The 144,179-nt window shown below is 37.7% G+C and overlaps 8 protein-coding genes and 2 long non-coding RNA genes across 16 annotated transcripts in view; 7 read left to right on the top strand and 3 right to left on the bottom strand.

Annotated features, from left to right (window-relative positions):
* Positions 1 to 36,256: 36,256 nt before the first annotated feature.
* LOC100889898 (CAP-Gly domain-containing linker protein 2) lies at positions 36,257 to 53,376 on the top strand. 3 transcript variants are annotated; one of them, XM_030975191.1, is made up of 7 exons: positions 36,257 to 36,455; positions 38,064 to 38,313; positions 47,514 to 47,778; positions 48,436 to 48,553; positions 49,257 to 49,301; positions 51,343 to 51,581; positions 51,910 to 53,376. In XM_030975191.1, exons 1-7 carry the CDS (start codon positions 36,402 to 36,404, stop codon positions 51,953 to 51,955), a joined length of 1,017 nt encoding a protein of 338 aa, XP_030831051.1. In that variant the 5' UTR covers positions 36,257 to 36,401; the 3' UTR covers positions 51,956 to 53,376. The 3 variants fall into 3 exon arrangements, with proteins under 3 accessions (XP_030831051.1, XP_030831053.1, XP_030831052.1); XM_030975193.1 differs by lacking the exon at positions 49,257 to 49,301; XM_030975192.1 differs by lacking the exon at positions 51,910 to 53,376 and having other exon boundaries at positions 36,258 to 36,455; positions 51,343 to 51,802.
* LOC115920170 lies at positions 38,763 to 39,430 on the top strand. Its single transcript, XR_004062220.1, has 2 exons — positions 38,763 to 38,966; positions 39,350 to 39,430. It is a non-coding gene; the product is annotated as an uncharacterized LOC115920170 (long non-coding RNA).
* LOC115920169 lies at positions 45,441 to 46,910 on the top strand. The gene is made up of 2 exons (XR_004062219.1): positions 45,441 to 46,354; positions 46,757 to 46,910. It is a non-coding gene; the product is annotated as an uncharacterized LOC115920169 (long non-coding RNA).
* A 2,308-nt stretch (positions 53,377 to 55,684) lies between the features above and the next one.
* Positions 55,685 to 67,594, bottom strand: LOC581164 (F-box only protein 31). Of its 2 annotated transcripts, none has more exons than XM_030975884.1 (9): positions 67,524 to 67,594; positions 63,948 to 64,163; positions 62,820 to 62,885; positions 62,108 to 62,184; positions 61,286 to 61,459; positions 60,499 to 60,665; positions 57,535 to 57,688; positions 57,128 to 57,372; positions 55,685 to 56,259 (listed from the first exon to the last, which is right to left on the bottom strand). In XM_030975884.1, exons 2-9 carry the CDS (start codon positions 64,093 to 64,095, stop codon positions 56,100 to 56,102), a joined length of 1,191 nt encoding a protein of 396 aa, XP_030831744.1. In that variant the 5' UTR covers positions 64,096 to 64,163; positions 67,524 to 67,594; the 3' UTR covers positions 55,685 to 56,099. The 2 variants fall into 2 exon arrangements, with proteins under 2 accessions (XP_030831744.1, XP_030831745.1); XM_030975885.1 differs by having other exon boundaries at positions 63,948 to 64,150; positions 67,524 to 67,589.
* Positions 67,595 to 72,958: 5,364 nt separating this feature from the next.
* LOC581097 lies at positions 72,959 to 91,304 on the top strand. The gene is made up of 4 exons (XM_781116.4): positions 72,959 to 73,035; positions 79,599 to 86,930; positions 87,419 to 87,555; positions 87,916 to 91,304. The coding sequence occupies exons 2-4, from the start codon at positions 79,711 to 79,713 to the stop codon at positions 89,115 to 89,117; spliced, it is 8,559 nt and encodes a 2,852-aa protein (XP_786209.3). The 5' UTR covers positions 72,959 to 73,035; positions 79,599 to 79,710; the 3' UTR covers positions 89,118 to 91,304.
* A 3,955-nt stretch (positions 91,305 to 95,259) lies between these two features.
* Positions 95,260 to 98,418, bottom strand: LOC581038 (uncharacterized protein C5orf49 homolog). The gene is made up of 3 exons (XM_781062.5): positions 98,148 to 98,418; positions 96,622 to 96,738; positions 95,260 to 95,986 (listed from the first exon to the last, which is right to left on the bottom strand). Exons 1-3 carry the CDS (start codon positions 98,298 to 98,300, stop codon positions 95,828 to 95,830), a joined length of 429 nt encoding a protein of 142 aa, XP_786155.1. The 5' UTR covers positions 98,301 to 98,418; the 3' UTR covers positions 95,260 to 95,827.
* Positions 98,419 to 100,193: 1,775 nt separating this feature from the next.
* Positions 100,194 to 111,328, top strand: LOC763787. Of its 2 annotated transcripts, XM_001199878.4 has the most exons (9): positions 100,194 to 100,369; positions 102,459 to 102,665; positions 103,674 to 103,816; positions 104,199 to 104,468; positions 105,364 to 106,023; positions 106,252 to 106,564; positions 107,293 to 107,500; positions 109,471 to 109,659; positions 110,355 to 111,328. In XM_001199878.4, exons 1-9 carry the CDS (start codon positions 100,307 to 100,309, stop codon positions 110,693 to 110,695), a joined length of 2,394 nt encoding a protein of 797 aa, XP_001199878.3. In that variant the 5' UTR covers positions 100,194 to 100,306; the 3' UTR covers positions 110,696 to 111,328. The 2 variants fall into 2 exon arrangements, with proteins under 2 accessions (XP_001199878.3, XP_030831677.1); XM_030975817.1 differs by lacking the exons at positions 100,194 to 100,369; positions 103,674 to 103,816 and having other exon boundaries at positions 102,546 to 102,665.
* A 1,489-nt stretch (positions 111,329 to 112,817) lies between these two features.
* LOC593722 (engulfment and cell motility protein 1) lies at positions 112,818 to 132,097 on the top strand. Its single transcript, XM_030975716.1, has 20 exons — positions 112,818 to 112,936; positions 114,795 to 114,955; positions 116,026 to 116,193; positions 117,516 to 117,685; positions 118,504 to 118,603; positions 119,522 to 119,610; positions 120,504 to 120,572; positions 121,426 to 121,504; positions 122,044 to 122,094; positions 122,504 to 122,623; positions 123,327 to 123,428; positions 124,050 to 124,154; positions 125,258 to 125,366; positions 126,178 to 126,314; positions 126,965 to 127,146; positions 128,390 to 128,505; positions 129,142 to 129,246; positions 130,242 to 130,306; positions 130,731 to 130,808; positions 131,790 to 132,097. Exons 2-20 carry the CDS (start codon positions 114,827 to 114,829, stop codon positions 131,988 to 131,990), a joined length of 2,175 nt encoding a protein of 724 aa, XP_030831576.1. The 5' UTR covers positions 112,818 to 112,936; positions 114,795 to 114,826; the 3' UTR covers positions 131,991 to 132,097.
* Positions 132,098 to 138,294: 6,197 nt separating this feature from the next.
* On the bottom strand, positions 138,295 to 142,602 carry LOC105442498 (protein asteroid homolog 1-like). 2 transcript variants are annotated; one of them, XM_030975717.1, is made up of 2 exons: positions 142,425 to 142,602; positions 138,295 to 141,252 (listed from the first exon to the last, which is right to left on the bottom strand). In XM_030975717.1, exon 2 carries the CDS (start codon positions 141,196 to 141,198, stop codon positions 139,036 to 139,038), a length of 2,163 nt encoding a protein of 720 aa, XP_030831577.1. In that variant the 5' UTR covers positions 141,199 to 141,252; positions 142,425 to 142,602; the 3' UTR covers positions 138,295 to 139,035. The 2 variants fall into 2 exon arrangements, with proteins under 2 accessions (XP_030831577.1, XP_030831578.1); XM_030975718.1 differs by lacking the exon at positions 142,425 to 142,602 and adding an exon at positions 142,301 to 142,310.
* Positions 142,603 to 142,697: 95 nt separating this feature from the next.
* Positions 142,698 to 144,179, top strand: part of LOC115920276 (serine/threonine-protein kinase Nek11-like) — a 4,631-nt gene continuing 3,149 nt past the window's right edge. For both annotated transcript variants that reach the window (XM_030975720.1, XM_030975719.1), the window contains exon 1: positions 142,698 to 142,861. The gene's annotated coding sequence lies outside the window, so the exon portion shown is untranslated. The remainder of the gene's footprint in view (positions 142,862 to 144,179) is intronic.

Here is a 144,179-nt window from a genome sequence, read left to right as displayed (position 1 = left end):
TTGGTTGCTAAAAATTGCTTTGTCTTGAGTGATCACTATAATTTTAATATCATTAAGTACAAATAGTAGCATATTGCAATACAAAAAAACAGGGATAACCCCAACAGGATTGGACCATATTAATGAGAGGGCAGACAGGAAGATAAAACGAGGACGAAGCATTTCTCAAGTTGTATGAAACGAATTTGAGAAGACGTGGAGCTATTATCTTTCCATTGAGTGGCACAACATCATGCACTCCAATCAGTGTGTAAAGACTACACATGAGGGATAGATTGCTAGAGCAATTTAATCCCCGAGGTCTGTAATACGATACAGGTGAAAGTGTGAAAGCAAGCTGTCGTATGCTGGTTCCCGTTAAACATGCGGGCCGGCTCTTTTTACAAGCCGGGGAAGGAAGGGTTGAATGGTAGGTAAGATGGCGCATACACCGCGCTCTCTCGCACGTTAGACCGGTTCAGTGTGGAAGACAAGGCTGGCGTCCCATTAGGCACGGCACCACAAAATAATTACTTGGCCACATGTGGTGAGGCTGTGGGCTTTCATGACTAATGAGCGCTCAGCGAAAATATCACATTGTACATAGAGATAGATAGGCCTGCATGCATGTTTGTTCACCTTTAATACAAGGCAAAGCAGATAGCTCGCCCTACATTTCACGACATGCATTAGGATGTGAATTCGTACTGCGCAGGCCATGCATGAAAATTGAAGAGAAGTTTAATTGCAATACCTGCCGCATCCCGTAGAGCCGGTTTACCCTTGAGAGGACTGCGTTTATCCCGAGAGCGAACGCCCCTCCAATGGGGAACCTCTCTGTATAGGCGCTGCTTAGCCATTCCAGCCAACTCGGCACAACATGATATAAAGACTTATCCTCCTCACTAAGATAAATTTCACTCACTACAGCATCCCGGGCTAGGGATGATTTGTTTACAGGAAATCGATAACCATTGAAAGAGATTAAAGAAAACAGTGATAAATAGCACTGGGGTGCAGAGATATATTTGAGTGATATGGGGGGCGTGCTAGGGTGAAGGAGGGAAGAACAAACACACAGACATGCACATGGCCAGTCTGTCTCTCAGTCTCGGCCTGGGTTTTATTAATATCTCAAGTGCATTGGCATTCCTCAACTGCCATAAATCTGGTAGGAATTTTCCCTGACTGAGCAAAAGCCCCTGGGCTGCAACAAAGACAGGGAAAAGGAGGTTCTGCGCAGGCAGGCAGGCAGGCAGGCAGGACCGGTCGTCGATCGGGAAGACAAGAGAAAACAGGCCTCACAAGGGTGCCCTGAGTTAACACCACATTAAACCCCAGCTGATAGATGCGGTTGCTTGTTAGAGGGGTGCCAAAAGTTGTTTGTTAGGTACCGGAAGTTTGGGCAAAAGATACCTACCGATACAAACGCGGGCCATGACCATGACTTTCTGGTTGTTTACCTTCATGAATTCCATATTTCCTGCTTAGCCCATCCACACACACACAAGATGTAATTGTCACACTACGCTCTGCTCGACTCTTTTACGAGCACAAATGTACTTGTCAAACATCAGTGACTTAAATACAGCAAGTTCATGATGGCAAATGAACCGATGCAAATCAAGCGTCTGTTACTTCGTCAATGATCATCATCCACGCAGGATTATTTAGAGCTATTACGATTAGCAAAGTTAGCAGCTCACAAGTGTTGGAATACGATGCCAAGAAGAGGAGGCCTGGCAGGGGCTGGGTAACTGGCTGGGGATGCATGTAGCCAGCTAGCTAGCTAGCTAGGCCAGGCCAGCAGTCCCTCCCGCAGGCTACATAAAACGGCATTGGCCAGCGACCCACCATGTTCAATTGCATCCCTGGTATGCCGGGATGTTGGTCTAGTAGGTCATTCGAAGGGGTAGCTATTTGCCAGTCAGTTACCCCTGATGAGATAGCTGGAACAGCCGCAGTCGGTTGTGCCAAAAAGCCCAGGGAGACACGTGCCCTTCATCCCATCCTCCCTCCCTCCCGATAGTACACCACATTGGGGGAGGGGTGCCAAGCCAAGATAATTTATTGACAGATGCATTCATCATTAGTCACTGCTCTATCTGTTTCATTTCATCTGATAGAGTGTGTACTTTTCACAACACCCAAAACATTTACGTTAAGCCCTTGCCCACCCACCAACTGCACAAACCTATCTCATCCGCATCCCAAACTGTGTACGGAGGAAGGTGCATGCACTTGATGCCATCCCCCGGCTGAAATCTTTTCAATCAGCTTGTATAATTGCCATTCAAATTCAAAAGGTCATGTTGAAAGATGTTTAAAGGCGAAGTACACCCTGGTGTCAATGTCAAGTTGGTTTTAATAGAAGCAGAAAATGAGAGAAACAGGTCAGTGAAAGTTTGAGCAAAAACGGAATAAAAATAAGAAAATTACAAGTTTTTGAAGATGCCATCCATCAAATACAAATTGATAATTCTGCAACATATCTTGTGAGATACCTCCCATTTGCCCTCTACTAAAAACCGTTAATTTTGTTAATATTTTCCCTTGAAATTTTTCAATCATACATTCACCCTAAATATTGCAAATATGTTTTTTATACAACCCCTGTATGAAACAAATCTATTCCTTCATCAACAACTACGAAAATGAAATTTTATGACATTTTCTGTACAGAGCAAATTGGAGAAGAGCTCACAAGATAAGTCAGTGTTGCCAATTTGTGTTTTACTGACTTTTCTATTTCTAATTTGATATTGCTCCAAAATTTCCCTCATTTTTCTGCTCCTATTAAAACCAACTTAATATTAGGGTGGACTTCCCCTTTAAATTGGAATGTACATGCATGTATTCCATGCTACTCCTTGTTCAGAGTTCTCTCTCATCATTGATAGCCATTTGTACAAAGATAGAGGTCTACACTTCAGCCCAGTGTGGCAAAGATAGAGTACAATCATTTAGAAAGATCACTAACTATAAGTAGATGTACAATCCCTTGAAATTGTTATGTAAGACTAAAACGCAGTATTTGCATTTATCACCTAAAAACGAATCTACATTCGAACAATGAATATGCCAACGTATGAAAACATGACAAACTTGTAAAAAAGGATACTCTTTAAAATACACAAAATCCAAACCTCTCATTTTCATCAGACTGATCACTAGTTGGCAATAATACTTTGCTAATATTCTTTTCTTCTAGAGAACAGTGCAATTTTAAACACTCCCTAAATGAAGATAAAAGCAACTTAGAATAAGATTAATTGACGCATCTATGTGCTTGGATTTTATACACCGTATGTTGACGTCTATATTTAAACACATGTACCCCTTAGGCATTCACTAGCAGAATATTCTTTGAAAATTTGGGGTTTGATTTTATAGGCATAAATATACCGCTAGCTGTACAATTTATAAGTAGCAATACATTTGTAGCTCCCCTTTAACTTTAATCACATATTTCTGGATGTCAAAATACTTTTTTTATCAAACTGAAATATGTAGGACTTCAACTACGTGCAACTTTTTTGCAATAGCAAGATAAAGCAGGAATTCATGACCATGGAGAGTTCCAATTATTGCCTGCTTTCGAGCAGTAGGAGATGGATTTGAAACAGCTCTGGGTTATTCTCACTGGTAACTTTGTACCAAAAACAGGATATTCCGGCACATCGAAGAGGTCCTTTTTTTTAAAGGGGGCATGTTTTTATGTTTTAATCATTTTCAACAAATTCTACTAAAAATATAGAACGTAATGTCTATGTATTTCACAAGTAGATAGATCTACAAGCTTTGGGTTATTCTACATGTATTTTCATTGCCCATTTTGAGATATTGGAGCTCTAGAAGGCCTTCTCTGACAGTAAAACTAGAAACCTAAACTAATTATATATAATAGGTAACAATAATGGAAAGCCGTTAGCATCTATGAAACTATTTTGTAAACGTTATTTTAAAAGGCAAGAAATGTTGATTCAAATCATTCATAATTTCTGTTATCAAGGAGATTTCATGTTCTTGATATGGAACTTATGAAAATTATAAAATACTTGAATTTTTGCTTTTGAATATATTTCATTCTAAGGCAACAAATGGCTCTCCATAATGTTAAAGTCCAACTTAAAGTTTAAGTTTGAGTTAGGATCTTTGTGAAACACCCCCCAGCATGTGTAAATTTCCGTGTTTTTTTACAGAGCACTTATGAGGTGCAATCGGTGCATGAAGAAGGTTCCTTGTACCTCCACGGTACAGTGTTATGCCAGGCATTCGCTAGGATTAGGTCCTGTAATTGAATTGAAGAGGGGGGCTCTAGCATATAAACTGGTGCCTGTGATAAACACAAGGCAACAATTGTCGTGACAGGACAGACAAATAGATAATCCAAATCACTTACCGGCCACAAGTCTCAAACTCAAGTTAGCCCCATGATGGGGGCGATGCATAGAATGAAGATCAACTCCTGTGGAATTTCCATTTGCTAAAGAGAGTTCAGATGTCAACTTGGATTTAAATTACTGAAATATCAAACAATAACACAAGTTTTCTAACAACATAATTGATTATAAACTGTAGCTTATGAATATAAATGTTAATAAATCCTACCGGCTACAGGAACTTGTAGTCTAGGCCCATTTTGTCAAACATATTTGTTTTTAATAGTAAATCATTGTATTTACCCTTTTTCATCAAGATACTTTCTAATGACATTTCTATTATTTGTATTTCAAATAGACAAAGAGACTGACATCAAACAAAACAAAAAATCAAATTCAACAAAACAAACTTGTCTAACAAAAACTACTTATACTGACCACCCCTCCTATAAAAATGAACCAGTGATGTTGCCATGTCTCATATTTAATGTCTACATAATCTATACACTAGTAGGATACTATGATTGGTATTTAATGCGCAAACATGGCACTATATTAGTAGGTTCACATGAGTCTTTAAACTTTAAGCTTGGGTCATGGTTTTAAACTTAGAGGTTATCTTGTAGTTACGGACCATGCGGATGCTTAAATGTGGTTAAAAACTGAAAGATTACTTGTCATAAACCATGGGCTATCATATGGTTCCCGCAATAACTACAAGCAGCGGAGGATCTTCTGCAAAGTTATGTGCCGCGTGCACACAATTAACTTTCAATATTCACCAGGGTAATTTAGCCTATAGTTTTAATAATCGCTTGCCCAGTATTTTCTTTAAAACTCTGAAAACTCATTGTTTCAGTCATGCGCAAACCCTTGTCGTTGATAGTGGATCTTTGTTTAAATCTTCGAGGTTTTTCGCACTAAACTAAAAGTTAAAAACTACAACAGTACCAAGTGAACCCAGCCGCTATATAACATTTCATGTGAACCCAGCCGCTATATAACATCTCATATGAACCCAGCCGCTATATAATGTCCTATACTGTTTTCACACTGGCAAAATTTTGCTTAACCCCGTACTATAGGTGGGGTTAAAGGGGGGGTTTTAGCCCTACCTATAGTCCGGGGTTAAGCTTATTCCACTTCCTTTTCACACTGGCAAAAATTTGCTTAACCCCGTACTATAGGTGGGGTTAAAGGGGGGGTCTTAGCCCTACCTATAGTACGGGGTTAAGCCTATTCCACTTTCTGTTCAGACTCGTTTTTACCAAAGTGGGCTAACCCCACCTATAGTACGGGGTTAACTAACCCTGCAAAATAGCAGGGCTAACCTCGCAATTGTGGTGCTAACTCCTGCTAACTCCGCAATTGCGGTGCCAAGCAAATGAATGAGAACAGAAACGAAAAATAGTCCGGGACTACGCAGTGAAGCGAATTAATGAATTCCATGGCCATGGCTAGTACGGGGCTAAGGAATTGCAGTGAGAAAAGCCAAAAAAAATAGTCCGGGGTTAAGGATAGTACGGGGCTAAGCAAAGTACGGGGTTAAGCAAAACCAGTGTGAAAAGAGTACTAGTGTACCTCAGGAGTGTGTTTGTGGAGAGATCTTTGTGGCCTCGCTGTTCCTGGTACCCTGTAGAGACTGGGCCCAGCATCTGATTAACAACAGCCATGCAAGTTCATCAAAATGATTAGGGTGGGGGTAATTCAAATGTGGGCCTGTTACTAGAGAGTTAGTCTGTAACTGAACACTTTTTAAATTAATTTAAAAAAAAAAAAAAAATTCATAAAAGCCGACTACCATATTTGCCCGATGTGCAGCATGCTTCAAGACTACGCTGCACCCACTCAATATGTACTAAGTTTGTATTTTTGCGTCTAGACCAGACCGAGGATCCAAGCTATTTAAATTTATCAGCCTGAAGTGTTCAAGAAGGTTAGATGGCCAGGGTGGGGAATTAATTGAGACTGACGGGGAACCAGGGGATGTAGGTCACATGGTTATTAGGGAGGGCCAATGAAGGGGCGATAATTAGAGCATCAAATTATGGTACAAATTATCTAATAAATATTCTAACAGACATCAGTGACCTAACGATTACTTAACAGCATCCATCTTGTATGCCTCCACAAGGCCATTTGACCTTTTTTTAAAGTTCCCTATTTTCATTTTCTCAGTTATTGCAAATGCTTATTATTGTATATATCTTTGTATGGTTTTTATTGAAAATGGAAATGAATAAAACGAATTGAATTGAATATTCATGTTTGAGCTGTATACTAGTATCTTAATGCTATTGTAAAAACATCCAGATTCAAAACAATTGATTCCTTTTTATGAAATTCTCAAAGAGTAGTCAGGGCTTGTATTTATTTAATTGCAAGTACATTATATTTTTTTTAAATCACTTTGGCATGATAAACTCGACACAGGCCTTCATGAATGTTTGTTAAAATGGTTGCGATGGCACAGTGGACATAAGGATTGGTTAAGAACAAATATTCAGTGTGTTGATGGAAGGAAGGGGTCACACAGATGTACATATGTAAAGGGCATTGACAATTCAATGTCTTTCCCATACTTAATAGTCTGTATGAACAGCCTCATTGAAACAGAGAACATACAGCATTAAACCATTATAAACACTAAAATTGAAATATCCTGAAGAAATTTGTTATCCTCCTTTATCAAATCCTTCATGTATCTGTTAACAAATATTTGAAAAATTAAGAAACTACCGGAGGACCAGTACATAAAAAGAATAAAAGTCACACAAAACAAAAGTGATGAGGCATTAAGAATGGGCTAAGGATGCAAATGGATTTTAAATGTAGGACTGTCCCTCCCTTACAAGTTGACGGCATTTCCATGGCAACGCGATACTAATTTCTTTTTCTTTCCATTTGTTTTCCTTCTACACTAAAAATATGTGGGTATCTCGGAAGGCTACGGGGGCTACATTTATTTCAATTTCAAAAGCATTATCTTGAGGTATGTTTGCCAACAGTCATGCCTCTCGAGGGCTCTGCCACTATAAAATGTAACATACTAAACAGACAAGCTAACATTAACCCTTAATCATCAGCAATCAGGCTGGTTGATTAGACTAAGATGAATCATGAAACCCTGGATGGCCGGGTTAGGTCTGTTCTGCTGGACTCTTCCTACCCCATCATGAAACTAACTCTACATCTTATCTTGATATACTGAACGATTGATGGTATGCTAACTCACCGACTACACAGGAGCTGCATGTGACTCAGAGAAAGAGAGACAGAGAGAGGGGGTAGGATGAGTTAACAGACAAGTTGTCTGAGCTAAAGCCAGGCAGGACGAGGCAGGGCATAATTTGCAATCATGAAGTGGCCGCCGAGAAGTTCTTGAGAGCGTGGTAAGTGCTTCAAAAGATTTGTTTTAGAATCATTAACACTGATTTGCACAGAGTGAGAGTAAAAGCATGACAGGTCTAACAATGAACAGAAGTTCTCATTATGAGAGAGGGCTGGTTTCCCTTGATGCATAATTTAGGAAATCAATAATCCAAAATTAAAGCAATAGTTTGACCCTTATAATTTATCATCAAATTGAATGGATGGTTTTGAAGATCCGTGCTGCCAGGTGCATGCAATTGTATGTGCACATGAATTTTAAATTTAAGTTATTTGTTGTTCATGTGAAGTTTATATCATCACCTACATTTCAATGTTTTCAATCGGTACTAGTCATGGAAATGTGTTTTTTTTTTTTCTCCTCTGCCAGTTTGAATCTTTAAGTATTTACTAATGAACAATAAAGCACGCTCCCACCTACTGTAAATAATGTACGTGAAGCTGGGCATGATTTGCCAGGGACACGACACAAGAAAGTGTACCAGCACATATCATTTCACAAAAAGCATGCAAGATAAACTGCTTGATAAAAAAAAATGCTAGGTATAAATATAGCAACACCACATTTATACAAATACAAATAGTCTTATAAAAAGAATCTATCAAGGAATACCACAAGACTATCATCTCTCCTTTTCAATCTTTTTCTGGTGAGCTAACGCAGACATCATGCTTATGATAATTATGAAAATCTGGACAATATGCCCACATTTTCTTGGCATAATGACATTAGTTCTGCATGAGAAGCAATATCTGCAAATTGGCATTGGGTAGCCTCAGTTACCACTGGTAATTTTCTGACATATGGGCGAGCGGTATCGGTAAAGCCTGGATTCTTTTGTAATGTGCGATTGACCTTTCTAAGGAAATAATTTAGTCTACATCAACAGACATGACTAAATGTACCCTCCTTTCAAAATTTCACAACCATTCGTAATCTCTGCACATTATATTTTCAAATGGATTCAGCATTTACCTAACACTGTACAAAAAAAAGCTGGGAGAACCGTGGGAATCTTGCAAATCACATGACTTCCTGACTGATCAATGATGTAGCATTTGAACGATTCCAGTGATAAAAATTGAAGTTTAGATTTACAACTACATTCTCAGCCATGGTTCATTTGTAGGTTACCCACTTCAGAAGCAACGGAACAGACATTCATATATCGAGGATTACAGGATAGTATTTCTACATTTGCAAAAAATAGCTGAGCTGCGTTATCGGTAACAAATAGATCATATCGAGTTATATTTTCACAACTGCAGTGGTGGATGGTGGAGTGCAAGCTCAAATCTGTGAGGAATCAATCAAAATGTAAATAACAGAATGGGTAGACAAAATAAAGAGACAAGGAGAATGACAAAGACTGAAAGGGGACAAAGAGAAAGGGAGTAGGGAAAATAGAGAGAGGGCAAGAGAGAGAGAGAGAGAGAGAGAGAGAGAAAGAGCGAGGGCAAAATATAAAATAATGAAGATTCTTGACTTGAGCAGTTTTCTAAACCCCAGACATCATGCTGAGCTGCATCTGTTTAATATGCAAGCAGCAGAGGCAAATTGGCAAGCAAGGCTTGTCAGCCTTTGATCCCGGCCATTATTTTTCAGATAACTGAAATATGGTTTCTTTTTTATCCTTCCATTGTACAGCTTCCATTGAAAACCTACAAAACAGACGAGACAGACTTGCTCTTTGTTGGTTTCTTGACTCATTTTCAACCTAGTAACAAATAATCTTTCTAGACAAACATTTCAAAGTCTTTACTAGCCACATATTTCTCAGAATTATTGAAAAGCTTATTGTTTCATGAATGGCCTGACTCATGTCATGGATAACTAGAAAACTAAATGGTATATTTCTGATATTCTGAATGATAAAGAAATCTTTCACACTAAAGATAAACACAGTTTCAAGGAAATAAATACTTAATTTGCAATAAATTTAAATTTCAGCCAACTTCCTACATGAACAATGATAATTTCTTAGGATAGACATTTCATTTTTTTTTTATTTTTTTATCTTTCGGTCTATAGACAGCATATTCTGGATTGTATTTATGTATTGTCATTCAAATAATGATAAAATTTAGGAATAAATAGTGCTCAAAACTAAAGTTTATGAGCTACCCCAGATTTAGCCAAGATACAATGTACCATGATACGCTCTGTAAATTCCCCCAACTGGTTTCTCATTTACAACACATGGGTGGAGAGTGGCAAATTGCCTTAAAATGTTCTACAACAGGCCTTTTATATTTTCTAAGACGAAAGAGTCAAACCATGTACTTGTACACTACAATCACAGTGCCCCCATTTGAATTTCAACAATTTCAGAAAAATGCTTCACTGATTGCATTTACATACCCACAAATCATTCTCATTAGCTGTACTAATTACCCCATTACAGGAAAGGCAACCCCAAGGGAGGGTGGGCTTTATACAAAAGTCAGCTTTGTTATGTTCATTAGAACGAACAGACCACTATGAACAAAGGAATCCGGCAAATTGTCCGCTCTAATGTGTCGCAATTACCACAGAAGAGCGGGGAAAGGTTGTTAACTTTCAATACAAAGGTTGATAAAGCCCAGTTCTGTGTTTCTTGTATTCTTAATCTATAGAGAGGCTTGGCATGAATGCTAGAAGAGCCATAGTTGGCCACTTATGCAACGTAGAAATGGTAATTCTCAAAACATCATTCACAATTCCCATTTTGCCTTTCAATATATTCTTTTTTTCAATGGGAAGCACTCAGAAAACACAAACACTCTCATCTACCTGTTTTTTCTCCATCACACTTTTGTGATTTTTTTTAAAAGCAAACAACAATTTGGTTTCACTTATTGCTTTGATTGTCATATCTCCTCTCTTCATAACAGAAATCTAAGCAGAACATAAACTATCAGATTTATTTACAATTTTCTCCATTTTCCATATCTTTGTTTTCTGCTTTCATTGATTTTTTTTTTTGCGGAGGTAGGATTGCCCTTTAAAAGGTAGCCTATCCAGTTGATGCATATAGGCATGTATCCACCATATGTATATTCTTGCAGAGTTTGTCCTAATTGGATTCCCCTGTATTTCTAACGAACAAGCAAATACATGTACTTAATCCTGTAGAGTCTGTGCGTGAAAAACCTAGGGTTGAAATTCAGTCACGAGATGGGGGAGGCTGAAGCCTCTTATTGAACATGAATCAAACCAAGGCACCCAGGTGAAACTAATATTTATGCAGCGAAGTGCGACTAATCACCAAGGAAAACAGCTCGAGATGAAAGCTTGCAGAGAATGGCAGCCAGGTAATGGCTTTGTACAAAATATGTCCACTATAGATCAAAGATATTCATCTTTGAAAATGTGCCTTGCACAGGAGTAGTAACACAGGAAATATTGACCCTTCCCCCCCCTTTTTTTTTGGGGGGGGGGGGGCAGGCATTGATTGTATATGATAATAATACATCAGATTTGTATGGCACCAAATCCACTTGACAATCAAATGCTCAAGGCACAGCTTGTGCAAAATATGAAATACATGATAAGTATATACAATGTGCAATAGGAAAGGTACAGACATGAAAAGTAATGGTAATCCATTATAAGCTAAATTAAACAGATATGCACAGTGAAGCAATGTTGTTATTTTTGCCTTGAAGAAATTTCATTCAGTGAGTACTTTCTTTGAACAAGGCCCATTTTCACAGCCCAAACTCCATTTTGAAAAATCATTAATTTTTGGGACTGTCATTTTACTGGGAAAACCCATTAAAACCTATCGGTATTTGCTCCTTCCGATATTTTAGTGAGTAGTGCGCATGCTTGACTTGTCGCTGCTCTGCCTGCCATCGCACGGAAGTGAGAAGAGTTATACATAGCCAAAACCCTGAATTGTATACTGATTAGTTTTTAGAGCGGGCATTTACACTGCAAAATGCAGTGAAATTTCTGCCAGCGTTTCAAAAATCCACTTTGTTGAAACACCTTAGTTCTGGTAATGCGAATGCATTGTGAAAGAAAAGGTGTGGAATGGATCAGAAACAGTTGATCATGTAGCGTGGAAGTATTGGTGTGCACTGCAAGGTTCTTGAGTCATCAAAATCATAATAAATTTGGCCGAGTCTTGGTAAAGTAACAAGCACTGTACACAGAAAGCTATATATGGGACAACACACATGGTGTCAGGGCTAATACTATCTTGATTTCCTTGTCTATCTTTGCTCATTATTCAGCCAGTATACATTTTCTTCCAAAATTGTTTGGCACATGTCATTTATTTGTAATCTTGAACATTCTGTGTAAGTTTCGTTTGATTCTGTGAGAATTTTTTTTTTTTTTTTTTTTTTTTTTTTTTTTTTTTTTTTTTTTTTTACCAGAACTGGAGATTATCTTTAAAGTGAGAAAAATTGATGATTTTTACTTACAGCGTAACTGCAGCTGATCTTTCATTCAGTGTGCATTTTATAGATCTATACAAAACATATGAAAGCTGTAATCTTTAAACGGAAATTAATCTCTACAGCCTTAAGATTTTAGCTGATATGGTTGGACTCAATTCCAGCCTGGGATAAGCTTTTTTAAAAGCTCTTTTTTTCCTTGTGAAAATAACTCCAAGAAGCAAGATCTCAACTACTATAAGTAAAATAATATGTAGTGTTGTTCTACGTGCCTTGAAACAAAGCAGAGTTGTTACTTCACTTTAGGCATACTTCATACTTCACTGTGGTTTTATGACAATTCTTATGCTTGGTGTATTTCTTCAATACCTTAAATAGCATCTTGAGGATACTTTCAAAGTAAAGAACAAGCTGTGGTTAATTCCTAGCTGCTTTAATAACCATCTTCACCATTACGCTTCAGGAATTTAAAACAAAGTTTTTTCAGAAGATACTGAAGAAGCAATTATCTAGCAACGTTCATCAGTTGTTTCTTTATCTTGCACATGAATGAACACTGCATAATCCCTAATGACAAGGCTTGAATCATGCACAGGTGAGTCAGTGGTAGGTAGGCTCCCCGCATGCACACATGGAAGTGGTAAAAATCAATTTCAACTCATGTTATATGCATGGATGGGTCCCCAAACTAATAAACCTATCTTGTCATCTCAGTTTGAGTCTCGATTCCTCTTCACTTCACTAAATTTCAGCCCCTTCTGCATCGCTGCTGCTGCACATGCAAAAGGGATTTGTATCAAGCTAGTCTAATCTCCAGGCAAAATTATTAAAATAAAGTAAAACTGTGTCAATCACAGATTTCTCTAAACAACATGCTCACAAAAAAAAATGATATTTTGGCTGTGAAGGTAGATATCATATGTAGGTTCCAATGATCATTGTAGAACCGTCGCTATTTTCAAGGCGCCTCATTGTAAAATAATCGTATTCAAGGAAATTTCGAGAAAAGAGATGTATCAGTCTGAGAACAAGGCTTTGAAAGAGATTTAGGAGGACCTGCTCCATGCAAGTTTGTCTACCAGTCGAATCTCATTTCCATACAGAATCCAGTGAAGTGTTCTGCTCATTAATGCTGCATGACTTGCCCCTCTGTCAGCTAAGGGGAAAAAGGGGGGGGAGAATAGGGGCGCTTGTCCTTCGGGTACCCAACCAGCCTCTAATCCAATCATTACAAGTATGAGTAATAAAAATTCAGTTTGCATCGCAACAGAATAGGGTATGTGCAATGACTTTCTTGGTTGAAGATGATGTCTTCATGAGATAGAACTCCCAGCAGCACCCCCCCCCCCCCTCCACATCCCCATCTTTTCTTTCTGTATTCAGAAGACTGCCTCTGCAGCACACAGCCTTGAACTTCACATCTGCAATGGAGGTTCTAAATCTTAGAGGTACTTACTATTCCATCACCAGCTCTTTTCAGATTGACTGTACGATGTCGCATAAAAGACTTTTCATTTCCCTTCCCACCTAAAAATAAAAAATCTACTAAGATAAACCTTGCTCAAGTCTCTCCATCTCGTTTCTTTCAAATTAGTCATAAGTGTATGTAAAATGTTGAAATGCTTATGGTCGAAATGAGGACCATTTTCATCAGCTCGAGTTTGCAAAATGACCCACTATTTTAACTACATGTATCCCGATCCCAAAATAACAAGTTAATTTGCGTCTTCATCAGCCTGAAGTTGCAATTAGCAGGATATTTGGCCGAGAAAATATTCAGAGAAATGTTGGTCTTGTTTCCAAAATATCCCACTATTTAGGAAATAGCAGGCTAATTTGCGCCCGTCCAAGCTAGTTTGTGATGAGCGTATTGGTCTGGTGAAGACGCAATTTCAAGCTTCGGGATAATATCTCGAGTCTGAAAATAGCGGGTTATTTGGTGTAAACTCGAGCTGATGATAACAAGCCTATGGAGACCTTCCTTGCCTTTCATCTAAAAACATTCTAAGGAAGTGATAAAAAACATTCTCTTATTAAACCTCATGGGGTCTGCTTCAAATATATCTGTTTGTGTCATGATGAGCTGCTGTATTACCAATGACACAGATTCTTCTTTTTTTTCTCTCTCTAAATCAACGTGCACATTCCACCTGTAAGCTCCAATCATAAACTTAATGGCTCATATTCTTTACAAGATGCATTCCAGCTGCATAAAATTCATTTAATTTTTAGTGATCATAACAACTCTACATTCCCTTTTTCATTGGCATGTGGAAAGTAACATGCACAACATCATACTATTCTAACAAAAGTAACTACTAACAAGACCTTCTTTTTTTTTAGCAGGAAAAAAAAAAATTCTATTCCCTTTTAAACTTGATACTAATTTTAGGTACTGGAATCACATTTTGAGAGAAAGTGACTTTCAGTCATAGTGAATTTACATACTTGGCTTGTTTGGATCAAGGAGTTATCATATCTGTTTGGACCAGCAAAGTACAAACAAAACGATTAAAATTAATTATAACACCGGTTATTATCTGTTATATTCTGTTAGAATGTAGTCTGGACTAAGAGGAAGATTTCATTATCCTTATTAGCTCATTCATCAGATATATTAGGCCTACAATACATCATCAATGAAAGCTTGTTGATTAATTTGATGAGAACAATATCATCCATCATTAACAAAACTCAAGATGGTCCCAGGTACTGGTACAATGTAAGTATCTCCTGACCTAGAAAATTGATTTCTTACAGTCATGATAAAGGTCATATTAGCTCTGTATTTCATGAAAAACCCCAACAATAGTTCGAGTTAAATCTCATCAAATTTTGTTTTCATCTCCTGTGTTTGTAATAGACCTAAATTGTTTTGGGATCAGAGTTGGGATAGGAATCTAAAGTGGCAAGCGTAATAAGGATAGGTCATTTTTTTCTGTGCCAATCAGTTCAAATTATGGGAGAGAAACTGCGGGTATTTTTATCGAAGATTTTGTATTTTCTTCTCTGCTCCCTCCCTCACAGTAGGGTACGCAAAGGCGAGTTTAGGGGGGTGTTTCACAAAGATCCTAAGTCAAACTTAACTCGTAAGTTGGACTTAAAAATTATGGACAGCCATTGGAGTCTTAAAATGAAATATATTCAAAAGCAGAAATTCAGGTATTTTAGACTTTTTATAAATTCCACATCAAGAACATGAAATCTCCCATGACAATAGAAAATATATGATTTGAATCAACATTTTATGCCTTTTAAAATAACTTTTACATAATATTTTCAAGGATGCTAATGGCTTTCCATAATTGTTAAGTCCAACTAAGAGATAAGTTCAACTTAGGATCTTTGTGAAACACCCCCCAGGATTGGTATGGCAGCCAGGCCAGGCAGGGTGGCAGGGAGGAGAGGAGGTACGATCCGACCTCTAGGTGCTGTGCCGACCGGTCCCACGACTGTCAGATCAGTTTATTTTGAGAACTGGAAACTGATGGATCATGATGTGTGACCCAGTGAGATGCAATCCATGTCAGACACCACAGTCAGGGTCAAAGTGGAAAAGATGATGGAGCTAAAAATAAGGGAGGCAACGACGAGATAGTACGCACAAACAATCCTTATTCAGTTGCTAAGCATAGGGTCTGAACTTACTGTGTTCTGGACTTACCAAGGGCCAAGACCGTGGACTCTTCAAACTAGGCTAGACTCAAGTTGCTAAGGAGTTTTCTCATATTTTGTTAGAACCTTATAACCCCACAGTACTAGATTACTATTAAATTGTGGAGTGTAGTGGTGGCTATTTTACCTGACTGCTAAGAAAGCATAAATGCTTGTTAGTAAGCAACCAGAGGACCGACGGCTTTAGGTCCTCTCCGAGAGACCTGGTAGTGAGGACTAATACCTTACCAAAGGGCGCTAGCGCATCGCCTTGGTTTTGAACCCGGTTCGCCGGATTACGAGACCACTGCTCTACCAACTGAGCTATCGCGCCTCCTCCAAATTAGATAAAAGGAAAAGCAAAAATAGGTCAAATTATTTTAATTCCATAACAAAATCATATTCTACTAGTTCCAATGGAAACGTCTAAACACAGGTACACCATATAAACCATATGAAGCTCTCTTTCACACATGTACATTAGGCTATCTACAGGCTGCCAGTAGTTAACAATTAGGAATGTAAATTTTCTTTAAAAGGAAATATTTGAACAAGCTTGAAATTAGCTCTGCCCCTAACTGAAATGTGTTTTGTATAAACTCCAAAACAAACTCATTGCAATAATTATGGTCTACTCCTCAATCCTGCAATAAACAATGGTTTTATGTTCATACAGTATGTTTTCAATGCTTGACAACCCAATATTCCTCCATCTATATAAACCATCAAAGCATCATCTTACACTTCAATAGACAAACGATGTCTTTTACGAAATTGAAAAGCACAAGTCAACTTTCGATTGCTTTCTATCTCGCTCGCACACTGTGTTGGCTATTGTGTAAGCCGTGCAATTGAGTGAGGACAGCCTATCACAATCAGAAGGAGCCAATATAAATCAAATTAGGCTTTCATTGTCCTTGGTGAGGACATGTACAATTGAAAAGGGCATGTTCAACTGCAAACGAAGATACATTTGATTCTCTCTTTTTTCTTCTTTTTTCCCGGAGAAGGGAAGATATTATCAAGGTACGTGTGCGATGGAGCAAACATGCGGAAGGCTGGAATAGATGGGACTGACAGTTGAAGAAAGGTTGCGGTAGGCATGAGATGATGAAGGATGAATGATGAATTCAAAGAGGAAGAGGGAGTGTGAAGTAAACGCATGTAGATGATACATGATGGACTTAAGTATATAGCAATTTATTTATCTTCCACCAATTGCACATTCGCTCGAATAATTCAGGGCTATAATGGAAATCTAGCTGACTTAGGTCTACCGTACATTGTGTGAATACTTTCTACACAAGACATACATAAACTACAGTACATGGTACACATTCATGCAGGAGGCATAATTTCTTGTTACATAAAGCAGACTTTTAAGCATTTCAGTGATCCGAACTGGAGAGTACCTTTAATTTTAAAGATGCCACACCCCCTCCCCCTCCATCCTAATATCTACAATGTATGAAGAATGTTTGTGAAAATGAGGAAGAACTTCAGCCTTTTCACACACAGCTAAAATTCATCGTTTCTAGAGATGATTAGTATAAACGTGTTTAACTCAACAGTTTTAAACATGTTTATAGAAAATTTTCCCTGTGTGAACATCGTTTATACGATGTTGGGATAGATACGAAGTCGCGATTCATACGCCCCAACAAGCAAGCTGCAGATACGAAGTTCGTATCTAGAGAGCTTGACATTTTGTGTGTGAAAGGTTATTCGTGTTTAAACGGGTTTCAGACGTGTTTAAACTGGATGGAGCGTGCGCTTTGATTGATATGACATGACCTTCAATGCGCAATGACACTACTGCGCATTTTACGAGCGGCAGTTAATCACGAAACGATTAACGATCGCACCAAAATTTCTGTGTGTGAATGATGTCGTATGTTCAGGTGATTATTTTAAACACGTTTATACTAATCATGTTTATAGAATTTTAGCTGTGTGTGAAAAGGCTGCTTGAAGATTTTATTATCAACATATCTTAGCTTGATGACATGACCTTTGAATGTTGGTGGAGTATACACCCTCCTGTTACACCTGCCTGTGTCACTCCACCACCATCTTGCTCCAAATATGCTTCCAATCAGTCTAACTCCTAGACCCTGTTCCAACTATTTCAATAGCCTCACTTCCTGACAAAACAAGTGTATTAATAGCAAATCTGCATCGAATTCGATTTTGATTGATTTAAGTTTGGTTCTGATGTAGAAACTTACTCATATTGTAAAAGAATGAAATAGAGATCTCTTTTCCTCTGCTATTCAATTTTTTTTTTATTTTTTTTTAAATCTGAAGAAAAAGTGCATCAATTCATAAAGTGTTGAAATGTATAAATAGGGGGGGGGGCAGGGCACATTTTTCCTTGAAAGTTGTAACTATATTCCTCCTACAATCGTTAGCACTATGCAAATATACCATGTGACACTTTGCCACATTGAATGTGTTGAGAAACGACATAACTCAATGCAATGTACAGTAGGAGATGAAAGGCTAAATTGCTATCTCATGAGTCCTGACAAGCATGTCAAAGACTCCTATCTCTGTATTTCGTTGCATTTAGATGTAAGAGAACCGTTTCAAAATTTTCTGACTGGAAATTTGGAGTAGAATGACAGACTGAACTACAATTTAGGGCTTTGAAAACAGCCTATCCCTCATCTATATTCCACATTGCACTACACTACCGGTACCAGTATGTGGGTACAGTATGTGGAGAAAAGGTATGTAGGCCACATCACAAATGGAAAACCCATCCCATTGCAGCTCAGGAGGGTGCCGGAAAAAGGGCGGGAGCGCTGGCTGTGCTAAAAAAGAGCACATGGCCTCGCCAAGCCAAGCCAAGCCAAGCCAAGCCAGCCATCGCCATAAATAAAGCACTTTGCCAGCTAGGGGGATCAGCTGTAATGGCGATGATAAGAGAAGGCTTGAGAAAGCACTCCATGGAGGGGGACAGTCTTCATACATGTACAGTACATGTAGCTCCATAATGAACACCAGAAAACCATACGCATTTGAAGAGTAATGGGACTACATGGTGGTCCAGGGTCTTATGTATTTGGGGGATCATCATGGTACGCTTCAAAAGCTCTTCAAAAGTTTAACAGATAACTGGTATCAGTAAAATATAGGGGCAGTGCTGATTGGCATCATATCTTTAAAATATGTCTACTGATGGTATCTAGGTATCAACAATTTTGTATACAAAAACCCATACCAATGATACCCTAATCTTTTGTAGAACTGCCATAGGCCTATTCTGTGACAGTGATGGTGGTGGGTTTGTTCAGAGACAAAGGCATAGTTCAATTACCTTTGCTCATATAGACTATGACACTCGTGACTATTCTAACATCTACTTTATTATGATTTCATGAGCTGTTCCACACCTCTATTCTAATCACTGCATTGACAATGTTTACCCCAGTCTTGACCCCTTCCTTTATGTAAATCCTCGCTTCCTTTCTTCAGCCAAAAGAGGGCTCTTTAAATAAATTTTCTCACACTGAAACAGAATTCCCAAGTGGCAGGCAGGAGCATATTATTTTTAGCTGAAGGGCTTATAAATAAGAGAGTAGCCCGTCATTCAATATCACCTTTGCTTTGAAAAACCCAAGAACTAAAGCCTTACAACGGAAATTTATTCCCTGCAAAGAAAATAGAACGAGAAAAGGTGACTAAATACTCCAAACCAGAGGCAGAAGTCTCCCATACCAGACACATAGTGCAATGTCACCATCTCCAGAAAAGTTGGTCTTCACAGGACTCCCGGAGTAGGTTTTGATAAGAGTCTGCAAAAAGAAATAATCTTGGTTTTGATTGGAAAGTGTATTTCAATGAAGGTACCTCAGGAAATTGCACAACTGTATAAAACATCAGTATGTATAGTAGACAAGCAAGATATTTTAGTTGTCTTTACAACATTATCATAAACTTTGGTCTGAAAAGGATGTAGGTCTTGGCCTGGACCTGGACCAAAAACAGAGAGCATATAGGTGTCTTCGAGTTTATTCTTTTCCCAAGTGACAATCATAGAGCTCATTTGAATGTTACACTCTAGATAATCAATTCAAGCTTTCACTGAACATCCACTTTTCAAAGAGGAAATGATTTACATTAACATATCCCATTACAAACTGACAAATCAGCCAATTGATACTTGCTGGTTGGTAGGTGGTATAATTTACACTCTTCATATGAAGGTAAGGGGGCCTGTAGCAACCAGACTAAAGGGAAAGAATAGTACTTTATATCAGCGTCTTTCTTGAAAAGAAAAGAGGGTCCGGGGTCCATTCAGGAAAGGGCTTGTAACAGTATCTATCTACCTTGACATAGAGTTACCTTTGCTTTCAAAACCACCTCCCAAAATGAAGACTGTAAGGGGATTAGGTCCTGCCCTCTGGAATATTTTCAGAGGTCAGCCGGGGTCACGTTCTAAATGCAAATCGATGAAAAGAGCTCAAAATCTTAGGAGAAAGGAATGAGAATTTTGTGCCTTGAAGGTCCTGTGACTACTGCAGCTATTTTTGTACAGCGCATGCATTATATTTTTACACTAGGAAATAATACAAAGAACTGTAAATTGTGGTTAAAACTCCTACTTTCAAGAAGGAAATTTTAATTCTAGTCTTGTAATGTAAAGGTACTTGAATCGAAATGCAACAAAAACAAATTGACTGCAACATACTGTACTTTACAGTAACATTTCTTTTGGTTTCTCATTTCATGCTAATTAATTCAAATGAAAACAGTATTTGCATCCTGCTATTTGTTTCATTCTGTGGTGTAACATATCTAACCAATCCAGGAAATATAATAGAAAAATTAGAGGGAAAAAAGAAAAGAATTCTAACCACTTTCCATCTTTCTCTTCAGACATTAAACAGTTTACCCTGGAATGGTCGAAAACCACAAGGTACATCTCGTGAAAAGACTACAAATTTTGTTGGACTTTCTCAGTATGAAATGGAGCACAAATACATTTGAAATATTCTGGTTTGCTCTCAATAGCCAAGTCATTGAATTTAAATGAATTTTCTTCGCTAATATGAAGAGCTGTAGCACACAGTGGGGAATTATATCACTTTAAAAAAAAAAAATACTCCTGTGTGTACATACATGTAAGATAGTCCTACTGATGTATTGTCTCTTATAATTATTATTGTCTCTTATTATTATTATTATTATTATTAAATCAAGTCAATATGTGAATGTTTCTCTAAACAAGAAAAAGTGAAATGCTAAATTTTAATTTGTAAATTATGAGCATACTATTACAATTCAAGATTACTCATGTATTTGTTCAACACTGCATTGAGGTCTTTCAAGCATGGTCTAATCAAAATGGCCACCTTAAAGCTGTAGGTTAAGCCAGGAATGCCAAATATTATGTTCCAAGGAGTGTAATTTGACTTTCTTCCTCCCTCCCTACCACATGCCAACCGTTATCAGAATCACAGCACCTGATCTTTGAACCCTGTCGGGTCAGGTTCAAATATCTTAACATATGAGCTTCCTTTCTGCTGAGCTATGCTTAGCTATGCAAACCACCACACCCATTCTCCATCAACCCCGAAAAAAAAAGAGAGAGAAGATATATGAATATGCAAAGTAGGTGGAGGTAACCCAGTGATCCCACTTTCTCTCTTTCAACAACAGATGGCTCACTGCACTTTAGCTTGTCTTCTGGCTTCCCACGGTGTATCAAATATATGGGGCTGAACATGGAGGGAGCATGCCTTATGTTTGAAGGTGCTCTTCTGGCCAGATGTGAACAACAGAGGGGGTACTTTCTCAATAGCAATCAGCTGTGAAAAAGACACCAGTACACCACTGGTTGGTTATACTAGCAAAAAGCAATTAGTGGTCAATACAAAAAATTCCTTCAAGAGGCAAAATTGAGAACCTAGGAACTGGAGGAGTAAACCCAAAGCCATAATCAAGTATACATATTCTACAAAGTACTCCCTAATTTTGGGGGGAGAAAGGGAAGATAAAATGTGCTACATACCCATATTTTATTATGGGGATTATGGATAACTATCAACATTTTAACTGTAGACCAATCACAGCTGCGACAATATCAGTAATTCAGCAATAATTTCAAGCAGATATGGTGGATTTTTTTTTTTTAACACTCTGTTTGTTTACCTGACAATATTTGACCAAGACACTTTACTCTAATGGAGTCAGAGTTGCACTAAAACTGAAATAAACACTTGGCAATCTAACAGATTGCAGAACTCTTTATATATTATGCTAGCTTATTTGTAATGAATATTTGAAACAAATTGCAAGTTAAAAATGAAACATTTATCATAAAGCTGTTCAATATCCATGGTCATTGAAAGCAAAATGCAAGTAGTGCACAGATTGAATATATGCTAACAAATTACTGCAGAATGCACATGCACCATTTCATGAACAGGTTTCTGAAGAAAAAAAATCTTACATCTACTATTCAATTTTTGCTACAATCCTAACAATTAATGATTAAGAAATTAAAGGCTTGAAATACATACCATAATCCAGTCCTGTAAGACATTGCTCAACATATTACAAACCCAAAGCATGGTTAACCCGATGGGAGGTGTGACGATCCCAGGCAAAATGTCCAATACTGAAGGGTCGTTCATAAAGATAGACTAAAGGTCTGGAAGTTGCCTCGCGTGGCAAATTACCATGTGAAACGATACGGCCTGGTTGCCCTCTGTGCTTATTCTTATCAGTACACCCAACTTGATTAAACAATGGACGAGTTAAGTTTTAATGATAGATAAAAAGGACTGTACCAAATTAGACTTTGATTCGGATGATAAAAGTCAGAGTTTGGCTGGATTATATCGCATGTAGGTGATTGCTTATGTTCAGTACGGAAAACAGGCACACTGCACACTAGTAAAATACCTAGGTTTGTGACATGCAAGACTAGGCACTGCCCATTTTCTTGGCTAACAAAGTAAAGAGGAAGAAATTAATCAAAAGAAGAAGAAACAAATAATAATATGGGGAATGGGTAGTTAGGATCATAAATAAACTATCAATGACAAGGCCGACTTCCTATATCGGATCAACCTATATGATCATGTAGGCGTAGATTATGGCTTAGTTTTATCAGGATGTTGTAATACAGGTTTGAAAGTCCTTATATATCACATCCCAAAACACAAATTGCCTGTACGTACATATAAGAATATAAATTCCCTGTAAGTAACAGGCAATTTGTACTTGTGGATGTGATATAAAAACTTTCAATCCATACAGGTGTACATGACTGCATCAAAGCAGGCAGAAGATAGATTTCAAATGAAAGTCATTTGAGTATTAAAAAGGAAGGAAGGACATTTATTAATAATGAAATAGAATTAAAAGTGCCGAATTTAACTGCAGTGTGTCTACTGAGGGATATGATTTAATCAACATATTACTGTGCATGATACATTACATGTAGGTTCATGTACACTGCACAGTCATAGACATAGCCAACCACTGCACAGTAACCTGCAATAGGCAACCAATAGATAACCAAAGGTAAAAGGTTGGTTTGCATAATATTTATCATTCATAGTTTGCCCCTTCTGGTCCACACTGCATTGTGTAGGATCACATGCATGATAACCAATAGTCTAAGCAAGGTTATATACTGGCAGACAATCTGGGTTGTATTAAAAACAACACAATGTCGATTCTCTAAACATATGCCTAATGCCTACATGTATTAACGACAGCACCAGCATTTCCATACAGTTTCCTTGATACACATGTAGGCCTAAATTATAGTGGTGACCACAACAATATGGTTCTTGTAATATCTTATGTCCAACATTTTTAATACAAGTCCTATTAAAACTAGCAAATTTTGCAAAATTTTCATGAGTGGTCCGGATTTGTGAAAATTTAAAGCAGCATAATAATAGAATTACATTCAATCATCATATAGTTTTTTGCAATTTGCGTATTTTTCTTCTATTTTTCTTCCTTTTTTCCTCTTCACATTTTTCTCTTCCATTTTCGGTTTAACTTAATAAAATTTGGAGTGGACTTTAAACGATTATTACTGTTGGGTTTTCCACAGATTCACACAAATTAAAATAATCAGACAACAGGATTAGAGGTACAGGTGCATACCTGCTCGAAATTTTGAAAAAACAGAATATTCCGGATTTTGGGGTCCTAAAAATCCAGAAAAACAGAATATTCCGGATTATTCGGAAGGGTTGGCAGGTATGCAGGTGTACACTATATTTTAGTATGTTTGGAACCAGAAGGGAGTTGACTCACTTTACACATACAGTATTTAACGCCCTTCTGTCTCCAAAGAAAAAGAAGATTTGTATTCCCTTGACCACCGATTATTGAGTAACCTTGATAGAATCAATCCTTCTAAATTACCAATGTACACCAAATGTAGACTAAATTTAGATGTGGGATTTCTTTGCATACAGATATTCATGCAACTCAAGAACAAATCACGCACACTTAATATTGGGCTGATCATCATCCCCAATACATGTACATCTATAGGCCTACAAATGACAAAACAAATGCCCCCTTCACAGACAGATACATGCATTTTTTTGTTTCTCATCTTGTCTATTATTTCCACAAATTGAAAGTTTGAAACATATCTAAAAATTCATGAAAGTGTAAAAACATAACATACATATACATGTACATGCACATAGTCTCCTGTAACTAAAGAACACACAACCAGGAATACTATACTGAGCTGATGCACATGAAACCAAAATGACATGATCAATGTCAATACTAAAGTAGAGATATAATAGCACGCAACAACTCAATTAAGGCTGTCACTAGCTGCCCCCCCCCCCACCAACATCACATGAATGAAACTTAATCAATCAAAGTGTTTTAATTGCGATGGCTGCATGCATAATTGCAGTACAATTGGTTGAAGTTAGTTGGCTGATACCAGCTCTATCTAGGCTATGGGTGGCTGATCATGTAATCAAATATACAGTTCTAGAAATACCGGCTGGTTTCACTTGAAATTGAAGGGGAAAAAATATAATCCCCATTTTCACTGCAATAATTGAATGCATAATTTGTTTATCCAGGGCTGGATATAAATGAAAGTATATGCCCACCAACAGATCTCCCACATCACATAGACATGGCCCGATGCACTTGGACCCTCCATATTTCTCCTCCAGACACCCCCCCCCCCCCCCTAAAAAAAAAAGGGAAGAAAAAGGCTTTCATTCACAGAGGTTAAGGTGAGATTTCGTAGAGAAAAAGGGAGAGATTTCCCTTCAGGCAGGCGTTTTACAGTGGTATTCATCTCTTTGGATGTATAGCAGAGCCAACCCATTTCCCACTCCTAAAGCGTATTTCTTACCCCTGCCCTTCAAGCAACATGTGTGATGGTGAGGGAATAGAAATGTAATAAAATGCACTTTCAGCCTGTGTTTTTTCAAGATACAAGACTAGCAGATAGAATACAAACACGTACAACTAAAGCGCATAGAGAAAAATTGTGATATGCGCTATAAGTACGGTATATTATTATTATTATTAACTACAATCAGGGAATTCCAATTCCCCGAACCTATGAAACATTTCAGCACTCAAAATGTCTCTTGCTTTTACCTGTCACGGTACACTCCACTTGAAACCTGACCTTCTTCATGAATGGTTCCTAAGCTGTCGCAACTCGATGCATTCATGAGCAAATGAGATGCCCGTAAGGATCAAACTAATGTCTCGCGCTGCTGCTACGGTGACGGTAAAGCATCTCAATTCTAGGGATGTGCATTTGATTATGGCATTGATTATTCATGTTGCACACATCCTCCGCCAGGATAATGTCTCTTCAGCCAGCGTAGGCCCTCTCAGGGGGCCCACGCTCTTAGACTATAAAGCTAATGTTCTGTTGTTGAAAGGTCAAATAGGGATCAACAGACAAGGTTACGATAAACACTCCTGCAATGCCAGAAGGGCATTCCTGACACATGGGTCCTTCTGGTTGTAAAACGTCACTGCTACAAAATTTAAGCATCTCCTCATTTTCTTTCAGCAATCTCCAAACGTGGAGTGGTCTCGATCAGAAAATTACAATATCATCTAACAGATGACTCAGAGTTACAGGAATAATTATTTCTTGAATATCGATACTAGTATCTTATCAGGAATTTTCAGATTCAATGGTGGATATGCTCCTCTACATAGACAAAGAATGCTATTTATATTGTGTAGCATCCAACTTCAACATTTACGCCTGAAATAATACAATAACCCTGGAAATCTATTTACATCACCCACTGTATACAGGAATGCATCATTCTTCAGCTCGGCGCCATCACGTATAGTCAGGGATCATAGTATAGATTTCCTTTAATTACCACACACCCATGATATATTTACATCTATCTATACCATGACTCTACCATTCATCATCGTCTACCAGTGAAAGTCAAGATGGATGTGGGTGATGAGGATGACGCACACGAGTCATCTCTCTCCTCTCTCTCTCTCTCTCTCTCTCTCTCTCTTTCCCTATATCTCTACCTCTCTCTTTCCCTATCTCTCTCTCTCTTTCCCTATCTCTCTCTCTCTCCCTCTCTCTCTCTTTCTCTCTCTCTCTCTGCCGCAGACTCACTGAGCGGAGACCAATATCTATTTTTTTTCTCCCTGGATTCATTTGATCCGCTGGATGCGATTTTGAATCGTATGGATGGATGGTGATATGGGGGTTAGGATAGATGACTGTGCACTTGGCTAAGATGATATGTACACTGCATCTCCCATCAGGCGTGCAGACGAAGGGGATCGGCTTGCGTCTTCTCGAGATTAAAGCTAGCATATTTCTTGGGGATTTTTCTTCTTCATGGATTCTATAAAGAACCTGGTAAAACCTTCAAGACGATGAAAAGCGGTCCAGAATAAGCACCCAGAAACATTTCAAGAAAGAGATAATCTTCATAGGCAAAATTCCAACATGGTATCCTATATGGATCTTTAAAAACAATGAATTTATGAGCTGCATTGCATACAAAATATGAATAAATTGCTAAATTTGATCATTTACAAACAATAAAATAACCATATTAAACTTTTTCATTGCTGCTTAATAGTACACAAAAATGTGGTCAAATTGGTAAGCCTGAATGATTTTAGAGAATAAAATGAAATTCCACTGGTGAATAGAACAATAGATACTGTGGTTGGAAACTAGCTCAGAAGGATAATGAAGCATCTAGCGTTGAACCAAATACCAATACAATATTATATTTGTGTTAAATCCATCCTAAACAAGAACTGTCCAACTCATAGGCATTTAATTGAGACGTACACGCATGATGACACTTTGATTTCAACATTTCAAAGTCCTTAATTGTCTTGGGGCATATGAACGCTCCCACGGAGGAGAGGGGAGGATCCATCAGCTGATCGTAGAGGAAGATCTCATTTCCATGTGCTAAGTGCTAGTGACAGATTAAATAAACTAACAGCTTTACATATCAACCCAATTAAGAAGACATGCTTGAGTTTTCAATGACTTCTCTTTGTGCAGGTTGGAAGATTTCAGATCAGGCTAAGGTACACATGAAGGTCATCACGTTCTAATTACAAAATTAATACTACACTGTACATCAACAACAAGTTATTAACATGAATTAAAAGTTTCCTTTCATATACTATACTCTCTAAGGCTGCGACGGGTAGTCGAATGCTCGAGTACCCGCACGGTTGACAACTACTCGGGTACGATTTCTCGTACCCGAATATTCAGCCGCAAAATTTTTTTTTTTTTTAATTTTAAAAAAATGTCCAGGTCCACGCTTACCCGTGCCAGGGAGAGCGGCCGCTGCTGGCATGGTACCGTCGGTAAAAATGTTTCCCAACTCAAGCACTGTCAAACTCACCTTTCAGAAACTGGGACCAAATGTCCAGATTTCTGTTTGGACTTGGAGGAAAATGGATTATTCTGCCATCTTTGGTTTTTAAAACAGCATTGTTTACTGTTATTATTCTTATTAAATCGGCGCTTTCAACTGCAACTCAAAGTAAAATTGAATGCGTTTTTGGCGAGGGACCTGGGAAACTGCCGAGTGGTATGGTAGTAGCAAAACAAAAAACAAAAACAAAAAAAATCAAAAAATCAAAAAATTCAAAAAAAATTCAAAAAAATTATTAAAAAACATGGCTTCCGAGTATTCGCTTGTGAGCCTGGGAGTGTACTCGGGTACCTCATTACACTGTTGTGCACAGCCCTAATAATACTCTCTAATTGTGTAAATTTCATTGCCCTTTGCCACTCTATACAAATGTCTATTACAGGATTATATCTGCTTGAGCAAATTACATTCATAAAATGATGTATTGTAGACATAAAACTTAACCATGACTGCCGCTCTCTGTCAAAAAAAGCGTTGAGTAAAATTAAATATCAATTAATCACAAAATGCATATAATGTCTGTACCAGATAGCCTGAATATTTTACAATTTCATCCTATCACACAAATGATGGTTTTTACTAATTGGCTTTGAAAAATCACCCAAGTTGTAGTTTTCATGACTAAGGGGTTGCACATACAATGTAGTAATTCTCGGCCAGCAAAAGCATGGTTCCTCTCAAATGCAGGCAATCTAGAACGTATTGTAATTAGTTAATTATCATTGTGTACAAATAATGGCTTAGTGCCCTGTTGAGAATATGCATAGGGGAAAATAAAGCTTGAAGTACAGCAACTGCATATCATGCAAGCAATTGATCTGGCATGTGTGTCACCATTATTGCACTAACACAAGTCAACCTTGGAGTAAATTATTAAAAATCAACTGCTTTCATTTATCTTTTTTTGTTTATACCTGTACCACTAATATCACAAACTACCTACAGACAGGGTTGGCATATTTCACGTTTCGGAGGTTTATTTCCCTGACGCCGGGAAATAAGCAGTATTTACCATTATTTACCGCTTTTTTACCCGTATTTACCACTTTTTACCGGGAAATTCCGGGAAATATATTTTTCCACTCAATTGTTCATAGGGATTGTCCCATTTTGAACATAATAACAATGGTGGTGAGTATGGTTGCTCTTGTGTGTACTATTTATGTGTGTGTGTGTGTTTGTTTGTGTGTTTGTCTATGTCTGTAATTATGTAATGCTGGAAAAAATACAGGAAAAAGATACCAAATATACACCTAATCTAGATATGATGTTCTTCATTAAAGGGAACCAAAACCTTCATACTAAGTTACTTTTATTGTAAAGTTTAAGATATTTGAATAAAATCAGTGAAAAATTGAACAAATTCTTTCGTTTTTTTTCCTATTTATTTGTGTTCTTGATCAGATTTCATAACATGTGAAGTAGAATATCATTTTGCATTCTATATCTCAATCACAAGAAAGAAGGAAAACCATGAAATTTGATGTACAAAAGGCATGGAGAGTTGTCCACAAATGATGTCATCAAATTGAATATCGCCCTCTAGTGACTACCGTATTTGCCGGCGTAAAGGCCGCACCCCCGCATAGGCCGCACCCCCGATTTTGACATTTAAAAAAAAAAAAAAAAAAAAAAAAAAAAAAAAAAAAAAAAAAAAAAAAAAAAAAAATCGTTTTTTGTTGTTGTTTTGTTGTTGTTTTGCTGCCGAAAACCCACGCGTGGAAGGACCTTCATTTAACATCGAGGTGCAGTTAAAGGCGCTGATTTGTGCTTGTAAACTAAACTAATAGTAACAATGTCGTTTTTAGAAGAATGTGTAAGATCATTAATGTGAATTAAAAACAATAAAGTACCTATGGTACCAGTGGTGTACCTTGTGGTACACCATTTGTTATAGAAAAAAATTTGAGGAACTATTATTATAAACTACATATTAAGATCTATTAGAAAGATTACTTTCAAACCAAGATGACAGTAAAATTTTAGTGTTGTTGTAGTTTCCGAGTGGTGAGTCAACACACTGATTACTGAGCTGGGAGACATTGCCAGGCATAGCGCCATAAATCGAAAATTAAAAAAAAAATTAAAAAAAAAAAAAAAAAAAAAAAAAAAAAACTTTTTTTGCTCTTTCGCCGCATAGGCCGCACCCCGACTTTTTGATATTTTCTCTTCCAAAAATACTGCGGCCTATACGCCGGCAAATACGGTAGTCATTTAAAAAAGCTTTAACTTCCTTATTCCTTGCTTGATTTTGTTCAAATTTTCACTGATTTTATTCAAATATCTTAAACTTTACAATAAAATTAACTTGTATGAAGGTTTTGGTTCCCAGTTGCTAATTACCATATTCATGAATACCTATTAATTAGCATATGAACAAAATGCCATTTGTTTGGGTGTGTATATGTATGCATTGAGGATTTTATAAATCTGTTTGTGTGTTCCTATTATGGGTATTGTGCTGCTAATTATTTCAGAACAATATTTTTAGTTATGAGGCTAAAAACAAGTAAAATTATTAATAAATAGAGAATTAAAATCATATTTCCTGTTTTTTACATATTTACCGGACGCGCATCGTATTTACCGGACGGTATTTACCGGTATTTACCACCGGTAATTACCGCAACCGGTATTTACCGCCCAACCCTGCCTACAGATGCATGAGATGGTAGTTTGAAATGTGATGTGCCTCTATACAAGACCAGTCAATCATGGAAAAATAAACTTATTCTAGTGGCATCATCATCATCAGATTACAGAGATGTACCGGTAGAAGAAAGTTTCTAGAAACCTGTTGACATCCTGGTATGCATTCTATATTATGTTGCTCCATAGTCAATAGCTGCATTTGCAGTGTAAGCAAAAAATTGTCAAGTTTTCTCCCATTCCAGTTGCTAAGCGACTAACAGCAAACAGGACGATAAACCAAATTTTTCAAAATTCACCCCTGGAGTGTTATTTTAAACGCTGAAAGAAATATTTTACTGATTTTGGCAGTGTAGATGCCCGCTATCAAAACATCGGTGAATGATTCTGGTTGTTGGTCATGTGACTCTCCTTGCCTCCGTTTCAAAATGGTGTTCGGACTGTGTAGACTGGCCTAATATTATGAAAGCACATGCACTGTTAAACCTCAGGTTCTCACAAATTTATATACCATATTTGCTGGCGATAAGGCCGCAGCGCCGTATAGGCCGCACCCCCGATTTTGAAAAAAAATCTTTTGCCAAGTCGGGATTCAATCTCTTGCGTACAAATGTTGATGTGACTAAAATCACCGCCTTAAACCGCGCGGCCATCCTGCGCTGATACCATACACTGCTGTTTTCTGTGATGTAGTCATTGAAATGGATTGAAAATGACGACTTCACATGCTGGATGCTTTGCGGCGGCTCCGTTAAACGGGCCCTTCTTTTACTTTTGCAATGCATTGGCACGAACTTAGATCAAAATCTATCGGCAGATGTTGTTTTTGGAAGTTTATTTTCGTCTTCATGTCAACAATGCAAGATAAAATTGTCGGTAAGATGTGTGGAAATGTATAGATATTGTACTGTTCGTAGATCTAGTCCCATATGTACAAATTCGTGCTGGTTTTGACTTTTTTTTTTTTTTTTTTTCTGTTTCGCCGTAAAGGCCGCACCCCGACTTTTTGATATTTTCTCTTCCAAAAAAACTGTGGCCTTTACGCCAGCAAATACGGTAAACAAGGAATTTGCACTTCCTTTTCTATTCTTGACTGTTAATACATTTTTCTATCTATTTTTGCTAAATGTTTATCTTTAGTGACAATTTATGACACCGAAATAGCAGCAAAATACAATCAATTCTCGATATCGCCAATATATCAACAAATACCTGTATGTTATGTTCAGGCCCGATTTCAAATGCTTATTGCACTCTGGGAAAGTTTGGTGACGAAGTCGCTTCTGGTCTCTTTTGCGTGGCAAACATAAAAACCTGTAAATTTTTGCGGGTCACAAGACTGAACTGGGGACCAAGTTTTTGTCGTTTGATTTTATTTGGTCGAGTTGATTAGCGAAACAGGGTGAACGCCAGTTTTTTTTAAATGATTTTAAATGATTTTCAAGCTTGTTATCAACTGGAAATTACAGAATTGATTTATTACAATCATTTACAGTAAAGTAAGATTTTAGAAATTAGAGCATCATACTTGAAATTAATTGTTTCAACAGCAGTAGGGGCGCTGGTCCGAGAATAAGGATCGTCTCTGTAAACGTGGACAGACGCGTCCTGAAAATAAGAATAGTCGGCATCTTCGCAGATGATTCTTATTTCCGATCCGCGTGTTGGCGATGCAAAAAACGAATTCCGCGATGATGGTGCTTGATGCATTTCACATTCACTTTGTACAGAGACTTTCATGTTATGAACGATAAATCCTCGGGAAGATGGACAATCCATAAAAGTAGAAGAACTGGGGACATTTTTTACTACATGGAATCATTTTTCGCTTAGCCAGCGTGAGGATTGGGAACCCTATAACCAGAGTGCCAAAGAAAAAAAACATCCATGAAAACGCACACGTTCCTTTTTTTTTTTTAAGGACGCAATTTGTTCGAGTTTACAAGGATATCCTCATTCTCAGACCAGCGCCCCTACTGTTGACTTCACTCTTTAGCGCAATTGCGGTGAAGTCATAATGCCCATTTTGTGACTGTTAGGCTTCAACAAAAAGATTTTTGTTTCTGATCCACGCGTTGGCGATGCGAAAAACAGATTTCACGATGATGCTGCTTGATGCATTTAACATTCACTTTGTACAGAGACTTTCACGTTATGAACGATAAATCCTTGGGAAGACGGACAACTCATAACAGTTGACAGTGAACTAGGGTTATTTTCTCACACAGAATCTGTTTTTCGCATTGCCAGGGGGCTGTCCGGGAAGCCGAAACCTGCAGAGCACCGATGAAAAAAAACGTTCGCGCAAATGCAAATGCAAACGATCCCTATTTTTGAGGACGCATTTCGTCTGCGTTTACAAATACAAGAACGATCCCCACTCTCGGACCAGCGCTCCTACTGTTGAATGTTGACTTTACTCTTTACCGCAATTGCGGTGAAGTCATATCAGTTTGGGAAATGTATGATTTCTTCAACGTTGCAGAAATCGTACATTTCCCGAACTGATATCGCCCATTTTGTGGCTTTTCGGCTTTAACAACAAATTAGAATGCCAAAATATTGCTTAACTTCTAGAACTTAGATTTAGAAGACACATTCATGAACTAATGACAAACATGTAATGTAATATCTACATCATGATTTTCATATCATCCCTTACTCATTCTCATGTCAGTCAACAAACTAACCGTCCACAAACTCACACAGCTCAGTCACAGAGCAAATGCATTCATTCAACACACACGCGAATGGAGCAGACAATCACAAATTTGCGTTGTCACACACACGCCAAATACATTGCACCGGTTCTGCCATAGGAATAACACACAAGAAACAGTCCATTCAAACTGTCTGCCTCAGGTGGCCGTAATAATTAATCCAACTCATAAACGGCCGAATGTGGCATTCAAATCAGTCAAAAATAAGTGAAATATAACTTACGGTCTAGGGGATCTCCGTCAAAAGTTCCAGCAAGAAGGCTGAGATCTGAAATAACAGAAAATTTGAAATTAGTTTGATTTCGAGATACACCTTTTACACGGAAGAAGGGTCATCGTTCGTAAATACTCACCCGCCATGATGAATAAAGCACGAGGTTATATTTGATTGGTTGAAAGCTGCTAGTCTCTGATAAAGTACCAATAAAATGTCTAATATCGCAACTTTCGATTTCGATGATTTTAGAAGAAAAAAATATGGTTGAGGAAAGTAGCCAAAATAAATGAATTTTAAAAAGAACAGTATCAAAAACATTATTCATTACTTTTACACTTTTAGATATATTATCTTGTGAATCATCATCATCGATTGTTCTTCCATTTTCAAAATTCACGTTATTCCCAATAACATTCTTTTCTCCACCCTTTTCCCTTTTTGTACCCCTGTGGGCCCTTTGTGGTCTTGTGGATATATCTGTCTCCAAATTACACATGCTCATCATCACTAAGTATTTATTGGAGGGGATCAGGAGCATCTTCTTTTTTGTTATATTCTAAGACAAAATAAGGTTTCAGTTCATTCCCAACTTGAGATCGAGAAACCAAAAGTCCAAATGTGACCCCGTCCCCTCCCCATTTTTTTTGCATGCTTTTTAGAACATTTGAAGAAGAAGACAATATACTGTAGTTCCACTCACTACACGTTTTACCAAAAGAAAACTTTTGGGCTTGAAATCTGAGACGTTCTGCTCTTTCAAAAAATATTCCCCTTTTTTCAATTAAAAACCAAGAAATGAGATCATGCAGTGGCTCCGTAAAATATCCCCCAAACCCCATTTTGTTTAACACAAATTTAGAACTATCATCATCATGCATACACAAAGTGAAGTATGATAAAGGCCAGACAATTATGGTTCCTCAGAAAGTTTGATGAGGGCACAGGGTATCATATACATGTAGTATGTCAAAGTCAAAAAAACTTATTTCATGGTTCATCCGAAAGGCTGTTTCATATGGTATTTATCATGTTTTTTATTATCATTATCATGATTTTTTTATTATCATTATTGATATTTTTATTATCATTATGATAAGTATTATCGTCATCATTAATCAACCGATCGATTAATTAATTTAATCAATTAATTATTTTTTTAAATCACCATTCACATATTCATTTATATATTTATTTATTCATTTATTGACTTATTTGTTTACTTTCTTCGTTTATTACTATTCATCTATTCCTTTATTTATTTATTCAACTGTTCATTTATTATTTCATTTTTTCATCTATTTGGCACTTTCAGTACATGACAAAATATGATTATGAGTTCCCACGAAAAAGATGCACCTTATATTAGTTAGTGTATACAGACCGAGGTGATAAATATGGTATATGTCTATGCAATTCAATGCTCCTATCTTATCTATAGATACATTTTCTGTAAGTAAATATTTTATGAATGAAATATGTTTTTTTTTTTTTTTTTTTACTAATATGATAGATGACGCTCATGGCCACTGGCGTATTAATGGGGGCAGTTTTCCCCCACATAAAATTCAAATATGTTTTATTTCTAAAATTCTAATTCGATACCACTAACCAGTGATTTACAAATATAATGTTATGATAAACAAATTTTCCTCTTTTGTCCATTATGCCAGAGGCAGAACTCCCATGCAGTAGAGGGAGGGGCATTGTGCAGTGGCGGATTTGGGAGGGGGCTCAGGGGGCCCGGCCCCCTCCCTTGGCCAAAAAACAGTTAACCTAGTATTAAATTTTAAAAAAATAAGACGGACCCCCTCCCCTGGCGCAAGAGGGGTGGGGGTGGTGTGTGTTGATTTTTAAAAATAGTGCTCACTACCCCCCCCCCTCCCGTTGAGCAAAAAAAAAAAAATTAAATTAGTGCTCCTTCACCCCCCCCCCCCCCCCCCCCCTCCCCCGCTTATTCGTGGGCTGGCTGATTCGGCGTTAAATATTTACTCACGAATTTGAAAGAAGAAATACAAATTAGTCCTCCTCATCTCTGTTGAGTGTCCCTTTTTAGGTTCAAGAAGTGCCATTTTCACCTCTGATAATTGCCCGGCTTTTACTTTGACACGAGCGCCTTTTCTTTTCTAATACTTCCTTTTCCCTTTTGATAAGTGTCTACTTTTCTTTTCTGCATAACATGCACCCCTAATTCAAGGCGACTTAGAGCCCATTTTCTTTAATTTTAGGCTCGCATAATGTTACTTATAACAGAACTTTTCAGTCTTTCTTCATTCGATTGTGATTAATACTCAGGCAGGTTTTTTTTTGTGTGTGTGTCTTCTTTTTAAAATGTAATTTTTCGCACTGGCACCTCAAAAATCTTAATATCTTTACACGCTCGCTTCGCTCGCTCAAAAATTAATATACAGACCATCACTGAACTGCAAAGTATGTTGCTTTATTAGATAGTAATATATTGTACCACGTAAAGAAAAAACACATATATTTATGTCATCCCTGGTAGTGTAATTACAGTGATGTAGGGGTATATACCAGTATCTAAAAATGGTGTATGTTTTTTTTATGATTCCCTTTGTAGGTGCTCCTTTTTTATGGTGCCCACCTCCTATTTTGGAAGACGCTCCACCGCCCCTTCATTATGCTACTTGGTGGTGATGCGGATTTTGTTAATTCTGACCCACGCCCCCCCCCCCCCCCAAGTCTTTTGCTTATTACGCCACTGCTCATGGCATTTCTAAAGTAGAAGAAGTAATTCCAACCCCCTTTTTTATTCAATTTATTTTTCGCTTATCGGTGACGTGTTGTTGTTGTTGTTGTTGTTGGGTTTATTGGCGCTATATCCATGAATTCCCCTCCTCACGGCCCCTCCCACCCCTTCCCCGCCTGCTAGGCCTTGATCAAAGACTACGCATGAAATGGCTTCAAATCGATCAGCTGTACAGTCGACCATAGCAACATTATGCGAACGCGCTGTCGTCTGGATCTGGATCGCAGACAGATCAAAACTTTGGAGCGAAGATTAAATACTTTGAAAGACGAGATGTTTTCTTAAATTTGCAATTAGAATCCGGCTGAGGAGAGGAAGTCATAGAAAATGAATAGCGCTTCTTCTAGATCTAAAGTGAAGAAGCCGTGCAGAAATAAGAAGGTTAGATTTGAAGAGTATGATTTGAAAGTTTACCGATAGGCCGATCGACTATTAATATACTCCTGCTAATATTTACTGAGTTGACTTTTTTTGATGAGTTGAGAGTGAGATACAGTATTACTATTAGTGGTTTAGGAATTTTAGCTCACATACGGTAGCATTGAAAAGGGGACATTATATATGCTGGTCCAAACATTATTGACAATAATATTGATTTACCATCTACGATTCTCTGACTGAATTGACGATGTGCATATAGGGTTATAATATAACTTATATCTGTGTCTGTCTGTTATTATATTTATATTCATATTGAGTCCTTGTTTTCATTTGAAAGTTTGAAAGTGAATGAATGCATGTAGCCTTGTATATGATTATATAGTTATAATTTTAATTTGGCTACCGTACATTATTTGTACTTAATTTCCATATTTTGCTGAGCATTAATTTATTCTGTAAATGAGATGATATTTACCTTGATTTACCTTGATGTTGGGCTTCAAGTATAATTACTTATATGCCCCTCTGCAGCAAGATTAATGTCTGTATGTACTGGGGATCAGGCGCGTATGCGGGGTTGTGTATGATTTTTTGGAAACCCCCCCCCCCCCCTTTTGAGTTTTTTTTTTTTTTTTTTAATTAAAAAATTATGCCAATGGCTGACTTAAAAAAGGTGACCTTATCCCCCCCCCCCCCCCATGGACCAAAATTTCAAAATTTCAAATTTCGAGACAAAAAAAAATTGTCCTCTTGCCCCCCCCCCCCCCCCCCCCCCCCTGCATGCTTATTCAGCGACTGGCTAAGTCGTTGCGATTTTTTTTGGACTACGAAAAAAAAAAAAAAAGTGTACTTACCCCCCCCCCCCCCCCCCCCCCCCTCTCCCCGCTGGCTGAGTCGTTATGAAATTTTGGGCCCGATTTGAAAACCCCCCCTTTAAAAAAATCCTGGGTACGCCACTGCTGGGGATTGTGTGATGATGATTATAATAATGATAAACACTGCAGCGATAGTATAATACTAATCATCATCAATAATATCGATAATAGTAATACTACTACTACTACTACTATACTTCTATAATACTACTTCTAATAATAATATTAATAATCATCATCATCATGAATTATGATGATGATGATAATGGTGATAATTATATTACTATTATACTACTAATAAACTGATAATGTTGCCTTGGAATGCTCAATTTGGGTTCCAAACATGGGTTTATGCCAAAGAAGAATCTGACACCTACAATGGGACAAATTTGTTCTGCAATTTCCCAGTCTTGATTCTTTTATGAAACACCATTTATTAAAGTGGTTGATTAATGGTCATGCTTGTGTTACATCTCAGTAATTTCATACCTAAGTATAATGTTGTAGATACACCAAAAAATGTTATTCAGGGATAGTCTGCTCAGGACATGCATGTCGGGCTTCACAGAATCCCTTTGAGGAGAGCCTCAACAGTTAAAAGATGTTAAAAACTCCTCCAACCAGACATAATCATCTGTTTATGTTTTAAGGTGCTCTTACCACAATCATCTAACAAAATCTTGATTTCAAACTCAATTCTTTTTTTTATTGTATGTCATGTTGTCGAATCCAGCCCAGTCACAATGCCAACCCCTCCTATCACAGCGGCTTCTTCTGTCACTGCTCCTCCTGCCGATCCTTTCATCGTCTCTTCGTGAAGGACATCGATGTGGTGAGTAAAGTCTGTGCCACCGCCAGGAATAAATCGAGCTTGCAGCTGAGCAACGAAGCCTTCTTGGACAGGTTCAAGGAGACGCAGCTCAATGCCAAACCAAAGTGGATCAAACTGGGTGATCGTGTGACAGCTAGAGGCACACATACAGGTGGGTGCAGGCATTTCCTTAGGACAATTAATATAATAATAATAATGTAATATTTAGCTTTTATATAGCGCTTAATACAAATATCTCTAAGCGCTTTACAAATATACTATTACCCCCGGTCATTGGATTCAGTGCTTGTGTGAGATGGTGATTTGCTCAACACCCTACTTGCCAGCCCCGCCCCCCCCCCCCCCCCCATATCTAGATATAACTCTGTACAACCAACTAAACCTGGATAACACTGATTTATGTGTCTTGAGTTATATTATTTATGTACCATTATATGCATTTATTTCAGGTATATAATTTCTTATGATATATGTAACATTATTGCCTTGATTCCTGGCATTCTATATACAGAGCAGTGAGGAGAGAGTTTCCAGATAAGTTGATAATTCTCCTTATCAGCTTGTGTTTACGCCCGGGTCAGCAACTTCATAATTCCCCAAACAGTAGGCCCTATGTCCTTGTGCAGCTGTAACATAAACAGTGACCGTGTGGTTTCCCCCATTCACCCCTCTGTTAGGAAAAAGGGTAAAAACAAGCATCTGTACTGTAAGATACTCATTAGATTAAACTCAGAACACTGTCCCTAAACGGTTGATATAGAGAGCTGCTTTAGCTGAATGTAACAAGGAATTGCTGGAATCAAAGTAGGTACTTTTAATCACTTTGTTGAATTGTAATCATGTATTTTATGTGTGTTTGGTGACATATATGTTGGATGCCGCTATACAGTTATGTGATGTTAGTGAAGATTTGATGTACTGAGCTAATGGTGGTAAAGTTGACTGTTATATTGGGATGAATCACTTTCGAAGTATAGTTGTATAGGTTTATGTCATTGGGTTATATATCATGAGGCTGCATGAGGCGATATTGATAAAGGTTGAGCGTCTCTCATGAATATGTATTGTAGAAGTCATTTGAGTTTATTGATATATCTTGTGTATTTTTATTTTGTATTCTTGTATGATTTGTCAATCCATCCGAATCATTATGATGGTACATGCTCTTGTTTGGGTTATGTTCATAGGTGATGAATCTACTAGTTTAACGCCTACTTTGTAAGCTTCGAAAACAGGACCCTGACTGTTGCAGTTCCATATTCAAGGTGATTAGTCATTTTTCTTTGGTTGTATGTAGAATTTGGTTACATATCACACATTTTTGTTTGACTCTCTCCATAAGATATTTGTTATATATTATGTTGGCGGTAGCGGTGGTATCTTAAATGTAAGAAATGTATCGTACAGGTCACATTTATTCTCATATCAAGATGACCAGTAATAGTATACATTTGTATTCTTATCCAGTTTGTTGTTTGTGTAAATAAATAGGCATGCATTGCTGGTACTTTGACTTGTATAAAACCCCCTCATAGTTTGATTGCGAATACAAATAGCATGATAGTCGATACCTGTAGGATATACTGTATGTTAACGATTGCTAGAGTCTGCTTTGTTTATGACTGTTGTTTCTTTTATGCTCATGACTTTGTTTTATTTTTGTTTAGGACCATACAGATGCAGAGTAGGCTACCTCAATGCTGTGTTGGTTTTCTTTGATCGTACTATATTTATCATTGTTTTGTACTCATATACTTTTGAGTCTTGTGCTAGTTTCGGAATAGTTAATAAAAGAACTTTTTGTTCAGTTGAACGGTAAAAGCAAAAGATTCCAGACTCTCCCTTTATTACCGCCTTCTCGTAGAACCTTGTAATCAATTAGTTAATTTCAGTCGTTATAATTATATTTCAAACACGTCCTGTACACAAATAGGAGGTCACATAATTTTGGTGCCGAAACCCGGGAAGGCTTAAGTACAAGGAGAACTTGGATCCTAGCTTACCTTAACATATTAAGCGAAAATAGTAGAAAACAATAGCAACTAATACTGACATTAGTATTTCAACAAATCAAAGAAAACCAACACAGCATCATCGAGGTGTGCAGCGTGAGATGGAGACCCCTGTACCCGGTGACGTCAAGACTCCGGTCAGCGGGCAACATCGCCCTGCTGGAGCAGATGGAGCGACCCCCCTTGGAACGCCCCCACCATGGAGCCTCGGTAGGCCTATGGCGACACCCCTTCAAATCGCTGGTATGGACCCGATGCCTGAACATACTCAGCAACCCTGGAACTATAATCCGAGATGCGTAACATCGCATCAAATAAAGACTGTTGGGACCTTTTCAGGTAGAGGGGGTGTAAAGGTGGAGGATTGGGTACGGGATATGAGATATGTGATAGATTCTAAGGGACCAATGCCACTTCGTGCTGAGTTTAATGAGATTGTTAGGCACACTGGAGGCAGGGCACGAGATCTGTTATTAAATCTAGAGTTAGGGGAACCATCCAGCTGCACCCCAGAGGCCGCGTTCGGCGAGCTACTCGAAGAGTATGGGGAGAGAGAGTGGACAGCATCTCCAATGGCGGCATTCTACGCTAGGATGCAACATCCCAACGAGTCACCATCGGATTATGCCATCGCCCTGGAGGCCAAACTTAGAATGGCCAAGGAGAAGGGTGCTGGTTCAGCAAAAGTGGAGGCTAAAGCTAGAGATGAAATGCTGACTATCCAATTTATGTATGGGCTCCGCGACCAAGACGTGAAAAGTCGTCTGGCCCCGATGAGGCCCAGAGATATGTCTTTTCGAGAACTCAGGCGGGAACTGAAGGTTATAGATGAGGAACAGAAGCAGCGGAAAGGGGCCAACTCCTACAGAATGGACGTGAGGCCTACTCCTGTCACTCATAATAATCAGTTGGACGAAATAACCAAAACTCTGAAGGAAATGCATGCATTTCAAGAACAAACATCTAGTCTTCTACACCAAGTCCTCGATGATCAACAACGGTCAAGAGCAAGATTAGACAGACTTGAGAGCCTAGTCATGGGGCCACCTCCTCCAATAGGTAATGATGTCTGCTACACATGCCACCAACCAGGACATTTTTCCCGTGCGTGTCCACAACGTCAACCAAGAAGGCGCCAACAGGGCCCCCAGCCAGGCCTCCAACAAGACCCAACACCTCAGCGACCCACACCACAACAACAAGGATCGCAAGAGTCATCAACCCGTCCTTTAAACGCCTAAAACCTACAGACAGTGGGCAGTCTGTGGGTATGGCAAACATTCAAAGCCCAGAGAGCCATATCAATTACCCAAAGAGACATGAGACAGTGAAGCGACCAACATATGGTGAGCTTATTGGACCAGTGACAAGCACAACTGTAGTGGTAAGCAAACAACCCTGTATCGCCATCTTAGATACAGGTTCACAGGTTACTACCATCAGTTCTGACTATGTTAAGCGACACCCAACACTTCGTTATCAGGAGTTGCTACCGTGTGATGTCAGAATTGAAGGTGCTGGTGGTCATATTGTACCGCATGTGGGGGTGATCCTACTCGACGTCGAAGCTCAAGGACTGTCTGTAAGCTCCATTCCAGCTCTGGTGGTCCCCAAGATCCAGAAAGATGGAGAGGTCGCCTGCTTGATTGGAACCAATGTGATTCGACCCTTTCGGGATAAAGCTCATAGCCAGCATGGAAGGCAGTTCATGGCGAAGGTGAAGTCACAATCTATGCCGTGGTTTCTTGCCTATCAGGCAATGAATTATGATGGTCTTGACCTAGCAGATGAAGTTGGAAGCATTGGTATTGTCCGGTACGATGGAAAGAAGCCACAGGTAATTCACCCAGGGCAGTACACGGATGTCCAAGCAAAGGCACCAAGGTCGACCCATAACCGCGTAATCTCTGCAATAGTCTGTAAACATTTCCCCGGGAATTCCTTACAAGTAGACTCCGCCCTGAGTGAGGTTCGCAATGGTTGTTTAACTGTAAGAGTCACCAACGTAGGTGGTGTGGACATGTGCCTACGAAGAAACGATGCTGTGGCCATGCTCGAGGTGGCAACGTTGATAGCAGAATGTGGCCCTCCCGAGGAAAAGACGTCGCATAGTGATGGTAGTAGAATGGTGGTAGATCACCTCCAAGACGTCAAAGTACCAACTGGCCAATTATCACAAGCGGATGAGGAGGCTCTGGTCGATCTGCTGAAAGACAATGCAGATGTGTTCTCGTCTGGACCAGACGATTTTGGTCACACAGATGCATTAGTACACGAGATACCCCTCGTCGACAGTACCCCATTCCGGATGCCTTACCGGCGGATTCCACCTGGCGATTTTAAGGAGGTGAAAGATCACATCAAAGATCTGGAATCTGCCGGTATCATAACTCCAAGCAAGTCCCCATTTGCGTCGCCGATAGTAGTCGTCCGCAAGAAGGATAAGAGTATCAGAATGTGTGTAGATTTTCGGAAGTTAAACTCAAGGACAGTTCGGGATGCATATCCTATCCCAAGAATTGACGAGTCATTAGATGCACTTGGGAAAGCCAGGTACTTCTCAAGCTTGGATCTCATGTCAGGTTACCTACAAGTAGGAATGGCCCAGCATGACCGTCAAAAGACAGCATTTACAACCCCCATGGGTCTGTATGAGTACACCCGGATGCCATTCGGACTCATGAATGCTCCCGCGACGTTCCAGAGGCTAATGAACACCATCCTAGGCGATTTGAACCTCACTGAACTCCTAATATATCTAGACGACATCATTGTTTTCAGTTCCACAATAGAACAACATCTCACCAGACTAGAACGAGTCTTTACAAGACTTAGACATTACGGACTAAAACTCAAACCTAGCAAATGCCATCTACTTCAACAGCAGGTCCAATATCTGGGACATGTAGTTTCCAAGGATGGCGTTGCAACTGACCCGGAGAAGGTGGAAGCTGTTAAGGCCTGGCCCGTACCAAAGTCAAGACGAGATGTGCGTAGCTTCCTTGGCTTCACTGGCTACTACAGACGTTTCATTGAGAAGTATGCATCGATTGCCCGACCCTTGTTCCACCTGATTGGAGGTAGTAAGCAGAAGTCCAAGAAAAGAAAGCCCCCTGAACCTTTCTTGTGGACTACAGAGTGCCAACAAGCCTTGGAATGCTTGAAAGGGAAACTCACCTCTTCCCCAATCCTGCGCTTTCCAGACTTCAACAAGGGTTTCATCTTGCAGACAGATGCCTCTTTAGATGGATTGGGGGCTGTGTTGGCTCAGGAACAGGATGGTAAAGAGCATGTGATTGCATATGCCAGTCGAAGCCTCCGTCCAGGAGAGAGGCGGTACCCAGCACACAAGCTAGAGTTTAAGGCATTGCATTGGGCAGCTACGCAGAAGTTCAAGGATTACGTATATGGCCAGAAGGTTACTGCCGTCACCGACAGCAACCCTCTCACGTATGTTTTGCGATCAGCAAAACTGGATGCCCATGGGCAACGATGGGTTAATGACCTGGCACAGTGTGAACTGGAGATAGTATACCGCCCAGGGAAGGCCAATGACAATGCTGATGGTTTGTCTCGCATAACTCGGGAGAATGTCAGACAGATCTTGGACAAAACATCTTCAACACAACCTCATGTCAGTGCAGATGAGCACTCTTCGTACGTTGTGCGAGTGGAGGCCATGCGGCCCATGGTAGACTCCACCAACAGAAGCAGCCGAGACTCGACGCACATCCCTAATGATCCTGCAATTTCCCTGCCATCTGAAATTTCTCTCAAGGACATACACGAAGCTCAACAGAAGGAGGAGGTAATCTGCAAGGTTCAGCAATGGATACTGAAAGGGCATAAACCGACCCGTCGTCAGTGTGACATGCAGCCCAAGCAAGTTAGAAAGCTCCTAAGGAAGTGGGGCCAGCTGACAATAGTCCGAGATGTTGTCATGTTTCAGCCTGCAGAGAGTGGTGTTCCCCTAGTACCTGTCCTTCCTCGCTGCTATAGGAGAAGAGTACTTCAAGGTGTTCACGATGAAATGGGTCACTTTGGGTATGAAAGAACATTGGACCTAGCAAGGAGCCGTTTCTACTGGTCTGGAATGCCTTTGGACATCAAACGTCACATACATCGCTGCAAGCGCTGTACGTTGAGGAAGACAGCAGAACCTAAGGCGCGAGCACCTCTTGTCAGTATTCGTACATCTCGTCCTCTTGAGCTGGTATGCTTAGATTTCCTGAGTCTTGAGACATCCATGGGGGGCATTGAGAACATCTTGGTGATTACAGATCACTTTACTCGACATGCCCAGGCCTTCCCGACCCGTGACCAAACAGCATCCACAGTGGCCCAGACGCTTTGGAAGCGCTACATCGTCCACTATGGAATCCCCGAGCGTATCCATAGTGATCAGGGGAAATGCTTTGAATCTGCAGTCATTCAAGAGTTGTGCAAGCTCCTTGGAATGGCCAAGAGTAGGACTTCACCCTATCATCCACAAGGGAACGGCATGACTGAGCGATTTAACAGTACCCTTCTCAACATGCTAGGTACTCTCCAACCATCACTTAAGGGTAACTGGAAGGACCATGTTGAGACTCTCACTCATGCCTATAACTGTACCAAACACTCATCCACAGGATTCTCTCCGTTTTATTTGATGTTTGTGAGAGCGCCTCGTATCCCAGCAGATCTCATCTTAGGCAGAGATGGTCCCACTGATGACAATGTTGAAGAGGTGGAGTATGTGGCCAGGCTTCGTGTTGCTCTACAGGAAGCATATCAACGGGCCAATCACAATGCAGAAGAGGCTAGAAGGAAACAGAAGGGCAAGCATGACAAACGGGCAAGAGAGGTTCTCTTTTCAAAGGGAGACATGGTTCTGGTAGCCAACAAATCATTGCGTGGTCGCCGTAAGATCGCTGACAAATGGGAAGAATCTCCTTACACAGTAGTTAGCAAGCTCCATGGGTCTCCTGTCTATGTAGTGAAACACAACAAAACTGGCCGAGAACGAACCCTCCATCAAGATTTACTTACGCCATGTACCTTCCCAACTTCAGAGTCGGATGGACCTGTCTCAAATGAAGATAACGGCGGGGAAGCAGATGATGACTCTACCTCCATCTCTAGCGATGAATCGCTAATATCTTTGTAGTTGTCTCAGATATATTCCATTGTTGAGGACAACAAATATCTTTAGCCGGTGGCGAGTGTGAGATGGTGATTTGCTCAACACCCTACTTGCCAGCCCCGCCCCCCCCCCCCCCCCATATCTAGATATAACTCTGTACAACCAACTAAACCTGGATAACACTGATTTATGTGTCTTGAGTTATATTATTTATGTACCATTATATGCATTTATTTCAGGTATATAATTTCTTATGATATATGTAACATTATTGCCTTGATTCCTGGCATTCTATATACAGAGCAGTGAGGAGAGAGTTTCCAGATAAGTTGATAATTCTCCTTATCAGCTTGTGTTTACGCCCGGGTCAGCAACTTCATAATCCCCCAAACAGTAGGCCCTATGTCCTTGTGCAGCTGTAACATAAACAGTGACCGTGTGGTTTCCCCCATTCACCCCTCTGTTAGGAAAAAGGGTAAAAACAAGCATCTGTACTGTAAGATACTCATTAGATTAAACTCAGAACACTGTCCCTAAACGGTTGATATAGAGAGCTGCTTTAGCTGAATGTAACAAGGAATTGCTGGAATCAAAGTAGGTACTTTTAATCACTTTGTTGAATTGTAATCATGTATTTTATGTGTGTTTGGTGACATATATGTTGGATGCCGCTATACAGTTATGTGATGTTAGTGAAGATTTGATGTACTGAGCTAATGGTGGTAAAGTTGACTGTTATATTGGGATGAATCACTTTCGAAGTATAGTTGTATAGGTTTATGTCATTGGGTTATATATCATGAGGCTGCATGAGGCGATATTGATAAAGGTTGAGCGTCTCTCATGAATATGTATTGTAGAAGTCATTTGAGTTTATTGATATATCTTGTGTATTTTTATTTTGTATTCTTGTATGATTTGTCAATCCATCCGAATCATTATGATGGTACATGCTCTTGTTTGGGTTATGTTCATAGGTGATGAATCTACTAGTTTAACGCCTACTTTGTAAGCTTCGAAAACAGGACCCTGACTGTTGCAGTTCCATATTCAAGGTGATTAGTCATTTTTCTTTGGTTGTATGTAGAATTTGGTTACATATCACACATTTTTGTTTGACTCTCTCCATAAGATATTTGTTATATATTATGTTGGCGGTAGCGGTGGTATCTTAAATGTAAGAAATGTATCGTACAGGTCACATTTATTCTCATATCAAGATGACCAGTAATAGTATACATTTGTATTCTTATCCAGTTTGTTGTTTGTGTAAATAAATAGGCATGCATTGCTGGTACTTTGACTTGTATAAAACCCCCTCATAGTTTGATTGCGAATACAAATAGCATGATAGTCGATACCTGTAGGATATACTGTATGTTAACGATTGCTAGAGTCTGCTTTGTTTATGACTGTTGTTTCTTTTATGCTCATGACTTTGTTTTATTTTTGTTTAGGACCATACAGATGCAGAGTAGGCTACCTCAATGCTGTGTTGGTTTTCTTTGATCGTACTATATTTATCATTGTTTTGTACTCATATACTTTTGAGTCTTGTGCTAGTTTCGGAATAGTTAATAAAAGAACTTTTTGTTCAGTTGAACGGTAAAAGCAAAAGATTCCAGACTCTCCCTTTATTACCGCCTTCTCGTAGAACCTTGTAATCAATTAGTTAATTTCAGTCGTTATAATTATATTTCAAACACGTCCTGTACACAAATAGGAGGTCACACTTGCCCGCACACACAATTCATTAATTAAAAAATTCAAAAATGTAGACGTAATATATTTTCTCCACCAACCTGTGAACCAACATCTTTTCAAAAGTTCTGTTTATCATTCAACATTTTAGAATAATCCCCAATATTTGTTTCATATGTATATTTCCAATCAATAAGTATTCACATTATTATGATGTACAATATTATGACAATAACATTTTGTAACAGTTTTATTATCATAGTAATACAAAATTTATATTTTCAAATCATAAAATATGAAATATTGAAGTTCATCCTGTCCGGAGTGAAATACTGTATTGTATTGTAAGATTTGAAGTTTTGCAGTAACTTATAAGGATATTTCTACATAGAGTATCATCTAATCATTACAAAAGTTGAAAAAAGATGTTGAATATCTTTTTTTTTTATAGAAAAAAGATTACAAATGCAATTTCAAATGTTCTTTTTGTCCTACTAATATTCTTATTCTTAGGTATCGTCAAGTACATTGGTCCTCTCGAGGATAAGGTTATATCGCCCCCTACCTACGTAGGCATTCAGCTCGATGAGCCTGTGGGCTTGCATTGCGGCATCGTCAATGGCAAGCGCTACTTCGAGACGCCCAAGGGGCGGGGCCTGATGGTGAAGTACGAAGAGGTTTCTAAGAGGAAACCGGCAGAAAAGTGTCCACCCATACAGGGGAATCCCATGTTTCCCAGCTATGAACCAGGCAAATACACACGCCTCTGGGCAGATAGGTGAGATATATAAACTAACAGTTTTTTTGCACAGTGGGAAACTTTGTTTAAAGCCCCACTGTCCTACTTGTAGCTACTTGCTCCCTCTATATAGAAAACTTCCCCAATCGGTGCCTGTTGGTCCCCCATGATCCTCTATTTCTTATGTTATTTGAGAGCTGAGTTGATGAGATAGCCACCTGTCAGTGACCTCGCTGTGTGGTCTAATCCTTCCTAGCCACACTAGTGTTGATAAGCTTTAAGGAAAACTCATATGATTCTATATCATGTTCTTATGTGAAGTGATGCCCTAGTATTTTGTTTTTCAGTGTATTACATTTCATTTTACGATATAAATACAAGGAGAAAACTTGGAAAGCTATTATCATGCAAATGTTTTATAGCGTACCAAGTCTGAATAAAGGTCTATTGCCCCTCATATTGTCTGTTTGGAGTCAGAATGGCATTAACTCATATACTTTAACATGTAGTTAATACCCTTCTGGCAATCATTTGCACTTGTTTGTAAGAAGTGAGTTACAAAACGCCTTTTAACCCCTTTTTATAGGGGTATGTTTCATAATAGACTAGAGGAAGTTATGTTTGAAGGTACTTGTGGTTATTTATCCTTTTGATTTTTTTGAAGAAATGTGTTGTTTTCTTTTTTATTCTTTGCAGCGATGTTGGGTCACCGGTTAATCAGACGGAACAGTGGAAAGAACGAGGAAGGGCTAAATCTGCACCACCACCTGAACAAACTGCATCAGAAGAACAAGCTTCTGCAAAAGCTCAACAGGTGAGTGTCTGTATCTGTGAATATGGAGAGAGAGAAAGGTTGGGGAGGTGAGAAAGAGATAGAGAGAGCTTGAAGTGAGAGAGAGAGAGGGGTGAGAGAGAGCTTAAAATGAGGGAGAGGGGAGGGGAGGAGGAGTGAACTTGAACTAGAGGATGAGAGAGCGTTAAGGGGGAGAGAGAGAGAGGGAAAGAGAAAGATGGATAAGATTGGAAGAGATATAAAGAGTGAGTGACACAGAAAACAAATAAAAAAGAGAGAAAATCGATTGGATTGAAGGAGGCAGACGATGAAGGAAAGGGGGGAAAATGAGGAAAAAGAAAAAAAGAAAAGGGGTATATCGAGGAGGTGGTAAAGTAGGAACGATACGAACTTTAAATAACTGTCTCTTTCTGTATCATAGTTTGCATAGTATAGAGCATAATCAGATACCTAGAGTAGAGTATAAAGCCTATTATAATTATCATTTAGTTCATGTTGTTGGTTTGGAGTCTCAAATGTTTTAACTCATATCATTTTATATGTTTGAGTTTGCACTTATTTGACTCTTAGCGGATAATGATAGTAAATAGTATAGCAAGTTGTATACATGTATGTTATAGTATAGTCTGGATATATAGTAAATGTAGTATACTTTGAATATATAGTATAGTATATAGCTTTGTCTTTGACCTATCTTTCCCTATGCCGTCATTCCATGATGTAGTCATGGTCTAGAGCCAAATGGAGAATTAGCTTGATGTTCAAATTGGTAAGCTTAGATTCTACTAACCATAATATTTCACTTTTTTTACCAGGTGTAAAAATGCAAGTGTTTTCAATAACTAATATTTACACCCCACTGACAAGCAAATTAATGGTTTGAATCTAATGATCAGATTAAAAATGTTCACACCCTTCCTTTCCAAATTGTTCCCATTCCATGTTTGATGAACAGTCCGTAAAATTGAAACAATGGTGTAACTATCTACTTAAGGGGGGAAGTCCACCTTGATAATTAACTGGTATTAATAAAAGCAGAAAAACAATAGAAACAAATTAGTGAAAGTTTTAATAATATCTGACGAAAAATAAGGTGGTTCTTATTTTTTGAAGTTGTCATCTGTGAAACACAAGGGCAACCATGTGACATATCTTGTGATGTCATCTCCAATTTGCTCTGTACAGAAAATGTCTTAACTTTCATTTTCTTAGTTATTGATGACGGAAATGATTTGCTTTGTACTGGGGTTGTATAAAGACATATTTGCAACAATTATTATTATATGTATAATTTAGGGAACATAAAAAAAATTGAAATTTTTAAGTACAGAGCGAATGCAAGTTAGGTAACAGGGCTGCCAATTAAAAAAAAACAGATTTTTCTCAAACTTTCACTGACCCGTTCCTCTCATTTTTTCTGTGTGTATTAAAACCATCAGGGTGGACTTCCCATAGTAGTCTGTTTGCATGGGGAATTTTAGGACCTACAGGTCTTATGTATTTCATGAGCTCTAGCCTACCATCATATGGAATTCTCATCATATATAGCAAATTTTCCTTATCCTCAAGATATAGGCCATTTGGAGTATTTTCTGTTGGGACCACGGATTCGTTCACTGCTTCAAACCTTTGCACACACATACACATCAATTGGTAATTCAACCCAAATCTAGTGTCAGCCAATAATGATGCAATACACTTGGACACTGATAACTACATGTATGTGCCTTTAAAATATTTAAATTTCATATTCCATCCATCTGTTAACCTGTTGTTCTGACCAAGTACTCACATTAATTATCCATGTGTGATTATCACCTACAAACACCAACCTTCACTATCGTACCATGATCACTACCTCTGCCCCATGCATATACCCCCCCCCCCCCCTATACCACCACTTCCACCCTCCCCACCTCAACCCTGGCTCCTACTCCATTTGAACTTTAATACATTTCCTTCACTTGATAATTTAACATGCCCATATTTATCGTCTTCATTAGTCATTGCACTAATCAGACAGGGTAAATCTGGTGAAAGGAGTGAACTTCGGATGTTGAGGGTTAAGTGCCCCAAGAAGAGTTCCAAGGGGCAACATAATTGACCTTGAATAAAGTGAAAATACCTTGGTATATATATATATATATATATATATATATATATATATATATATATATATATATATATATATATATATGAACTAATATTGGTGGTTATTAAATTGAAGCAATTCTTTTATTCATGTATATTTATTTTTAAAGAAAATCAAAAGTAGGTGAAATATACTGAATACTGCAGAACTTTAATGTCACACTAGATTCAAGCATGGAAACAAGCATTTTATGTTGCTCAAATTTGCATTAGTTTGGGAAATGGGATATCAACCCTATGCACCTTCTCCATCCCCAAATATGAATTTATTTATATATATATATATATATATATATATATATATATATATATATATATATATATATATATATATATGTAAAAGACCAATGAGGGAGAAATCTGCTTGTTGTTCAGACATTCAGGTAAATTGCAAATCTCTTAGCTGTGTATAGGCCTATCATGCTTGCACTTTCTAGGTTGCGCTACTGCATATTGTAGAATAGACCTGGGACCCGTTTCACAAAGCCTTTTTTCAATGAAAAATGACAAAAATCAGTGAAAAATCTGTCGATAACGAATCAGAAGCAAGGATTTCAGTAGCTTATAACAAAAACTGTCATTTGTCACTGATGACAAGTTTTGTGAAACGCCCCCTGTATTGAAATACGTTATATTTTTCATCATCTTTCTCTCTGTAGGATGACAAAGGCACCCAGAGGAACCGGCCAGACCAGCTCCCTCCCAAGGTCCTCCAGAAGATCTCTAACTGGAAGAAGGGGCTCGGAGGCAGCGAGAAAGACGCAGAGCAGCTGGCTCAGACCCTCAAGAAGCTGCACTTGGCGCAAGAGAAGGGGCGCAGAGAGCTAGAGGAGGAGAGAGAGAAAGAAGAGAGAGAACAAGCAAGGTTGGAAAGAGAGAAAGAGAGGGAGAGGAGGAGGTTGGAAGCAGCAGGCGAGTGAAATTGAGATCGAGATATTAATTTGCCAATGCTATAGATCAAGAAGATTGCAAACTAAATGGGGCTTGGGGGGAAATGATAGAGAGGTGAAGCAGCTGGCCCAGACCCTCAAGAAGTTGTACTTGGCACGAGAGAAGGGGCATAGAGAGAGAGAGAGAGAGAGCTGAAGGAGGAGAGAGAGAGATAGAGAAGAGAGAGAGAGAGAGAGAGAGGGAGAGAGGGAGAATAGAGTGGGAATGCAAAGTTGGAAAGAGATAAAGAGGGAGAATAGAGTGGGAATGCAAAGTTGGAAAGAGAGGGAGAGGAGATTGGAAGCCGCAGAAGAGTGGAGTAATGTCATATCTGTTTTTTGAAAAAGGCAGAAGCCATACAGTTCTATGAGAGAGTCTAGGCTATTACTTATGAGAGGCGATTAATTAAGAACTACGGATTCTATCATAAATGATATCATTTATGATAGAATCCTTACAACCAACCAAGAAATACTGTCTTCTATTTTCAGTAGACATATCAGGAAAGGTATGCTGAATTGGTACATTCCACACAATTGTAATATTTATGAGCCATATAATAGGTACTGGTGCCTTCGAACTGGCCTTTATGTAGTGCTCGTAAATGCATGTTTATAGGCTTTTGAATTTGCTTTTGGTTGCAATAGCAACGTAAGAAATAGGAAAAAAGAAACAGACATTGGGAATGTGATAAGGAAAGGAGAGAGGGAGAGAGAGAGAGAGAGAGAGAGAGAAAGTAAAAGCGGGAGGGGGAGATAGATGGGAAGAAGTTTGTAAGAGAAAGAGATAGGTAGTGACATTAAATAAGGAATGGAAATAAATGAAAGGAGAACATGCTAAAGAAAGATTTTCCTGCCATGGGCAAAATCATATTTCTATAATATTGCCAAGCTGAACTTTGCCATACTTTTCTACAAGCCATGTTAAATATGTATATATTGCCAATTTGAAAATCTATGCGTTGCCAGGAGGCCAACTTCCAATTTATTTATGTTTTGTTACGCAAAATTTATTCAGGGTTTCCTTCAGTATTAATTCCTTTTTGTACGTGTGCAGGGTTAGACATGGCCTTGTTGGCTCTGGTACTTAGACTCTTGATTTTCTTGTAATTATAATGATTGTACTGGTAGTTGCTTGTATGCTTTTTTGCCTGTAACTTCCATGGAAATGAAGTCTTGTGTAAAAGAAATGATGTAACTTTTAAAGGTTCTGTGAAACACACGCTGAAAATGAAGTTTTGTGTAAAAGAAATGATGTAACTTTAAAGGTACTGTGAAACACACATTAAAAATGAAGTTTCAAGGAAAGATTATGTAACATTAAAGGTACTGTGAAACGCACATTGAAAATAAACTAAAAAAGATATTGGAGGTGTGCAACAGTATGGCTGGGATCAAATTATTCTTCCTACCAAATGATATTGAAAGCTATTTGTACCATTATCAAACTATCACCTTAGGAACATAATTGAAAATGAAAGTTTTAATAGTTTTTCTTGAATAAAATTTGATAATTTTTTAACAAATTTCATAGACACCCCCCCCCCCCTCCCCTTAAATTCTACACGTTCATGTATCTCAAGTTGCCATTCCAGTTGTGCCAGATTTGTGTTAATATACCTCTAAATATGTTGCAATTCTTTTGCAATTACGTGAAGTAATTTGTGCACTTAATAATGCTATGCCACTATAATTTGTAACTGAAATATATTTTATATGTACATTTATCTTGTGAATAAAGGTTTTACGATTTCAAAAACTGTACCCCACATGTTTGATTTCCTGCATTTCATTTCTTTCTTTTTCTTTGTCTACATTCACAAATATTGATTACAGACTAATTACAGACATACGGGTACAATAAATGAAAGAAGTTTAACAATGATAAGTGTTCTTTAGATATATTTATCTTTTATATTCTCTATATCTATACAAAGTAAAAGGTTGCATGAAAGTACAAATATATATTAACTTTACTATCTTTACATTGAATATGGGTCTCATGAGACCTAGACACACATCTTTTACATGGATTTTCGTTTTTAAACACACATGATCACATACAAAAACTTAATAACATAATTTATAATTGCAAAACATTCCTTGAGCTTCGCCTTACATTTTCTACATTTTAATCACCTACTTCGATTAACTAATCAGTAAAACACTACTTCATAAGCATGCACTGGTCACATGTGATTCCTATTCTATAATAACTGCAGTACCGTACACGATTTGAGATATATGAAGTGTACAAGATACCAATGGTTTACATGATCACAATCTAGAAAAATTAAATTAATTCTACACGCACTTCAATGATAATTATGATTTAGCTGAAATACTTGTATAAATCTTTAAGTTCTTACATTTAATTTCATCAAGTACTACTTCAGTGAAAATATGCCCCCTTTTCAAAGTATGCTTCCAAATTAGATGTACTGCAAAGGTTCAGAAAGAGTGAGAGAAAATGAATACAGGTCCTGAGGAGTGTTTCAAAAAGATCTTAAGTCGAACTTAACTCTAAGCTGAACTTAAATATTATGGAGAGCCATTTGCAGCCTTAAAATAAAATATATTCAAATAAAAAATTCAAGAATTTTAGACTTGTCATAAATTACACATCAAGAACATGAAATCTCCTCGATAATAGAAAAAAAAGAATTGACATTTTATGCCTTTTACAATAACTTTTACAAAATATTTTCAAAAATGCTAACGGCTTTCCATAATTTTTAAGTCCAACTTGGAGATAAGCTCAACTTTAAATCTTTTTGAAACACTCCCCAGGACTCGAAGAGCTCATAATCCTGGCAAAATGTATTTTTGTCCTCTGTATGAGGATGAAGAGACAGATTCCCTGAATTCTCTTGACTGCCTTGTCCAATGGCATCTTGTAGCTAAACTTGAGGTCTGGTAGTAAAATTGCATTTCATAAGTCACTGGCTCAAAATAATCTGGTCCATTTATATAAACAAGAAAATGAAATGTGCTGGACATCACATTTTTTTCTGAAAATCGGAACACATGTCGACACTCCTAAGACTGTGTGCTATGTATGCTATGAATAATGAATGTGTTCAGGACCATTGGCTCAATTTTGTAATATTTGCTCATTAATCCGCTATCACACACTTGCTCCCCAAATCATTTTGCATTTATATATTTGTTGTAAGTTTTATTTAATAATGTGAATTTTTTTTTATATAAAAACCCAAACCATACATTTTCAGAATTATTGCAAATCATATAATCTCTCTTCCCCTTTTAACCAATCAATTACATGCGTGCAATACATGGGTTTACTCCTACATCAAATATTGAATATAGAAGCCTTATAGGATATTGCATAATATGAAATGAAAGAAATTAAAGGTGATCAATTTCGTACACTAACCAAATTCTGAACTTCAACCCTGGGACAAACCCCACACTTAATTCCCACCCCAACAGTAAACACATCCTAACATTTGCAACCCTTCATCCCAATCCTATATAGTACAACTCACTCCCAGATTCTTATCAAATGATTGGTCATGCGCAGTCACATGTGATTCATTTACCAAGACTATTGCACAAAAAAGTGTAAGTTACTGGCTCGAAATGAGTACTTCAGTGAAAAATTTCCCCTTTTCAAAGTATGCTTCCAAAGTATACTGCAAAGGTTCAGAAAGAGTGAGAGAAAATGATTACCGGTACAGGACTCGAAGAGTAATTTTCTCTCACTCTTTCTGAACGACAAAGCGTGCAATAGTTTCCAGTACTATTGCACGCTTTTTTAGCGGATGTACATGATGCACGGTAGTGCACGTAGAGGTGAGAGCGCTTAAATACTGTGTGTGCATGGGCCTATTCTTGTGCAGCACTATGCGTACATGGGTATAGAGGTAAGTGCGCTTACTATATCTATCTCTGCGCACTAAATTCAGCCTTATTAAACTTGAGATTTATTTGTCAACCATACTATACTGTCACAAAACAATCTTGAATGAATTCTTTTTACATCAAATAAAAAGGATGTAGGAGTTTCGTTGTATAAAACAAATGATGCATGTTTTTATTTGTTCATTATCAATCCAGCCTTCTTGATGCTGTGTGTATCTATCGCACTCAGCCTAACAGCTTTGTGCAATAGATACACATGGCCTCAACTTCAGTGTGGATAGATCGTATAATGAACTCGTGCGCATGCATCATTTGTATATCATATTAGCACTTTGTAGGCACCTTGAGCATAGGTATGTTACAAATGAAGCTATCATCATGACTATTGCTATATCTTTGAGGAAATATGGCCCGGAGGAAATACTGGAACATCGCTCAGCGCCCACTGCCTGCCTCTCTATCCTTCACCCATTAAAGGAAGAGTCGTACACTCTAAACGCTTGTCTGACTGGTCATTGTGTTTGCATCGGGTCAGGGAGCAAGCCTCATGAAGTACCTTCGGCATCGCACCATTTGACTTTCGACGGAGAAGATGGAGTCGGTCACGACCATATGTCCTCTTTCACTCTGCTGTAAATACTGACCGATTTTAGCTTTAACCAGAGGAAAGCCATAACGTCTTCATTGAAGATAATACAGTGGGCTGGCGTCCTCTCAGCATCCCTGAATCCTGACATAGCAATCAATCCTGTACCATAGAATCTGAAAAATTAAGTAAAATGGAAATAGATGAATGGTAACATTTTGACATGAAGAAATTATTGTTTGTATATGTTGTATTATACCTTACATGTATATGTTGTTTGTTATTCAGTTATATTATATTTGGAAAAATGCAGAAATAAAATCAAATAAAAAGATAATAAAATATTACTAAAGGAAGCTGTTTTCGAGAGTATACATCTACAAGTGGAGGTGTTGTGGTATAGTGGTTCATTCACTTGACTATGAATACAATGGTCGAGGGTTCGAATCCCAGCCCAGCACTACAACATTTGGCAAATCATCTGCATTTGCCACGCTACACCTACGTGTACATGGGTATTTGATATGCTAGAGCACTTTATGTTGCTGCTTGGCTATCACCAGTGTAATAAGGTTGGAGCATCAGGAGTGTCACGCCATGACAGACGTGTGTGCTATAAAAGAAGACACCACTATTATTATAAACTATTCTAAACCCTTGATAATGTGGAAAATGAGAACTCTGGTGTACCAGAGTTACAGTGGAACATAACAGAGCTCCAAAGTAGAATGGAGGTATATCATTTGAAACTTCTCAGATCAACATGTTTCTTAACCAAACAGCATATACCAGGTTCATGAACCTCTGTAGGTTAATGGCAAGGGTTACGTGGAAGACAACTGGGGAGGGGGGGGGGGGGTGGGAGGGTAGTTGTGGCAAGATAATCAATCAAGGTCTCGGGTGTCTCTCGGTCTCTCGTCCAACTCAAGTAATGCCACGATCATGAGCCTCAAAGGGAAGATGAAAAGGGTTGTGAGGTGTAATTCTGGGGGTTTGGGGTGGGAGGGGGGGGGATCTAAAAACTATAGGAGACGGCACTCTCACCTTTGTTTGCATCTTCTCAGATCAAGTCCCGTCTCTTCACCCAACAAGGACATACCACGATCATGTACCTCCGAGGAAAGGCGGAAGGGTTGCGACTCCTGTGGTTGTTCGGAGGATGGTCTGACGATCTGCAGGTCCAGGTCCTCTAAAGCGTGTACGCTCTCCTGCTGGACCAGGTCCAGGACCATAGGCTTGTCGAGATGGACCTCCAAAGAGACCTTGGTAGCAGGCACATTGGGATCACCCTGTAAATGCATAAGGGCATAGATATATTAAAAATATGATCATCCATGTTCTTAATAAAAAGAATAAAACAAATTATTTATCTATCTATCTATCTATCAAAGAAAGTTCACCAGTAGATAATCCTAAATCCCCCTGAGAAAGATATGACACTATTCACTCACCGTGATTTTCATTCCCATCATGCGGTTGCCCACGTACGTCACGTAGATGAGCTCGATCCCATGCCCTCCGTATGTTCCTTTGAAGATCCCTGGTTTGACTGGCATGTTGTCTACAGTCTTGGGGGGTTCCAGACTCTTGAAGGTGCAGATGGAACTGTGATGTAAAAAAATAAAAAAATAAAGAGAATGGAAGGGATGTAAGTAACATAAATGTATTTATCTAAACTGCAGGAGAGTTTGATGCTTCAAAGTGTGTATATATATATACACAAAGCCCGTTAATAATTGTTTAATGATATGTTTAATACCGCAAACAACATAATCAAATGATATCACATGTAACTTTCACAGAATAACTGGCCAACAAATGGGCGAGTATGTAGATATTTTGGGAGTTTTGAGCCAGCTTTGTGACTCCTACTCATTGTTCACGGTGTGTTTAGAACACAACTGGTCCCGTTATGCACTTTACAGATCTAGGCTTTACATGAATTTGTGACTAGCATAAACTGTATGGCCTGTATTCTGAAGTCGTGTCTAACTTAGCCATGTCTAAAGTTAAACAACTGTTTAGTTAGACACGACTTTAAACGCGAGGTCGCGTCTAAGTCCTCTCTAACTAAATTTCGTATTCTGAAGTCGTGTCTAAGTCTCGTCTAACTAAACAACTGTTTAAGTCCTGTCTAAGTCGTGTTTAACTAAACAACTGTTTAAGTTCTGCGCAAGTCGTGTTTAACTTTCAGTCACGACTTCTGCGCATGCCCAGTAGGCATTAATTCTGACGATAGACCCAATGCGCATGCGCGCGCCCACCGGATAAATAAATTAACACACACAGTTAGCTATGCGTCTGCTGGAAGCATGGTGATGTGATCGTGACGTAATGACTAGACTGCATGCATGTACTGTGACGTACGTACGTACTATACACGTACACTGGATTGGCGGACAGTACAAACACACTAATAATATCACTTATCAGTGCCTCAGTGCTTGGAAGAACCAGAAAAGAAACTTCTCCAACAGAATGGTTAGTTTATTATAGATTATGGAATTTCCAAGATGTCACCATTAGATAAGAATAGTTAATATTATCGAGAAAAAAAATCAGGCTACACAAGAAAAAATGCACGAGGATGCACGTACCATCGTTCTCCCCCGCAAGTTCGGGGTCAGCAAGTAGAGTGTATAGTAGACTTTGAAAAGAAGCAGAATCGCGCCCTTAAAGTTGATATTCTAAGACAATCCCAAATATTGAGATAATTACATCAATAGAAAGCTTTTAACCCCCAGAATAACACTAAATGGTGTCCAACTGACAAAAACAAGTTTAGAATGGTGAATTTATGCGAGTAAACTCTACCCAATATCTAAGTCTGAAACCCGGAAGTACATGTAGAGTCGGGCCTCTATCCGTGACGTCACAAACGGGACTCATGGGCTCAGTGAGAGTGAATGGCAGTGATATCCCTATGTAAATGCTATCCTGTCAGAGCTTAGATTTGTTGTTGTTAATGAGTATATTTGATGGATTTTCTGTTTTCATTTGAATGAAGAATAACGAAGCAATACTTTCCAGTCGCTGATTTCTTTTTATATCCTCATATTCACCTATTTGGTAGAGATTTAAGACGAGTTTACTGCTTGGGAAACAAGGTTAAATCATGCACGTATGAATAAGGCGGATGCATTATCTTGTCATCAGATAAGGTACAGGAGCAGTTTTGTAAAACGAATAGGCCTAGAATTATGATAGTACTTATCATAGATATGTGTGACTGCCTCAAAAAAGGATACAGTACCAGTTAAACATTTTATGTTGTAAAATATCAAACTTGAACGAGATCATGCAAGCGCGCTTCCTCTATAATATTTTGACAACGTCTAGTGATCGAACAATATTCATCCCCGAGTGATGCGGCTCTTGCACGAACGTTCGTGAAGCGAGCAGAATCGGGAGGTAAGACCAGGCCGCTGCTCTAGGCGCGGCTTGCTTGTGATGGAAGGTACGTTGGCATGTATATGTCATAATTGTTAAAAGGGGAATTGATATTAATACTATGAAATATTAGGAGAAGGTAAAGAATTGTACATAGAATCATGATTTATTAGACTTTTCAGCCTTTGAAACAAAAATAACCATTAGATCGCATCTCTCTGCACATGCTTTCTATGGAACATCCGGGTACGTGCATATACTCTTTCCCGGACGTGATGTCATATATAGTAGATCAGCGCCGTGACTGATTTTCTATGCAAAGAGAGGCGGATATTTTCGACATTTCAATTAAGGATTTCGAGTAGCCAGAATTTTTTTGTGATATACTATGTAAGTGAAAAACTTATGAATAACATATGCTTGCCGTAGGTACCAAATTAAGGTACATTTATTTGCTTAGAATATCAGCTTTAAACAGGACTTAAACAACCCCTTGCAGTTGTCTAAAGTTAAACAGGACTTAGACAGGACTGTTTAACTTTATTTAAACACGAATTCAGAATACGAAAAAAGTTAGACACGACTTTGTGACTAAAGTTAGACGGGACTTAGACAGGACTTAGACAAGTGTTAAGTTAAACAGGAGTTAGACACGACTTCAGAATACGGGCCTATATGTTTTGTACTGGGGGTGTTTCATAAAGCTGTTCGTAAAGTTATGCATGACTTTACGAATGACTTATATATGAAAAGCCAAATGGGATGCTCAATCATTTTTAACTGCATCAACTAAAGTTGAACTGTGCAGATGTAGATTAACATTCTTGTTATAACAAACATTTTTTAATGCAAAGTATATATTTTGCCATAATTGATTTTGGGTTATTGAAAATATAGTCACACTTTGTTAAAACATCAGGAAAAACTTTGAGCATCCTATCTGGCACTTTATATTTAAGTCGTTCGTAAAGTCATGCGTAACTTTACGAGCAGCTTTGTAAAACGCTCTCCTGTACTGCACTTACTCAAATTCTTCGAGCTTCATATACTTCATCTTAAGATGATCCACATGGAACTCATCAATGGTGAGATCATCTAGTTCCTCCATGATCAAATCATGGAACATTGATGCCCCATGTTTCTTTGGTTCATAACAATTTAATGTGAATTCAGGATCTGATTCTGAAGATTTCTAGGAATCAGATTAAAAAAGAACATATATGTTATGTGTCATTACATATACATAAAATGTAGGCATGCATTATCATCCAAGATGGCGGCCCGCATGTTTTGCCTCTTCTCTTAGACCAATATTATTAATTTAAAAGTCATGAAAAGGCACTAAATAACAACAAACATGGTCTACAACAACTCCACATGACAAAATAATCCCAGCTATGAATTTTTCTGAAGCATTTGATAGCCAAAAACTTTAAAAATTTCGGGGAAAAAAAAGAAAAAAATCTGCCGATTTTTTTACTGATCATTTTTATTGATCGGCAATCGAAAATTATTATCCGATCACCCCTGATCGGCTCAAGATCGGCCCCCGATCCGATCATCTGTTACAGGCTCAATCTGAAGGGTTAATTAAATACACACAAAAAAGTACAGTTCATATACAGTAGATACATGTTTCTGCATCATTGTTCCAACAGTAGACTATACACACCAGAGGTGGATTGTATTGAACAAGGAGAAGTTAATCCATTACCTACACCCTGTACTTGACTTCACATGTTCCTGTATTAAGCATATGAGAGTAAAAGAATGCCCTAGTTGACTGGTTAAGAAAAACAAAGAGCTAATTACCCGCGAGATTCCTAGTTTATGTGGTCCACCCTTCCCCTTCAGGCACTCTAAATGAGCCAGGCCATCCTGCGGGTCAAGTCTGACCTGGAACAAGTCCTTGACCCTGATGGGCAGGTAGACCCTGGGGTCAACGGGTGTGTAGTACTGGACAGCTTTGATCATTCCTTCGGTCATCTTAAAAAATGAAGATAAAAAAAGGATTGGAAAGATTGAAGTCAGGAATGTCATCATCAAGTGGTTTGAACTAATGCCGTACCATTCCACTTATTTCTAATAGAAACCTATGTAATATATTTCATGGATTTTAACTCTCAGTAGGTAACCATGACAACCTAATCTTTAAAAAGAAATCAAATTCCTGTAGTGATATTCTTTACAACTTAAGACATCCCACTTTAATTACCCACCTTTCTAAGCCTAACTTCAAAATTTTCCAGAGTTATCAAATGTCCTATGTTAATGCCAATCCCATCCTAGCACAAAGGATCAATCACAAAATGGCCATTTTTTTCCTTGGATAGAGTTGTCAGACTTGACTCTCCAAGCATGACTTCCATTATGGCAATCTAGCATTTCAAGGAATTGATTTCTGCTAGGTGCCCAATTACCTCAACTGGGTCTCAAGTGGCAAATGTAGATTTAATGTCTTGCCAAAGGAGATTAGTGCTGTGGCAGGACTTGAACCGCAAACCATGTGATCTACAGTCCGATGACGTATTCATTAGACCACAACATGTACACATTTGATTTTGTATACAACATTGCTTGAATTCTCTAACCAATTTGTTTGTCAATTTTGGAATCATTTTATTTATATCTTACCTGGATTTTGACCAAACCTCCATATGGACCCCTCTGAGCCTGCCATACACCAAGTAAATGCCCATAGGGATATAGAACTATGGATAAGATCAGAGAGAAAAATTAACAGCACAGACATCCAATCAATAACAATACAATGTTAATCACCCATCATCTTCTCAAACATTCAACAGCAAGAATATTTAAATGATATTCCTCCATCCTGCCATTTAACCCAAATCCGTCTGCTTTATTCAAAATAAGATCAGAAGAGCTTTTTTGTGTTGAAATTCCTTTGCATTTGTTTTTAATGATAGATTCATCTTTATTCAATATTGCTTACGACTTTGCAAAAACATATCAAAACATATATATAAATATACATACATAAATACATTTTTTTTTAATAGATCCAGATCATATATAAAGGCTTGTTTGCATGTACATGTATGAAACGTACTGAAACATACTGAACTTCTTATGACACACAAATAAATGAGTACATGTAGGACCATTGTACTCTTGTCATCCTGTATGATTTAGGTTTCCATGGTTACCTACTGAAATTAAAATGATCTACGGTGAAATAAATGAATGGGCTCACACAATAAGGAATACAGTTCTTCACATGCTGACCTTCAATAGAGAACATATCAATTGATGTGTGGGGACAAAAATGGATCATTTAACAACAGATTTGCGATTGTCTATACATTCAGGAACAGCTACCTACCTTTTGTATAAAGCTGTCGGTATGACTCCACTTCCGGTTCCTGTAGTTCTGCATCAACACCAAATTCTGATTAAAAGGAAATTAAAAAAAAATATTATATCTTCTGACTTCAGGTTGAAATGGATAATAATATGAAGGTAAACTGAAATTCTCAATTAAAATTATCAAGCCACTAAGCCACAAACTGAGTCTTTACTGACTTCAGAATGTTTCATGTTGCAAATGTCTCAGCATCAAAACTAAATATCAATATCAATCTCTAAAGAAAATTTTCTTGCCCTAATACAGCCATCATGGCTAATTTGAGAATGTCTTATGTGACAAATGTTTCAGGGTTTAAGTCAAGTTAATTCAATGTGTTTTGTTCTTTTCTAAACAAATTGTGTTAAGATTAATGATCTGAGTATACCAACACTCTCTTCTATTCCCTAAAGCATCACCAGCAAACAATTGATGGAACCCTCCAGATTTACTACGGGATCTACACTCACTCTATGCCATGGGTTAGAGATGGATTGTTTAGTCTAGAGTCTGTATACAATTATGCATGAAATACAGGTTCAAACTTTTTTAATTTGAGGAGTCAACAGTAACACCTACATTTATTGACCCTGTGTCAAAGATCAGACCTGCCAACCTCTGGAGTTCAAAAACTTTATTCTTTAATCCCAAAAGTTACATTTTACTGAAAAAAATTGTATTAAAAAAAAAGTAAGGATCAATGACTCTTACAGTTCCTACATTCAGGAAGAATTTTTATGGATCGTTGGGTGAATACGCATGATTTCGTCATGACTGGTGTATTCGATGAACTTAATGAACATCCCCAAATTGCCGACGTGAGATACTTGTAGGATACTTTACAGGAGAGAATGGGCATTTTGCCATTGAAAATGGCACACACATTTTTTTAAAATTAAATCATATTTTATTGAGGAAAGTCGTAACGTCGTACATGTATTTACTTCTAAAAATCGTACAAGTTGGCAGCTATGCAAGATGCCTGTCAATGTCAAGCCCCATTTTATAATAACTTGAAATTATAAAGAGCAGTTTTGTTACATAAAACTTAAAAAGATACTTGGTTTGTAGCCAAACAGAATCAATCCTTATCAAATTACTTTGTACCTTCTTTGCATTTTAATAGCCAGACGGCCTCGACCAGAGAAGCTTCGTGAAATTCCTTGCATGTTTGGGCCACAATGGCCAAGTCTTTACCAGGCAGCCTGCAGAATATACTGGTAATCACCTCCAGAGGAAGTTCATCTATGTTCATCCTGAGAGAGGGGGAAGAGCTACCGTTCCGAGCCCTTCTTTGTGATCTCCGACTCCTGATTGAAAATGTTAAAAAGAGTTGACTGTTTGACAAATTGATCTGAGTTAGGTATTTGAAATGGGCTACAGACAACTTAAAGGCTTTAAATGCACATAGATAGTTAGAGGTCTATTAATTCCAAAATTGCTAAGTTCTAATGATTTTTAAATATCAAGCTAAGGTTAAATGGCCCATAAACTGCAGCTGCATACTAAATATTGCTTATTTGCTAATGATTGCCATGCACTACTGCACTTTCGTACAGGAAGTGCTTCATTTCATCACACGCACTAGCGTCCACACATGTGTGAAGTCTTGGGAATGAGGAAACCAACGGATGTGACAAAATGAGGCCACAGTTCCAGTAGCCTGAAAGCTAAGTTTAGTCTTTTGTTATAGACAGTTGTTCCACAGAGACTACATTTGGCTCTACTTACAGCCTCTATATAGACACAGAAGTGCGATTCACAGGTTAGTGAGGGGAGATTATGCAAAGCAGTTTGGGAATGATTGCCAATCTTATCGCCCACAGTAGCTTCAAGGAAGGAATAGCTGGGAAAAAAAATCCTATTTTTATGTTTTACAATTATTTTCATTTCAAATGAAAATTAGATTTCATCCGATTCCGAAGAAAATCACTAGATAATTCCCTGTTGGCGTTGTGCGTGCAGCAATTAGGGTTACCATCTTGTATGGCCATGGGGAAGGTTGGCAAATGTCAGTTTCATCACAAAAATCCCCATACCTGACAGTTATTTTGACATTTTGGTGAAATAAGCCACTAACAATCAAGTGTGTACAAGCCTGAACAAGCTTTTTTTTTAAGGAGGGGAGGGGGGGGGGGGGGCAACTTTGAACCAGAGTGAGACAATGAGCGGTGGGAGGGGTACAGAGCTTTTGCATTTTTGGACTTGAAATTGTTCAATCTGGTGCACAGGGGCGAATCCAGCCGGCGGCAAGGGGGGGGGGGGTGGGCCCAATGCGAGAGAAAAAAATTCAAGTAGTGCGTTCCGTGCATGTGCGGAGAGGGGGACTTTGTAAATTGGCATGGGGTCCAGGGAGCTGAGCCCTCAGAAGCTCAGGGGTTTTAGCAGGCCAGGGGGGGGGGGCGGGCGGAGCATCATTCAAAGTGGAAAGAGCCCCAACAAAAAAAGTGCACTTTCCGGCGAAAAGGGGCACTTTCAAAGGGAAACATCAAAGCGAAAATATACAATTTTTTAGACATTGGTATATACCCCTACCATTGTGATTACATTATCAGGGATGATTTCAATGTTTGTTTCTTTCTTTATATGGTCCAAGATACTGTTTAAGAATCATACATGTACCATGCCGTTGGGTGTGATGGTATGAATATCTATTAGTGAGCAAGTGAGGCGAGCAAGTGAGGCAATCAAGCAAAGAATTTTAAATTTTGTGAGGTCGAGGGCAAAAAATTACATCTTATAAAGAAAAAAACACATTTCTAATGGGGTTTTAAGCACAATCTTACCATGAAAAACTGAAAAGATCTTTAATAAAAAACATAATTATATCAATTTTAATTACCATCGAACGCAGCGAGCCAGATTAGAGAGAAATTAAAGAAAAAGTTGCTCTTAATTGCTTTAAATTATTATTAGAAGCACTTTTTATGGGGAAAGGAAAAGGGGGCACATTTTCAAAGGGAAAAGGTCACTTGAAGGAAGATGACGTTATCCATTGACAGTAACAGTTTAAAATATGACTGCAAGAATTTTAACAAAGAGCTCAATTTCGATGAAGAAAATAATGAACATATATGAATAATGAACATTACGAACTCTTAGCTTCTGCTCAGTTTTTCCTTCATAATCATTTTGCCTTGCACGTAGACTAGAAGGGATGAGATTTAGATGACGTTGTGGGCGAGAGTTTAAAATACGACTGCAAGATTTTTTTTTTTTGTGGTGATGGTTATTTTACCCGACTGCTAAGAAAGCATAAATGCTTGTAAGTAAGCAACCAGATGGTCGACGGCTTAAGGTCCTCTCCGAGGGACCTGGTAATGAGGAATAATGCCTTACCATAGGGCACTAGCGCATCGACTTGGTTTCGAACCCAGGTCATCGGATTACAAGACCACTGCTCTACCAACTGAGCTATCGCGCCTCCTCAATATCAGAGCTACCAAGTATCACACATTTCGAGGGTCTGAAAATGCTCTTACGCATGACGCGCACGCTAGATTTTGAAAAAACGTTGTACCTTATACGTGTGTTATACCCTCGCACGCGCGCTTGCGCGCCGAATCATGAAAATGTCACGCATTGCCGATCTTTGAACTTGGCGTCTCTGCAACATGGATGTCGATTTTGACCCATAATTTCCAGAAAAGGAACCATTAAACGGATTATACAGTCAAGTTGGTAAGTGGAATCGATGTAGTTTAGCCAAGGCCTAATTTTCAATGACAAATGCATCGGATATGAATCCGCTAAAATGTAGTATTTTGGGCAAGAGTTTTGCCCATAATTAAATGGCCAAAACCCTTGAACAGGAGCACCTATGGAGGGATTCTGTCTCTAAAGAGAGGAGCCGATCCGGCCAAACCAGAGGCTAACAAACAAAAGAGACAGAAATTTTTGGTCTACCCGAGAGAGGGTCGATAGAGTCAATAAAATCTTACAATCTTACAATAATAATAATAACAAAAACGTTACTTGTAAAGCGCTTTCGACCAAAGTCTCTAAGCACTATAACAAGCAAAATAGACTGATAAACAATTACAACAAAACAAAACAAGTGCAAATAAACCTACAATTTGCAAAACATGTATAAGACACAATATGTGAACAAACTTAGTTAATCATCGCAAGCAATTTATAAATTTGAATAAAATTAATGTGTCTTACAAACAATCTCATTCAATCAATCCTACGTAGAACTCTAGGCGCATACAAAGGGATTGAGCAGTGATCATTATTTCTGTCTACAGTTCCAGCAGCTAGCAGCTTTCCTGCAGCAGTAATCCGATTGCATATTGCATAGAGTGAGAGATCAGAAATGCTGCGCCTGGACCCTGGTATGATCAGCACTGTCGCTTGTCCCAAGTGCACTGTCGCTTGTCCCAAGTGCACGGAGCTCGGAGCGGCTCGGCCTTGGCGCGGCGCTCAGCTCAGCAGCAGCGAGCTAGGTAAGGCCTAAGCTAGGCCGCCTGCAGCATGCGCAGCTTGATAGGCCGAAGCTACCCGCCCGCGAAGGCGGAATCACTCACGGAATCACTCTGCAATGTCAGACATGGCACGACACTCGAGCTGAATTTCGAACGTTCTGCATGTAAGAGTTTGAAAACATTATTTCGATCAAGGCTTCAAACCAAGTAAATTACCGGCACCACCTTCTCTGTAAAAATTTACGTGGATACGTACCTCGAAGATATGGAAAATCGTTAAAAAAAAAATCTCTCAAACTCTCTCGCCTGGTTCTCTCCGCTCGATCCCAAGCCTATAGCCTGAGTTGAACGATCTTTGTGTATTGCGCAATCGTAAGATTTCGCTGAGTGTGCGTATACAAACCGTACGTACCCACGTACGTATTATATTGGACTCGTACAAATTACGCAACGGGTTAGCGAAATTTAAAGGTGTGAATGTTGAAGTGAATTAAAGGAAAAATTGGAGTCCAAATAAGTTTGTCAATACCAGCTGGCAGGCGCGTACGCATTTTTTATGTGTATGTTTTAGCGGAATCCCCCTTTTGGTTTTTTAAAAGAAATAAAATAATAATAATAATAATTAAACAAACAAAAACTGTGGTAGATCTAATGGGTGACCCAAAAGCTGACCTTACCCCCCCCCCAACGAAACGAATATCGATCGGCCAAATTTTCCAATTTTGGGGGACCCCCAAAAAAAATTAAAAAATAGATCTATGCCCTCTATCTATGATTTTTCATCATTATAGACCTACGTACAATGTAGATTGCAGTGCTTCCAATCATTCATGGTTATTTCCTCATCAAAATATATACCAAAAGTGATATCTAAATGGAAATCTTGCGATTTTGACACTTTGTTTTCATAAAGTTTAAATTGTTTCTACATACAATCAAACCCACTTTAGTGACCACAAAAGGCACAAAGACCACATTTTTTGTTTCCCTTGAAAATGCATGGTTTCTCATTGAAACATGTACTAAAGGAACCTGTACTTAAAGACCATCAGCCTATATAAAGACCAATTTTTCTTGTCTTCCGTAGGTGGTCTTTATGAGGTTTCACTGTATATTATAATTCACCCCGGTTGAAAAACGCTGCCATACTAGAAACTGAGAGTGAGTCATCATTTTGAGCAAATTTCACTCCGGCTTGCATGGGAAGTGACGCTAGTGATCACAATGTCACTCCCAAAACGGAGTGACAAAACACTGACACAAGAAAAGAGTTAATTTTCACTCGATTTTCACTCCCATTGGATACATAATATAGGCCTATAAAGGATGTCAACATTTTAGGGGGCAGATTGACCGGGAGGGGGATATACGAGGAACATTAAAGTGAAACATATATTACAGAAGAGATAGGATATAGTATACTATATCCTATCTCTTCTGTAATATACATCATGACGCAGATCGGATCAACCCACAGCATTTTTCGATTAATCGTTTAGTGCACCAATGACCCATATCTCTTACAACACCTTATGATAAAGAAGGAAAAAAAAAAATCACAATTTGATTTGATGTTATAAGTATCACACCTGTAACAGTGATTCTTAGTTTTGATTGTTCGTAAATATTCCTGTTACAGTAGCTATAATCTCGTCATTTTTCCAATATTCATATCCGTAAGTAACAATTACAAGTATGCAAAACATCAGTATCGATGATTCAATGGGAGAAAAGACTGCCTCGACTATCAGTCTGTGTAAAGTAATTAATATCAAATATAGGATCAGTTTAATAGGAATAAAGATGAAATAAGCATTAATTTCCATCATTAATGATGCTCTACTATATAAAAACAACAAAACAAAACAAATAACCTCCAAAAACTGCTTTAATATAGATACTAGCGTATAAGTTTCATTGATCCTATAAAGCTCTATTTATAATCTTGTTGATTGTATAGTACGATGGTAATGAATCTTCTCACTTAAGTCGTAGACCATTCACGTGACAAAAAAAGTTGAGAAATGATGGTAATTTCAAGCTCTATTTGCTTACCTGATGATGAGGATGAAGAGGACAATAATAATGATAATAGAGAATGCCCTCTTATCACTTGCGAATCTCATTTTTCATATATGACTATGAGTCTTACTTCATGAAATAAAATGCATGTTGAACACACGTGATTGATTCACATGATTAGTATAATAGAGCATTTTCGAGTAAGCTACACCTCACGTTGATGTTTTTCATTCATATCTTCCCCTCATACCCCCCCCCCCCCCCCCCCCCCTCCCACCAAGTCTATGGGCCGACCGACCGGCTAGAAGTGCACCTACATGGGAAGCTACGAACATATTGAACAAACAAAAACAAAAGTATGAATAATACTATAAAAAACAGAGGAGAAAGGGGAAGAAAAAAAACAAGCAGCCTATATACTATAGTTTACAGTAGGCTAACCACAGAGATATTCGACCAAAATTATAAGAAAAATGTTATTGTACTGGTTTGTATAAAAACAGATACAAGACACCTATAGTTATTTTTTAGATTGTTAAGTTATAGCTGCCATAATTATGTTACTTTTTTTAATTATTATCATTTCAACTGCGATATCGAAGTTAAATAAAAATGCAGCGAATTTGAGTCGACCATTCATTTTTCATGAACGGTTCAATAATTGAATGACTGGGATCACAGACAGGGAACCGCAAAGGAGGTACAATCATGGCTAAATTTATTGAAATATGCATACTCGGATGTTCGCCCCCCCCCCCCCCCCCCCCCCGGCATCAGTACCGTACTTGCCTATAGATCTGACCTATTCCCCGGAGGCCAGACCAGTAGTAGTAAAATTGCGGTTCAAGGCCGGGGTTCAAGGGTTTTGGGTGAAAAATATCCATTCAATATTGTTTAAATATTGCCTTGAGAGGTTAAGGTGGCAATACTTTCAACCTAATTTCGCAAAAAAGCAGAAGAGTATATGCCCGAATGTTCAATGTTGAAGTGCATTCGCGATATATCCAGGCCGGATCGATATGATAATTTACCAAATATATCAATTAGTAGGCGGTTTCCCGGCAAAATTTGTATCATCACTTAGTAGCCAGTGTTCTTTCACATGATTGGTAATAAGAGCTTCGTTCCATTTCGTTTTTTGAGAGGGGGGCGTTTACAAAACTGGTCTATACCTGGGAATGTAATCGGACTTATATATTAATTGGCCAATAATTATGAAGCCAACTTTGATATTATAGGCCTATATGTGTTTGGCTGCAAACGTATGCTTAACAAGAAAAGAAAAGCAAAAACGGGCTATTTGTTAACATAACAAGGAAGGAATCATGTATGATCATGCTGCAATCCTTACGATGATCCGAGTGTGAATTAGCAACATAAATACACCCGACCGGTAAATATCACACGATTTGATAATCATACACAAAAATATATACTGCCATGAGAGGCTCTGGTTAAAACTATGGGCCCAATTAAGTGCTATTTTTGCTGATATGAGCTAGGGTTCAGCCCCGAAGCAAAATATTAGTAGGCCTATTGCAGTCACCGAGGGTCCCATATATTTTAATCCAGAGACTCGAATAAAGACAGTATTGTTGCAGTTGTTGTTTAATTTACGCAAGTCCGTCAGTTTATGACCATTTATTGACGAATTATACAAAATTGGTTTTAACTCATTGAAATTTACGTTTAACTAGACATATAATACTTGTTTGGAACAAGTATAGGTGGGCTGGTCAACTAACATTTGAGACAAAATAGAGCAAAAATAAGCGACATACTGCTTACAAATTCTTAAAAGACAATATCATGTAGATTCATAACGTGAACTAAATTCACCTTCTATAGGCATAACACGCAAATTATGAAGTTTTTGACATGAGGCCTTTAATCAAAATTTCACTATGATGACGTCATCAAAATGAAAAATGGTTATTAATGCGCTTGTAGAGAATTGTCTTAGCTACAACATATCGAAATTTTGAAGAAAATTGATCAATATTTACAGAGATACAATCAATTTTACATAAATATGCTGATGTAATAATATGCAAATTCGTATTTTGAGTTCCAAGGCCATTGTGATGATGTCACGATACACTTAATGGCCAAATGAGACATGGAATCATATTTCCGACTCATACTCTATCTTAATATGAAAACAAATTGAGGATCCCGGTGCATTCCAAAGAGCTATAACGGATTTTGTATAGGCATGTTTTTGCCCATATATGCTATGTATTAAAAGACCTCGCGCGCACTGACATTTACCTTGAATTTACGCTCATCTTGTTAATAATGGTCATAAAGAGATAAACATGGAATCAAATTCCTTGGAAAAATATGAGAAATATCATGAAAGAAAAAAAAATGGCGATTCTCTGTTTTTTAATGGTGTTACGCGCGAAAACGCGCACGCATGCTCGTACGCGCGATTTTTTATAAAATGCTTAAAATGACCTGAAACGTATGCAAAATAAATTTGAGACGATTTTGAGCATTTTAAAATTTTGCGCGCGCATTGACGCGCGGACGTACGCGCACGCGCGCGTTTTTTGACCTGAAATTGACCGGACAGATATTGACCTTGATCATGACAAATATGAATGAGAAATGCCTTTTGGTTATGAAGATATGATCATGATTTGATTTTCAGAAAATTTCACAAAATTGCGCCTAGGTGACGTCATTAGTCAAGGTCAAGGTTGAAAACTTTACTGTGTTTTGTCCATATGCCTATACATATGTGTGCTAAATTTCAAGGCATTTGATTGAGCCATTTTTAAGTTATCTTGTTAACAAAAAAGTGGTTAGAAATAAAATAAATAAATAATAATAAAGGCAATTTTAACAAAATTATAAGGTGGTCTGTATAGATACAGCCCACCTGATAAACATTTAGATAATATGCGTGTATGCGTGTGTATATATATATAACGTTTATTTCTTCTTCTTCTTTAAAAACCAAGACAAAAGAGGGGGGGGGGAAATAATGATATCAAGTTAGATTTAGTTACCGATCCCTGTCCTTTTTTTTGCGCTATCGATGCTCCTGACAAACCTCTCATACTCGGACAGGGGGGCGCTCTTTGTAATGTGCATGAACTTCAATCATATATTCATTGTTCATTGATTGGTTAAATAATCTTGCTGTAACTTCAAAGAATGTACACTTACTCGTAGTGTACTGCCATTCCATTCGAAATTCAAGCTAGGCCTACTTGTAATACTTTACGCACTGCGACGTTAGTATTGGCCTAGATCTACTGTGTTTATTTTTGCTAGCCGTAAAAAGTACTTTCTGCCGTAAAAAAGTACTTTCTGCCGCAACAAAAAAAGTAGGGGACCTACTTTCAGCCGTAAAAAAAAAAGTACTTTTAGCCAAAAAAATATTATTTTTGCAAAATAGTGTGTTTATTTTTTATCATGTGACACACTTTTTAACCAATCAATGAACAAGAATATAATTATTAATGACGTATGCACAAATAATGATTCATGTTGGTGATCATTATAATAGTCAAAATTGACTGATTGCCATAAAACACGAACCAACAACAACAACAACATGTGATCGTATCTGATATAACGTAAGCGCTTCACGTGCGCGAGTTGGAATCAGCCAATGAAATTCACGTTTTACGAGTGCGCTCGAGGAATCATGGGAAGTTCTCATTTGCATACTGTAATACCCATAGTGCACCAACAAGAAACGCCATGATGTCGTGCGATTGCTCGAAGTGAAGGTAACTAAATTTGAAATTCTGCTTGATTTCGAATCGGAGGAAACGTAATATTTTACAGTGTAGAGAAGGTCGTGTCATGTTTCTACCTATGATTGCATATCAAGCTAAAAGGCGAGTTTTAAACTGTTGAAATGGTGGTTAGAAGATCAGTCGAAAAGCTCGGACCGCGAGTCGATCGACGTTGTCTGTGCAGAGCTATTACACGCAAGTGCATTGTGTGTGTGTTTTCTATATTGTGAAATGTAGTGTACTGTGTGTCGGTCTCGGTCACTCGCGCTAGTGTGCTTCGAAATATATGCGCGTTGTCCAGCCGTGTGTGTGTATGTGGTGTGTGTCTTATGTGTCAGGGCCGGTGTGTATACAGGGGTACAAAGATTGTAGCGCCGATACGTTGCCTTGATTGAGTATGTGGCTTGTGGATGGATAGGGTAAGTACGTTTTTGTGTGAATTTGGCAGGTCGTAGCTAGCTCGCGCGGCGCGGCGGCTCGGTGCGGTCTTCGCTTTTCAGCTAGCTAGCTAGTGCTGTCTCGTCGGGTTGTCTAGCGCCGCTCAATCGGCCCGTGTTATAAAAGTCAATTTTAGTTCGGGCTCCTCTTTGATATGAGAAACAAAAAGTTTGTTTATAATTTCAGATTCCTTTAACCCTAGATATATTTATGATCTATATTTCGCCACTGGTCATTTATAGGTCTACAGAATAAAGCTGATCTCATTTTGAATTCATCATTCCCCGCGCTCTTTAATTGAACTCTTGTAATAGTCTATATTCAACATCTATATTGACCAATGAATGATCATGGTGTGCATGCATGCAGTGTGTTGGCGCTGGTGCTTGACGTACGTTATGAGCGAAGAGGGGCATGTAATTATCTCGTGCGGGTTAGTGAATTTGTTTTGATCTTGGTTGATTCATGGAGTAACTCCATGGTTGAGGGCAGACTGGTTGAGGGGAGTATTAATTGTGCTTTCATTATGCATTTGTTCCTTTCATCCTTCACACTTCTATTTGTATACTTATTCAGCATTCTATAATCAGTAGTAGACAGGCGCGTACGCAGGGGGGGGGGGGGTCGAACCCACTCAATTTGTTTTGTGTTTTGGAGGAAATAACCCCCCCCCCCTTTTTTTATTATTTTTTTATAATTAAAATAAAAAATTTAAAAAAATTGTGCTACTGGGTGATCCCCCAAAAAATATGTCCTCTTATATGCCCTCAAATTTTTGTGTGTGTGTTTTGGAGGAAAGCCCCCCCCCCCCTCTTTTTTTTTTTTTTTTTTTTTCTAAATTGAAATTTAAAAAAAAAAATTGTGCTAATGGGTGACCCAAAAATATATATGTCCTCTTACCCCCCCCCCCTTTGATCTTTGATGCTTTAAAAAAAATGCCAATAATATATGCATTGGAGTCAACTCTAGTTAATTTATTATAATTTATAAATTATCAAAATTAACATAGGCCTTTAAATGGCTCTGCTTGTCATATCTATGAATGTTGGCTTATAAAGAAAAAAGAAAGGTTTATAGTTTCCATGATTAGATTTAGACTCTATGATTAAGTTTCAGAATTCTCTTTGAATTGGAAAAAAAGATATTCAAAAATAAATGTTACAAAAAGAATTTATTAAATATATTAACAAACTCTTCAATTTGTTTTAAAAACAGATTTGAAAATGCATTAGAAATTAAAAATATATTCAACATTTGAATATGAACTAGTCTATTGCTTCATCTTATTTAATGAAAAAAAAACATTTTAAAAATGTGGATTAGATAGCACAAGAATTGATTAAAAATGAAATATATATATATATATAGTTATATATATAAGATATGAATATGAACAATTGACTTGTTTAAACAAAATTCTTTAAAAAATGTGCATTATAAATAACTAAAAAGTGATTAAAAATTATTACTGAACATATGAGCATGAACAAAATCTTAGAGTTTTTAAAACCAAAAACACATTTGTAAAATGTGAATGTGAAACAAATTATTTATAAAAAAATTGAATTCATTATAAAAAAAAAAAGAAGCAACATTTTCAGTAGTTTTCATAAATGTAGCATGACAGTTTTGAAAATAATTCTTCAAGTAACTTTTGATAGATTTGGAATTCGATTTTAATTATTATAATCTGAGAAGCTAATTCTAGATAAGATAAAAGGATCAATCAAAAATTTAGTAGTAATCATGTCAGTGGAAAATCATGGATGACATTGTTGAAACATTAATTAACTAGGGGGGAAAAAAATAGTTTTATTTTGGTATAGAGATGTTCGGTATCTCATCATTGTCCTTTGTGGTTGTAAAAGTACAGTACATAAATGTTTTAGATTTGCGTAGGGGTTGTATGTACATGTAGCAGGGGAAATAGAGTAAAAACAGAGGGAGACATGACAATATGAATTTTCACCTTAAGAAAAGAGACTTCAAAGGATCTACACATGAACAACACGAAAATATAAGAGAGACTTGCTTTGCTTTTGTAAACAAAAGTTGGAAGAAATAAGTTAATTGACATATTTTACCAACTGTCTTTAAAGGGAAAGTCCACCCTGAAATTAAGTTAGTTTTAATAGGAGTAGAAAAATGAGAGAAACAAGTCAGGGAAAGTTTGAGCAAATTCTGATGAAAAATAAGGAAGTTAGGATTTTTGAAGTTGTGATCAATCAAACACAAATTGGCAAATCTATGACGTATCATGCGAGCTCAACTTCCATTTGCTCAGTACTAAAAAAATCTAAAATTTTCATTTTTTCTCAAGAAAAATTTCAACCATACATGCACCCTAAATATAATAATTGCAAATATGTTTCTATACTCCCCCTGCAAGGAACAAATATATATTCCGTCATCAATAACAAAGAAAACATGATTTTATGGAATATTATGCACAAAGCAAATGAAGGAGAGCTCGTGTAATAAGTCACAGAGTTGCCAATTTGTATTTGATTGATCACAACTTCAATAATTCATAACTTTCTTATTTTCATTCAGAATTTGCTCAAACTTTCACTCACCTGATTTTTCTTATTATTCTGCCTCTATCGAAACAAACTTATTTTGGGGGTGGACTTTCCCTTTAAGAGAGAGAGAGAGAGATAGAAGATGGGGGGGGGGGGGTGAGAAAAATGAAATAACCTTTATGAAATTATGGTTAAGAAAATCTTAATATTAAATAGTGAGAATAACTAGAAAAACAGTTACACAGACACAGATCACAAGAGATCAAATGAAAGTCAAAGTTAAAGCTACCGCAGGTATTTATAAGGTAAAGAGAAGGAGAGAGAGAGAGAGAGAGAGAGCAGAAACAGAGGAGTGAAAAAAGATACAAAGATAACAATCTAGCTCTTAGAAGCTCAAACCGCTCAGGGGGTGTGAACGATAAATGTGAAGGATAAATGGATAAGTTCATGACTAAACTAATGAAATTAAGTAGGCCTGCTTCGAGAGTTGAGAGCGATCAAGAGAGAAAGAGGAGGGGGGGATTCCGGCTTACCCCAGATCTAGTAGCCATAGAATGAGGAAATCTGCACTAACATCAACTTATTTTCCATGTTTCTGTTCGATTTGGCCCATAATTAGTTGCTCTCCTTTTTAAATTTTTTAATTTTGTGTTTTAAGTGATTTTATGCGACTTCATCATTTGCCCTAGTGCTCCTGGAGCATTTGATTTCAATTGGATTTGGTGGCTTAAAAATCAGTATTTGAAGAAATGTGGAAATTGAGGTAAAAGGGTCAACAAGGGTTTGAGATTTAAAAAAACAAATAATAATAATTATCAATTTTTAAAATTTTGAAGATAAATCCACAAATTGGTGTTATTATATGATTGTGTGTGCAGTCTACATATGTTCTCATAAGTTTGTAAAAAGAATAGAATGTCAATTTCTCTCAAAATACCCAAATTGAAATTTGTCTTTGGATTAGAAATATATATTGCTTGTTTCATATGAAAACATCTTTGTTAAACTCATTATTTTGATGGAAAATTTTGTCTACTTAATGGACAGAAAGTTCTCTTTTTCTTTAAAAGTTTCACAATTTAAATGACATGCTGGCCTGCTTTTTTAAGGAGACAAAAGTTAGAAAGATGATAATACAGTAAAAATAGATGAGTTAACATATTGGAAAAATTAGAGTATAATGATCATTAAATATTGAGATTCAATGGAAATGCTATAATCCAAAGCCAATACTATCCTGAGAGATCATCCTGCACATTAATATATTCTCTGTCATCAAAAGGGATTTGTTACAATATATACCAAGATACATCAAGATTTTGCAACTTTTCTTTTGCAATAAATCTCTATTTGTTATTTCTTTTTTCTCCAGTAGGCCTATAACTTCTCGAACCTTGTCATATCCATTGTAGCTCTCATATATGACATTATTTTTCATATATGTGCCTTTTAAAGTTTTTATATACATTTTCATCTACACCTTCATAAAAAAAAAGTGAAATTTAGATTAACTCACCAATTTTCAGTATTAATCTTATATTATTGGGAGTTGCTTGCAAGGGAAATTGTACTTTAAAGGTAATACAAAGTTTTGGTAAATTTTGAAAATTGGCTGGATAGTAATTCTTTACAATTTTTATATTAGGATGCCCATGTGGATGTATTATAAGCGCTAGAACATTTAGCTCTTAAAACACTTCTGCTTTTGAGAAAAATTGATTATCAAAATTTACAGGTGTTCCCGGTAAAATTTTGATAAATTTCAAATTGCGCCTACGGCCATACAATGGTAGCTGCGACCATGAAAATCTTAGAATATGTAGTTGTGATATATAATTTCCAAACGGAATAGCCAATCGGTCGATTATAGTCAAGAAACATTGTTTTATAGTTAAATTAATGTCTTGACCTTGAGAGGGAGCTATACAACATAAAGAGTTAATTATTTACAATTGTATCACTTTAGACTCCATTTCAACCGCGGCAATGATCATTGAATATTGTAGCATATATGCTTCCAATATGTTCATTTGAACAATATTCATGACCCTATACCTAAACTTTGTATTACCTTTAACTGACAATTTGTGCTTGATTTATCACAGCTTTGAAAAAGATTGACTGTATTATTGTGCATAAAAAAGCAAACAAACAAACATACATGTATCTATGAGAGTTTGTTGGCACAGGGGAAAGCTAAACAAAATAATAGAAATAGAATAGTGTAAGTTTCAGTATTAGATTAAAAATATTTTTCTTTTAAACTCTATCTTGATTATTTTATACTTAATCTCTGCAAAATAATTCCTCAGTATGATATGCATCACTTTGATGTGCTTAAAATTGGGTATTATTGACTGAAATAAAGGATGATTAAATTAATGAAAGGATTGATAAATGGTTGAATTGTTATCTAAATTGAATGCTAACATGAATGAATGGATAAGTTGTTATCTCAGGCAAATCTGGATGAATAAATGGCTGAATAACTGAATTAATTAATTATCAAAGGAGACGCTATGGCTCAGTGGTAGAGCAGTAAGTCTCATAACAGTGCTGTCACGGGTTCAAAAAACCAAGTCAACACGCTGTGCCCTTTGGTAATGCATTATAATCCTCATCAAGTCAAGAGGACTTAAAGTCGTCTTTTCCCTGGTCGCTTATTTACAAGCATATACATGCTTTCTTAGCAATAAGGTAAATCAAACCAAACTAAATCAAACCAATTAAGTAATTGTTATCTGAAGTGAAAGCTAATCTGGATGAATGAATGAGGGGATGAGTGGACGATGAATGAATGAAATATGCTTTGAAGTGTACATGTTTCCTAATCTTGTCCTCTGGTGATGAATTTGAATTTTGAGAGAAATTGACTGAAATCCATTAGAAATTTTGCTCATCAAAAACAGCAACATATATATACAAGTAAATAAAATCAGAACACTTGCTGGAAATCCTGTGTTTTTTGTTATGAAAGAGGAGCTCACATTTGTGCATTTGAGATTGCATGTTACACCCATGGATGAGGACCACTATAGCTAAATGTCTAAAATGTTCTTTCTTTGTTCATTAATTGGGCTTTTTACTAAACCATTAATTGTCATCTACATGTACGTTTTATATCAAAACCAATCAACAAAATAATATAGTTCTGGAAAATTAGTTTTATTTGATTTTACGAGAAAATAAAAGTATTTTCTGTTATTACTAGAACCCAAGATTACCTTTTTTAAGAAGAAAGGATCGTTCCTATGATTCCATGTTGTATGGATGAACTGAGACTAATGCTGCCCTGCCAACAGATTTTTTTAAAGTTGATAGTTTTCAATGCTAGTACAAGAATTGAAATATGCATATCAATATGTCCAACCCATTCAAACCTGAAACTACTGTAGATCCCTAGCATGAAGATGTGAGGATGTATGACTTGGATATTTCTATAAACAAAATGTTTAATGAAATTGTAAGTGGGTTTTTGAGATACCGGTACTATAAACACATTTAAATCATGGATATTCCAAGTTAGGATATTGCTCACTGAAACCAGTTTTAACCCTTTATCTTTTTCTCTCCTTTTCCTTCTCTCTTTTGCAGATTCCATTATTGCTGTCTCCATGCAGTAGTGAGTATTGGACATTCGTAAATTCAGAAATGGATACCAGATGGTCATTTTCCATTTTGTCACAAATGTAGGCCTGTGGTGCCTATGGAAAACTATACAGAGTCACTAAATCAAGGAAATAAGATATCCAACATGTCACAAGTTACGAGAGACCATCAAGAGACAACATCACCTCAAGAAACCTGTATGCAAAATGGTGAGGCCACTCCCATGACTGTTCCCGGTGATAAAGTGACAGATACACCAAGCTGTGGAAGTTTTCAACAGGGAGATGGTTTTATATCACCTAAAGAAGGGCATTGTGCTCATGACAAAGACCAACGGTCAAATGACAGTCATGTCATCACAGAAACATGTGCAAAGGATCCGGTGGAGAAAAGTATGACCATTGGAAGCAACCTTAAAGAAGAACAATCAAGCGAAAATTGTGCAGCAAGCACTCCAGGAGTTTTACAACAGGAGGATATTGAAAGTGATATGCCTCCCTCAGAGGGGATACATAACTCAGAAGATGTTATGAAACTGACAGAGGAATCTGTCAAGCCAGATGACAGCATTTCACAGGAAGATGGCATTAATGAAATCTCTCTCATGGAGGTTTCAGAAAATGATGCTGACAATCAAGCGATCAACCCCGACAAATGCACTATACAGGACGATGTCAGCACTGAGATCTCTCCATCCAACGAAGCGCATATTTCAGAGGACGTTCCAGAGAGCGAAAGTCTCAGTCCAGAAAAAGGAGCTTCAGAAAAGGATGCAAAATTCGAAAAATCTTCAGATGGAATACAAAACTCAGAAGATGTTATGGAGCTAGCAGATGAAACTGTGAATCCAGATGAAAGCATCTCACAGGAGGATTGCGAGGATGAAATCCTTCCCATGGAGGTTTCAGAAAATGATGCTGACAATGAAGGAATCAACCCTGAAAAATGCAAGCTACAGGAGGATGTCAGCACTGAGATCTCCCCTTCCAACGAAGCGCAAAGCTCAGAGGACGTTCCAGAGAGCCAAAGTCTCAGACCAGAAAAAGGAACTTTACAAAAGGGTGTAGAATTCAAAAAATCTTCAGACGGAATACGTGTGACAGTACTTGTTGAAGACGGTCAAATTCACTGCTCAGTCAAAGGTACTGCAGAGAATGATGTTGTAGTTGAAAAATCTGCAGATGGACTACTTGTTTCAGAAAGTCGCACTCATGATTCAGACAAAAGCACATCAGGGGGAGATGTTGAAGAAGAAAAATCTTCAAATGAAATACAAGATTTACTAGATGATGCAGATATTCACACTGAGGACCCAGGCACAAGCAATTTACAGGAGGAAGCTAAAAATCCTTCTTCGGACAATACTCATGTCCCAGATACCACAGACAGTCAGCCAAATGAAAACAATTCAACTAAATCTCAGAATAATGATGATGGAAGTACAAAAGCACATGATGATGATGAAGATGAAGACATAATTGTTGTATCAGAAACTCCTAGAGGTGCCAACAAGAAGTCAAACTTGACAACCGTGTTCAAGTGTGTTCGCTGTGGTCAGATAAGTAAATCTCGATCGGACCTAAATATTCATCTTCTTCAGGCACATAAACTGATAATTGTGTCAAAACAGAAAGCAGTAGATTGTATTTTTTGTACAAAGTCATTGGACATGTCCGATTTTTACCAGCATTTAAGAACAGAACACAAGGTACTGCTGGTGAAGAGTAAGGGCCAGACTTCTGGTGATGATAATCCTGCTACAGAGAAAGGTACCTCTAAAAAGACTCGAGTCCAAGAGAAAATTTCTTCTCCTAAAGGCCTGATTGATCTCACAGCAGAAGAGGAAGAGGAAAGCAGCACATCTTTAAACAAACCAGAAAAACGTACCAGTGTGAGCAAGTCAACTTCTCATTCTATGCCATCTACTTCAAAGGAAACATCAGTGCCATCTACTTCAAAGGAAACGTCAGTGCCGTCTACTTCCAAGGAAACATCAGTGCCGTCTACTTCCAAGGAAACTTCAGTGCCGTCTACTTCCAAGGAAACGCCATTGTGGTTGCGAAGAACTCCAAGGAGAGTCACTCAACGAAAATATAACGAAGTTGACACCGAGAGTAGCTCATCAGATGACAATGAACCTTTAGATGCATTTGATGATGATGACGATTATGATCCACTTGAGTCAGAATATAAAAAAGGCAACAAATCCAAATCCCAGACACAAACAAAGGGTCAACAAATGATAACCAAAAGTCCTGTACACACTGGGAAAAATGCAGTTACTATCCATGTGGCTTCAACTAAAGCACAGAGCTCTACAACAGGAAGCACCCTTTCCTCTAGACCAGTTCAGTTAGCCACTGATGTTACTAAGACTGTTTCCGTTGGCGTTAGTGGTACAGCACCAACAATTGCCACAGCTGCAGTTCCAGCTAACACTAATTTGATGATGAATCAAATAGTCAAATTCAATGGCGCACTATACTCTATAGTCCAATCCGGTGACAACAAATATTTGATCCCTTTGAATATCAGAAACGCTGCTGCTTCAGATATCCCCACACATGGAATCACTATACCAGGAATGTCTGGGCTCCAATTAATATCCCCACAACAAACCATAGGGTCTACTGTGAATACCCAAGGATTATCCACCACACCTGTGGCTGTCCCACAGTTGTCTTTTCCAACAGTTCCTCATTTAGCTGCAGGGGTTGGAAACCTACCTCAACCAATCACTGCCAATGTGTTGTCAGGTCCGCAGGCCAATATTTTGCAACCAGGAGTAGTTCAGCAACCAGTGATGCTCTCTTCACCGGCTGTAAATTCCTTGCAAACCTTCCTTGTTACCATTCCACAGAAAACGGTACCAGTTGAAAGTAATGTAAATAGGACCATAGTGGTAGGTGGTGTACAGTCAAGTACTCAAAGCATTGTAAATACGCAAAGTGCTATCGTGCCTGTCGCACAGATGAATACAGTAAATGGTCAGACAAAAAGTACAGGAGCTAAAATTAGTGCACAGGCAGGAAACTTAACAGTAATCTCAGGGTTGAATAATAGAAACACAATCTTTTCGGTTTCTTCTACAAAACAAAGTGCATCAACCACTACCACTAACAGTGGAAGCGTCGCCCCAACTAGTCTGCCAACCAAGAACGTCACTCCTGCTGCTCCACCAACTCCAGCTGGAATCCATATTGCTAAACCTCGAGACGTGAAATCTTCAGACTTGCATAGGACTGGTGGGCTCTTTGCTTTAGAAGTGTGCTTGGACACAGCAACCTCCCTTGGCACAGAGCCAGTGCCGGAAACAGTAACCACATTCATATTGCAGGAGAAGGAAACAGTTTTTGTTGAATCAAAAACGGATGATGACACACAAGGCTCAGAGACTGAAAAAGCCCTGTCAGATGCAGAAAAGTGCAAGGTTGTGATAGCGACAGCATTATCAAGAGGGCATTTAATGCCGAATGACTTGACGTCGATCAGTAATGATGTTTTCTTTGAATGCACTAGATGTAACTCCTGTTTCCCACAGCATATTCTGTTGAACCTCCATATGAAGCAGTGCAGCCAGCATGCACCATCAAGCATTCCAAAGATCAAGATTCATGCACCAGCATCAGTTGTTGATGAGTTCTATAAAGACCCAATGGGAGGGAGAAATTTCGTGCACATGTACTGCCGTTTCTGCAGAGCCAGAATTGTTAGAAACCAACATGATATTTCATTTCTAACTTCTCACCTTCTGAAGCACATAGAGCCTAAAGTGGAATTGGCTGTTCTTCCTAAGAAACAGAAAGGGGTTCATCATGACAATTCAACTATTGATTGCACAACAAAGGCACTTGAGTGGGTTGACTACATAGTTCCACCATTCACTCTAGACAATCCTCCAACATCTGCAAAGAATGGCTCCCTTAGTATGTTCACCTCAACCAATGATCCAGCATTGTTGTGTCTAGCAAAAAAGAAGAAGAAGAAGAAAAAGAAGAAGAAAAAGAAGCACAGGTATAGAAGTAGTGATAGTGATGAGGACTACGAGAATCTTGCTGGAACGAGACTTTCTTCCTTGAGACCCAAGAATGGACGATACATTGGGACACTGAGGCCAAAAGAAACTACTTCACAACAGACTGTTTCCAACAATGGTGCAGGTAGTGTTGGAAATATCATTGATCCAGCAGGTTCCAAACCTCGTGGAGGGCGAACCATGATGCATAGTTTCAAGCACTTACGTTCTCCCAATAAGAGAGGTTCAACCTTAACAGCCAGCATTCCAATGAAGTCTAAATACAGGGACAGAGAAAGACCCGGTGAAAGCACAAGGAGATGGAATAATGGAAAGACACGGTCTCAGTTGAAAGGCCACTGGAGGAGGTCATGTCGGAGGTTTTCACATCTACAGGACCCTGATGCATCAACCCCAGATAATTCAACTCCGGAGGGTTCAGTAGACTACATCGAATTGAGTTCAGACGAGGATGAAATTCACAACAAAAACATTTGTGAGGTTAGAAATGAGGGCGTTGGGGCATTGTCTGGTAGTCCAGTGACCATAACCGAAGATGATATTTCAGATTACGTGAAGATCATTGACGAGGCAGAGGAACTGCAGGTTGGCCAGAAGACAACGATTTCCAGTTCACCAACTGCTAAAGATGGCCAAAGACAGGAAGATTCAGACCTTGTAGACTATTATGGAAATGATGTCAACTCAACACTTAGTTGTGAGCCCCTGATTATGGAGCCAGAGCAGGTGCTTTGCTACTTTAAAAAGTGTTCTGGAAGTCTGATGGAATGCCAGTTTCGTTCTTGTGGAAGTAAAGTGTTAAAGAACATCAGAGCTATGCTGGGCCATATCAGGGTCCATTTCCAAATCTTGGTACCTATGCAGTTGCTAGCGAAATGTGGCACACAGTTTCCAAGACAATCTATCCCAAGGCCCCTTAGCTTGACCTTCACACAAGTTCAAGCACATTTCACAATTTCTGATATGCAGGAGGCTAACCTTCATCTTGGAGAAGTGCAACAGATATACACCTGCAATTGGAAAAATTGTGTAAGGTCACGAAGCTACAAGAAAAATATCTGTGGACATCTTGTAAAGCACATCTTCTTCACTCTCATTTCCAAAGAAGACTACCAAACAATGGCACAGACGATGTCAACATACACTCCGACCACTGAAGAAACAGTTGTGAAGAAGCTGAAGATAGTCGCAGTGAACAAAGGAGGTGAGAAGGTTACCATAATGGTCTCAATCCCTATATCTCAGACAAGGACACCTGAACTTCTCACAAAAGCAATAAAGAAATGCTTGGCTAGTGACAAATCAATCAAGTTGCCCTCACAAGTTTTGGAGAGCATTGCGGCAAAGTTCTCTTCTGACAAAGCTTCAACGTCCAAATCAGCTCCTGCCAAAGATCTTCCAAAGACGTTAACAGAGACGGAAGCACCAGATGTCCTGACTCGAGCAGAGATAGGCAAGTTATGGAAGAAGTTTCCAAACCTGCTTGAAAAATGGAAGATGGTAGATGCTGATCAAGTGGGAGAAAGTAAAGAATTTACCAATGACCTCCAAGAAGAAGAAGAAAACTCTGATTGGACACCAATGATCAGTAAAGTCAGATCTTTGACAAGCAGGGAATCTGGTATGAATTCGAGAAAGGTACTACAGAGGAGGCCAAAGATTAATGCCAAGAGATGGAGATCAGTGCTTTATAGAAAGGTACCTGTCTGGAGTGTTCCTTCGAAGCTACAGGACGGAGAGCTGAAGGTTGTTGAAATAAGAAAGATCAAAGACCAACTTGTGCCTGGAATGAAGAGAAAAGGAGAATGTACAGAAAGTGTAAATGAGACTCCACCGAGCAAAAAAGACAAGGTGGAAGGTGAAAAGGTTTGTGAGGGTGATGATGAAGATGGAAAATCTGTACCAGAAAAAACTGTCGTTGACCAGGTGATAACTACAGACTCTCCAATGGATGTGAAGGACGGACTTGTTCCTGGAATGAAGAAAAAAGGAGAGTGTCTAGAAAGTGTAAATGAGACTTCACCGAACAAAAAAGACAAGGTCGAAGGTGAAAAGGTTTGTGAGGGCGATGATGAAGATGCAAAATCTGTACCAGTGAAAACTGTAGTCGACCAGATGATAACTACAGACTCTCCAATGGATGTGACAGAGGATTCAGATGGAGCAAATTCTGAAAGAGAGGTTGAGGTATCCAAATCCAGAATGTCAGCTGCTAATGTAGCTGATAATATGGCATGTGAAAGAGATTCAGCCATCAAGAACACTGAATCAGATCCTAATCCAATCACAAGTTCTATTGATGTCTCTCCATGTGATGCCAAACAAGAAATGAAAGCAAATGGAGGTGAAGTTCAGAAGTCATCTGAAGAATCAATGCCCATAATAGCTGAAGGTGAAGGTGAAGTTCAGAAGTCATCTGAAGAATCAATGCCCATAATAGCTGAAGGTATGAGGGATTCAGAATCTACCCAGACAACAGATACGGCCGATGTCACTCCATGTGGTGACAAACAGGAAATGAAAGAAAATGGAGGTGAAGTTCAGAAGTCATCTGAGAAATCAATGCCCATAATAGCTGAAGATATGACAAGTATGAGGGAATCAGAATCTACCCAGAAAACAGATCAGGCTGATGGTCCATTCCTCCAGGATGAAGAGAATGAAGATTTGAAAAAAGCATTGCAAGCATCGCCTTTCAGGACCAAAGTGGTATTAGCACTAACGCCAAGGCAAATATCCAAAGCTTTCAGGTTCAAGAAATCCCACAAGAACAAGACTGTGAAGGTTGCTGGAAGAGGATTTGGTTATGGTGTCTTCCACTGTAGAATGCCTCGGTGTAGATTCTTTAAAGAAGTGATGACAGCAGACAAGAAGATTGACTTAGTTAGAGCCCTTGCCACCCACTTACAGAATGTACATATGAAAAATCATCCTCACAGAACAATTGTTTTGCAGCCTGGGAGCAAGGAAGATCAGTCCCATCCAAAGAAGCGGATCATGCAACATTTGAAAGGCCTATCAACCTATCAGGATTTCAGGAAATTCAGGCTCAAGAATATGTTCCAGAGGCATCGGATGCACAAAACAAGACTTCTTCAAGTAGAGGGACGTCGAGTGAGAATGAAGGTGAAGTACTTCCACCGTTGCTTGTCCAGAAAATGCTTCTTTGGTTGTTTCAACGCTACTCGACACATTCTCATCACTCATCTTCAGTCACATCTTCGACATCTTCAGCTGAGTGGACAGAAGACAGCAGGATCCCAGCAAGCGGAGGAATCAAGGTGAGTTATAATTTCATCTCTTTGATTTCAAGCCGAAAGTAATGGAAGACTGGCGTAGAATCTTTGTACTATGTAGATTGTAGTGTAAGACAACTGGAAGAAAAATCACTGGTATTAAAGACTTTGTAGGCCACAACATGCCAGAGTGTTTTGGTGATAAAGAAATGAAGTATTATCCTGACAATTAATTTCTTTATAAAAAAGAAGGAATGTAAAAGTATAAATCTGATGTGGCGTTTAGAGGAGTTATCTTCTCCCCATTTTGCTTGGTCCCTTTTAGAATTTTTTGGGGTGATCCAGAATATTTTGAGATTTAACAACTGAAAGCTGACGACTAGAGTTTAGGAGTTTGCTATTACTGTAGATAGGCATTTACAACTTGTTTACTTCTATCTTTTTTGCTTTAAAAATATTACATTGCCATTATATCTTCTTCAAAGTCCATACAGCAATGCTTATCAACTGTATGAATACAATTTTCCTCACAGAACTTCACTGGATGACAGTTTGCCCCAGGATGACCTCTCAAGTTCACATCCAAGCCAAGTTGAAGAGCAACTGGCAGCTTCTCCCCAAGAGGGTCCACTTCCAGTGCTTCCTGAATTCACCCCAGGAACGTCAGAGGGTGAGATATTTCAGCTTCTTTTTTCAAGGAGCAAAATCTTGTGTACTTTTTGTTCTCTCTTTCTTTCTCTCTCTCCAATTATGTGCCAGCAAATGTGCACTACGGCAACTGGAATTGACATTTTGAGCGAATTGGTGTTTGAATCATTGAAAAGGGTGGGTAAGGGTTCTTTTGACCCACTCCCAGTTGGGGGGGGGGGGGGGGGTGGTTCCCCCTCAGCCATGATAGGGTTTAAATCATTATCAGGTCTCTTTAGGTTAAAGAAACATAAAACTGTTATATAAAGCTCTGTCACTCGGTGTGGTGCCCCTGTTCCTTATAAGATGTCTAATGTTGCTATGTCTTGTTGAATGAATACAGACTCTCAACGGCTCGACAATGAAAGAATGCACATCTGGCATGACTCAACTCAGGAACCAACTGACCAATACCCCACCAGGGATAGCTTGTCATCAATGGACCAAGAGATGAGTACCGATAAGGTCTTGGGTTCTACTGATGCGGCGGAAGATGAGCAGATGGATACTGTGGATGGTGGTAGGCAGGATGATGCATTCATGGACGATGTTGACATGACAGACGATGTTGAGATGACAGACGTCGGTGACTCGTCCAGAGGGAGCAATGATGGTATGGGAGCTAGTGGTGCAAGTAGATTAACAGAAGAAGACAATGCAAATGAAAGGATTGAAAATGGTAATCTAACAGAAAGCCTTCCGACCTGCACTTTGAGTGGTGGTGATGCAATAGGGGCAGGAGATGTGATACAGAAAGACAGTGTTAATTCTAGTGAATGTTTGCAAGATCAGGTGCCAGTAGTGAAGGATTGTGGAGATAATGTGACACAGGTTTCGTTCTTACAAACTGGAGCTTCAGATGCATCGCAAGAAGCAGTTGCCTCATCAAATGTTTACAGCCACTCTACCCCTGCATCTAATGACATGGACGAACTCCTTAGCAGGCCGGGAGACTCCATTCAGATGTTCCATGATGACCTGCAGTCCTATTTCACATGCTACACCATAGAAATGAAGGGAAGGAAGGGCATGGGCTTGAAGCACTTTGTGTGTCCTAAATGCGACATGAAGGATCTGCGTGGAAATAATTTGCAAGGTCACTTGGAGATTCACATCAAGAAAAGGGTCCTGATCACTCCTTTGGATAACATCGCCATTAATGATGAGAATGGACAGTCTCCAGACAAGACTGACGACCCTGTTACAGAAATGCCAGGTGTGTCCAAGAACAATGACGAAAGAGACCACACCCAGACTACGCAAAACAATTCTGAAAGCCTTAGAGAGGATAGTGTAAATCCTGGTGAAACCGATGACCAGCTGAACAGCAAGCTCATGGAAGATACAAACACTGTCCACCTCACCGAGGATGAAATCCTCAGTAATTACTTTAGCAAGGACTTCAGCGTTGATCCGGAATCTCAAATTTCGTATCGCTGTGAGTTCCTGAGATGCAACCAGTGTCCGTTTCGGACGTTGACTATCCTTGACACACCCAAACACATCGGAATGCATATCAAGAAAACTGTTATTCTCAAGAAGTGATGATGTTGGATTGGCATTTCAAGTTCTTTTTCATGATTTCTGATCAAAGTTTATTTTGTGAGAGGATGATGAGGTCAATCCAGCACCACCTATTTGTTTGTCATCATTTTCAGGCTATTTTGGGGTTGAATTCATATTTAAGGATGGAGAATAGGAGATTTAATTTAACATAATTTAGCCATGAGCCTCTTTTTTTTTACATTCAGGTACTTAGGGCTGTATATTTCTCTCCCCCTCCACCCCCCCCCCCCCCCTCCCCCACTCACTCTCTCTCTCTCTCTGTCTTCAAATAATTTTCCAAACCTCTTGAAAATAATGTGAAAATTGGGTCTTAGGCCGGGAAAGCATCTTATCTTATGTTAACTTGATGATCGCGTAACTTTTTTCATTGGATTGTTTGCCAGGTGTTAAATTTGATGCAATATAAGAATAGATTAGACAATTCACATACAGGTCAGTATTATTTTTGTCAAAATTCTTTGACAAGATTAAAGGAAATATACATCTACTGATTTATTAGATAATCTAAAGTGAATGATAAGAAGCAGTTATATACAAAGACTCACAACAAACACTACTTATCAAGCTTACAAGACATTTTAAAGTTATTGATGATAAAATTGTTGTTATATTCAGTGTATTAAAACTACAGTAGATGACTAATATTAGAAATTGTGAGGGATGAGGATTCCATTCCTAATTATCTTATCAACCCTGAAATATTCTAAAAAATAATTGCTCACTAAAAAGAAAGGAATCAATTATCTTAAAATGATTTCTCTAATCAATCCAACATCAATTAGAAGTCAACTAAAAAAATATCAACCGTTGAAGGAAATTTTGATTTTAATTGAGGCTTGATAGAAGATATGTATCTTTTAATCCTTTTTGTGATTGGACCAATCAATAAAGAGGGCAAATGTTAAGGGGTAAAAAATATTTGGCATGAAAAAATAAGGCATGAAAACAAAATGAAGACGGCTTCTTCAATAAGTATGATTCAGCAAGAAGAATATTATTAAAGTGCTTGGAGTTGTCAACGGATTTCGTTTTTTTAATCACAAAATGTCATGCATTTGGGGGTTTAAGTAATTGCAATATTGAGATGAACTATCAATGAACAATCAATGGTAATTGTTGATTCATTGATGAATCTCGGTAGAAAATTATTTTCAGTGGAAACTGTTCCAGATGAGTACATATCATACCAAGTGTGTGAAAAATTACCTATATGCGTCTTGGTGCCTTTAATATGGTCCACAAACTGGACTAGTTTTGTAAATATTTGATCAAAATGAAAGATGGTGGTTTAAATCGTTCCAGCTGTCACTAGTTTGTTCATATGTTTTTGTATTTTCTCTTGTGTTGGCTTAATATTCCACTAAATTATTAGGAATTCATTTTTCCATTGTGAGCAAAGTAAAATGTGTGTTTACATGTGAGAAAGACTAATACTAAAAAAGGAACTGATCATTTACACGGATGTGGCAGTAGTGGAGTGTAAATTTAACTGCCCTCTTCTTTTTATATGAATAGGAAAGTTTAAAAAAAGATTAAATTACTTTATTTATTTTAAAAAAAAGGAATATATCATGATATTGTTGGCAGAGCAATTGTTAAAGCCCCTCAGTATACTTCAGTATAGTACATCTAAAATGTGCTCAATCAGTTTCTGATCCACAATAAGATAAACGTTCATAATATTACAATGTATGGCTGAAATCAGTGGTAAAGTGCCAGTGATTTAAAAAAAAAAAATCTGTTCATTATGAAGCTGGAAAGTGTGTGCTATAAGACACTTCAGTTACATGAATATGTGAAGTGTTCATAATGATGCTGATATTTTTTCCTCTCGAAAGGTAAATTTTAATTGGGTTATCATAATTTTGAAAAGAGATCAGTTTTGAATTAAGCTTATGATGAAAAGAACTCGATTGAGAACAATTGTTTGGATTGAGCATGTTCAAAATACATGTACCGGGTATACGTTTCCAATTGTGTGATTGATGTCACCGAGATGAAACAGAACAATCCGTATATACTTAAACCGCATTTGCTATGTTAAATGTTTGAATTTAATTTAATCTCATAGTCTACTTAGTTTCTGTGTTATTTTTTATGTGTGGGACTTTCTGTATAAACATTTGTGTTTTCTTGTTCAGAAGTTGTTCAGAAGATGAAGAACAAAGTTAGAACAATATGCTAGATTACATGGTACAGAGCTGCCAACCATTCCGTATTTGCAGGAATTACTCCGTTTTTTCCTCCCAATTACGGTATTACGTTTTTTCTTCATAAAATACGTTTTTTATAAAGTTTTTTAAATTTATTTATTTTTATTTTTATTTTTTTATTTTTTTTTTTAAATACCACACGTTTAACAACTGCCCTCAAATGGTGATTTGATCACAAATTCAATAGAAAAATAATTTTAAAACATACTTGAAGAGAAAAATATTCTCACAAAGAATGAAATGTCGATTTACCAAAATAACCAAAACAAAAAACAGGATGAGGAATGAACATTTCTGCATTGGAAGTGTGTCGCGCGTGGTTGTAAGTTTCGTTTATATGAATTCCTTTTTTTGGCTTAAAATTCCTTTTTTTTGCCATCATGATTCCTTTTTTTGGTCGGACAAGGTTGGCAGCTCTGAATGGTATGTACTGTACTTAATTGTTCAAGTGTGATAATGCCATGGTCACTTCAGTTTAGCTGGAAAAGCAAAAGTTTCCTTTGTTGTATTGTATGCTTTGTTGTCCATGAATGCAATTAACTGAACTATTTTTTTACGGGGGGGGGGGGGGTACTCACATATTAGGACATACAGGGTGTGCCACTCTAATGGGTTCCTTTCACAAGAAATCCCTAAACATGGGTCCCACTTTTAACAAAAATACCATTAAAAATGGGTCTGTTTTTTTGAGAAAAATGACCCTTAATTGTGGGTAGGGGTTTCGAGGCTTGAGCGGCACACCCCCGTCCAAACCAAATCTGAGTCCTCCCCCCCCCCCCCCCCCCCACCCCTCTTCGGGATTGTTTTGTTTATATATTATGTGTTAATTGTTTTCTGTTGGAAGGTAGAATAGCATTAACTCAAATCATTAAATGTAGAGTTGAGGCTTTTCTTGCTATGGTACTTTAGTCGGCAATTTTACTTGGGTGGGGGGGGGGGGGGGGGGGGGGGGTACACCATTGTTTCTTTGTCAAAACTTGAGAAAATAAAGCAAGATACACAATCTATATGTTTTTTTAAACTTATGATTTTCAAAGTGTAAGTTGAGCACTGAGGGTCATGAAATAAGATGTGGTTACCGGTATATTGAAAAACGACTTGAGAATTTGAAGATGGATATATTTCCTTTGTACTTAGCTACATTCCAGAGTAAATTCAAGGTGTTTTTAGGGCATCTCATACATTTAGTACAATGTTGAATATTTAGATATGCAGAAGCTTATTTTTGCCTTCCATTTGTTTTTGTTTTTGTTTTGTAAATGTTCTATTGCACCCTGCTACATCATTGAAAATGTCGGCATTACAGTTCCACGTTTTGTTAGAAACTATATTTGCCTGATTGTGACAAACTGTTGTCTTATGTCCAGACGTCCAGTTTGAACAAAAACATGTATTTCATGTCTGATTAAAAATAAACAATTCTGAGTAAACTGCTGCCTCAGAATTATTTTACATGTATGTGGATATCAGTTTAGTGTGTGCTAATTAGTCTTCTACCCATTTGTTCTACATTCAGTAAGGTCTACTAATCATTTGATGATTATTATTATTCACGATTAAATGATTATTAGACCATATGAATAGTAGACAAAATGGGCATTGGACGAACTGGGTGGGAATTAGACTGACTGTAAATCAGACTAGATAAGCAATAAACCAAAAGGTAGTATATTTATTGGAGATTAGACCAAATGGCTTTTAGCCTAAATGGTCATTAGACCAAATGATAAATAGACGAAACGATTATTAGACCACGTGGAGAGTAGATGGTCTGGGTGTAGACCATATGGGAATACACAAATTGGGTTGTAGACTGATTGATGACCAAACAGCTATGCATAATATAAACAAATACTAGTAATAGAAAATTTAGCTGGAACTCGCATCCAAAACACACCTCACTTCATCACCAATCGGACACTTTCATGCAAACTTGTTCAGTAGACATTATTTGTAGTCTTTGAATGTTCAGTGTAATTTTAGTTTCTTTTATTGAGAATGTATTTGGCAACCATACAAGCTCTAAAGATAAGGTGATTTTTCTGATATAATGACACAAATTTTAAAGAACTTATTAAGATTGGATGGACGAAGAAGTACATGATAATATGGAGGTTGCAATTTGTATTGCAGTTCTTTCATCTGCCTTTTAAAACTATGATATTTATAAATTATAATGCAATTTTTAAACATTTTTAACAATCAAAAAGTCATAACATGTACATGCACCATCAACTCGCCAAGTCAGTGAATTATAAACAAAGGAATGAATGGATAAACAGTTTATTTTTGTGATAACATAATAACATTATATTGATAATTAACATAAATGCACATTGCATCAAAACATTGTGGCAAATACGAAGAAATATACAAAATATTACTTCGGAAAATGTAATAAAAGAGTATTTTATGAACTTGTAAGTCAGATATTCAGTGAATGATTGGACATAGAGAAAGCATTCTTTTGAAAATGACCCCAAATGAAAAGGAATTTAAGCCATATTCACTGAATAAAAAAGAATTATATGATAATTCTGCACGTCTTGGGAGATTCAGCAAATCAACAAAGCAATATTAGCATAAGCATCTTGGGGGCCTATTTATAGGATATACAATTATGCACAAAACAACATTATATCAGGTCTTATTGTTATAAAAAGCAGCCCCCCCCCCCCTTTTAACAAAGTAAATGTTACAACTCTTCCTCCACTTTACCCAATCAAATCAGCAGAATGAATATCCCTGATAAAGTTTTAAAACAATTTTTAATACATTTAAAAAAAAATATTTATAAAAAATATAAAAAATCGAAAATGATGACCATCTTGAAAAGAAATAACAATTTGATCATATAAAACATTCACAATCATAAAAAACTGCCATAATCTATACATATATCATGACAAGTACTCCATAACAGAAATGGACCTTGATTATCCTCATCAACTCATCCCCCCCCCCCCCCCCCCCCCCCCCAATAAAAGTGCACAAATTCTTTAAAAACTAATTTCCATGTAGTTTCAGTAATTCAAAAAAGTGATTAAACATTGGTATTTTATGTACCGGGTAAATAGAAAGTTATTTACAAATGCTTCCTAAAAAACGAATGGGTATACGTGAAGATTTCAACTCCCAAGAGGATAGATTTTACCATAATTTCAAGAAGCATTTCTGCCAATCTAGACTGAAATGTTTCTTATATAGGTTTAGCTTTTAGATTCAGCTAACATGAATATACACCATTCAAAGTACAGTAATGAATGGCATGATATAAAGCTATCAAATAGGCGATACATTTCACATTAATTGTACAATTGCAATGCATATACTGCTGGACGGAGATCATTATAGATATACAAAAGACCATTATTTACTTAAAGGTAAAGACCAGTTATGGTCATGCGATTGCATTGTGAAAGAAACGTTGTGGAATCGATCAGAAAAGGTTGATCATCTAGCATCAAGCATCTGCAAGGTTCTGGAATCATCAAAATGATAAGAAATTTGGCCCATTCTTCGTAAAGTTACAAGCACTATACACAGAAAGTTGTATATGGGACTACCCTATATCTCTCACAGACCATGAGAGAAACAAATTTACCAAATATATGAATTAGTAGGCGGTTTCCCGGCAAATTTGTTATCATCATGTATTAGTCAAAACATATTCTTTCACATGATTGGTAATGAGAGCTTCCATTTCATTTTTTGAAATTGGGGCGTTTTCCAATACTGGTCTTTACCTTTAATTGTACAATTGCAATGCATATACTGCTGGACGAAGATCATTATCAATATATAAAAGATCATTATTTACTTAACTGTTACTGGCTTTGTAAGAAGGCATCCTGGAATATTGTGTGAGCAAAAAGAGAGGTCCCCTTCCTTGTCATATATATTTCTTATTTACTGTACCCTCATCATTTGAGAAAAAAAAATCATAAAAAACCAACTCAAATACACAGCCAGTGTTTCAGTAGCTGTATAACTGTGAATTTTTTTTCCATTAACTTGAGTTCATGATTTATTAGACAGAAATCAGCAATTCTTGAGAAAAATAGCCTTGGTTTGAAGTTCTGTGTTTTCCATTATAAGCCAAAATCTAACTTGAGAAATCAGCCCGAGCTACAGAGCAGGAGTGGGTTTTCAACTTTTCATCGACAAATTAGCCAGCTAATTAGCCAAACAGTGAGCCATTTCATAAACAAGCCCTAGTCTCCTCAGGTAAAATAATTGCTTGACAAGCACAAAAGCAAAAATAGCCCACTATTTGAATCTTGACAGAAGAACTTGACCTCTCTGTGATAGGGCTAATTTCCCTTGATCCGAATGAGTGAGCTATTATGAAAGATCTGAAAATGGTGACAGCCTTGCCTGGTAAATTGTCTCCCATCTGCAGTCTTTTTCATATTGTCTTTTGTCAACTTCAAAGTTCAAGTTCAAGTGATAGCAAGAACCTGTTTAAGTCCTCCATCAATATTCGCTTGTTGCTATGTTGATCCCTGTCCGCCTGTAGAATTCAGAGTTGACGTGACCGACACGCACGTGAGCACGACCAGGAGGATCCACAAACTGTTCTAGCTTATGACCGTAGACTGATGACGCCAAAGTGGGTGTGACTTTCACCTTTTCCTGAAAGTAATATAAGATATATTATATTAGAGAGATGATAAATCGTCATAAGTAAAAAGCCTTGAATTAACAACATATTCACAAAGTTCAAAATCATTGTTTTCCAAACTAAATTGGCTTTAAAAATGACCAATTTTTGTGCCTCCCTTACAAAAATGTATCATGGTAACCATGGTACTTTTGTCCAAATTATCATCCACCATGGTAACCATGGTTATCATGGTACTAAAACAATGAAATACATTGGGTCATTAAACAATGTATTTCATTGTTTTGGTACCATGATAACCATGGTTACCATGGTGGATGGTAATTTGGACAAAAATAAGCACCATGGTTACCATGGTACATTTTGTAAGGGCTGTACCATAATATACTGTTCAGGCACAAAGTTTTTAAGTTACAAATACATGTAACATTCAAAATTTGATCACCGTAATTGCCGACTGGAAAAAGAAAAGCTGACTAAATATAAGCTGTAGTAATAAATTCTGGTCATTTAGACAGTTATAGCTGAAAACATAGTTGTTTAGACAGCATTTTCAGCACCTACTTTTTCTTTTCTTTCCTTCGAAGCACAAAGGGGTGCTACAGCAGTGATAATGTATGTGCTACAAAAGTACTGAATGAATTACCTCATCATTGACTGTGAGCCCCTTTGACTTGGCATGTTCCCTGTCGCATCGATGAAGCTTGTTGTTATATCCCTCCGTCTGGTTGAATAGTCGGTCATATGTGGAATGGCCCTTGGGCTGGAAACGAGACGAAAAACATACAATCAATATAAAAACATGTCCATTAGACTAGAGGTCTATAATAATATTACCGGTACCATTATCACATTCTCATCACTGATAGACCTCTATATGGTTTTCCACAGAGAAAATCTTTGAAGGGTTCATGAAATTTGGCATATATAACCTTAATTATCATTTTATTCTATCCCTGGTGATATCCTCTTTAGTTTAATAAGACTAGTAGAGTCCTAGACCGAAAGCTTCAGTCTCTATACCGTCGGTTGTTCCACTGAGACTACGTCTGGCTCCACTAGACCTTCGGTTATAGAGACAGAACGATCGCCTATGCCAGCCTATGTTGAAGATATCACGGCTAGATTTTAGCCGTTAGGCCCCTCCCACAAACATGACAAACTTGCCACGGCCGTATTGTTATGCCCCCAAAATCCCCCAAAATGTCATTTTACCTTGTGCATTTCCAATTTTACATTAGGCCTAGGCTATAATACATATGTTCCACTTACTAACTTGATTGAAATAATCCGTTTAATGGTCCCTTTTAAGGAAATTATGGGTCAAAATCATTATCCATGTTGAAAATCTTGCAAGCCGTGTTAAACTCTCGCTGTCGTCAATCTCATCCCTTCTAGTCTACGCCGAAGGCAAAATGATTATGAAGGAAAAACTGTGATAACGCCATTACGAACGTGTAGATGGCGCACAGTTTTTCCTTCATAATCATTTTGCCTTCGGCGTAGACTAGAAGGGATGAGATTGACGGCAGCGAGAGTTTAACACGGCTTGCAAGATTTTCAACATGGATGTCGATTTTGACCCATAATTTCCTTAAAAGGGACCATTAAACGGATTATTTCAATCAAGTTAGTAAGTGGAACCGATGTATTATAGCCTAGGCCTAATGTAAAATTGGATATGCACGAGGTAAAACTAAAATGACATTTTGGGGGATTTTGGGGGCATAATAACAATACGGCCGTGGCAAGTTTGTCATGTTTGTGGGAGGGGCCTAACGGCTAAAATCTAGCCGTGATATCTTCAACATAGGCTGGCATAGGCGATCGTTCAGTCTCTATAACCGGAGGTCTAGTGGAGCCAGACGTAGTCTCAGTGGAACAACCGACGGTATAGAGACTGAAGCTTTCGGTCTAGTAGAGTCCTATCTTCCCTCGACCTCCTCCTTTTTATTCTTCTTTTTACTTTGTCCTTGCTACTTATTATATTATTAGATAAATATTAATATCAACATTTAATTGTGTAAACAATTTGTATACTTGTAAGTCAGATTACATGTTGGTGTTCATATTGCCTTTCGTTAAGGTAATATTTATACCACCGGCGCCAATTCATCCGAAAGCCAAACTGCAGCTGCGTGCTCGCCGCCCCTTACTGCGTGGTCTACTCACCGCCACTTTACTGTTGAAGGCATTCATATCGGCAGGATCATTTCTTGTCGTAGGAACGTAACAAAACGATGATTTTGCAGCGAGAGGGTGACCATTTTCCATCAAACCAGGATACTCTTTGAGAGACTTTCTTGTCGACTGTTCTGACTCCATTTTTAGCCGCAATTAGAGCAATGTTTTAACGAAAATGCAGATCGTACTCCAGTCTTCCCTATCAAAATATCAGTCTTCACTCCACCAGTTTCAATACTGTACTACTGAATTCTGCGGCCGTATTGCATGCGAATTGCATGCTGTGTATACCTTTGTATACAAAGCAATGCGACTGACTTCCGGGTATACACATTGGTTTCCAAGGCACGGATACAACATTGGGATATGAATATTCATGAGCAATCTAGCATTACGCGTCGCTCATTGGTTGGACCCAAACAATCGGTTAATATAACACATGTAGTTGTCGTGGTAAACATGGAAAGGCCCTCATTTCAAGGATTTTTTTTTTCTTCCAACTTACACGGAGAATTCCTCATTTAAAGGAAGTTTCAAGGAAATTGTCTTGTGATTTTCAAAGTTTTCATGTCATTAACAAATCATAACTTTCTTATTAGTTATTCGATTTTGCTCAAACTTTTTTGATTGGTTTGTCTGATTTTTATTTTGGAGTGGACTTGCCCTACGAAATTCTAAGGGATCGCTGAGGATTGAGAAAAAATTAATCAAACAAAATTAAAACAGGCCATTAAATCAAACAAAATAACTGGACCTAAATTGACTGAAACTTTACGACTTGCTCTTTTCAACTTGCTAATTGCCAATTTTTGTTTTCTCTCTCTTTCTGTCATTTTCTTTTATTTGTTCACATTTGCAAAAGAAATATAGATTTAATTAAGCTAATCAAATATAAAGAAATTGATTCTGTGAAAATACTGATTCGAGGGGAGAACGGTAACCCCTTTTCATCTTTGATGAGTGCTCCTTGTCATCTTTCATAATAATTATTGCCCTCTTTTATTTTGACACGTGCCCCTTGTCCTAATAAAAGCCCCATTTTTCTAAATAAGAATCTGATATAATTTATACTTCTATTAAAATGACATAGGTGCCCCTTTTCTTTCGACAAGTGTCCATTTTCCTTTGTTATAAGTGCCCCTTTCTATTGTCACGATTGCCTCTATTCATCTCGGGTAAATGCTCCTTTCAGATACAAGAAATAACCCTTACCACCTGATAAGTGCCCCTTCACCTTTTACAACTAATTCTTTTCAAATCTGAGAGGTGTATCGTCCCTTTTATTTTCACAATTTTAAGTGCCTCTTGTCATTTCCGGTGAGTGCCCTTATTACAATTTGAGAGGTGCTCCTTTAATTTAATAATGAGTGCCCCTTTTCATAATTTTATCTCTGATAAGTGCCCCTCTTATTCAGTGACACGTCCTCTATCCTTTCCAATGGGTGCCATTTTCCGAATTTTCATTGTCTGAAAATGGTTCCTACGGCGTTCGTAGCAATTCGTAATGGCATTGTGACCGAGGCTTTAAGCAGAATTTTGGACCATCACGGTAAAGAGAGAAACAAACTTTAAAATAATCCCTGATAATGTAATAACTATGTAGGGGGTATATACCATGTCCAAAATATGTATATTTGTGGTTTCCCTTTGTAGGTGTCCCTATTCCCCAGAAAGTGCCCTTTTGTGTTGGTGCCCCCCCCCCCCCCCCCCACCACTGCTGGCTACTCACGCTCTAGCTGCCACCCCTGGGCATGGTTAAACCCCTTAGCTTCCGAGGGCTCACGCCAATTTACGTTCCTTCCACTCTACTTGATGGTAAATAATTTATAGGCCCCCGCCCCCCCCCCCCCCCCCCCCGCATTTAAAAAAAAACGTTGATCTAGCGCGGGCCTGATTTTGGACAAGTTACGATTCGTTTACGGAAATCCTCTCTCTTTTTCTCTCCCTCTTCCAATCCTATATTGAGCCAATCAAATGCAGCACTAGGATGGCTACCTTAGGCTAAAAAAAGAGCCTCGACGCCATCGGAGAGCCACCGCACATTTTGAGTTAGAGTTCGAAGTCTGGCTTTTGTAATTTTGTTCCATGCACGCCATCCCTCGAAATGTTTGGCTTAATCTAGACGAGTGGTAGGACCCTAATTCAACATGAATTCTGAATGTGTTTGTGATGGTGTGGCAGCCAATGGTGTAATGTCATCAAATTTGCAGGTATAGTAAGGATTTTCGGCTTAACTTTACTTTAGACTGTTTTCACTAAAAAGCTGTGTTAGGGTAACTCAGATCAAGACTAGAGTCCAGGGAGCTCCGCCGCCGAAGGCGTGGGGGCGGAGCTCCCTGGACTTAGGGTGTCTGAATCTGCACATGCTGAATTCTGAAGTCGCACTGAAAAAAAAACACGCCCAAGTTTTTACTTTAGCCTGGGCTCACTAGAAATAAAAATATGACATAAATTGCAAACCCTTATAAGATGTGTAGATCTATATTCAGATGACAGATTGCCATTTCCCCATGCATTTCCAATGGGAAACTGAAGTTTCTGTTTTATACTCGAATGTTGTCACTTTTTCTCAATTTTGCACTGTGATCCGATATTCAAACCTATAAAAAAATCACACCATCAGAAAGATTGAAATATTTACCATCTGGTTATGTAACCTAAAAGGACAAGTTTTTGACATTGAGTATAAAGTTGACTAAAGTCGTAGATGTAGACCTTTCTTGATCTAAATAATTGGACCTCGGCCCGGCGTCAGAAGTAAGCTCAAAGTCAAATTTTGAATTGTATGTGCCATTTCTTAACTAGGTCTAGGCCTAAATAGCCTAGATCTATGGCGGGAAAAAGCTGGAAAACTGTCCGATTTCAGTTTCTAATTTTGCAGTAAATAAATGGAATATTTCACCCCCCCCCCCCAAAAAAAAAAAAAAAAATCATATTTCTGTTTGAAGGTTGTTATTTTCCAAAATCCAGAAAGAAAATTCAATTTAGAATGTAATTAACTATTAGTTAGTCTACTGTAATTAACTGTTAGTTAGTCTATTGTGAAATGAGCAAGTTTTTTTTCTTTCTCCAGACACCCCAGTGAAAAAAATACACGGGGGCTCAGGGCGAAATAGCCCCAAAATGCCCAAAAGAGCCCCCGAAAATCAGAAAAGAGCCCCCTTAAACTTGCATAGAGTTCAATGCAAAACATATTTTAGAATGTTATTTTCATGCAGGCAAGGTTGAAAAGTAGCCCCCGAAAAATAAATATTAATTTTTCCCTGAGACACCCTATGTTGGATCTAACACTAACATACGGTAGGCCTAACAATACATTCAAGTTAGTATTTAGGCCTGTGTAACGTTAGATTGTTTCACGTCTTGTTCCTGGATCAACTCCCAAATAGTACTCCCAAATAGACCTAGTACTTTTTCAGAGCAACCTTAAAAAAGTTGAAATATTTCTGATCTCTCGACCATTTTAAAATAAATTACATTTTTTATTTTGATGCAAGATAATACAGTTTATTTCTGATTTGTATTGTATGGCTCAACAGAAACTTTAAATAATAACTTGGTCAAGACTTTGAATTTTTAGTGAACTTACTGGAAGTAAAGCAGAAGCTGTTTGATTATGATTTCCCTGTTTCTAAATTCTAAACAGTTACCGGTAGGCATGGAATAAATCTTGGAAGAATAGTAAATATTGATCGTTGGTCATGAATATTTTTTCCTGGATCTCATGTCGGCCAAAACAGGAGGGGAAAGGGGGAGGGGAGCTTCCAAACTCAGAAGTAGACCTCCAATGAATATTCAATTCAGGTATGTTGCTATGTCAGTACATAAATTATCTTTTGTTAGGCGTACTTGAAGCTCCCCAGTAAGAAATTACCATAAAAAAGCACCCAGCCAAATGGGTCTATAAGTTGAAAACTTGTTTATTGTAGGCTAATATGAGAAATCTCTTATTGATTGTTACTTAGGTATGTGTTAAAAACTTTAGAATTGCCGCAATTTTTGTGTCTTTCCTCGGTAGGCCTTTTAATTATTTCTAATATTCAATCTAAGGAAAAGTTGTATATTTGATAATTAAATTATGGTTAAGTGATGGAAGTTGAAAAATTATGAGTACCGGTAGTGTCAAACATGGTTAAGTGATGGAAGTTGAAAAATTATGATCGGTATCAAACATGAAGAGGTTTACAGTTCCTGTAATGAGTGACGTACCAGTAACTAGAACAATTAGAGCAATTAATGAGAGTTAATTACTCCACACATTTTTACATGTAATTTCTTCTTTTTGTCTTTATCCTCCAGGAGATTCTACCCAGGGGGTATGACTACCATGTTTGCACCATGGATGAACGTCCTGGACCCACCTTAGCCTTTACAGGTGTTGTTAGGGTAAACATAAGTGATGAAGCTGTTGCTAAGCAGTGGGTGAAGGAATTTGAGGAATCCTCGTACTGCACTTGGCGGGTTCTGAGGACCTACATCAACACTCACAGATATGTTCGGTTCAAAGTAAGCCAGCATCTATTAACATTTGCTATTGCAATCATTTTTTTCTTCAGAAGGGAATAGGGTAGTATCATTTCAATATTTTTCTTTGTCTTCCCCCCCCCCCCCCCCCCCCCCCCTCTATAAAAAAAATAATTGTATTTTATTGTGGAATGACATCTGTTCTTCCTTCTGTACAAGGTTGATGGAACTTGAATAACTTTGCAACGATTTGCCCCTTGGTCACTTGGATGGTAGAAGCCGGACAGGGATGTTATTGAAGGTCAACAGTCAAATGAAGTCAAATGAGGTCAAATACTACAATTTACCAGAAAGAATTATTTCACTATCAGAATGATTTCATAAACAGCAAAATCTCCCCCCTCATCATGCTTGACATTCCCATCAAAAGTTGATTCTTTTTTTAAAAATAAAATTCCTGTCCATTATGTACCGGTACACATTTTAACTACATTCTAATTCCCCATAACATTAGTTGATTTAATTATGAATAGTTGTTGTACACTCTTAAAGGTGATTTTAATTCTTTGAATAGTGTTGGTATTTGAATATGTAGCACTCATCCATTGTTACTTTCTATTTGATTAAAATAATTATGTTGAATTGATTATGTGGAAAGAAATGAACAATAATAAATCAGAGCTTTGCCAAGGAATATCTCTGTCCAATATGGGGGACAGAGGAGCAAGAGCAGTGCTCAGATTTTTATGTATTTTTTATTTATTTATTTATTTATTTTTAAATTCACTTGATCCAGATTTATAATTTAGATCCAATTGGCATGATTGGGGGAATAGAATGGAAAAGAATCGCCGTACATGTAAAAAGCAAATATTTCCAAGAATTTGTTGATTATTTTAGTGTTTTCTATCTTCAACTATGGAGGGCAACATTTCACTTAAATATCCACATCTCACCAAACCACTGTTCCCCTGTGTGAATGCTGTGGCCAGGTATACCCTTAGCTCCTAAAATAAATATGTTTATTTTTATCCTTATCCCTGGACACAGAAATCTTACAAATGTCAACACAATATACGAGCGTCAACAGGCAGCAATGAAAATAGGAAAACCCCGAGTAAAGATACAAAGTGCCCGACCAAATTCACCATCACTGTGAAGACTACCATGACTGCAGAAAACAGGATCTCCAAGTAACAAATACTTTATAATTCTAATGATAATCAAAAATAAATGATATAGTGGTCACAACATGAACAGAAACTGTAATGAGGACATGCAGTTTTGGAATTCATACAGCAGTCCGTGTCTTCTTGGAGGTTATCATACCAAGAACATGTGTGTGTTTAACACCGGTTTACGACACCTGAAGTATCTTTGTTTTGATACGATTGCATTCTTGCCTAAAACTCCTACACTAAAACCCAGGGACTATTAAATGATATCACTCCTTGTAATTTTGAATCAATTTTCTGCATATTTTGTATAAAAGTCTGCAGATTTTGTATTAAAGGTTTCTATGTAAACCTGGGAATGAAAGCATGTCTAATTTTATTTCATTTTGTTTTCCAACAGAAACATGACAGACAAACATCTCCCTCAGTTTCCAACCATGTTACAATTTAGGTATGACCACAATCACAACATCCACTGTGCAGCAACTCTGAGACATCGAGATGTATCAAAGGCAACAGAGGAAAAACTGACCACACTGTTCTACGAGAAATATGGTCCCACTGCCGCACTCGAGGCCCTCAAGTGTGAACTGAAGTTGGAGTATGGGGACCAATACTACAAGGTGGCTGGTGATCGATCTATTTGTCCCGATGTGCAGTACTGCAGCAGGTGAGGAGTTGAATTTGCACCTTTTAAAGGGATTGTGTAACTTTGTCTCTGATTCTGAAACAAAATCCTGGATTTAGCTCATGCTGAAATGATAATTATAAACCTTTAGGTCGTTCAGGAACCCTATGACTTTTAAAAGCTGATCGCCTTTCTGATTATAAAGATATTTATGATTGGAAATCAAAAAGAATTTTGCGTTTTCCTAACGGTTTTCATAACACTACAGTTTATTTGGGAAAATGAGTATGGTAAAACTGCTCACTCAAATATTTTTACTTTTTTGAGGCACTTCATGATCATTTTGAAGCGAAGGGCCATGCATCTCAGATTTAACAATGCCTTTAAAGGAATGAGAGTATATTAATGAAGTGGCAGGAGAAGAGGGTGGATCCGGCGTTTGGTATGTTAAAATTTTTGGTCTGAGTGAAGTCTTCTGTTTAAATTGCTAAATAAGCTAGGATTGGTTTAAAATGCTGCTTTATACCAACAATTAATATTAAGACTAACTTGCAATCCTGCTGAAAGGATTTAAATGAATGCTGTAACTTATTGTCATTTGAAGTCTATTTGCATGGTGAGGGTAAAGAAAATGATAATTCATTGTCCATGGGTGGTATCCTGAACACCGTTTAAACTGTGCTGTAAGTTTCGTTTTAACTTCAGTTATAGGCCACCGACTTAAATAACACCTCTAGCTAAAAACGATTATAAATCGGTATTCTGAAAACTGTTTTAACAGTGTTTTAATCATCATGAAATCCACCAAATGAGGAAAATACTTTTCGATAAAAGAATATACCATTTTGCCTCTCGATAAGTCCACTTCTTGATTTTAAAAAAAACTGAGGCTTTTCTTACTTTTTGAGTTTTGTATGTATCATTTTACTTTCTTTAGATTGTATCGGAAGAATTTCAAAGCTATTTATGGTGTTGCCAGTGGCGATCAAGATATGCTGACCAGTTTGAAAGCATTTGCAGATCAGTATAATGCAAGAGATGGGAAGATAGCAGTGGAGGTTGCCGACAACCAGGTCATTGTAGCCATCTGCACACCTTTAATGCAACGTGTGCATACAATGCACACATCTTCGAGCAAGCTGTGTTTCATGGATGCGTCCAGCAATATGGATCGTGATAACTGCAAAGTGTTCATGCTACTCACGCACTCGTGTGTTGGCGGGCTACCTCTTGGAGTTCTTATTACACCATCAGAAACACAGGCTACAATTACAGCTGCCCTACAGCTACTGCAGACCATCTTGCCAGCAGGATGCTTTGGTGGAAGGGGTGCCGTCGGCCCGCAGATCTTCATTACAGATGACTGTATGGCTGAGCGACGGGCCTTGAAAGATCTCTTTCCACAAAGCAAGCAGCTGTTGTGTTCCTTCCACCTTTTAAAGGCCACATGGAGGTGGCTTTGGAGCAGTCCAAACCAGATCCCGCTTGCCGATAGGCCAAACTACCTTGCCCAAATGAAGAGAATTATTTTCGCCTCAACTCCTGAAGAGACTGATGCCCTTTTTCACTCCAGTATGTTTGATCCAACCCTTAACCAGTGAGTGATTTTCATATACCGTATGTTTTCTTTACATTTTAATAATTATTATTTTGATTGTTATTGTTCTTGTTCATATCATAAAGTTAGTTTGCCTCATTGTGTGCATTAAAACAAATTAGGCAAGTGTATCTGAAATGTAAAAGCTGTTTAGCAACATGGTCTAGATTACAACGTCATCATCTAAATCTCATTTTTTTTCTAATATTTTGTCTTTTCCAATCCTAGGTCTTACAGGGACTATCTGGCCAGTACTTACTCAAGGAGACATGAATGGGCGTGCTCATATAGGACAGATTTGCCACTTCGGGGCAACACCACGAACAATTATGGCGAGGCAGCAATGCGTGTCCTGAAAGACCGGATCTTGGCAAGGACAAAGGCCGTCAATGTTGCCCAACTTGCAGACTTGCTTTCTAATAATCTGCAGGATTACTATGAGAGAAGAATTCTTGATGTTGCTAACGGGCGGGTGGATCATGTGCTCTCTAGCAGAAGTGCGGTCAAACCCGGTGACATTACCGATCAAGACATCACCAAGGTACACTTCTAAAAATATCATTGGTACAAAATAAGCCCTTGTAAGAACAAATACCATTGTACCCGATGGTACTTGACTAAATTACTGTGATCAAAACCATGGTACTATCATGGTATTTACATGGTTTGGAAGGTAATTTGGTCAAGTTCTGTGGGTACCATATGGTACCTTTTTTGTACAAGGGAAAATAATAAATTTGTTTATGAATATGAAGTACAGCAAACTTTTGAAAACCAATTCAGTTTTTATTATCTATTATTATTATTTTTTATTTTTCATGTCATTTCATTTTGTATTTTTTTTTTTGTTGTGGGGGGGGGGGGGGGGGGGGGGTAACCGTCTATACTGTAGTATTACACAACAAACTACAGTTTACCAGGAAAAGAAATAGGGGCCATATCCCACAAGCTTCACAGTCATACAGCTCACAACATAGGACAATGAGCTCAACATTGTGTAGTTTATACGCACGGGCTTGACACTACGGAAATTTACAGAGTCAAGCTTTATGGGCCTTATTTGCAAGATGATCTTGTGGGCCGTATCACCTGTAAGTTATGACTCATGGGCAGCCGGGCCCAGAGGACTCATGGGTCTCAAGTTCTTGGCGTGTACCCCAAAATATCACTTTTATTGCTTGCATTAATCTCTCTTTTTGCTTCATTAAAGCTTTCAGTAGATTTCATTCATATTGCTATTTTACTCATTTCCCAATATTAATAATGCAGATATCTGAAATGGAGTTTGAGGTTGTGAGCCATAGCGTGGAGTACCACGTTGACACCCAAGTGGGATGCTGCACGTGCCATGCAGGCAGGACTGGTGGGTCTTGTAAGCATCAGGCTGCTGTCAAGCACCACTGTGTCACATCCATGAACTTTGTACCCCTGCCGATCGATGTTGCCACCAAAATCCTGTTATACAGAATTGCTACAGGTATACAACAGACATAAGTTGTTACTAAAAGTACAAATTGTAGATGTAAACTTTTTAATGATTTTATCAAAAGAAACTTAGAAGAACTGAGCTGTTTTCCATCGATTATTAGTTTATTTGCTTCTGATATGCCATACTTTGCAGGAATCCCTGTGGGATGGCCCATGTAATTATAATAAAATGAACTAATTGAATGGGGTCATATCACACGACCTGAACATTCACAGCCCACAAGCTATAGACATGTACAAAAAAGTTCCATGAGCTTGACACCCGCAAGTCATACAGAGCATGAGCTTGATGCTAAATAAAACAAGCCCAAAAGATCAACACTATGTAATTATTCTCAACATCGAGCTGTCAATTATGCCCAAAGCGTCGAGCTTGGAGGGTTTGCCCACTGTCAAGTCTGTGGACTCTTGAGTTATGACTCGTGGGTAATTACTTGACGCTTGAGGTATATGACTCATGGGCCATAGGACAGGTTGGCCGTAGGACTCCTGGTTGCCGAGCTTGTAAGTGAATTGTACCTGACATGTACCTGATTAAATTAAGGTATCACATATAGTCATTGGAAAAAGTATTTACAGGAACCAATTAAAGAAAATCTTACCCCAGATTACTCAGAAAAGAGTCCTTAGACATACTAAGAAATTACCTGAACTACGTTGCGGTACAAACAGAGTGAAAAACAGCCCAATACCATCACTTATATGCATACAATTCTAGCTAACAAGAATGTTTTATTTATTTTGTAATACTACCACTATTGTGATGTAATCCCATAAGTGCAATACTTGAAGGCAAACTATATGGTTTCAATTACTGTATGAAATCAAGTTTTTATGCAGATATTTTTAAATATTTATACACATATGGTATACCAATTTTATATATATTTATACTGGGGTCTTATCTTTGTATCTGTAAAATAGAATTACTGAAGTTAAAAATCGGTGTTAACCATTTATTTTTAATTGTTTAAATGACTGAAATTATCTTCCATGGCCAATGTCACAGTTGTCTCCTCTTCCTCTACCACTTCTACTTTCCCATCTCCCCTCTTCATCTTTCCCTTATCCTTCCTTCTCAATCCTCTTTCCCCTCTTTCTCCTTCTGCTTTTGCTTCTTCTAATTGTTCTCCTTTTTATAGTCTGGTTGAAACATTATAAACTTTTCCTTAGAGTAGCTATTACCTAGAGTAAATTTTTTAATTCGTACAATTTTTCATATAAGTATTTATTTTCTACATAACTTCGCCTTTATCATTAGTAGTTTGATAATGTGTAATGCTTGAATTGTGATATCGATACATCATGATAGTGTTACTATTCGCAGTACCCCTGTCTATCATCTTACTATCCCCACTTCAATCTTCTTCTTCTTCTTCTCCCTCTTCATCCTCTTCTTAATCTTACCATCCTCTTTTCTATGCTTTCTTTACTCTACACCTCCATCATGTACTTCTTCACTTTTCTTTATCTCCCTTTTATATAAAAATGAGTTAAAGAGATCAAATAATAATAAGAAATAAGAATTTTAAAGTTAAATATTATTTTTAACAATTTACTCATTCAAGTTCAGTTCATTAATTTGATGTCATTTAATGAATGTTTTTATATATTGTATTTTGCATTTATAAAACATTGTCCAATTCGGCCTTGTAGGCCGCGATGCATTGTTGTTCTTTTATTCTCAATAAAACCATGATCATTAAATATAGTCTATAAAGTAAGTATCAGTCCAGCTCGGTTGTGCTTGTGTGCAGCTCAATATTATATTTTTTTTAAAAGAATATACACAATTAAGTTATATCAGTTTCTAACTTATGAAGAGGTCTTTTCTCATCTTTACTCAAATTTGCATTATTTTTATCTATTTGTTTGAGCAAATATAATTCAAATTTGTATGATCAATTATAATTTTTAAATTTTTTAAATTTATTTTTATTTTTTATAAATTGTTGGTAGGTCATGATGCTCCTGAGTCAGGCTGGTTTGCTGGACTACAAAGTGATTCAGCCTATGAGGATGCCATCCAAGAAACCCAAGCAGAAGTTGCAGAACTATCAGACATCATCCAGGACTTCGAGGAAGACTATAATCTAGGAGAACCTTCTTCCCCCTCGACCTCCCATGTGACAGCATATTCACGAATCGGTAACTTTGGTTTTGATTGAGTATTTTTTTATTATGCCTCGATCTGCCCACCAAAAGCATTATGTTTTGGGGTTGTCTGCTCATCCATCCTTGTCGTCCATCTGTTTGTCCTTTTTTTAGTTCTCTTGTTCTCGCAATAATTATAACTTGGCTCATTGATTAATGCATATGGGAGAGACAGTGATCACAATACATTTTCAAAGTTTTGGAAGAAATTACATTGATGATAACAGTGCGTCAAACCTATTTTTTCCCTATTACACCATAAAGGAAGATAATGTATTTTCAGGATGGCTTGGGCGTGTTTTTTTCTTCCTATTTGTATACTATTTAATTTTAATTAGGGATCAGTCAGAATAATTTACTATTAAATGAATTTCAAGTTCACAGGCATTGTGAATTTTTAAGTAGGAGCCATCAAAGTTGGGTATACTTTTTTTATAAACGCTGTATAACATGTATTCCATGTCTGACAAGGGTGGATGCATGCATTAATTCAGTTCTGCGCAGTTAAGAATCCATCTAGTTTTCTCTCATGATTTGCTCCAACCTTGAGTATTTGCTAGTAAAATGACATGAAATTTAGGTACTAAATTTTAATCTATGTTGGGTTTGAGAGTTAGCTTAACCATACAATCCTTACGTTTATTACATCCGCTTACATTCTGTGTTTTGGTTTGTTTATTTTTTAACAGATGAGGTCAAAGAACGGTTTAAGACTGAATTCTTTGATAGGGTCATGGAGAAAATGGACACTTGCCCAGAAACATTTGTACCGGCTGTGGAGGCAATGCTGAAGCAGTGTAAAAGCATACACGCAGACAGCAATCTAGCATCTGGCATGTTCGCGTTTGCCAAAGACTCAACGAGAGGTGCATCTGCAAGGAAGCTTGCTGTGAAAAGGTTGAATCTGGCAGGGACAAGGAAGATAGGGGTGCAGCCCACTGCTACTGCCAGGAGAAGGCCCAGAAAAGGGGGCAAGCAAATTGCTGACGTCCTTGCAAGACTTTCAGTATGTCGAGGAGTGAACGTATAGTGACCTTGAAAATCTATAGTTGAGCGTAGTGCTGCTGCGGTGGATAAGAAATGATACAAATTGTTTAAACAGTACCATTTGTTGCGCCTTTCCCAAAAAATAACACTAAACCAGGAGAAAACAGCATATAAATTGTAAGCCAAAATTGTTTTGAGCACCCAAATTGGTCTTATAGCTTCTCATACACTGTTTTATTTTTTTCCACAACAATTATTACATACTGCTTTTCAAATTTCTTACAGAGAAAAAAAAAATGTGTGGCTGAGACTCACTAAAATTTTGCTCAAAATTAATATTTTGGCAGAAAGGAAGGTGTGGAGTGCCAATTGCTACCCCACCCATTTTATATATGCCTAGATTACATGCACTTCCACCACATTCGTTTCCCAATTAAAGTATGCATACCCAAATGTAATTACCTTGATCTTTTTACCTATCATGTGATTTATGATAAAAGTGCAAAATTGCTTTCATTTAATCCTAGAAAGTGAACCTATCCTGTGGTAGCATTGATTTTAGTTCCATGATTTTAAATTGAATTGTTTTTATATTTTTGACAGCCTTGATCCCTTTCGATCGTCAAGAATTTCATGATTCATATTGAGTTGCAATAAAAATTCAGATAAATCATCATGTACTGAGTCTTTAAAATGTTTTTTGTGTCTAATGTAGTGATTAATTATTCAACAGTAGCTCTGCTATGATCTTTACTACTGTGTAATATTCGAAACTTGTATAACAAAAATTAAATAAAAAGATAAATAGTGATAAGGTGGAAATGATAATAATAATAACAATATTAATGATGATGATTATGATTCATATATTATATTCATATTTATTTCATTTCCAACAGAAAGGTAAACAAAGATATTACATTTGATTTCATACATAATTCACTTTTTCAAGAAACTATACAAATAAACTTTGCACATAATAAAATTATTACAAGAATTTCTTAATTTCTAAGGAAAAAAAAAAAGCAGTGATTGTAATTGATGATGATGATGAGGATAATGATGAGGATAATGATAATAATATTAGGGGCCTATAACAATATATAGGCCCTGTTGATAACAATAAATCTAATGCAGCTATTATGTTAAATCAAAAAAGTAATTAGACCAAAATGGTTTATTAGACAAAATGACACTGGACCAAATTGAACTTTTAGACTAAATGATATATGGAAAAAATGCTTAATTGTAATTGGGCTTAAACCCCTTGGTGATTAGTTGGCCAATTAAATGGTAATTGGACAAATCAATTTGAAGCATCCGGCTATGCGGAAGAACGTGTCACCAGGGGCTTGTCATTTGTCTGTGGATAGGAAGTTAAAGTTATACTCCAAGGAATACTGTGCGAATGAAGCTATAGTTTGTGAGAATAAGATGAGAATTAATTGTGCCCACCGTATAAGGAGGGAATTTAAAAAAGAAATAAGGAAGTGAGCAGAGAGTTGGTGAATACGAGACAGGAAGTGAGAGTGAGAGGGAGAGAGAGAGTGAAAATGAAATTGTAAACATTAAGGAAGTGAGCAGAGAGGAAGAACAATACAAGATAAGAGGGGAGGGGAAAAGTAGATTAAGATAAAAAGGAAGTTTGATTATTAAAAAAGTGAGCTGGGAGAAAGAAGACGAGAGAGAATTACAAGAAAGAAATTAGAGTAAAGTGACGGAATGAGATAGGTAAGAGATAAGAAGGCAAAAGGAGAGAGATAAGGAAATATATAGAGGAGTAAAAAAAAAAAAGAGTAAAGAAAGAAACATTGAAATAGGATGACCATATTGATATATGGTTCACACCATTATCAAACGTAATGATTTGTCAAAGTCCAGATAACATTATTTTGCAACAATATTTTAGAAATGCGTTTTAGAGAAATTAAAGCTTTGATCCAAGGGCGCGGTTCCAACTTTTTGAGTTTTTCCTTGAACGTATCACATTCCCTCAGTTTTAATGGAATTACACATACCAGAGGGGTTGGTTTGGATACGAGATGAATTAAGGCCCCCTTCTTCAATTGTAATTATATACTTTATATTTTGTAATGAGCAAATTTATTAGTGCCGAACGTACTGCCGTACGAATCGAGTCCGTTTGTGGACTCGAAACTCGATATATAAATAGCTAGGGACGAGTTTGTTTGGAATCTTGAGCGAGATCGACGAACTTTACTTTTACTCGGACTTCCGTGTTTTTTTTCGTCAACTTAATCGAACCGTTCGTCGAAATATTTCGGTAACTTTCTTGATTTATGGTACTAATGATATTATAATTTAGTCATGTATGTACTTTTGTCTTTGTTTGTCTTTTGGAAAGTAACAGCCCGACGGCAACCTTAAAACAAAATTAGGTGGGTCTGGCAAAAGAGATATAGTGGACCCACATGTGTATATTGGTGTATTGTCTTGAAGTGAATGATTCCGCAATTCCGCGGAGCGCAGAGGAGTCATCAGTCGATGCGCGAGGCCAAGCCAAGCAAGGCCAAGCAAGGGCTGAATTGAGGGTGAACCTGACGCATATGCAATTCTTTGAAACAACAACTTGTTGGGTTAAAAAAAAATTAAGAACAGCAATAGTCTAATTTTCTATGTCAGTAGATCTAACTTGTAAGGCAGGATTCCAACAAATCAGGAGGCCGGAGAATTGCATCACAATCGCCAATAAAATTTGATGTCGGGGCAACTTTTCACGAAACCGTCATTAGTCTAGAGACTAGACTAGTACAAGTTCGCCGACAACCCTGTGAAATGATGTATTAAATTTCTCATGTCTCAAGGGGATGTCGGTGAAGTTGCTCTTATGCCTGAAACGATGCCCGTCCCAGAAAGTCACTTTCGCTTTCTGTGATATTTAGTCATTTTAAACTAAAGTATATATTCTTTCCTTGGCTTTAATAAGCCAGTTCACGGTTGCAGTCTGAGCATGAGCAGATAAAGGTCATTGCAGAACAAATTTTGAAATACACGGAGACGAAATACTGGATAAGTGCTCATGAAAGTTATGTAACATTATTCATTCATGCACATTCAGTGCACTCCATGATACACAGGTGGAAGTATTCTTCGAAAAGGATTCTTTGAAAAGGGGAAACAAAGGATATTTATATAGCACCTCCATCGCTGTAGGAGTGATTATTTCAAAATGTACAAAGTGGGACCTCTTCATGTTTCGAAGATCTGTGGATATTCGGGGTCATTGCAGTAATGTGCTAACCGTGAACTGGTCTATTGTATTGTAGTTTTTGTACACTTAACAGTTTATCTGATTTCTAAAATGTAATACTTATTTTAACTTATTTTTTGTGTTAAATGTACATGAATGAACGAATGAAGGCTATTCGTATTACTATTAGAAAATAAGTTCTAAGAAGTAAGAACATCAAATTAGATAAAAATCAGACATTTCCAGAAGTTTTTTCTTGAAATACATGTATGATGCTAGCCATGTTTGATCATTTGATTGACATGGCACAGTCTGTGAAATACATTTTCTTGTCGGAAGAGTTCTATACGTAACGTACCTATGCATTTAAAGAAGGTTACATAAATTTACATGTAACAGGGCTTAACACATAATTCATTTTCCCCTTTTTTGTCCATGCCCAAAGATGTAATAAAGTCAATGACATATCTTATTGTTGGCCAATATTGTTAGTATCAGTTTCATTAGATGTCTTGCAAGATGTGTTTGTCTGCTTTTCATGATATAGTTTGCCTGCTCTGCAACATTTATATCAGAGAATCCAAGAGATCCATCAAAGGGAACCATTTGCAAAATGAATGTTACATTTAATACTTCAAGAAAAATATGTTCTTATCTAGATATCAAAAGGAAATTATCAGCCTATTCCTTTGTTGCTAGCAAAGGGAAGAACTACATGTAATATAAACTACATAATTGGGCTTTTCAGAAATATGTACATTTTTCAATTTGATGTCAGATGTTCAGGAAGGCAAAGTCCATCAAGAATATCTTATCTTTTACTTCATGGTATGTAGTTTTCTTTATTTGACCTTTTTAAATCTTCTAGTTCAGAGAGTACCGTATATAATATTTCTATTTTGTGTGCATTTCATTTTTATTTATTGTCTAGTTTGAGGGCTGAGATCACTACAGACCTTTAAAATGGCAACCCCATTGCAGCAGCAGGTGCACCTGACCCTGATTGACCCCACGCAGAGGACAGACCCAAACATTATCCGTCTGGCCATTGTGATGGCTGGCAAGGGAGGGAAGCTCTATTGTCTCGATCAGGTAAATACAGTATACCTCTAGAGAAAGCCTTAGCAGTAGCATAGCTAGTAGAGAGAGAGAGTCATGTCACAAGAAGTATCTCCTGGGGGTGTTACACAAAGATTAAGATAGTCTTAAGTTGGACTTGAACTATGGCAGGCCATTCATGCCACTGGTTGCTCTCACCATTGATCTCTGAATTATGATCTTTAGATATTATTATTTCCTTCAATAATGATCTATAAAAAAAATGTAAATTCTGTAGATTTATGATCACGATTTGTACATCCCTTGAGAAACCAATGCCAGGAATGGTTACAGGAGCTTACTTTTTGTAGGGGCATGAAAAGCCTGCCATAGTTCAAGTCCAACTTAACTCAATCTTAGTCTTTGTGAAACACTCCCCTGATTGGTTGGTCATTCCCTCCCACAGAGGAAACTATTCCATGGAATGAACGACCAGGAACAATTAGAGTTATATGATTTGTTTTATCAATGACCGCACTTATGTATGCATGTATGCGCATGTCAGAACTATATCTCTGAATACTGCTATGTTTAGCAGTCACAATAGATTTGGAATGAAGTGTGTCTTTGATATTGGTTATTAAGTTAAACAAATACAGGCATTGGTGTATCTCAGGCCCCTATTAAAATCAAAATCAAAACATCATGAAAATCAAGTATTTTCATGGGTTCGTAACCCTGGGGCCAGAAAGAAAAGCTGGCAGGATTCATAGTGGAAATGATTACTGAACATTTTTTTGTTACTCCAAGAAAAAATATTTTCACCAATTCAATGAATTTTACTTTACATCTTGTAGGCCGCTATTAGCTTAGAGACTTTAATCAAGGTTATTTTCATCTTGTTTCTTTTCATGTAGGTGTACTGGTACATGATATGTATTATGAATGTTATGTTTTGTTTTTATGTTTTATGTTTTTGTTTGTTTTATGTGGAGGGCTCTGTTGGAAAGCAGTTTCTTTTAACTGAATCGGACTACTCTAAACTGTTTTATCAATCGTAATCAATAAAACATGAATAAATACACAAATAATAAATGGAATATTTTCTCATACTTTTTTTGCAGAGTAAACCCTTGAATGAGATTGTGGAGGAGGTGTGTACAGATTATAGCATCAACACAAGTGTCGCCACAGAGTACGCACTTCAGTATGCAGAGGGAGAGAAGTACATCACAGAGGAAAACAGAAAGGATCTTACCAATGGAGACATGCTCAAGCTCACCGAATCACCTGTAAGGAGTGTTATTTTAGTTTATTTACTCGTACTCATTCACAGCGAGAGTATGTAATCACCTTTAAAAAATGCAGAGGCAAATCAAAACAACATGAGCAATGTGCGCTTTGAATTTCTGTATCTTAAAACACAGTTTTTTCGAAGGTGATTCCATCCTCTTTAAAGTGACTCGGTAACATTGTTGAAGGTCGATGAAAAAAATTGCTTAATTTTTGTATAAAATGTTACTTACTATATTCCTTCTACTATACTAACCCTCTGACATGCAAAAAATCCTGAACAAATTCTCAAACCACAAAGATATCTATGGTTTCCTTTGAAGGCGTCGATGTGAGGCACCCTCTAACAGTGATTAACAGTAAATTCTCCCAACCATTTTTGAATTTTCCCAACCGTTTTTCCATGAGAAAAATACATAAAACAGGCTATAAAAATCTGTCAACACTTCCCAAGAGGAAAATCAAAAAAACTGTCTGGAATGGAATGTAGAGCCATTTTATTGCTTTGTGACGATTTACATTCACCTAAAATGTAATTAAATTGTCCTTGTCTTGATGCTGAACAGGCTCTGACAGTAGCAGAATAGAAGTAGAATAATATAATTGGGAGAATTAAGGAATCGATCAGATCAGTTTTTCCCAATTTGTACCATGAATAATGATCCGTTTTCACTCAAATTTTCAGATTATCTTTAATTGTACATCTAGCATTGAAGTCACTACCTTAGCACCACTATCTCTCATCTGAACAATGTTACAAAGTCCCTTTAAGAAGTGTTTTTGCACAATTCAACCTTTTGTATGTTCTCCAAAAATAGAAATTTTATTTTGAACACATTATGAAAGATATGATTGATCAATCAGAAGTGTAATACTCCAATTTACATGTAATTTCATAAAGGGTGACATGTTTAACAGTTTTAGATAAAAACAACAGAAGACACATTGCTTTTATATGAACAGGACATGTTTCCGAGTTTAATACTACATCTTTAGCCTGAATTTTACAACACAAATGAAAAGAACCTGATATATACTCTCAGGCTACAAAATATATGACATCATCAGATTGCCTAAATATTGGATATGTCATTCACTACAATATCATTAGTTTTTAATAAATTTCCTTTCAGTCCTTAGCCCCACGTCTCTGGAACAAATTCCCCTCGTTCTTAAGAAACAGTACTTCACTTGATTTCTACAAAAAACAACTGAAAACTTACCTGTACACCTCCTCTTAAGTTGATAGTCTAAGAGACAGCTCCTTGTAAATCCAATTATGAATTAATTATTATATTATATATTTTGTCAAATCATGTAGAACAAATCAGCCCTGGACATCTACAACAAACTTCAATCCAGTGTCCCGGATGATATTCGTCTTGCCCTGATCAGGCTCTCTACAGCTTCCACCGACCTGACCTTTGCACAAGATTTCATCTCCAACCATGGAATAGAACTTCTCGTCAAGATGGTGGAGGAAGGAAGCCAGTAGGTCTTTCAAAGTTTCTTTAAAGCCCCACTGCGCTACTTGTAGCTACTTGCGCCCTCTGTATAGCAAACAATGCCTAAGCGGCACCCGTTGGTCCCCCACGATCTCCGTATTCTTATGTTAAGTGAGAGCTGATTTGATGAGATAACCACATGTCAGTGACCTTGCAGGGAGGTTTAATCCCTCCTGGCCTAACTAGTGCGAACAGGCTTTAAAGATATTTGTTTGTTCGATTGAAGATGATCCTTCATTTTAAAAGAGTCCGGCAAACTCCTAACCAATTGTTTATGTGTGTATTGAAGTAGCATCTGCAGAGCAATTTTGAAAGGAAATGTGTAATTTGCTGAGTAGTAAGCAAAACGAACAAGGCATTGTAGCATTTGATATGAACAGTCAGTCAGTCCCAAATATGAAATCGTAATGATCGAGGTTTGAATATCATCTTTTTTATGGACACCTTTTCATTTTGTGACTGATACCTCAGTCAGATTCACAAGGCTAACATCAGGGACAAAGCATTTAATCAATGAAAAATGACAAAAATCAGTGACAAATCTACTGATAACCAATCAGAAGCAAGGATTTCAGTAGCTTACAACAAAAACTGTCATCTGTCACTGATGACAAGTTTTGTGAAACGCCCCCCTGGCAGACAACAGACTGAACACTGAATATATATCACGAGGAGTGGCCAAGAATCGGTCGCGTTAGAGCTGGTTTGAAGGTGTGACCGAGGTATAGAACAACTTTCACACTGTTCCGTCAGTCGGACCATACTGATATCCAATTTATGTTTCAACTTGTGTTTCTGCTGCAGGAATGGAGAGCCTCTATCACTCACACTCAAGTCTTTTATCGAGCTGATGGATCACAATGTCATCTCATGGGATTCACTTTCTGCAAACTATGTCAAAAAGGTATGGTAGTTCATATCGTCCTGTTTAGAGTCAGAAGTGTGTCATTAGTTCATACGCTTTTACACAGAATTGTTTAGCTCTTAAAGCCCCTCTTTAGCGATGGGAGCCCCTACTTCGCCAAAACTTTGATAGCAAAAAAAATCACTTAAATTGTTTCATAATGTGAAAGAGGCTGCCATTTAAGACACTGCAAAGATTCCCCCCCCCCCCTCCCCTCAAGACTCCCCTGAAGACCAAATTGACAAAAGAATACATAATTTGGGTTTTCTGTTGTACGCAGAATGCCTACGTTTTGTATTCTTTCATCAATACTTGACTAAAAACACATTTGCTTTGAAAATCCTTGCAGAATTGTGTCTTATATGACATCAAATTAAGATACAATTTAAGTGAAATTTTGCCATCAAATTTTTTGGGGCTCACAACACTTTCGGGGGGGCTTTAACAGACAATATATAATTTTGCAATGATGACAACGCCTATGACATTGACTAATACAATGCCAGTGATAAAGGCAAATACAATGTAAATGACAATGGCCATGGCAGTGACATTTATAATGGTTCACTTACAAAGTCTTCTATTTTACTCTTCTCATACTTTCAACGATCACCTTACGCAGGAGATAAGAGTACCTGCAGATTTTAGCAGAAGCTTTTACCAGCAGAATGTGCAGAGGGCCTACTATGTTATTATATGTTATTATCCAATATCTTGGGAAACAATGATATAATATATTCATTAGATATGGACAATCAATAAACAAGGAGTCAGTAAAAGGGAAACCATCCACTCACTCAATACGTTGATCACCAATATCTAGTTGCCTAATCCAAGGCCATGATGAGCCTGAAAACTACTGAATAAGTTGTTAATTCTCAATATTCTCCAAATTTTGTTTTATTTTTTGTAATACAGATTGCATCGTTTGTAAACAGATCAAGTGGTTTGGATTTCCAAGTCACAGAGAGAGCCTTGAATATCCTTGAAAGCAGCATTCTAAACAGGTGAGGTTAAAGAGTATTTCCCCTGTACATGATCAGTTGCCACACGCTTACAGAATAAACTTCATTCATTTCTAAGAAATATACTTCATTTGACTTCTTCAGAAAATATCTGAAAAAATACCTCTACAATTCTTCTTCATTTGTTGATTGACTAAGTGTATCCTCTCCTCTGGAAAAGGCACATCGGTACATAGGTACATCGTTGGATCGGTGTATTGAGCGCTATATAAAAAACCGGATTATTATTATTATTATATCAATCAAGTTATTATTATTACTATGTTTATCTTTAAAATCACCCATATTATGAGCCTGTAAGTGTATTTGATAGAATTTCAGGCTAGTTCAAGCAAGTCTTTTCACATAGAGCAAGTGATTCATGATTAAGATGATGACAACATTCAAATTCTTCTCTCAGTTTACAAACCTCATTCCTACCTGTTATTAATCAATCTTGTAAACATATGTATTATGGAGAAGTTCACAACAAAAAAATTTCAATAAATAAATAGGATCCTTGCTTTCCCGACGTATAAATATGTGAAGCTACTTTTAAAAGTTGATTTTACAATCACTTTCGTGTTCCAACATATTTGATTTTTTCCAGTGGATGACATGTATAGATGTGTTGTGGTCTAGTGAATAAGGCTGTGGACCGTGGATCGCATGGTTCATGGTTCCAGTCCCTCTGTTGCACTTCTCTCCACTCGGGTGTGAAATGGGTACCGCTACGAAGGAATTCCTTGGATGCTGTAAGCACCAAAATCGGTAGCCTAGTCGAGCTGGGGTAATATTGGAGAGCCTTGAGCACCTTGCGAGGTGGATGTGCACTTCAGAAATATCCAATATTATATCATGAGTGATCATTATCATTTGTATTTTTCTTTTTTCAGTACCAAGCTGTACAATGTGATCGCCAATGAGATCACTTTCCACAACATGACTCAGCATTTGGAAAATGTGTAAGTACCCAAATATTTTCTGTTCTACGGTGAATATGGGACTTTGTATGGCATATGTTTTGTAAATGGGAAAGATACCCAATATAGGTTTATTTGATGTTTTCAATTTACAGAGAATTGCAGCACTCAGGGCCCCATCTTATAAAGAGTTGCAATTGAGCCAAATCAATTGCAAGCCCTCTAATCAATTGCTAGTTTGCAGTCTCCCACCTCGTATGTATTACGTAGTTCCAATTGATATCAATCACAAAGAAGTTGTGATTAATTGCAACCGTTTATAAGATGGTGCCCAGGTCTCACTTATGAAATTTTACATTTTCATTATTCTGAAATGTGTACCCTAGATATGAGATAAGGGAGGTCAGTAATTTATTATCATAACCACCATTATCTTCTTGACTATCATCCCTATTTTTTAGTCATCGCCACCATCACCATCATCGTTAACTTATCTACATACATCACCATTCCCTTCCATCAGTCGTTTTATTAGTCATTCTCGCGTTGTCCTTTATTTGAAGTAAAAAACCGTGGTATTCAGCAGAACTGTCTTGTCCTTATGAAATCATCCTCATCCTCATTACCAACATCGTCACCATCATCATCATCGTCATCATCATTATCTCCATTGTTTTGCTACCAACATCACCATTCCCTTCCAACAGTTGTCTTACTATTCCTTGTCTCTTTTTCTCAAAACCCTGGTTTCCAACAGAACTGTCTTGCCCTGATGAAATCATCTTCCTCATTACCACAACTGTCATCATTATCTCCATTGGTGTTGCTACCAACATCACCATTCCCTCCCATCAGTTGTCTTATTATTCTTTCTCTTGTTTTCCTTTTCTTGAAGTCAAAACCCTGGTATCCAGCAGAACTGTCTTGCCCTGATGAATGCTCTCTGTCTCAAAGCTCCAGAGGATAGGAAAAAGGTCAGTACGACACACGAAAGCAGACAATCAGTTCTCATGTACAATCTCTTGAGCAATCTTATGTAAATGTTTGTTGGAGACCCCAATGCTGAACTTCCTCATTAGCAACATTTACTTTCAGTTTACCTTGTCTTTCATAATGAACAACTTTTTTTGATGAGGTATATTCAGATTTATTCTTATCTTTGCTGTGCTCTTCATATTTCATCTTATGGTTACAAAACCATATCTGTTATGCCTCTGTTTTGTGTTTGAAGTGATATCATCTGTTTGGAGCCAGGACGTTAAGTCTGTATAAATTGAGTTAATACTCTTTTGGCTCTGAAAAGATGGTTTATAAATTCACCTTCACAATTTTTATGAAAACAAATCCCAAACACAGAATTCTGGCAATTTATTTGTAACCATCATTTGAGATTGTAATAGTTTTTATCCTCTCGTGAAGGAAATGACTTTGAAATAGAAATGTTTAAATATTTTTTCAGAACACTTGTTAGAAACTAAATCACTTATAAATAATCATTTGCTTTCTGTTACAGAGATTTGAAGAAGCCCTGTCAGCAAGAAACATCCGTGTCGTCATAATGGAGGTGAGACATTCTTTATGTTACCTATGTTTTGATTCCTCTTCTCTTATTCCTTTGAAGTGTACAAAATGAGTACCCAGGTATACTGATAAATAGTATGTCTTTGATTTATCAACTGTCATAGAATTACTTGTATAAACAGAATTTCAGCATGTTGGCTGTTTTAGCCTTCTCATACAATATTCCATTATCTGATACATCTACAAAGTACATACTTGTGTTGTTATTTTGAAATTCACTAATGTTAATCAAATTTGTCTATATATATACATTAGATATTGTAAGGTTAATGTTTCCATTTAACTTTCTGTTTTAAATTTGTGTCGCTCTAACTCTTTCTTTACTCTCTGTTCCTCTTTTTTTTTTGCCTTTCTCTTGTTTAACAAGATAATTTGTTTTGTATTTTTCTTAGAAAATCATCCGCTCTCAGAACATTGGAACAGAGATGACGCACCAGCTTTACGTCTTCCAGCAGCTGACCTTTAACCTTCTGGAGAAGCGCAGAATGACCCCAATTGACACAAGTAGCGTTGTAAGCAACATCCTTGAGACATCCTTTAGATATGGGTTCTGTTCAAAGTCTATAAATTTTTTGTGACCTTGATAAAATTCACATTACATTATATGATGGATGTGAATGAGGATAATAGCAACAATGTTTTCTTTCTTTTTCTTTCTCTGGCTTTATTAATAGTTTTCAGGTTTATTGTATGTCTGCTTCTGCCACTCACCTTGTTTCTGTCTCTTTCTACATATTTGTTTGTCTGTCCTTTTGTCTGCATGTGTTTGTAAATCTCCTTTCAGTTTCTCTTCCCCTATCCTAGGTCCTCTTTTTATCTTAACTGTTCTCTCTGTCCCTTTTTTTTAGGATTATTTTTAGTCTTTCTTTATTTATTTATCCCTATATTTGCATGTCCATCCTCAGTATCTCATTTTCCCCTGCCCCTCATTCACCCTCTCTGTCTGTCTATCTGTCTTCCTCTCTTTGTCTCTCTTCCTGTTTTGTCTCTCTGTCTCTGTCTGTCTGCCTGACTCTCTTTCTCTCCTTTCTCTGTCTCTCTTTCTCTCTCGTTCTCAGTTTTTATTTCTTCCCGTTTAAGTTTCCCAGTGGATTCCTCTTTGCCATACTGCATCTTTTTATCTGTAGTATTACATCACTTAATTTCTACATATAGATGTACATCTCCCTCTTTTCAGTCTTAGTTTGAAATTAAACTTGGATTTACTTCCCACAGAAACACAGAGAATTCATTGAGGAGCTGAGATCACATGCCTTTGGTCATGATATGGACTCAACAAGGGGTCCAGCTAATGATTACAAGAGACTGGGCTTTCAGGTAAGGCCTTACATTTTCTATTGAAGATACACTTTTCCTCTGTATGCCATTGTGTGTACAGCTGATTGACTCGTTTGTGGACATTTTATACTACATTCCCCCAGGAAGGGTTGGAAGGCCTTTTGGTCATGGAAATTTCTTTTTCTTTTTTTTTCTGCCCCAGCATCCTGAGGAAATGAGATAGAAATGTGCTCTTAATTCCTATTACCTGTAATTATTGATTATATTTCAATTGTGCTTTATGCTATTTACTTTGTACTTCTAATTGAGTGATTGCTAAATGAATAATAATAATGTCATTGGTCATGTTGAGTCCAGTTGTCTAAATTCTACTTCATGTCTTTTCTTGCATAATGCATATAAACCTTTCAGTATTTATGAACTTTCATGTGTATTAACATGTAATATAGGGTTTCAGTTTTACTTGAAATATGTGTGTATTAGGTTTAATCCAAATTTATCTTTCACTTGGTATTCAACAACTCACTTTTTAGAATGAAAATACATCCATAAGTAAGTTTATTCGGATAAATACAAACACTTAATGAAATAATTGAGAGTTGTTTAATGAACACTGTAATTTTTATGAGTAACAAGTGGTATATCTCTCTCTCTCATCAGAATGCTGAACATCCTATCAAGGACTTCATGGAGGTCCCTCCAGGTCTACTAGCCCTTGAGTGCACCACACACTTTGCCAATGTGCACAATGAGGATTACACAAGGGTAAGAATTGATGATCCGACACATGCGCTTGGCTTTATATTGTCAAAGTTTTAAAGATGTGGAGTTAAAGAGAAGGTTGAGTTCTGGGAAGAGGTGAAAAATAATTTGTGAGCATTACTCATTCTTATTATGCAAGTGTGGAAGAACATCAGTTAAGACATGTTCCCTGAAAAGCATGGCTCTTCAAATGCCTTCATATTCTAAATATGCATGTAACATCGTAAAAATCGGGGGAGGGGGCCGGCTTTTTACGCCACGTGTTCGTGTAGTCCCATATACATCTTTCTGTGCAAGTGTTTTTTAACTTTACCAAGACTTGGCCAAATTTCTTATCATTTTGATGATTCCAGAACCTTGCAATACACACAAATTCTTATATGCTAGATGATCAACCTTTTCTGGTCGGTTCCACACCGTTTCTTTCACAATGCAATCGCATGACCAGAACTCAACTTCATCTTTAAGGTTACAGTTGTGATTGAGTTTTATATAGTAGGTGCAGTATCAGGTTGGGTCTAGTAGCTTTTGAATTCACACATGTCTGCTGAGGGCCGAGCCAGAAGGGCTTTAGCTCCGTGTAGAAGGATACGAGATAACATCCTTCTGTTTCATGGTAGATGACATTGTCTGGTGATGGTTGCGGATACAGGTTTTAGTTTTGGGTTTGTGATTGGGGTTTATGTTAGGTGTAGGGTTGGGATTAGATTTGTTATTGGGATTTATGTTAGGTTTAAGGTTCAAATTAGGTTGGTGTATAGTAGCAGGTCCAGAGCTGAAGTCAGGAAGTCGGTTAGTGTTAGAAAGTAGCCATGGACCAGTTGTCGCTGGTGGAATGTGTAGTGCATCTTAAGATTCTGTTTTGTTTATGATAGGGGTGATTATGTCGGCTTCTTGTATAGCAGAGTGATCAAAGCAGTCTCAATATTACAGTGGCTTTAGTATGGCTACTGATTTTGTGCTTACAGCATTCAAGGAATTTCTCTACACCAGACACTTATTTGGTACACCTGGATGTAGAGCGGCAAATTTAAATTGATGTTGAATAATTTGGTGCCAAGCAGCCATCTTTTAATTTTGATATCAATTTTTTAACTCTATTTCAGGTTGTCTTAGAGAACTGCTCTCGAGCTGACGAGCATGAATGCCCCTTTGCCAGATCCAGCATCGCTCTTACCAAAATGCTTTGTGAGATACTCAGAGTTGGAGAATCACGTAAGTCCTAAAATAATTGTTACAGCTTCAAAGTTATGATTGGAATGTGCATGAGTGGGGCTATCTGCTTAACACTAAAGGGTCCAGGGGGCAGAATTCACCTCATGTACTGCAGTACCATTGAGAATTTTTGTTATGCTCTGAACTTTCATGACTTTATAGATTAGGATCATGTACATCTATCGATCCCTAAGTCATGAGATTTAAACCTTCCTTTACTGTGCAGAATTCGATATAGCAGCACAGCTTGGTTGCAAAAATTGAAATTACCTGTATTGTATGCAATGCAGTTTTGTACATAGAGGAATAATTAATTAGCGATAATTCAAAATTTTCTGACATGCTGATGTAAGACTTCATGGTCCTTTTAGCTATAAGATTGTGTATTTGCAAAGTTTCAGGTATTTTAAGTAGTCAATAGGTGAGATCTTCAGGGGTGCAGGAAATCCTCCCTGCTTCATTAGATACAGTCGAACCTGTCTATAGCAACCGCCCAAGGGAAACACAAAAAGTGGTCTTTGTAGACTGGTTCCTTTAGTATATGTTTCAATGAGAAACAATTTTCAAGGGAAACAAAAAGTGGTCTCTGTAGACAGGTTCCTTACGTACATGTTTCAATGAGACAAAATTTCAAGGCAAAGAAAAAATATGGTCTTTGTAGACAGGTGATCACTAAAGCAGGTTTGATTGTAACATCAATATAACATGGCTTTTGTAGAGTTAAGGATATGTGCTAATGTAAAAAAAAATCATCCTTTTCACTTCAGCAGATAGCTAGATGATTTTGTAATTGTATTTTTTTTTTTAACAGCCAATGAGACTGGAGCTGAGTACTATCCAATGTTCTTCTCCTGCGATAACTCCTTTGAGGAATTCTTCTGTCAGTGCATCAAGCTCTTCAACAAGACATGGAGAGAGATGAGAGCCTCCCTCGAAGATTTCCCAAAGGTACGAGAGTCATCAACACTTGCATAAAAAACGTTGCTGTCCAACGCAACTTTAGTTTTCAACAAGTCGGATCTTATCGTATCCATCCCAGGGGATGCTCAAGGCACCTAAGAAGTGGTACTACAACCCTGGCTTTAGCCAAGCTGCCCTAAGGGGCTAAAGACATTCAAGGAGCAAACTCCTACCAGGTACCAGTTTACTATACCTGGGTGGAGAGTGGCAAATGTAGATTAATGTCTTGCCAAAGGACATTAGTGCTATTAGAACCATAAACCATGACTGGTACCTGTACTACCATTCCACCAAATAATATAATTTCTGTCAATACCTCTACAGTAATACTGATGTCAATATTACCAATACTTCCAGTCGAATATATTAAGTACATCTTTCCGTAACCCTTCCACTAATGTCCTTTGGCAAGACATTAATCTTCATTTGCCATACTCCACCCAGGTGAGGTAAATGGGTACCCGGTAGGAAGAAATTCCTTGAATGCTTGAGCACCTTTTAATGGTAGCTCGGTTAAAGCCGGGATAATAATATGATTGCAGGGGCCTTGGGGAGAACAGTATGAATACTGATGAGGCTACCCTGGGTGAACAAACAGGACATATTATATTATTGTTATTATTATTATTATTATTAAGGTGATGACGGTCGTCCAGGACCAGATCAAGCGAGCCCTGAAGGTGAAGGAGCAGTACAAGCCAACCACCATGGAGAACTACTGGAACAAGCTCCAGCACTTCAACTACAGCGAGATCCTCAAGCTCAGGCACCAGGAGAGGGACAACAAGGAAGAGGGCACGTCTCAAGCTAGGCCCGTAGTGTAAGTCAGAGAGTTCTTGGAAAGATGGCTTTGGCAATAGGCCGCTTCCGAGACACTATTTGCGCATGGCAGATACAGGTCATTTGTCCAAAAATGTAGAACGTATTGAGACAACTGCTGGATACATGTTCAAGTTTAATTTTTCATTTTTTTTTTATTGTTCCGCAATTTACAGAAAATATAGACATACATATCAAATCTAAAATTATACAATACAATTGTAGTATAAATGAGTACATCTCAATGATTCTCAATTTTTATAATAGATTAAGTAGAATGTGAGGAACCTATTAAAAAGCAGTGCTTGTATAATATAGGTTCCTGGAAAAAAAAGTAATGTAGAAGAAAAACAGTAGCAGTAGAGAAAGACATGATTTAGAGGGGAGAATTTAAAACACAATGAAATGGGGACATTCATGACAGTTTTGTAATTGTTATCCATTTATGCTAGCGGGGTACATTTTGTGATACGCATGTGCAAGTATTCTTTACAAGAGGGCAAACAAAAGGTATTCATGAAGCACCTCTATCACTTTGGCCATGATTATTCTAAAATGCACAAAATGAGACGTCTCCATGTGTAAAAGATCTGTGGATATTTGGGGGTCATTTGCAGTGGTATCTCTGAGGTGGCTTATGAATAAATGAAAGAAGTTATATCTTTTGATCTATAATCTACGATACATTCCAAGAGAAAACTATCTGGTCACTTTTACCTGACCTGATGTTGGGCCTAAAAAAAAAGGATGTTGTACTGCCCTTTGCGACCGACCCAAAAATCTTGAAATCTACGGTTGACTTTTTAAAAAGTTTTTTTCTTTTACTGTTTTTTTAAAACAAAAAATGTATTAAAGCATTCAAAACTGAGAAATATCCGCCCAAAGAAGAAGTAAAAAAAAGAAAAAAGTAAGGGCAGTACAACATCTTTTTGTTTAGGCCTTGTCCAAACTGATTCTCCCTGGGTTGCATACCACATGTGCTCCTCAGACATTAGCTCTGTTGTCACTTTCCCACATTATTTCCCATTCATATCCTCATCTCTGTACCTGATACTATTCCTAGCCCTAATCCTAATCCTCAATCTAATCTGAACCCAATTGTAACCATAATCCTTACCCTATACCTCTGAGGAAATAAAGCCCGGAGCAGTTGTCGCAGAAGCAAATGTCAAGAGTACATTTGGGTACATTCAATAACATTTATAATTGAGAAAAATTATGTTTCTTTGTTTTGTAAATTTCAGAGACCTGAGGAACCAGATCAAGCCTGATATGATAGATCTAATCAAGCAACAGAGACTGAGGTTCCTGGTGGAAGGCACCATGTTCAACCGCTACAACCAAAGGGGACGTGCACAAGGTGAGAGACAGACGGCAGGGTTCTCAGCAATGTATAGCACTGCTTAGTGTTAATACAAAGCATGGGAGTGGATTGGGGGGGGGGGGGTGGGACTTCTGGAAGAAAGAAAAGATACAGAGGGGAAATTCCTCTGACAAGGTTCATCTTTAAACACAGGGGGGGGGGCACAAGTCTTTAAAATAATCCCTGACAAGGGGGGGGGGGGGAATTTTCTCACATCTTTCAGAAAGAGAAAAAGAATATCAAGGGGAAAACAAAAGAATTAAGATATCACATAGTTTAGGTTCCCAAGTCCTGGCAAGCAAGATGCTACTGTGGGTAAAAATGTCAAAGCTCAATCACTGTCAACTCACCACTCAGAAACTGGGACCAAATGTCCGGATTTTTGTTTGGACTCGTAGGAAAAGTAGTCTGTCATCTTTGGTTTTAAAAACAGCATTGTTTACTATTATTATCATTATTAAATCAGTGCCTTCAACTGCAACTTGAAGTAAAATCGGGTGAGTTTTCGGTATTGGAACTGGGATACTTCTACCGTAGTATGGTAGTGACTATGCCATCCCTTTTCCAGATCTGCCACTGACATGACTGGGGTGAAGCCTACCAACTACTAATGTCTTTGTTTCTTTACTTCAGATCGGTTCTGGTTCTGTCGTCTCTCGCCCAACCATAAGATGATCCACCATGGAGACATAGAGAGCCACCAATCACCACCAAGCTATGAAACTCTCACCAATAAGAGTAAGTCTTTCATGGATCTTAAATCCTGTCTGCACTAGTTTGGCCGGGAGGGATTAGACCTCCCTGCAAGGTCACTGGCAGGTGGTTATTTCATCAAATCAGCTCTCAATTAACAAAGGAAAAAGGATCATGGGTGACCAACAGGCACCGCTTAGGCATTGTTTCCTATATAGAGGGCGTAAGTAGCTACAAGTAGACAGTGAGGCTTTAAAGGAAAGATATTTTGCACTACTCGAACAAAGTCAGCAAATGATACTGAAGCAGTCTTGAAAAGTTGTGTTTATCAATTATTTTTATTGTTACTAGTGCCTTTCGTTTTAGATTATGTTATCTTTAGGGTAGAATTGACCTAGAATGTATGAGTTTCCATTGAAAGTCACTTTATCTTTTATCGTCAGATTTATTGTCAAATGGTATTTTGGCCTCTGTCTGTATGGTTATTAATAGATATAACAATGATGACATTGTTTAATTGATAGGTGAAGTTGGTTACTGCTCATTAAAGGCATCGTTTAACAATGTTAAATCTGAGATTCACGGCCATACGTGTTATCAGTGTCTGTGATATGGTGTAATATTGAAGCCCTTAAAAAATTGCGCTTCAAAATGATCATGAAGTGCCTCAAAAAAGTAAAAATCTTTGAGTGACCAGTTTTACCATTCTCAATTTTCAATAGACTGTAGTGTTATGAAAACCTTTAGGAAAATGCAAAATGAAATTTCAATTTTTAATCATAAATATCTTGATAATCAGACGGGCGATCGGCTTGTCAAAGTCATGGGGTTCCTGACTAACCTAAAGGTTTATAATTTTCATTGCAGCATGTGCTAAATCCAGGATTTTATTTCAGAATCTGACACAAAGTTACCCAATCCCTTCAAACTGTTGAGTAAATTATAGAGGTAAAAGGAAAACTCAATAGATGCAGAGCCATTGCTTGAAGACAGAGACACAGGTTGATAATATTTTTATTCTCCTTTCTTTCTTTTTTCAGTTGCTGTGGCTGATATTCAGGAGGTCCAGACAGGGAAGGACTGCCAGCATGTCCGCAATGTCCGAGTAAGTGATCAATAGTGATTGCAAGAGAGATTCCAGCCTTTAATAATGAATCATGGCCGTCTCTTCATGTTTATGGTCTCCTTAGTATTTTTTCTTTTGCCCAGACAATACAATGAAGTATTGTACCTATATTTAATCATATGCTAGTAAACTCACAATTTGAAACAGCCAGATTTTGTGGTAATAGGAGCATCTTGTGGTTGTTATAAAAACAAATATTTAAGATAGGATTAAAGATGGAAGAGATGAAGGGTAATTAACATGAATTGTAATATATCTAGAAAAGAAATGGTAAGATTTAGACATTTCTTTTTAATATCGATGTAGCTTGATTCACCATCTTGCTCTTGCAACTTAAGTTGGAGTATTTTTCATTAGCTTCTTGTGCAGAGTTCTCTAAATGTAATGTTTGTACCCTTTGCAGGTTGATGGAAGTCTAGCCTTCTCCATCTTACATCATCCAGACCATCATCTAGACTTCATCGCTCGCACACAAGAAATTGTAAGTACACCTGGGAGTGTTTCACAAAGATCCTAAGTTGAACTTATCTTTAAGTTTGACTTCACAATTATGGAAAGCCGTTAGCATCCTTGAAAATATTTTGTATAAGTTATTTAAAAAGGCATGAAATGTTGATTCAAATCATTCATATTTTCTATTATCATTGGAGATTTCAAATTTCGAAAACAAATGAATGCGATTGCGCCCTATGGTAAGGCATTACTCCTCATTACCAAGTCCCTTGGAGAGGAATTACAGCCGTAGGCCCCCTGGTTGTTTACTTACAAGCATATACATGCTTTCTTAGCAGTCAGGTAAAACAATCTTTGATAATCAAATCTCTAGCAAGGCTGAAAAAATCAGATTATTTGTGAGGGCTGTCATCACTACCATCCTTTCACCATTGTCACTATCAGTATCACTATCACAACTATTACTATCATCATTGTATGATTTTCTTTTGGTATCATCAGCCTCATCATGAATATTTAGTTTCTTCAAATTGTGTAAGTGTTTGCGTGCCAATCCAACCACATTAATGATCGCATTTACCAAGTAGCCATTTAATACCTGGGTGGAGAGAAGTAATGTAGATAAAATGCCTCGCCAAAGGACATAAGTTCCATGTCAGGGATTGAACCCATGACCTTCGCATCACCAGTCCAGTGTTTAAATCTCTTTACCACAACTTTACATCATCATCATTTTCACCATAACAATCATCATCTTCATATCATCCTATCAATATCTTCCCTCCAACCTTTCCATTTGGTCAAACTTCGGCTCTCTCCTGGGACTGTGTTTAATTGTTCAAATATGCACTACACTTCCGACACTACCCTAGCGTTTTCGTCCGTTAGACACATTTGCCAAGACGTGAACTACAGATGGCTCTTACGGAAAGTATACGGCAAAGGTGCTTCTCTGTTTTTCATCTGTATGTACTGTCATATTTTCACTCTCCTCTCGATCCCCACCCAGTTTGACATGTGGACGGACGGTCTGAACGTGCTCCTCGGCAAGCCCATGTTCAGCAAGCAGAAGGAGGCTGACCTGGAGGCCCTCCTGGGAATGGAGATGAAGATCCGTCTCCTGGACATGGTCAACATCCCCATCCCAGCCGCCGCTCCCATCATACCGCCCCCTCCCACAGACTACAACTTCTACTACGAACAGATATAAATCAGCCTGTATAAAGCCTCGTTTATAGAGTGGTGAAGTGTGACATCATAAAAAAAACTATTTTTTGGAATTTCTCAATTTTTTCTTCATTTTCCGAAAGAGGATAAAAAAATAACGTCCAAATGTTGAAAACCAATTGAATATGTTAAGTATTGGCTGAGATATGACCATCTGATTAAAAAGATTTCCTATGGGAACTCAGTGTTATATATTGATCTGGTTCATAACATTAGGAACCAGAGCACTATAACACTGTGTTCCAATAGGAAATCTTTTTATTCAGATAGTCATATCTCAGCCAATACTTAACATATTCAATTGGTTTTCAACATTTGGACGTTATTTTTTTATCCTCTTTCGGAAAATGAAGAAAAATTGAGAAAATTCAAAAAAATGATTTTTATGATGTCACAGCTTGGGTACTCTATTTGACTCAGTTATTCCTACAAAAAATCACTATGGCAAAGTAACAACATTTTACCTGGAAATGAAGGCAGGCAGAGAATAAAAAAAAAAAAAGTAGCTTTGTGCAACGTAGCCACTGAAACTTACCGGTACTTACTTATCTGTGTGTTAACAGAAACAGAAATGTGAAGCAAACTTTGCGTCTAAATTCTTTTTCTTAGGTGCTGAAACACAGATATCATTTGCCCATGATGTTTCAATTGGATCTTGCTGAAAGTAGTAGTATTGTTACAAATCTTTCACATATTTTTATTTTTGATATTGGAGTGCCACGATGAGCCAATGCATAGTGGGTACAAGTGCTATACAAGAGTGCGATGGTATTATTCTATCAACAAATTTTATCCAACATTTGATAACTTTAGCTATGATGTGTTGTCAAATACAGGAGGCGCACAGGCTCAGTGGTAGAGCAGCGGTCTTGTAACAGGAAGGTTCTGGGTTCTAAACAAAGTCAATGCGCTGATGCCATTTGATAAAGCATTAATCCTCATTACCAAGTCCGTCGGAGAGGACTTAAATCTGTTGGTCCCTTGTTGTTTACTTACAAGCATGTACATGCTTTCTTAGCAGTAAAACAATCATCATAAAAAAAGACCACAGCAACCATGCTTCTTGCTATAATATAACTTGCTTTGTGCTCAAAATAAGCATGGTGAATTAAGAATGAGAAAAACCTAAATTAAATACCCCCCACAAGGGTAATTTAATAATAATGGTGTCAAAGCATACTTCGATCTGCAAAGTTTGATGTAGTCCTAATTCAGATTCAGATTCAGATCCAATCCCCTGCTGCAAGGCTAGCTCAAGCTAGTTCACTCATTCCGAACGAAGGGTTTACATATCTCTGCACATAACGCTGCAAGCAACTGAAGCAAACACAGTGAAACGTTGATATATACTTTGATACGCATATTGTAGATTATGATGATGAAGCATGTTTAGTAACTTATTATTACAGGGTGATTGACTGTGATTATGATATGTAATCAACTCGGGTGAAGGGATGGTTATCAACCAGTGATGTAACTGAACACGTGCAGCGAGTGTAATTGATTATAAAATGTAATATTAATGTGACGAAGAAATAGAATTACAGCGGCTACTACTATGTATGACTAGCAAATTTTTTTACAGGTATGAAAGAATGTTATTTATTTGATTATGTAAGCACATTGTAATATTTTATAATTGTAGATTTGTTGAAATTGATAATTTATAGAAAGGGGTGTTTGGTATTATATGAGGTTACCCTATCTGCTGATACATAGAGCATGAACATAAGTTTTTCATCAAGTTAGAAAATGTATCATTATGCATTCATCACTTGTGTATTGTAATATTTGAGAATTTGAATTGCTATGCTGAATTAAAATGTTAATTCTTTCATTTTGAATCGATTACCAACGAAAGAAAATTCTTTCCAATTTTTAGTTATGTCTAATATCTATAGTTGTACATGGACCAAACTATTTTGTACTCAGACATTGGAATGTAGCGGGACTACAGAACATTAAACAGATTTAAACAATCTTAGAATGCAGTACAGTTGCATGGTTTAATGAATAACCAGTATATCAATATTGTGTAGATAATATTATTTATGTATTATATTGTATACCTATGTATGTATGTACTCATATGATAAACATGCACTCATCTAATTATTTTAGTTCTACATTGTACTATAATCTTGTGAAATAAGCCACCTCCCATTGAGTATGTACACATACACACTCACGTACGTGTAAAGTCTATGGAGGTGGAAAGAAGTCACTGAAGCATTACACATAATAAACCACTTCTTATGTGTAGTGAACGAGTTCGCACTTAATTCACCAGAATGCAGACCTTCTGTGTGTTTATAACTGGGGAAAGTTTTCTGGTTATATACAAATTTGAGAGAAAGCAAACGTCTTTGAATGGCTGTGGTATCAATAGGTTTTAATGATGACTAATTATGTCTCTACAATTTAGACTAATTTTGACAGGAAAGGGAAGCCAAAAGAAGGAATGAACCTTGGATGTGGTAACCTGTATGGATAACATGATATGCTATGCAAGCACACACAATCATATATGTGGTCATGCACTTCATTTTGTTTAATATACATGTACAATAGTGTATCTGTAGGAGTCATTCAGGAAAAAATAGAAACAATGAATGTTGTTGCAGGATTCCAAATGTGCTATTGTTTCATGTACTTTAACCTTACCGATCCACTCTTGTGATGGGTTGTAATTGATGGGCCCATGAGAGTCATAAGGGCATTAGTTCCATTTGTCTCTGTGAAATGATACATGTCAATGCCTTTCTGGCTTTCAGCAGTCAAATCATACATGTATTTCCATGTTACATTGTTTCAATTAATGATATAGAGAATCAACAAAATGAAGTAGTCTTCTTGAGATATAATATTTTGAGAGCCAGACCTCTGTACTACCGTAGACAATATGGACAGAGCCAGACAAATCATACATGTATTTCCATGTTACATTGTTTCAAATAGTGATATACAGGATTGACAAAAGGAAGTAGTTCTAGAAATATATGTAGAGAGCCAGAACGATATGGACAGAGCCATCTACACCCATAGACGGAGAGTTTGGCCAAGTTGGTTTCACTTGGTCACAACATGGCGTATGCCTTTTGTGCTTGCCTAACAAAGCAGTACATGTATTTGCCATATTGTGCAGAACTTGAACCAGGTCGGGTGTTTCACAAAACTTGTCATCAGTGACAAATGACAGTTGTTGTTATAAGCTACTGAAATCCTTGCTTCTGATTGGTTATCGGCAGATTTGTCACTGATTTTAGTCTTTTGTCATTGAAAAAAGGCTTTGTGAAACGGGTCCTTGGTCGGTCAAACTCTCCCAAGCAATGGCTCTGGATAGGGGTATCAACTTCTTTATATTTTACCTATTGACTAAATGCCCTTCTGGCTCTCAACTTGGTCTATGTACAGGTAGGAAAAACATAAAGGGTGCTAATTATGTACATACATGTTTTTAGTAAGGAAAATGTTCCTTTCTAGTACACATAACTAACATTTTTGTAAACTTGTCCCTTGTTTAACCTTCCAGAATCTAGAGTCTTGCCATTATCAATATGTCCAGCACCCATTCGTCATATTCTGTGCTCATTTACTTGTAAGAAATAAATGCACTTAAATGTATTACTGATTTTGACTAAGATTATCACCCATTTATGTGAAGTGTCAGAAGTTATGATTAGAGTCACTAAAGTTCTCACTCACTGAACAGAAAAAGAAAGGAATTTAATTTAAATGTGGAATTTGACAAATAGTAGGTCTCTTCTATAAATGAGCTTTAATAGTGGAAATAATGGATTATTCTTTTAGATTTTGATGAGTCAGTTAAAAATGAAAATCTCTACACTACAAAGCTCATGTAGTGTAACCCAGCAGTCTCGAAGAACATGAATGTTGAGTTATATTCTTTTTGTTTAACTCTGAATATGTGCACTGGGATACTAGCCTACAATCTTTTGTATGTATTTGTATAATGATATATGCAATAAATACACCATGAAATACAACAATGTCTATACATCTAATGATTTTAAATCGACCTACAATTGTGTAAACTAGCATTTGTTGATGGTGAATGATACTACTCATAAATACATGAAGATGGCGTTTCAAATCTCATTCCCACTGCCAAACCGACTCTTAGCCTTCACAATGTCTGGCTTCTTTTTCTTGCACACACTCACACACTATTGCCTTCATTTCATCCTGCACAGCTATCAATGAAGCTGTTTGGTGCAACAAATTCAATATTCAAGAATTCTTTGCCACTGGGAGTAATGTAACGTTTTGTTTAGTAAGTGGTGGGACTGGGGTGGTTTTGTCAGCGTGACCAAGGTATCAGAAAGTAGACTACCTATTGAGCTTTGATGCTGGAAACTGAGATGACATCGATGTAAAATACTGATGGGGATCAATTTTAAAATTCCCCGATGTAACAGGTTCCAACTGAAACACTCCCATGTAAAAATTATGAGTTACTGATGAGATGAATCGGAGCAATCCATAAATATTGTAAAAGAATATCCAATTATTTTCAATGAATTATTTGAACGCTTCATTTTTTTATGGGGGGGGGGAGGGATGATTATATGTAGTTCTATAACTTATTCCAAAATCAGTGTTTAAAGCATTTGACAAAATAATAACAATAGTATGACACATTCATTTAAAATTGATATGAATATAGCATATGGTTATTATATTGCATACTTGTTCATACTTTATATTACAAAGGGTACATAAATAGAACTTTTAAAAAACAATTTAAACATTTCATGTCAATATAATCTCTTTTTGTTTTAACTTTACTATCTCTACTATAATCAGTTGAAAGACAATATAATGCATACATTCAGGACCAAAAACTATCTGCAAATAAAAGAAAGTGATAGATGTTCATGGGGAAAAAAGTCATGAGAAGCTTGTAATGGCCATGACCTTATACTTAATTTCAGACAATATGATTTTTTTTCTCTTTCTTTTATAAAGGTTAACATGGGATATTTCACTTCTCTAAGTAATCTTTAGCATAAACATTTAAGCAATTTCAAATTTTTTCTTTCTGTGATTTTATACAAAGTTTCACTTAATAACATTTATAATTCCTGGAGTCTGTCTTTTCCTATTGTGTATGTAGCACATAACAAGCAGGGATATAATGTGATGATTTTGTTCATCTACATTTTCCAACACATTTACCATTTGACCTTAAAGTACAATTGTACGCTTGTATTAAAAACATAGATAGATGAATATTACCAAATGTGAGAGCATTACCCCATTCCATATTTCCTTGATCACTTTGAATGATATACAAATCTCCATTATGTGCATAACATTCATGTACATACATGTATCAATGAGAAAAATTGCTCTTCTTCTGATTATTAGAATATAAGAATATATGCATAATATGATGGCAAGAACAGTTTTTATATTCCTGATATAGGATTTATAGATGCACTTATGTGAATTTGAAAAATTCTTTAGGAAATAGTATAAAAACAAACAACATCATTGGTTTGTGTTTGTGTTTCTTGCACCGAAAAAACAACGAAATGTCGTTATTCATACTGTCCATATAATGTCCACTTTATGATGATTAACATGTCCACTTTACCTCATTTTAGATTGCAATAGCCAACTTGGAAGTAAAAGGTGAGACAACAAATAATATCAATACAAATTTAACATATAATGTAAATACAGGTAGTATTTAAATCAACATTCAAATATCAATGGGAGGGTAATATAAAATATAAATTAGGCACCAAAATAACCCAGAAAACACTAAGTGTAACATTAAAAACAAAAACAAAATGCAGATAACTATAAAAAGGCACCAAAATAACCCAGAAACACTAAGTTAAACATTAAAAAAAAAAAAAAAATGTGTGTGCCTATCGGACACAGCAGCAACAAAGCAGTATCTTAATTATGGGTTTTGGTTATGGTAAAATAAATGATTTACCAGATAATAACAGGAACGGAACTAATTGAGTCAAAAGACTTTAACAGAAATGTAAATTATGTAATAGGTAGTGAAAGTAACCACTGGACTTAATAATAGTCCGAACATGTATCATAGCTACATGCAGGGAAAAAATTAATATTTATTTTTCGGGGCTACTTTTCAACCTTGCCTGCATGAAAATAACATTCTAAAATTTGTTTTGCATTGAAGTCTATGCAAATTAAAGGGGCTCTTTTCTGATTTTCGGGGGCTCTTTTGGGCATTTCGGGGCTATTTCGCCCTGAGCCCCCGTGTATTTTTTTCACTGGCTACATGTACAGAACATGTACATTTACATGGAGGTCATTCACATTACGTGTATATGCTGTCTCATCAGGAACTATAGTTGGGGAAAACAAAGCAGAGTAGTAAAAGATGACTCACATCTTCAAACTAGTATCAACTAATGTACGGTATACAAATACATGTTGGCAAACGAGTAACATAATCAAAACAAGTGTAAAAGAGCTTTTCACATTAAAACAAAAAAAATTAATGGCAGATCAGGGATAAAGTCAAGTGTATAAACACAGGATAGCTAGACAGTTCTTCAAAGAACTTGGAAGACAGCATTAGGAATAGTCTATGCCGGTGCTTGCTTGAAACATACGAAACCATATTCATGGAAATGTATCTAATATCCATAGCCAATCCATTCTTCTCATTATTACAAAACAAGGAAATGCTGTGCAGTAGCAATACAAAATATATTTCCCTAGCAATAATGATGATCTCTGTATTAAAATATGAATGGTCAAATGGTTAAGAGGAAAAAAGGGACAGATAAAATTTATTTAAAAAAAAGAAAAAAGGAAAAAAAAGGAAAATCAAATGAACAAACAAACAGAATATCCAAGGTACCTACTTGATTGCACATTTCTACTTTCAACAAGAAAGTTGATCCAAACTTACAACAGAGATCTACAATTGCCTACATTCACTTTAAACAGCGAGTTTTTTGGCATAACTTTGTGTGGCATTAAAGGATGACCAAATTTCGCAAACCTATTCAATGTTATTGGAGTACAGCAAATCTGTTGTTTGCACTCCAGCCTTGGTCAGAGTCTGACTCTTCACTGACTAGATCCTCGTTCCTTGGCCTTGCCTTCTGCTGTTGTTGCTGTCTCTTCTGCTTCCGACCACCTCTTGACCTGGACTTCCTGGATGATTGGTTGGGTTGTTTCTGCTCAGCGGGGCCTTTGGGAGCCTTCTTCTGACCATCCTTCCTGGCCTTGGAAGTGATGAAGTCATGCATGGAAATAAAGAGCCGACATGGCACGGGAGCGCCTTTGAAGAACATCCCTGCTGCCCACCTCTGGAGGGGTTCCTTCCCTGATGCTTCGCGAAGCGCCGTGTACAGGCTGTGCATGACAAGGCCATTGAAGAGTACAGAGGCATCGGGGCAGTTCGGCATTGGACATTGAAGCAGTTCGTTGAAGTGGATGCCATAGACGAGGCACTGCTGCCATTGAGAGAAGCTGTGAGAAACAACGGGATCAGGTTTCCTCTTTCTTAAATGTCCTTGGTGGTGGCTAAGGCTGGTATGCAACGCTTTGGATTCAGTCCTAGATTCCTCTGAACCGGGCGAGCCTGTGCCCTGATCTTGGAGTGCAGACTGTCCTCCATCTTTGCATCTCTTGTGCTGTCTTTGGGTGTAGAGGTAGACCCATCCTACAAGCAACGCAATGACGTGGAGCTCGTTGTAGTGGGCATGTTCAGAGTTCATCCAGTGTAGCATCACAAGAAGAGCTAGCTGGAAGTCAGCAGGGAATGAGATAAGGTCCATGCTTGTTGTAAGACTTGGTGCAAGAACCCAAAGCAACAGTTTTTGCCTGTCTGTCTCTGGGAGTGATGGAATCGCGGCCAATGCAGGAAGCGCCCCGTACCCCTCCAACATGTGCAATGTTGAAACCTTCTTTTTCTTGAAGCTATCCCCGTTTCTAATGTACACATTGCAGGTACTGGTATTTGTTCCTTTAGAATTATTCCCTTGTACATGTACATGTAACTTGCCAGCAAGCACAATACCAGATACCACTGAAAACAAAAACTCTGATGGCAGCCATGCACTAGGCTGTCTTGGATTTTCCACTTGGACACTAGAGAAACAGTAACTCTTGCTCAGAATATTGATCAGTAGGTTCCCAAATGAACCTGCCTGGTGAGCTTTAGCCACCCAAACTGGTGTCCCTATGACAGAGCACAGTTGGGACTTTGATTGGAAGTCTTTTGGAAGTCCTTGTCCTTCGAAGTAAGGCAGAAGGCTGCTAGAGTCATGTCTGGTCCTGTACATTTCCATCGAAGCTTCAAACAAGCTTTCCAAACCCTTCTTATTTGGAAGAGATTTCCACACCTCTTTCAAAGCACTGGCACTTGATTTTTGTTCACTCAGCCAGCCAAGGAGGTGCTCCAACTCCATCTGACGTCTACTGCCACTGCCACCACACTTGCCATTCACCTGGCTAGACAAAAATGAGTTCAGGAGGTCAGGATCAACATAGTCATTTCCACCCAGCGTGGCAAAGAGAGGCAGCAGTTCCTTCTTCACATGGAAGAAGTTACAGAAGGTGTTGACTTGATATATCTGACCCACAATGTAACATTTTCCTCCTCTGGATTTCTGAACAGCTTTCCACTTGAGCGATGTCAAAGGAAGGTAGCCTCCAATGATGTCCATTACCAAGAAGTCGCTGTCTTTTCCTAGGACCGGACAGCGCCAATGGTTAGCAAGAACGGCTATCTCTCTGTCTGCTTCAAACTGACTGAAGGCAAAGCCCACATTCATCTCGGTCAAAATCTGCTTCATTATGAGGATACTCAGAGGAGGCATCAAGAGACCGTCTCCTCCACGAAGGGCCTCTCCGGCCATCCTGATCTTATCCTTAAACCTAGACAGCATGGTTCTATGCTTCTTATCATCTAAGTCAAAGCTCCCGTCAAAGACCACATAAGGGGTGCAGTTGCACTTGAGGAGGTTCTGGAAGAAGTCCTGGATCTTGGATCGAAGCAGCTCGTACTCCCCACCATGTGACATACGGTCTTCATTGTGAGTTTGGGAAAGCAGGTACCACAGGAGTCCGAAGCCATCTATGACAAGCTTGGTGTCCTGGAGGGTGATTTCCTTGAAGAGTTTCTTGGAGTGATTCTCTACCAGAGTAGTCAGGCCCCTGACACCCATGTTTAGGTCCGTGTGTGCACCAAAGGCAACAGAAGTAGTATGCGCAAACGTCAACTGAGAGGGGGAAAAAGAAAGTTAGTTATGTTACATTCGGTTTACTACAAATATTTTTGACTCTATTATAATTACAGGTTTTATCAATAATTTAGAATTAATATATAGATTTGTACTTAGTATACATGTAGGTTCTCCTAAAATACAAAGTTAACCTGTGATTGGTATCTACTTTACTTTACTTTACTTACTTTAATCCATCGATGTTGGTAGGACAGAGCCTGTTCATCGATCGATTGAATTCCTTTGCATCAATACTTCTGTTTGTTGTGGTTTTGTGTCAACACAAAAGAAGGAAATTCTCACTTGTTTATTGCCAATATCATCGATTGAAATGAGGAATGATATTCTCATCAACAGAAACAAATCAAACTTTACTTTAAATTCCATCACATTAGTAGCTTTGTGAATTATACTGTAGAAATCTTGACGGTTGACCGGAAAGCATTTTTCCTGCCTATAAATTCCCAATAATGCAACAGAATATCAAAATAAATCTTAGATCTAGTCTATATTATAAGAACAGATTATGCAGGGCTGTCAACCCTCCCGCATTTGGAAGGAGTCTCACGCCACCACTCTCATTCTCCCGCCGTCCCAATAGCTTGTAGCGGGAGATTCCCGCAGCACGCCAGTCCTCCCGCTCTTACCCCCCCCCCCCACCCCCCCCCCCCCCCCCCCCCCCCCCCCCGCTTAGTCTACGTCACTTCCGTTGAGCAAAACAAAAATTTGCGTACAACCTCCCTAAAAGCAGTTTCCCAAAGACCAGAGCAAAGCATTTTGGTCTGGCTTTATTTCAATGAAGTCATCAAAGTATACTCCCATAACCCCATTAATTCAAATCGTCAAACAACACGTTTCTAATATGGCATTTAACTTTTGTATTTTGAACATTATTTGGTATCAAATATTAACATCCATACTCCAGACCATAGCTGCACTGATTGAATTGGTAACTGACTCATAGATCTAGACTATATCACATCACACTGCACTGCACTCTTTTTGAAATTAGCCACCATAAAATTATCACTTAGTCGTGACATACCCTGAATCTGCGTTAATCAGCGTTATGCTAGTCTCAAATTGTCAGCAGGTGCCATCATTTTCTATAGTTCTTGGTAGTTCTGGCCTTCTGGGCAATTTTGTCACCGAGGCCGAGGCTGACTCACCCTCCACTATATTGCACCACCACTGCACACTCCCAGCTCAAGCCATGGAAATCCTCAAGCGCAGCGGGAACAGCAAGCTACTTAGCGGGAGGCTAGCCCACTCGTACTCGACAACCGGGTAGATCGGTGCTGCGGCGCGGCAGCAGAAATACCGAGACTGGCGATATCACTATCAATTATATCCATGTGTGCGCGTTGATCCACAACATAAAACATACGACAAAGTCAAACAACGCACTACCGCGCGCCACAGCTTCTTCACCGCACGCGCGGAAATAGCTTGGTAAACATGGCAGCCCACACAGCTACATGAAACTGACTGACAACCCGAAAAATTGAGGATGACTGATATTTTGCTGGATGGTTAGCTGATGACAGGCTTGATTACAGAACTGAAACATCCTGCAGACCTGGTTTTGACATTTCATTTGTTCTAGGTAATACTTTTTGAAAGACCATGAAAGTGTCTAGCCTCGGGCTCGGTTGATAAATTCCCCAACAACATGTTCAACCTTCAATTTTGGCATGTGTGTTATTTGGTTGACTGTTAATTGTTTGTGTGGTGTGCATATGCATGTGATAGATTGTTGTCTTCTTTAGAGTATAGATCTAGGCCTACTTAAAGTAGATTATACAACATGCACAAAGCAAGCAAAATGCATTATTATCATGTCAGTTTGTCTGTATTGGTGAATGGTGACATATGCGTGGACATCAAATTGAGATCTAAAGTTTAAAATGTTTGGACAGAGTCTCATGCCACCACGTTCATTCTCCTGCGGCCTGCCGTCCCATCCACCAGCTTGTATCGGGAGACTTCCGCCACCACGCTCTTGCCCTTCCTCCCGCTCTCCCGCCAATGATGTAGAAACTAGAATCTCCCACTTCCCAGTTTATTAAAAAAACCTCCCACCAAACTGCAAACATGTAAAATGAACCAGCGTACCAATATGCAATTCTTTTTTGCTCAAGGGGGCAGGGGGAGGGGTGTTGAGTTAAAAAAACAAAAACAAATTATTTTTAATGCTCACTACCCCCCCCCCCCCCCCCCCCCCCCCCCCCCCCCCCCCCCCCGCTTTGAGCAAACAAAGAATTGCATACGATCTCCCTCGAAGGCGAAGCAGTTTCCCAAAATTGACAGCCCTGCACGTAGAAGAATCCCCTATCCACCTCAGTGAACGGAAATACGCGCTGCTGATTGGCTGATCGCGCGACCCTCGCTTGTCTGCTAGCTGCGAGGCATGGGCGATTCGCTACACTGTGCGCAGTGTATTGTAGCGGCCGTGTTGTGGGAGCGGGGCCCTGCACTAAACTCAAACACCTAGCGAAAATTGGCGACCAAAAACACATTCAGTGTATATGGTTTCAACGATGTCGCTCTCTACACACTTATGTCGCTCAATTACAATTTGCACGTAGCTTTACACACACTTCAACCTACACATACATATCCTTTACAAAAACTTCTGACGAAATCATCAAAAAATATGACTTACCGAAACAAAGAACCACCATACGATTTTGAAATATCTATATCTATATTTGAAATATATATACCTAGAAATATCGATGATACCGATGGTGAAAAAAATTGTTCAAAAATCGAAGTCGGGATGGAAATATAACGAGTTTGATATCAACGTATTCGAGAAGTCGCAGGCAGAAATCATCGCACTCATAGGTTTAACATTGTGGGAAAATATGCAAATGAAATGAGTAAACACCCAATCAACTATGAGCATCGTGACGCTAGCA

Source organism: Strongylocentrotus purpuratus, unplaced genomic scaffold (assembly GCF_000002235.5).
Source record: "Strongylocentrotus purpuratus isolate Spur 01 unplaced genomic scaffold, Spur_5.0 spur5_scaffold_8, whole genome shotgun sequence".
NCBI classification, from domain to species: domain Eukaryota; kingdom Metazoa; phylum Echinodermata; class Echinoidea; order Camarodonta; family Strongylocentrotidae; genus Strongylocentrotus; species Strongylocentrotus purpuratus.
This window is presented reverse-complemented; position numbering and strand designations above follow the sequence as displayed.

Excerpts from the sequence above, each read along its gene's own strand:
- LOC100889898 (XM_030975191.1), top strand. The coding sequence starts at position 36,402 with ATGAATAGCGCTTCTTCTAGATCTAAAGTGAAGAAGCCGTGCAGAAAT. Across the intron at positions 36,456-38,063 it reads AGCCGTGCAGAAATAAGAAG|CCCAGTCACAATGCCAACCC; the intron begins GTTAGATTTGAA and ends TGTCGAATCCAG. Across the intron at positions 47,779-48,435 it reads ACACGCCTCTGGGCAGATAG|CGATGTTGGGTCACCGGTTA; the intron begins GTGAGATATATA and ends TATTCTTTGCAG.
- LOC581164 (XM_030975884.1), bottom strand. The coding sequence starts at position 64,095 with ATGAACATAGATGAACTTCCTCTGGAGGTGATTACCAGTATATTCTGC. Across the intron at positions 62,185-62,819 it reads CCGACAGCTTTATACAAAAG|TTCTATATCCCTATGGGCAT; the intron begins GTAGGTAGCTGT and ends TCTTATCCATAG. Across the intron at positions 56,260-57,127 it reads CTGAGAAGATGCAAACAAAG|ATTCTATGGTACAGGATTGA; the intron begins GTGAGAGTGCCG and ends TTAATTTTTCAG.
- LOC581097 (XM_781116.4), top strand. The coding sequence starts at position 79,711 with ATGGAAAACTATACAGAGTCACTAAATCAAGGAAATAAGATATCCAAC. Across the intron at positions 86,931-87,418 it reads CAGCAAGCGGAGGAATCAAG|AACTTCACTGGATGACAGTT; the intron begins GTGAGTTATAAT and ends TTTTCCTCACAG. Across the intron at positions 87,556-87,915 it reads CACCCCAGGAACGTCAGAGG|ACTCTCAACGGCTCGACAAT; the intron begins GTGAGATATTTC and ends GAATGAATACAG.
- LOC581038 (XM_781062.5), bottom strand. The coding sequence starts at position 98,300 with ATGGAGTCAGAACAGTCGACAAGAAAGTCTCTCAAAGAGTATCCTGGT. Across the intron at positions 96,739-98,147 it reads CCTTCAACAGTAAAGTGGCG|CCCAAGGGCCATTCCACATA; the intron begins GTGAGTAGACCA and ends TCTCGTTTCCAG. Across the intron at positions 95,987-96,621 it reads GGCTCACAGTCAATGATGAG|GAAAAGGTGAAAGTCACACC; the intron begins GTAATTCATTCA and ends TATTACTTTCAG.
- LOC763787 (XM_001199878.4), top strand. The coding sequence starts at position 100,307 with ATGAATTCTGAATGTGTTTGTGATGGTGTGGCAGCCAATGGTGTAATG. Across the intron at positions 102,666-103,673 it reads ACAGATATGTTCGGTTCAAA|AAATCTTACAAATGTCAACA; the intron begins GTAAGCCAGCAT and ends CCCTGGACACAG. Across the intron at positions 107,501-109,470 it reads GTTATACAGAATTGCTACAG|GTCATGATGCTCCTGAGTCA; the intron begins GTATACAACAGA and ends AATTGTTGGTAG.
- LOC593722 (XM_030975716.1), top strand. The coding sequence starts at position 114,827 with ATGGCAACCCCATTGCAGCAGCAGGTGCACCTGACCCTGATTGACCCC. Across the intron at positions 114,956-116,025 it reads AGCTCTATTGTCTCGATCAG|AGTAAACCCTTGAATGAGAT; the intron begins GTAAATACAGTA and ends CTTTTTTTGCAG. Across the intron at positions 124,155-125,257 it reads ACAATGAGGATTACACAAGG|GTTGTCTTAGAGAACTGCTC; the intron begins GTAAGAATTGAT and ends ACTCTATTTCAG.
- LOC105442498 (XM_030975717.1), bottom strand. The coding sequence starts at position 141,198 with ATGGGTGTCAGGGGCCTGACTACTCTGGTAGAGAATCACTCCAAGAAA.